The sequence below is a fragment of the Triturus cristatus genome, chromosome 2_1 (assembly GCF_964204655.1).
Source record: "Triturus cristatus chromosome 2_1, aTriCri1.1, whole genome shotgun sequence".
NCBI classification, from domain to species: Eukaryota; Metazoa; Chordata; class Amphibia; order Caudata; family Salamandridae; genus Triturus; species Triturus cristatus.
Genome location: NC_140581.1, coordinates 575,894,596 through 576,038,774, shown reverse-complemented (window position 1 = coordinate 576,038,774; position 144,179 = coordinate 575,894,596).

Here is a 144,179-nt window from a genome sequence, read left to right as displayed (position 1 = left end):
TGTTCCCCAGAACGCGCGTCCTCTTCCGCCTCAAAATACGATGAATAGTTTTGATCAGCAAGCCACTGCAACTGGCAAGACCGCTCAGTACTATAATAATGACTATTATGTAGAAGATGATAATACGGACGGTAATGATTACTAGGACAGCCGTAGACAGAGAGAGGGAGTTGTTTCAGTGCCAGTGGATCAGAGCGGACCGTATGTTAAGGTGACTACAGCGGGTGTAACAAAGCCCTTTCTGCTGGATACTGGTGTTGCAAAGAGTTCTATTATACGCTCAAAACTCCCTGGCGCGCCTTTGTCTGGCGAAATGAATGTTTCAGTAGGTTTTTCTGGCGCCCCGGTTAGGAACCCGATCTCAAGTCCTATGGCCCTTTCTGTTGGACCCTGTGAGCTGAAAGCACCCCTTATCCTAACGACAGGATGTGGTGAAAACCTGTTAGGATTGGATCTGTTAAAGAGATTACATGCGACATTATATTGTTCCCCCTCTTGAGTACGACTTACGCTGGGTAAGGAAGTGATTTCTCCCATGTATTTGTCAAAGAATAAACTGCCAGCTGAATTGTCGTCTCTTCCTGATGCCCTTTGGGCCACTGGCCCTAATGATGTGGGCCTTTTGGAAATTCCGCCGTATGTTGTCACTTTAAAAGCCAATGCTAAATTACCCCGCATTCCCCAGTACAAGATCTCTAAGGAAGGTGAAAAAGCGTTGTTAGCCATTATCTATGATTTAATTGAGAAAGATGTAATTGAAGAAACAAGAGGCAACGTTTGCAATAGTCCGGTTCTGCCTGTTTTAAAACGTACTGACCCTTCTCAGCCACCTGTTTACAGATTTGTGATCGATCTTAGAGAGGTCAATAAGGTAGTTGTGCCACAGTTTCCAGTCGTACCTGATATAACTGCCTTGTTAACTATGATCCCAGCTTCCGCTGCTTGGTTCTCAGTGATTGATTTGAAGAATGCTTTCTTTAGTATCCCGATTGCAGAGGAGAGCAGGGATATTTTTGGCTTTTGTTTAGGAGGTCGAAGCTTCCGTTTTAAACGCGCTCCACAGGGCTACTGTGAAAGTCCATCAATATACAGTCAGGCTTTAAAAGCGCAGCTTGATGACCTTGTTCTACCTAGTGGTGCTACCCTTATCCAGTATGTTGACGATTTACTAATCGCCGCAGATACTGAGGAGATTTGTAAGCGAGCTGCATCGTCATTGTTGCGTCATTTGTCTGCCTTTCATCACAAAGTGTCTCTCTCTAAACTGCAATATTGTCGACAAGAAGTGACCTATTTAGGTCATCTCTTCTCGAAGGAGGGAAGGAAGCTGACCCCAGAAAGAATCCAAGCCATTGCACAATTAAGTGTGCCGAGGACAAAGAGAGAAGTGCGTGCTTTCTTGGGCATTACTTCATACTGTAGGCATTGGATCCCGAGTTTTTCTTTGCTGGCGAAACCATTGCTAGCATTAACATATAAAGATATACCGAATCCTGTCCCATGGTCTGAAGAGTGTCAGAAAAGTTTTGTGGAATTACTCAAGGCATTATGTTCAGCTCCTGTGTTGGGTACCCCCGACTATAGTATGCCTTTTACCTTGTATGTTTATGAAAAGGACGGTTGCGCATTGTCAGTGCTAACACAGCCTTTTGGAGACAGACCGCGCCCATGCGCGTATTTTTCATCGACTTTGGACCCTGTAGCGAGGGCATTGCCAAGTTGTTTAAGAGCCACAGCAGCAGCAGCTGCGTCTGTTCGACAGTCTGCTGGATTAGTGATGAATAACACATTGATCGTAATGGTTCCTCATGCAGTGGACACATTGTTAAACAGGACCAAGACACAGCATTTAACTAATGCTCGATTGTCAGGTTACGAGTTGACGCTGCTAGCGAGTCATGTGCACATAAAGAGGTGCAATACGTTGAATCCAGCCACATTATTGCCAATTCCAGCAGACACAGATGAGGTTGAGCAGCATGATTGCCTGTTCAGAACAGAAGAAGAAACAAAAGGGAGAGTGGATCTTAAAGATACTCCCCTGGTTGAATGTGATGGTACATTATGGGTGGATGGTTCATGCTTCAAGCTTCCGAATGGTGATACGACTGCCGCATATGCTGTCACGACTCTGCATACGATTGTTGAAACTGCACGCATACCACATAATTCAGCCCAAGCAGCAGAATTAATTGCACTTACAAGAGCATGCGTGTTGTCAAAAGGAATGAAAGTGAACATATATACTGACAGTCAGTATGCTTTTGGTGTGGCCCATAGTTTTGGGCGTTTGTGGAAAGAACGTGGTTTCCTGACCTCGCATGGAGCTAAGATTCAGAATGGTCAGTTAGTGAATGACCTCCTTGAGTCAATGACCCTGCCGTCACAAGTCGCAATTGTGAAATGCAGCGCACACAAGAAGGTTACCGATGATGTTGGGCATGGTAATGCATTTGCTGACGAAACCGCGAAAGAAACAGCAAAAGATGTGACAACTCGAATGTATGTTGCAGGCCCTGCAAGATGGGTTGGTGATGTTGGAATGTGTGAAGACACGATAGAGAGTGTAAAGTCCCTTCAAGCTGAAGCCACAGAGAAAGAATTGAGTATGTGGAAAGAAAGTAAGGGTAAATTAGATGAAAACGGTTGTTGGATTGATTTGTCAGATCACCGGCGATGGTTGTTACCTGATGCATATGTGCTTCCAGTGGTTACGATGGCGCATGGAATGGCACATATCAGTGTGAAAGGGATTTGTAAGTTGTTGGCTCCAGTATGGCAGAATACTGGAATTCCCAAGTGTGCAGAGAATGTGGTCAAAAATTGCATGGTATGTCTGAAATACAATCCTGGTAGGGGAACCCCAACTCCACCTGGTCATTTTGCGCCTCCATCATATCCCTTTGAGGTTCTGCAACTAGATTTCATCCACATGGAAAGGTGCAACAATTTGAAATATGTACTGGTTGTTGTTTGTGCTTTTTCAAGATGGATAGAAGCATATCCCCTAAAAGACAATACTGCCTTATCCACAGCTAAAGCCCTTGTCAAAGAATTTTTCCCTAGGTTCGGAATGCCAAGGATGGTATGGAGTGATAATGGGAGTGAATTTGTAGGTCGAGTGATGAAGGATGTGTGTGAGGGACTAGGCATTAAGCAGAAGTTCCACGCTGCAAATCACCCCCAATCAGCTGGATTAGTAAAGTGCTATAATGGCACCTTGAAACTTAAGTTGGCCAAAATTCAGGCGAGCTCCGGTCTTAAATGGCCTGACGCTCTGCCCTTAGCACTCCTATCAACAAGAATGACTGTGCATTCACGAGTGGGACTTAGTCCATATGAAATAGTGTTTGGCCGTCCGGCCAATGTGTGGGGAGTGCCAAGGCCGACAAAATTCAGTGAAATCGAACATCCAGTACTGCTTGATTACCTGTATGAATTGACGGCTAAATTGCGTGTCTTACACCAACAGGTTCACGATACTCTGCCCCAGGCCTCTGAAGCTCCAGGACACCCTATTAATCCTGAAACGTGGGTGCTGATTAAGAATTTTCAACGGCAAAAAAATTATGAGCCCCGTTGGATCGGCCCCCACCTAGTCCTGCTATCGACAAGATCAGCGGTTCGAGTGAAAGGGAAAAAGAATTGGATACACGGCATACATTGCAAGAGGATCCCTTTGCCCCTACCGTATGATCGGTGGGTCCAGGAGGGGATCGCTGACTCCGAGGCTGACACTGTGCCTCGTTTTGTGCCTTTTAGCGATGCACGTGTAAAGGGAACGAATACAGAGCAAGAAAGTGACGACATTCTGCAAGAAGCTATATCGCCATCAAACCGATTGGACACTACAGAGCCTGAACTCTTGTTTCAAGACCAGACAGTACCTGGGAAGAACAGGTATAATTTGAGGCCAAGGGCTATGGACAAATAAAAAAAAATGTTCTTTGATATTTTCAAAAGTACAGCTCTCTCATCTGAGAAACTTTTTGACTTTTTGTTTTTCGAACCACCATCCGGGTTCAGCTGCAGGGTCGCGGTGCCAAGACTTTGGGGTACAAGCCGAAGACGTTAGGTCAACGGTTCTGGTTGGTCTAGGGCGTTCCCTGAACTGACAGGTGTACTCCTTAGCAGAAGATACTCATCCGCCGCGAGCAGCACGATTAGAGGATGGAGTTTCTCAGGATGGAGAGGCCCACCGAGGAAATGAATTTCAAGAGCAGAATATGTAAAATAATGAATAGCAAATGTTTTGTAGTATTATGTCTGTTTGTGCTATCTAGCATAGTGATGTTTTCTGTAGGTTGTGTATTATTGTCTTTCCAAGTGTCATTTGCACCCACTGTACAGCCCACACCTCTTCCTACTGTTTTTCCACACTCTTTCCACCCTCTGCCAGAACACGAACAAGCTAGACGTGCTGAATTTGTAAACAATTCATTCATCCAACTCCTGCACCAGCACCAACTAGTTATGAATACAACGAACTGCTGGGTGTGTGGTTTGATGCCGCATACCATTAATAAGGGTATCCCATATCTAGTACTGCCGTTTAGCTATAATGGTTCATCATGGGCATTCCAGACCATGTTTCTTTTTGCGCTGGAAACCTATTCCCTGCGACCACCGCGTTCCACTAGACCTAACTCGAACAATAAAGCCTTGATGAGAGGAGTTGCAGATATGAGTAGAGATATCGATGCATATACATCTATTCCTAAGGATGAGTTGCGAGCTTATGTAGGTTGGAACGCGACAGGGTATAGCATTAGTTTGGGCGAAAAACAGCGCAAAAGTTCATTTCCGATTTGGGTCGTACCCCACATAGGTCGGTTCTGTCTACAAGGCAATGGTCAGAATCCAAGAGCTCAACTAGGGAAGAGTAACTGTACTGAAACGTACACTTTCCCATCACAGTTTTCCCCTGCGTTTTTGGCTGCCAAGGGTACATACTTTGTCTGCAATGATCGAGCATATACATGGTTGCCCCCTGATTTCTCGGGCACGTGTTATGTTGCGAATTTGCTACCGCCTACATTTACTGCCGCCTCTGATTATCACAAGATCAGAGTTGTGAGAGGCGTTATTAGTAAGGACGATACTGCCGGTCAGGAAGCGGGAGACTTTTTCCTGGGTTTCCTGCCATTTTGGGGACCAATGGTCAATAGTCGGAACCTGAGACAACTGACTCGTGTAGTTGAATCCACTGTTAATGTAATGGCCGGTGCCCTTGGTAACTTGACAGCTGAGCTTCAAGCGGATCGCCTTATGACGTTGCAGAAACGTATGGTTCTAGACGTCATACTTGCAGACCATGGTGGGGTATGCAAGGTTATCCAATCAAGCTGTTGTATTTTCATACCAGATAACGCTCCTACGGTCTACCAGGCCATTTCCAAACTACATAAGATTTCCGAATCCATTCACATGGATAAAGGAGATTGGTCAATGATGGGGTGGTTCTGGGGACTGATATCAACTTGGGGATGGAAAATCCTAATAGTCATTGGGATGATCTTAGCCATTCTTTTCCTGTTCTGTTTATTTATACAGTGTGCTCCTGTCATGTGTAGCCTCTGTGTTACATCATGTGTAAGGAAACCTGTATCAAGGGACGAGCTAAGCAATAGGATGATGCTACAGCAACATCTCCATGACTTTATGAATATAGACCTGGATTCAGACTAGTATAGTTCTTGCCTATGTAAGGCAAAAGGAGGGTCTATGGTACTGTAAATTTCGGAACCATGCTGGATGCATGGTCCTGCCATTTCGATTTTAGTATCAGCGAACCGCAAATGAGTAACGCGGTATGTACGAGTGTTTTTGCTAATGAATTCACCGTGCATACGATACCACATATTGTTCCTCACATTTAAATTTCTCCCAAAACAGAAAATAATAAACGCAACTTCAACAAAAAGAATTACATTTCTATTATTCATTTCTTAATTTACCATATACATCCCCTCTCAAACTCTAACCTCACCTTTAAAATTAGTTAGTTGTGAAATAAATGTGCACTCAAACAGCAGATTATCAGAGCCAGGATCTCTGTTCTCTACACCTCTCTCCTCTCAGCAGAACCAGATAATGGCAAAGTTTCCCTCTATTTTTCCACACATATACATGTAAGTTTCAAATCTCAGTGCTTCCCCCTTTTTTTCAAATGTAATCACACATTTCTATTGGTTGAAAACCAACCCTTTTCCAAAAGTACCCTGCCCCCAACTTGACTTCTGCCTAGTACCCTTCCCCCAACTTGACTTCTGCCTGCTACCATAGCAACAGCTCATGGAACACTGCTGTGTGGAGTCAGGTCAGAAGTTCGCCACACAATGTTTCAATTCCACAGAGCAAGAGTGCTTGACTTTTCAAACCAGCAAATCCATAGTACTGTTCTTTGGTAACACATTTTTCTGTACCAATACAAAACATGCTTCTATTAATTTACACATACAGCCTAGTTTTTATTCTAGAATGGTATGAAACAGCCAATCAGTTCTTTTTGTTTTGAAAAAAATGTGAATGCCTCCATTTCCAAACTGTCTTTCTTTTCATATTGCCATTCTACTGAAAGACACCTCCTGAGTGCATCCAGTTCTCCTTTGAAGATGTTCACAGTGTGGATTGTAGGGCACAGCTATGTCTTCTGGAGTGAAAAGTTTGCAGAGAAAACAGGTATGGTGAGAGACCATTTTAGTACAGTAGCCATTTTGTGGTTGCCCTCACATAGGCTGCGCTCTAAGGCCATGCTTGGGCCTAAAGGACACGTACACCTTCTGTGACTTCTCTCTGACCTGCGCAAACTGACTCCACTGCCCGAGGTCAATCCTGTCCGGCCGGTTCCTTTTCTCGCGGCCTAATGTGATTAGCATCAGGGCTCGACCCATCATAAAGTCCTTGTTCACACACGATCTCTGACTAAGCTATTTCACACCTGACTATGTTTCCTACTTTAGGGCTTGTTTTACGAGCAGGAGGTGCCCGTTTTATTGGGGTCCGCTGCTATCTGATGAGGGTTCTGAGCCTTGCTGGGTACAATGACTGTATGCTTGATGAACTAAAATGTGGGATTGTCATTACGACTCTGCTGTTTCTTTGAAACTAAAATATGTGAATGAACACTTGTAAAATAGGGGCGGTGTTGCCCCCAAAGCGTAATTTTGTGTATATAAGTCAAGACTGGTTTTTGGTTCGGGAGCAGTCTCCTGAGAACATACATCGTGGTGTACTTCTCGGATACCTGTGATTGGTCTGCAGCCAATAAAATACTATCTTTGATTTCACCTAGAAGACTCTGTGTTTCTGTGGGTCTGAAACAGGAAGAATCCGAAGTCTTAGGGTGTGTTCCCCTGCACCGCTGGGTTCTAAAAACCCGGTACTTCAGTGTTCCCGTACGCCAACAGAGGTCCGTCTGATGTCTCGCTATACCAAGTACAAAGGGAGCCAAAGCGTGGCCGCAGTCAGGGCAGCAGGTCTTTTCAGCCGTTGGGAGGGAGAAGCCACACGGTAAAAAACCTTCGGTCCACTTACGACATGCAGGGGTCGATCACTTGGTGCTCGTCGTCCAGAATTTCCTTGCGGGGCTCCTCACGATCCTCGTGCTGGACCCACGTCCTCTGAAGCGGCCTCACAGAGGCCACCAATTGAAGAACCAGGCTTTTAAAGCCCAGCGGCGCAGGGTACGCCTGAAATCTTCTGAGTTCGCCTTCCAAATTACAGAGACACGGAACACTCTGCTTGCGTAGGAACTTCAATTTATTAGCTGCAGCTAGGTACAGTTGTCCTAGAAGTACATCATATGTCGGTTCTCAGTAGACTGCCACTTCAATCTGTGGCTCACAGTCTTTGAAAACTTTAAAATTACCAAACAACAAGATATGGCAGATAAAAGAATTAATCACATGCAAAAGCCAGTTTGTGGTATATGTAATCGAATGTCCGTGCTCTTTGAAGTATATAGGAAGCACGAAATGCGAACTTAAAAAGAGAATCCTGGAACACGTCAGAGCCACAGTCAACAAAGACAGGAGTAATGCAGTGGCAAAACATATGGAAACCAATCACGGAGGAGATTGGAAATCCCTATGTTTTTATGCCCTGGAAACCCTACCCCTACATGAAAGAGGGGGTGACCGGGAAAAAAAACTTAAGACGGAGAGAATCACGACAGATTCTGAATTTCAGGACCTTTATGCCATGGGGCCTCAATCAAAGTGAGGAACTGTACGTTCATTTGTAGAAATAGATAAGTACTATGTTGCCAGAAATGTTGGTATCTCTGTGAACAGGAAGGTTAAGGCAAAAACAACCTTTAATAGCTATACATACACAAAAACACATAAAACACATAAAAATGCACATATGAAATTAACTAATATATATATATAAAAAAACTTTTTTTGTTTAGGTAGTTTTACACCATATAGACATAATGTAATTCTTTAAAACAGTAAGAATGAACTTACAATTATCAACAAGTTCAGCCAGCAAGAGTCTCTCCCCACTAGAGGGGATTCAAATCAAACTGTGAGGATTAACCCACTAGAGGGTATCATACTAATATAATTGGTGACCTTGAACCTGATCAGTGAAACCTTATTCACAAACAAAAAATGGTTTCCTTGTGAAACCTGAATGGTGAGAACCGGTTCTCCTTTAGAAACCTAAATCATTAGGAAACTCTAACCTTAATGTGAATCAATTTCAAAGTGGCCAGCACTAATGGCATTAAGTATAATAAAATAGAACAAGTGACCTACACATTTACCAATAACACACGGTTTAACAAACACGCTTTGGATAATCCACAATAATAATTTAATCGAGATAGTGGTTCAGATCAAAATATGATAGGTTACCATACTAAAGGAAACAATTAATATTAAAATCCGCATGATTATTGTTTGGAATTGTGAGTAAAAATGAATTGTAAATAATATATGGTGGAAACTACATATACCAGAATTCCATGTTAAGAAAGATGTGACATCAACAATCACATGACTAACAACGAATGTTTTTATTGGGTAAATGAAATGCACAATGTTAACCGTGACCAAGCCATCGGTGGATGGCGAAACGCGTTGGTTTGACTTTGTAGACTGGATACCTACTAAAGAAAATAAAGAACTTGGGATAGTTTTAACAGACTGTGAGTGCGTGTTATTTTGGTTCACTGCGAAGTGAACCGTTGGATACATTTAACACGGCATGGCTCGGCCATAGCACTGCACCGGATAAAGATGCGCCAGGGGTCCCCCGAACGGAGCTGAATTGTGGTTATATATATATATATATATATATATATATATATATATATTTATATATTTATATACATATATATATATATATTGGTTGTTAAATATTTAGCAGTTGTTGTTGACTAAGAGCCAAAGTCTTGAAGAGTCATGTCATTTCAATGTATGTAATGTACTGTCTTGCACTTTTTATACAAATATAATCCCTGAAAATGCATCAGTTTTCAGAGTACAAAGTCTTCATGTGGTCCTGAGTGTCAAAAAAAAGAAAATAATAAGTTTATGTCTTTCATGTTTCAATGTACAGATTCTATGTGATCTAACTGCGAGAAAGTGTGGTGCACTACTGAGAGGATTTTTATACAAAAAAATTAACAATCTCACACCGAATTTGGAACAGAGAGGTGCGAAATCACTACAGAACCTACTTAAATTAATGGATGTATCTATGGTGTGAGGGATTCTCCTGGTGTGTTTGCTGAGTTCTTGATCCCGCCCCTGTCCCCCTTAACAGTATTACGCCCTATTTGGACTCTTCTGAGAATATAAGGGCACCTCCAGATAGAGGAGAAAATGCTGCACTGATATTCTTAGATCTCTCAGCATCATTCAACACGGTCAATCACACCATCCTAATTGACTGTCTCTTTTCGCTAGCTAGAAATTAGAAGATCTGCCCTTGCATTCCTAACATCTTTTTTGTAACAACGGAAGCAATTAGTGGCTTTGACGATTATGTCTCCAATATCTTGACCCTTCCTTAAAGAGCCCCACAGGGGGCATCATTAAGTCCACTATTTTTAACGTATACATCACTCCATTGACTAAACTTGTAAAAACTTTCGGGTTCTCAGTTGTTTCCTGAGCTGATGGCATCCAAATTGTGGTCTCGCTCTCATACACTCGGGAACACATGGCCATCAACTTCTATAAATGTTTGTCACACATTGGAGACTGGATGAATAGAAACTACCTAAAACTTAACACAGGAAAGACAGAGATCCTCCTCTTTGGAAAATCAATACTTTCTGGTCACCTAGCTGGTGGTGTCAAGACATGTGAACCCTAACCAAACCAGTAGAAAAAGTAAGGAATCTTGGTGTCATATTTGACAGTAGGCAGAAGTTTTACAGCCTAGTCAACCAAATCGCCTCTTCCATCTTCTACACACTAAAAATAATCAGAAAAATTCTTACCTTCATCCCTTTCAATCTCCAAAAAACAGTTGTTACAGCGCAAAATAGACTATTGCAATGTGATGTACAACAATATGCAACAAAATCTTCTGACTAAACTACACACTTTACAAAATGCGGCATTCCGTCTCATGTTCAGACTCCTAAAAGGCTCTGTGTGTGGCCTTCAAGGCATTACACAATATAGGTCTTGAATACCTTATTCAAAAATTCTCTTGATACATTCCAAACATGTAATTACGCTCCTCAACAGCAAAAAGTGTAATTGCCCCAAAGTTAAAAAAACTCTTTGGGGAGGAAAAAGTTTGGTGGTTGGAAGAGCCAAACTGTGGAATACCCTTCCACTGAATGAGAAAAATTTATCTAATCTACTACACTTCAGGAAGGCCCTCAAAACATGACTTTTTACCCCAAACACTTAGCCTCTTTTTCACCTATGTCGTCCAACCTATGCCATTTCTCGCCCACCTTCTTTCAAGGCATCATCTTAGGGTATACAAAATAAATAACATAAAAATAAAAATAACAAAGCCAGAACATGCCTGTGGTAGGGAATATTGGACAAATCAATGTTTTATCAACATTCCACATGATGTTAAGGATGTTAGACACAGGATCCAAGACTTGAAGTGCCATGCACAAATATTACTGTCCATTGTGTTGTGCCTGTTTCAAAGAATTTTAGTGCTGCTGGCATCTTCAGGAGGGGGAATGGCAGCATGTGTCCCTATGTTGGGCCTCTGGGAATTCCTAATGACACAAGTATATTTTGTGTGATGTTGATAATCAAGCTTGTAGGTCCTCAGGCTTCCGGACACGAATCAGATAGTTTTAAAAATCTGGTTTAGGAGTGAGACACTACCAGAGTGGGGCATAGGTCCATCAACCTGTAAAAGTAAATTACCTACCAAAATTTGTCCAGACTGACTTATTAAATCAGCTGTCCTCTTGCAGGTGACTCACATAGCCGAATAACATTGGCAACACTACCCAGAATACCTAATGCTAGGATGCAGGCCTATGAGCATGAACAGCATTAGATGGTGATCTGGTCATGGAATATTGCTGGCATTACATGTTAACTTAATAATTTCAACAATGGCCTGGCTTCTTTCCTCAACAGCAATTATGTAGTATGCTTGCAAGAATCTTGGGAAACCATAAGATTCCATATATCCTACTTCCCAACCGTTGGGAAAAAAAAGGCTTCTAAGTCATATTTTGGGTGTCTGTCTGTGTCATTCAATCACATTGATAAATCATAACTATGAATTATCTGGGAACTTCATCAAAATGACTTCCAGCCTCATATCGACTGTTATAGTGAGCTACCCTCACAGGGAAAAACTCCTCATCATTAACATTAATGTGCCTCCATCTCTGATTGACCATGCCTTTGCCCCAATTCTGGCCAAGCTTGAGTCTCTTGTCGAGCTTCAAACCAACTGCCTACATATAATTACTTAGAATTTTAATGAAGATCTTCTTGAGCTGGTCAACACTTACAATAAGGACCAGATGGAACTCTGAACACACCGCCAACTGTTTTTCACAGAAGCGGACGTAGACCTACTAAGAAATCTAAACTCCTGAAAAGCTTTATATCAGACTTAGGCTACCATTGTCTTAATGGATGCTTCCCCAGCAATCAACTGACTAACACAACTTTTTATGCAACAAACGCAGCATCAAATATCATTTTTACTCCATTACATTTCTCCAATTTCTTCATCTGTGATGACTACAAGATTACCATGAAGGAAGAAGATACCCCCTGCTTACTTTCAGGTCCAAGATGAGGGGGAAATAACAGAAATCACAAGATCATGCTGATGGAATCGGTCGCGGTTAGAACCAGTCAACCAAATAACTTCTCGGAGCACCTTGGACCATAGAGACACATGGCCTTCTTTTTGCACCAAGGCTAATTCATGATGGTTTTGTGTAGTGCAACCTACTGTACTGTACTGACATGAATTTATGGTTATGACTTTTGTGTTGACACCTTTATTTTTCTTAATAACATTTTTCTTGTGAACTTAAAAGGCTAAATCCTGATGAGATAACAGCTATAAGTGTCCTGCCTCTTTGAATGGAACCAGTTAAAATATTAACATTTTAGAAAACTTCTTTATATGGATACGATTCAACAACTTGTTGGTACCTAATTGGGACAGAACCAATCTGCCACTCACGGAATACCCATATTTTGGGTTTCTTCAGATGGTGATGCAGACACATCTCAGCTACAGTTATACTTGCTGAGAACTATACAGATTTATTCAATTTACCCCCGTCTACTCTTTTTGCGTTATGTATCTAAATCTGTAGTTGGTCCTGATGAAGGTGGTGTGAATAACTTCCCACCGAAACGTGCATAGACCATTTCCAGACATTTGGGAATCCTACCAGAGGCACAGACAAAAGAAGAATCTGATGAGATGAATAATTAAATTCTCAAGTATCTTTGTAGAAGTCAAACCCATATAGGATACCATATGTGCTTTGTATTTCATTGTCACTTTTGTGTTGCGTATATGCAGGATAGTCTGGTTGAATAGGTTGATAGGTGAGAATGCAGGTATGATGGTTGCTTGTTGGGTTATTTATGATTTTGATTTGCACCTTACATTTGCATAACTTATATGAATTTGCAAACATATGTCTGTTTTTATATGATGACTTTATGAGCACACAAAAAAGAACAAATACATGTAAAAATGAAAAAATATATTTTTGATAAACAATAAAATAATAATCCATGAATTAAACACATGTGCTAAGATTTTGTTTATGGGGATATGTTTTATGTATGAGCTTTTGGCCAATATTGTAAGTAAATAGGTCAGTATAGAGGTCTGCAGAAAACAATAGGAAAATTATCTAGAATAGCAAATTGTCTGCGAAGTTATACCTATTGGGGAAGAATCAAAGTCTCACTAATGAACTAGGAAAACTCAACAGACTCCATCCCAGTGATAATTCATAGTCGGTTTTTGGGGAAATAATTACAGAGGTCGTTCTCAACCAGCTATGGACCATGAACCAGAGGCAACATCTAACAGTTTTCAAGGATCTAGGTCCTCAGCGACCAATCATTAAAATCCTTCACTTGAAACAACAGCACAGGAACTCAATGAGATGCCTCTTGGCTGTACTGCGGTGTGCAGAGCTCTATGCATTTATTAGGCACCTCAAATCATCATATAGGAACTCCATCATGAGAATCTAAACAAACACACCTGAAAAATGATGGGCTGAGCTACACAAAGCAATTGTAACAAAGAACTAGAGACATTTTTGGAACCTAATCGAAAGAGGATAAACGCCCCGTAGGACCGGACGCAACTATTATATACCCTTTGACATTTGAGAAAAACACCTAGGGGTCAATTTTTGCAGCCAAATTACTTTGTCATTCATGCCAAAATCATACATTTACAACGGTCTGGAAATTACGGAGAAGGAAATACTATTGCTCATAATGAAGTACAAGAACTATCAAGCTCCTGGACCTAATGGGATTACCAACACAGTCTTAAAATTGGATCCTTTGCTGTGGAGCCAGATAGTGAAGCCCATTTAAAATTGTGCTATGGCCTAAGGTCAGGATCCTACATCTTGGCAGGAGGGCCATTATCTAACCCTTACACAAAAAGGGTCACAGAATTGACCCAGCCATCTTTCACTTCATAGCTTTTTTGCAAGTACAGGGTTAATTATTTGACAAATACTTGCTTGGTCTTCTCGCGTATTATCCGTACGAATAATCTCCTACCAGTCTTCCAAACAGGGTTCAGACACGGCTGTGCACCAATTGACAGCATTAGGACTCTTATTCTCTTGATATGCAAAGTACTATACAAAGGTAAATCCATATATGTTTGCTTTGTAGATTACTCTGCAGCAAGATAAACAGAAATTTAGTTTGGTCTAAATTGTTGACCCTAAGTATTGACAGTGCGCTATTACATCTGATCGTGGTGCTCCTTTCTAACACCTCGCTGCAGGTCAAACTGTCAGTAAAATCAGCTATATCTCCTAGGGCAAAAATCGACAATGGCCTTAAGCAAGGCTGTGTACTAGCCTTCTTACCCTTTTCCCTGTATATATTGGACATAGGCTTATTTATCCATGAACATGATTTTCTTCCTCTGAGACTGGGAGACAGTTTGGTCAGCTATCTCGCATATGCAGATGACCTCGCATTGTGTTCTTTACCTCTAACCAGTCTCCAGAAGCAGGAATCTGCCCTCCGTGACTTCTGCCAGTCTGGTGGCCTATCTGTCAAGATCCCCAAGACAAAAACTATTTCCTTTGGAAAGCAGGTAAGGACATTTCACTGGGCACTTGGCCATCAACTTGTGTTAAAGAAGATATCTATCTGCATCTGGGTTTCATGCTGGATACTAAACTGTTTTTGACACAGCATTTAGAGAATGTGCAATCCAAAGCGTCTAGACAACTAAATCCTTGAAAGGTTTGCGAAATGATATGGGGGCAGGGCTTCAGCGCCAACCGTTAAACCATTAAACACTAAACTTTTTCCAGTCCTGACCAATATTGCACTAGTCTTGAAGGCAAAGAAAATCACGAATCTTTAAACCATCTTCATTTAAAAAACCTCAGCATTTTTGTTTAGCCTCTGACTTTCAGCACTTCATGCTATTTCCCTTCTTTCCATCAATATCACCCATTTATCACATAAAAATAACTATTTTTGTGGTTTTGCTAAATTACAAAATGGCTCTATGAGGGGCCTGATCTATCAACAGCTCACAGGCAATCGTTGGCCTGAACAGCTTCTTTAGATGAAATCCATTGCTGCTGTAATAAGTGAAGATAACCTGCCACCTATTGGCGACTTGCTGACTATGTTGAAATCAGTCTGTAATACGTAATTGGACAAGGTCTGTACTAACCCTGGGTGGACAACTACGCTACGCTCGCGAAGTTTGCGTAGTTTGTGCTACTTCACGTCACGCGAATTGCACATAGCACAGTGCAAAATCGCGTAGCGTAGCGTAGTTGCCATTTTTTGCTCGCTCGCTGTCCTCAACGTCAAGCTGGTGACCGCGAGCGAGCAAAATGATATCCCGACGAGACTTTTTCCTCGTTCACGATCAGCAACGTCAAGTTGCCGAATGCGAGCGTGGAAAATAAACCTCCCGGCGAGATTCTCAACGCAGGGAGGTCAGGTTTCTCGTTGTGAGTGGTCGCGTATGCTCGCGACTGCTCGCAATGAGAAACTACCAGTCCATGTTGAGAAAGTTGCCGCTCGAGTAAAAATCTACTCGAGCGGCAGAAAACGACCACTTGCACTGTGCAAGATGCCTTTTGCAATGATTGCACAGTGCGGTCAAGCATCCAGCACTGTGCAATCATCGCGAACAGCGTACTACGCAGTTCGCGTTGCGCTACGCATATCTCGCGTAGTGCAAAGTGCACTTTGCGTAGCTACGTGTAGGGCTACTACGTGAACTATGCCCTGAGTTAGTCTGTACGAGTCACTACAAACAATTGACTTGCTCAGGGATTCACAAAATCGGCACTCAGAGTACTTATTTGAATCATATTTCTTGGCTCGGCAGTACTAATAGACTCCAACCTGGATGATGCAGCTAAACAAATTCTCTTATATATTCCACTGAAGCAGTTCAGGGGCTCCTGGAACATTGGTCACCGTGGCCCCTCTTGCAGGTTGTGTAATACATTTAAGGAAACCTTGGAGCATATTATTTGTAATTGTCCTGGCCTGAGTGACATTCAAAATATGTACTTATTATGAACCCTCAAGAGAGTTTTCATTATGAAAAAAAGAGAAGTAGCAAGGGCATGCTTTAGGTTACAATCCAGTAACATTTCTGAACATAGCCTCCAGAGACTTAAGAATGCAGATGACGTCAGCTGGGAGGCCTTAGTAGTAATTCTATTCTTTCTCTTGCTCTACCTTTTGAAGCTCGCCTGTTTATGATGTTGTCGAGTTTTAACTCTTTTATCGTAGTTGGCTTGACTACAATAGACAGCTCATTGTATTCTTTAATTGTGTTTATTCTTTGTATTTATTCTAATGACTTTAAATATTCACAAAACATTCTGTCCTCAGGCTATCTGTCGTACTCATGTTTAGGGGTTCTAGCCTTAGTGTGTCAATTTAGACTCTCATCCTGGACTGCCTCACTCATTAGGCCATGTCTGTGTGACCTGGCTTCCATCCTTATGCTGCATGGTTTATTGTAGCAGAATATAACACTGCAAAGCAGTTTACAAGTGTGTGTGATTATTTTTCAGACCAAAATCTGCATTAATTGTGTTAGCATAGTTGTGTTATTATATTTTATCGCTTTCCAACTTTTCTTTCATTCCTCACACATTCGGGAGCCTCTAATCCTGCTTCGTTTTTGACTGGGAATATTTTATGTGTTTTTCCAGTGGTTTTCAATGAGAAATCAACTAATCAGATTATATTTACAACAGTTGTAATTTTTCGCATATGGTAAACAGTGCATGCAAGAAATAATACACACGGACCACAGACATGCAGTAATAAGCACATGGAATAACACATGTGGTTTCTAACCCCTTATCAACTGGGTGAGTACATTCACGCGCTATTTACCCCTGCTGCATGCGATAATTATCCCTGTGGCAAACTTATAGTTGAGGCCCAAGCCTGATATATTGGAATCTAAATATTTTTAAGGAGAAAATCATTATTAGTCACTATTTAATACACCTCAGTAGTTTACTTTGTTTAAAACTATAGAAAAGATTGACTTTAAAACTATAATGTGTTTGTTAGTATGCAGACTCTAAATATCCTTGGCTCAACTGTCATTATTTAAACTTTGTTTACTGAGTTCAAAAAAGTCTCAGCACATTCTAGAAACTTTTTTCCGAGTAATGTTTTATAGAATTGCTTCTAAAAACCCCAGAGGGTAAATAGTATTCTCAGAATGAACAGAAAAATGCTGACCTTGTCGGATTTCGCCGCTGAAAGCCAAGCTGTTTTAAGACTTAGAAGATCAAGGGTCACGGTTATAAACAACACAGATGAGAAAAAAGAAAGCCGAAGAGAAAAGAGCCATGCTAGGAATATAAGCAATAAATATGTTGACCTTGACAGAGAAATAACCAGAAATGTATGCAAAAAAACGAATCCCACACACTGTACTTGGGAAATATTGCTCAGCCTTTCTTTGAAGCCGGAAATGAGTCAGTTGAGCTTCATGTGTTTTTGTTTCGAAAGAGGTCGGAGGTCAATGCCTCTTTGTTTTGAGTAAGCTGGTCACTACTTGTGAAGTGTAATGTGATAGGATTCAACAGACTTCGTGGGCCTGGCGTTCTCTCTGCTGGGCAGGAACCCCCTTGGCTGTGTTTCTCCTTTGCACTTATTCGCAAGTGTTTTTACTTAGGGCGGGTCCTATTTTGTGGTAAACATAACTATGACAGAGCACGACTTTGTTCATGACCTTGACACCCCCGCACTCCCACGTAAACCACTTGTGTAATATGTGGGCTAACTATCCACCCCTCCACTTACACAAATTACAGTCATTCTGGCAGCGCTGCTCCTCACAGAGAGGAACCAGCAGCGTGAGATCCTCGCACGCCTATCTGTCCTGCAACTAGAAGGGATTAGGAGATGGGTAATCTCCTGCGAACACGATGAATCAGAGATACCCTCCGGTGCAGAATAAATATAACAGGTGCAAGCGGAAGCACTGTTTCTGTGTCAGGTACGCGTGATGGTAGTTCGCATGAGCTTTGCTAGCATTCATCAGTATCTCTCTACGAGATTATCACAGTGGGAAACTCAGAATTAAAAATATTGCGATGATCATAAATCACCTTTGAGTTCGGTCATGCGCTCATCAAAATAAAATGTAAAATGAAAGTCAATAATAGACGTGAGAGCTTACAACGCATTACATAAAGCATCACGTCTGAGCCCAGAGCGCAGCGGAAGGGAAAGGGATTATTGCACAGTATACTCATATATTGAAGCATATTTCGCATGAATGCTTATCTATGATTCGGAAAGCCACATCGGGTAAGGCGGCGCAAAGAACCAAAGACCCTGTGCTTAAAGTGGACAGGTCCGAAAGCCATCCTAACAAAGCATACACATATGAAGAAACCCTGTTTAATCCATGTAAAAATCCTTATTCTCCCTCCACTCTCAATCATCCACGTAAACCCAACATCCCTCAACAACCATCTTACATCCAGTCCTTGCAACTCTTCTAAACCCTTCCCCTTCTATTCAAAACGGTCATTAATTGACTCCAGCCCTATGTTCTTACCACCGTCCATCTTTCCACCAGTTACTTGAAACCCCTTCAACCACTCCAGCTAGATACACCTGCACACTGACGCATGTCCTAAACCAGCAGCCAACAAAACGGATCCAGATTGAATAAAGCCCCTAAAACATACCTAAAAGTCCTTAGGCCCCAAAGCGATACCAATATCGCCCTTTACGGAAGCACACTCTATGACTATCCCACACTCCAACTCAAAATATCAGGGTTGGCAAAACTGATAAACAGCAGGAGCGATGGGGGCCAGGAAAAAGACCAGCTTTCACCCAAACATAATCCCAAGACTCTAACTAACCCCTGCCTCCATTGCTCTAAACCTTAACCTACATTGTCTAGTCAGTGCCACTCAACCCAAAAAACCTGGGGGTTAAACTGACTCCCGTCCCCTAGGTGCCCCACTTTCTTTATCCTTGACTGGCAGTACTTAGTATCAGATAGTCATACAGCGAGAAATAAGAACTGCTTTTGTATCATCCCTGTAAGAAATTGGATTATTAGTTGAGAGGTGTGAGAGCCCCACTCATAGAATAAACACAATCCGTGTGAGGGTGAACCACAAAAGTCAGTAAATAAACTTGTGTTGGACCCTCAGGTAATGAGGACCAAAACCAGTAAGGCTGTACTTGGGGGCAATGTGTCACATATTTATGCAACACTCAAACAGTAATAAAGTAAAAACACAATGCAAAAAAACTCACAAACCAATTTAGGAAAATAGAGTGGTTAATTAATAAAATTGCACCAAAACAATAAAAATCCAATAAGTAAAATCTTCGTTTTTCGTTTTTGTAGTGTTAGGTAAAAATAGCACTAAAAACAACAAGGTGCCAGTCACTGGTATCTGGTGATGCTGGATAGGGTCAAAGTCACAAGTTCAAGCCAATCGCGATGGACTGTGGGTCCGATACAGGGACCAAGTTCACTCTGGTGAAGAGCTTACCTTCTCTGAATCCAAGTCCACATGAGGAGCCTCAGCTGGAGCTTCATGTTGGTGGTGCAGTGAGGAGATTGTTGTTGGTGCAAGGAGCAGGCCATCGCTGGCAGTTCATATTGTCAAGAGACATGGCGGTTGACGCTTGGAGCGAAGAGCATGGCACCGTCAGAACTTCATTTTGGTGGGAGACAGCATGATGGTTATTGATGCAAAGACCCCACTCACTGTCACAGAGAGCCCTAGTCTTCTGGATTTAACAACTAACTTGGTTTTGAAGCAGGAGGATTGCACTATTTTCCCAGCCAATGGTCCAGTACATGGGGTGCACATCCTGGGGATCAGGATTCACTCCAGCAGATGCTCGCAGCAGGGTTCAAAGAGGTCCAGTTAGTGCTGGTCAGCTGGGCAGTTGCTGGGAAGACCTTTGGCAACTTGTTGTGTCCCTGGAGCTCAAACAGGAGGTCAGTCAAATAACCCTTGGAGTCACTTTTGGGTATCCTGGGTTCAAGGCAAGCAGTTCCAGTCTTCCTTCTTCAGACAGCTGAGCAGTCCTTCTTCAGAATCTTCCACAGGTCCAGAATGTTTTGATGAGGGGTTATGAAGGTGCCACATTTCTACCTAGCCCTAGTCTTTGGTGGGGAACAATCCCCGGCCTACTCTCAAACTAGTTCTGGCCAGTTCTCACCTCTTCCCCGAGTTTGGCTCCAACCTGACTTTGGAGACAAAAGTAAGGGCAGCCCCGGTGTCAGGTTCTTTTGTGTGTGCTGCAGGTGGAATCATTTGAAGTATAATCATGGCAGGGCACAACTTCTCCACAGCCATTCTGTCTGGAAACTCCACTCCCTGTACACCGGGCCTATTTTGTCCCCAGGTCTGAAAGGATTACACAACACACCATGGGAGAGCCATTCACAGGTATGTGACCCTGGACACTGGCAGAAAGAAACATTTGGTTTAGGCAGAAAAATGCCAACTTTCTAAAAGTGCGTAGAACAACACAAATGCCAATACTGATGTCTTTTCATATGATCATTAACTCATGAGTGTGAGAAACATGCCAACTTTTTGATCCACAGCGATTTATTTCTTTTTTCATAAATTTCTATTTTAGATCACCACTTTCTTCAAGAGAATCATTTCAAAGCTCAATTTTCAAACATCATTTCGAAAAACATATCAATACACAAGGAAGATATTAACAACATGTACACACATTAGAAATGACAAATGAATCACTTTGTACAAAAATCATACCACAATCTCAATTATACACAAAACACTATTGAAACAGCCTAGGTTCTGTTGTTTTGAGTTATTTTTTGAATTGCTCACAAAACCTCTTTTATTGGGACATTCAGTTTCATTACTTAGCGGGCCAACACCAAACAGCTTCCATACTGGTCTCTGAAAGAGATCACCAATCCTTTCAACAATATGTTTTTAAGACCTGCAGTATTGTCATGTAAAAAAGACTAGTTTGGTGGAAAATTGTCGACGCATTTCGAACCCCTTTGTATGGATTTGTTGGGGTTCTCTTTAGGACCCAGAACACTAGAACGCTGAAAAAGTAAACAAAAAGACCAATTTATTTTCCAAACACTCATCTATCAATCATCTCAGAATCATGCACCCCTCCACCTTAGGTTACCTTAATTGTCCACGTTAACTTAGTTGGACACCAAAAGAATTAATCATCAATCTGAAAGCCTTCAGACACCTACAATAAATAGAACAGAGACTCACGCTATGTACAATAGCTACCATTGGTCTGTAACCAAATGTTGTTGACGGCACTTACCTCTATCTTGAAAGGAACCTTCCATATTACAGCCACATGGTTCCTATTTATATTTGTAATATCCTAAAACCCGAAACATGAATGAACACCATTCTCGGGATTCCTTCTCGATATTCAAACAAAATATCCGACTCAGTTCGAAACTAGCTTCACGCGCTTTTGGGGTCGGCCCGCAGCCTTCGATGACATCTAGTATGGTGTATTAACTGTCTGGAGATACAGAATTTTGCTGATACGGAAAGATAAAATCAAGTGACCTCTATCCGCTGACAAGTCGGTGCCAGGCGTCAAGGTGAAATCCAAATGCGAGTGTCTATCTTGATTCCGGAAACTGGTCCTGTCTTAAATCATTCAGCATACCTTCAGTGTAGCGGAAGTTGTATTTTTCAGATCTCTCACAGACAATAACGTTTTTTGAAAACTGAAAGGAAAACGGAAAGCAATGTTTTCTCTTCTTAGTGTTAAAAAAGGGGACGCAAACTTTGTTGAATTGGCTCATCCAAAGATGGAAGCTTAGATGTCAATAAGCAAATAGCTTTTGTTAGAGCCAAACTGGCACAATATTTTTCCACATATTGATCTATGGGTAGTGTAAAGAAGACCGGCCCAGTGGTTTCTGGGAATTGTAGTCGTTGGGTTGTGTAGGACTTCTATAATTCATAATTCTCGTGCAGCATAGTGATGATGGTCAGCAGAGAAAAGCTACATTCTGAAATACCAAAGCCTGGAAATAAATATTGAGGTTTATTTCTGACAGAGGCGAGTAACTGCATGCTCTGAACGACTGTAGATCAAAGAAATAAGGTAAAAGATAGCAGAAAGAAAAAAACAAAATAGATTGCTCGGGCAAAGTTAGAAGATTGATGGGAAGCATTCAAATAACAGATGTATACTGAAAACGAGAATCCCCCTTGAACATGACGTTTCCAAGGTTTTAAGATTTTAATGAAAGGGATACCATATTTTTGACTCTAATGTCGAATGGCAGACAGTTTCCAAGAAAATGTACTGTTCCCAAGAATGATCTACATTTTAAGGTGGCCATCTTGAAGTAAGGCAGGATTTATGTGTTCTGTGCTGAAGGAGCATAGAGTTCAACTGGGAGACTGCATTATATAGGCTTCATGAGAAGCAGCCATACAAGTTATTTGGACCGTGTGGTAAGGTTACAGTTGCTGCGTGGTATCTCGCTAGGAGTCAGTAGGGTTGTTTACATTTTGGTGTTAAGTTCAACTGCCAGAAGTTCTCCTTGTTTCTAAACATTATTACTTTTTGGGTGTGTTTTTTTTTACTTTGTGTTCACCTCTTACCATTTATCATTACTTCCTCTCAATCTTTCCTCTTTATCCTACTTACCCACTTTATTTAGCCCAGTCATATAGTAGTTAAGGACTTAGTAAAGCTGCAGTCCGCGGTTCATACAAATGACACACACCTCTCTTGTGAATCCCATAGCAATCACTGGTACATGCAAAAAATGCTCTTTTATGACTACCAAATGAATATTTTCTTGGGGGCATCACTTTCATTTTCTTATTTGTTCTGTGGCAGAAAGTTTTCATCCTTAGATGTTTCTCCATTTGATTACATATTTTGGCTCCCCATTTAAGAGGGGACCATGAGCCTTCCTGCAAGACATCCCGCTCACCAAATGTGAGGACATTTGTAGTAGACATAGAGGTTAAAAGACATTTTCCCTTTGAATAAACCTTATGGTCAACACTTTGCACTCATACAGCCGCCATACTTATAATCCACATATCCCACACTTATTAATGATTAAAGCACTTACAAGTCAATTACAACTTCTTATCAAAATATTAATATGATTTGGATTGAAGTTTTGATGTCAATAACCTGAAGGTGAGGACGATATAGCCCTGCAATAAACTAAGTCAGTACTTGATAATTTAATAACATTTTGCCAAAATTGAGCTTTGGGGTAACTACTGTAAAAATTCCCTTTAGGGGCCAAAACAGAGGGGAAGTGCCTAAAACTACATTAACATCTCTGCATCAAAGAATTGAATTTGCATTGAATGAAGTAACATTTATGAGCGATATCAGAGTGGTACAAACAAGAAAAGAATTGGATAAAATGTAACAAGTGTTTTCCTAATATTACAGATATCATGAAATCCGTTACCCACTTCGCCCTTCCAATTGTAGTGATTTGAATAAAATTCTTTATCGGAAACTGAGTGCAGTTGCACCGGTGAGTTATTGAACAAAAAAGAGTGTTGTTAGACATAGGGTGCCTGTGGAGATGACTTATGGGAATTAATAATTATAGTTTGTTAAATTGAGTTCTGAGGTTGATGCACTTATAACTTGAGATAGGCACAAGTATATAGGATTGGGATAAGTTAAATTGAAAAAAGAAGTTATTTGACTAATGAACTGCATGTATCAAAGTGATTTTAAATGTAATATATACAAAAGATAGTCACTGTTTGTATAGTGATACACATGTTTATTTTTTTTCATTTGAAATATAGGTCAATTTAGGACCCGGTTTTTTAACTAAGAGGAGAAAAATATTTACTGTCCTGAAGAAGGTGGCCCTATTGTGAATATACCACCGAAACGCGTCGACACCCAGAGTATATGCTATGTTAAATTTGGATAACTCCGCAACAAATTACAGACAGGGAACTTAGACCCATGCTTTATGCTGTCTATGCAGATACCCAAATTAACATCTAGAAGACATAGTGAATTGTATTTTTTATCCTACTTTTTTTAATTGTGCATTTTAAATCATTGTGCTAATTATGTATATGAATGTATGTGTTTTCTTGATGTGATCAAATCTTTGTATGCAATATATATTTGTGCATTTTTATATTGATTAGAATATATTAATATTTTGATAAGAAGTTGTAATCGACTTATAAGTGCTTTAATCATTAATAAGTGTGGGATGTGTGGATTATAAGTATGGCGGCTGTATGAGTGCAAAGTGTTGACCATAAGGGTAATTCAAAGGGAATTTTTTTAACTTCACAGTTATTGGGTGTTCCATCACTTTGGATTTAAGAGCCCCCTCTCCTTGAGTTCAAGGTAGACATAGAGGACCAGCTTTACTGCCACACAATGCAGCACAGCACCCAAAGTTGCTGGTTGCGTGAGAAGGAGAGAAAAGGACAGATCCATATCTAGAAATATGGCGATCTCCTCCTCTCTTCCAAGCACTGGGGCACAATCAGGCTATCGAGCGCCTCGCACTCACCCTTGCACCACAGTGCAGAGGTGTCCACATGAGTTTAGCAAAGGTTTTGTACTGGAAGGATACACTTCCAGTACAAAATACTATGCTTAGACTAACCTTAAAACGTTTCCCATGTTGGCATGTGCGCTGTACACTACAGCACAAATGCAAAGTCAGGAGCATTAGTAGAAATATAAGAATTTATCATTTTTTTAATGCCTGCTTCAAAGTGGCATTATTTTTGGGCACAAAACCGTGTCTACTAATGTTAGTAGATAGGGTTATGCATAAAAAAAAATGGGTGGCTGCATGGGAAAGCCCATGCATCACACATGGAATGCCACCTTGAGCAGAGTAACTTTGGACAGGTTTACATCATTTTTGTGACTCAAATCCAAAGCAAGATGTTTGCAAATCTGCCCCTAAATGTGAATGCATGCGTCTTGGCCTAGCATACGAGCAGTGAGTTCCATTACTTGAAATCCATTATTTGCATTCTATATTCAGTCTACGTTTTAAGTGAAAAGGTACCATGGGAAGAGGAAAAAAGTATAGCTTTGAAAAACATGTTTTTGATTGTTTTAATTTCATTGATGTCGTATAGACAAGAGAGTGGACCTGACATTATGGGCTTAGGTCACCAGTAGGAACAGATGAGAGGTAGTCTGCAGATCTCAAGTTTGTATAGTGGCAGTGTCAACTTACCATTCCTTTCATGACTAGCAAAATAATAAGCATTACCTAGAGTATTTGCTAGTATTTACAACCAGTGCTTAATTTGTACAAAAAGCAAGTGCAGCACTACCAACTGCCAAGGTATCTGAATTCCAAGGCTACATAGTCTTGATTCCACCTGATGTCTCTTTCTTTTATCAACCTACACTTCCTGTCGCTTTATCTTACTTTTGCAAATTTTTTTCATCCCTATGTTCTTCTTTTTCCACGTATTTATTTTCTTCTGCTTTCTCTGGTTTCTCCCCTTTTTGCCTTTCTCCCTTTTGATCTGGGTAAAATTCTACTGATGAAAAACAATCCCTGACTCTAAGAAAGAGTGTTTACAGTGCTTGGGAACAAGAGAACCACTGTATGAAGAGCTATAAAACTATGTACTACTAACTTGGAAATTTTGAAATTGAGTACTAAAAACCTGCAGACAAGATAGTGTTACTCATAAAAGAACTTTGCCATTTGGGCAACAATGTAAGGATGAATTGAGAAGGCAACAGTATTCATCCCTTATTACCGAGGCATGCAGAGGACTAGATATGCCTCAGATGCCCTGAACCTCAAGGACTTGGGCCTTAGGTTCAGAAAAGACCATGATCTGCAACAATATCCTACATGCAGAGGGCAACCCGGACATTGCGCCTTGCCATGACTATGCACGATGAACACTTGACATATGTTATTGCATTGTTTATTGATTAACTGCTTAGCTTAGTCGTAATTGGGGTAATTAGCAGAAAATATTCTTCTGACAACCTGCCTATCCATGGACTTTAAAATATTAACTACGTATATCGGGACTCCATGTTTTACAGGTTGGGGCTTCCATGTAAAAGCATAGCATGAACTGAGGGTGCGCAACCCAGACTCCATGGATTTTCCTACACAGCGTGCATGGACCAGGGTAATGTGTATCTATTATTTTTGGGTGTCTTCATTGTGCAATGTTTAGGAGGGAGGATTATCAAGGGCTCCAGTCCTATCCAACTTAGTCTGGAGGCGCTCCTTTCTAGTTGTGGAATTTGGGATTGAAGAAGGAGTTCTCAGTTTTCCCGGGTGTGGGGGCACCCTTACATACACTTCCTAATTTTGCTGCCTGTGGCGGGAGCTAGCCATTATGGCTACTCTTCCAAGCCCTTGCTTGAAGGCCATTGCCATTGCTTAATCATTGGACTTACTTTGTAAGGTATTAGTATGCTATGTATTAGTCTAGGAAGTCTTCAAGTACAATTGTTATATTGTTCCCAGAGACCCCAAAATGTATATCTCTTACTTACCCTCCCACACTTATCTAGTTTGTATGTTCTCTGAATTGAGGCTAGCCATTTTCTATGTGTTGGTGCTACCGGTTTCACCCACTTTATACAGATTTCTCCTCTGGCCAACAATATTAATCTGAAAAGGAGATATTCGCAGTCTTTATCAAGTTTCTGATAACCTGAAATATTCTGATCTATCCCAAAAATAACAAGATCCATGCTTACCTTGATTGGTAGGCCCAGGAGAAGTGTGAGAGTTTTACCCGCCTCATTCCAAAACTGCTCGAGATGGGGGCACTGCCGAAATATATGGAGATCATCCGCTCTTCCTTCCCCACATTTTGGACAGCTTCTCATCTTTTGCTTATAGATCTTGGATAGCTTTTTCGGAGTTCAGTATATTCTGTGGGTAGTAAACAGGTGATTTTTTCTCAAAGGGGTGGATTTTACTACGCGCCAAGATATAGCCATAGATACTTGCCATATGGGTGTTATATCAAGCGTTGGTAGCTCTTTCCCCCATATCTCATTTGGAATCGTGAAATCCTTTTCCCCCGCCTGAATAAGAGCCCAGTACCCACAGGAGATTTCTTTCTTGGGTGTCTTATTTCTCTGGAGTATTTTCTAAATATCTCTCGTTCCTGTTTCTTCTTCTCTAAGGTTCTTGACCCAGTTCTGCAGCTGATAATATTTAAATTTTGAAATGGTACCCTCGGTCTTGGTTACGAGAGCATCCCAGTTGATAATTGAGTTTTGCTCTATAAGCTCGCCCCATTTATTTATACCTCTTTCCCTTAAGGGGATGGCTAGTCTGTCTTTAAGGCATTTTGGGGTACCGGGCGAGTCCCATATAGGAGCGAAGTCACTGTAGTAGGGTATTTTCCAAGTATTCTTTATGTGTTACCATAGTTTTGCGGTTGACCAGAGGGTCTTCAGTTTAATTTTTTTGAAGAATTTGGGGTGACCAAATGTATACAGAAAGTGGCTGTCATTCTTATTAAGTAGCGCCTGAAAGTGTGGGGGGTAGACCTTATAGCAGTCCAATAGTATTCTTGAGTATTTGAACTGAAAAGCCTTACAGTATTCCAACAGATCTGGTCTTGCTATCCCTCCCTGGTTTTTCTTCCGTTTTAATTTTTTTCAGGCAATTCTTACCCCTTTCGCGGCCCAAATAAAGCTGGTTAATTCTCCTTGTAGTTTTTTTAACCATTAGTTTTAAATTCCAACAGTATAGGGCTGAAAATGTATGTAAATTTAGGGATGATTGACATTTTAATTACATTGGATTTTCCCATAACGGTTACTGGAAGCCCACCCCATACATTGAGAAGCTTCCTTACTTCCCCCAGAATTCTGTAGAAATTCACATTCGTTATTTTTTAATGTCTTTTACTAAGTCTATACCAAGATACTTTATTTTTTCTTTCGCCAAAGGAGTTTTAGAGTCACAATTCCCATCCATGATCTCGGATTTTGATTGATTTATCATATAACCTGATACCTTTCCATACTGGGCCAAAACCTCCTCTATTGCTGGAAGAGAAATTGCTAACTTACTATAGAATAGCATCAGGTCATCAGCGTACAGTGCCACTTTTTTCTACCAGCCCTGATAAGTAAATGGTATAATGTCAAAGTTTCCTCTTAATAAACAGGCAAGTGGTTCTATATAGAGAGTAAACAATAAAGGGGATAGTGGATAGCCCTGTCTCATGCCTCTCTTAATAGATATTTTGTCAGTAATGCTGTTGTTCACTAGTACCTTTGCTGTGGGTTTTTTATAGATTTGTTTTATGACCTTTTGGAAGGTTTTTCCCAGGTTAAACTTCCCTAGGGTTTAATTCAGAAAAAAACAGCTGACTCTGCCAAATGCTTTGGCGGCATCGAAGGTAATAATTGACAGCGGAATGTTGTACTGAGTGGCTATGTCTATTGCTCCTATTAGCTCTTGAGTTAATTCTTGTATTTGTCTCCCTTTGATTAAGCCTTTCTGGTTGGGATGGACTAAGGACCCTGCAAGCTTACTGAGCCGTTTGGCCAATATCTGTGTATACATTTTTTAGTCTGAATTTAGAAGTGATATCGGCCTATAGGATTCACATTTTGTTGGATCTTTCCCTGGCTTTAGTCAGAATTGTTATAAAGGCCTCATTCTATGAATCAGGGAGATCTTTCTGTTCTAAAAAGATTTCATTCAGGAGCTCAGTCATAGGAGTGACCAGGACACTTTGCAAATTAACGTATAGTTCATAGGGGAGTGCATTCGGCCCCGCCGCTTTCCCCCTTTTTAGGCTTTTAATTACTCCTGTCACTTCTTCTGTTGTGATTTCCTGGTTAGTTCCTTCTTCTGCTCTTGATTCAAGGATGGAAGTGTTATTTTATCCAAGAAGCTAGTTATTTCTCCTTTTGTAGCCAAGGATTCTTCCAAGTGTATTTATCCTCACATTTTTTTACAGCCGCTTCTCTGATTACTGTATCGTCAGTGCTGTCAGTGCTGTGGGGAGGTTGATTGCTTGTTTGGATACTTGCACCCTGATGTCAGGTTTGGTCTGTTTTTAATTTCCATACAAGTATTTTGCCACATCCTTTGCCGTATTCATACTGCAAGAGTTTGCTTGCCTCCTATTTGTTCCTTATTATTGTTTCCAGAATGTCTGAGAGAGCCTCCTTCTTCATTTATTCTCTTCTTCCAGTTTTGCTATTTCATTCTGGGTTTCTTTTTCTAACAATTCACGCTCCAACAATTTTATTTCATTTTCTACTTGCTTAATGAGGGACAGGGTGTTCTTATGTTTATAGGCAGCAAGATGTTTTATCTTCCCTCTGATTACTACCTTATATGGATCCCAGGCTACTTGTTTAGAGGTCCCACCTTCATTTAAATTAAAAAAGAAACAGTTTCTCGAGCTCGTGCTTCGGTGTTAAGAGGATCTAAAAAAATACTACGCTCAACGTTCCCCCTTGAAGGGGGAGAGGTGTTTGTAGGTGAAAGTCGCAACAAAACTGCTGAGTGATCAGATAAGTGGGGTGGTAGATGTTGTACCTTTTGTGTGATACTGGCCAGTAGACTGTCTATAAGAAAAAAATCTATTCTAGAGACATGGTTATGCTTCTTGTTCTGGAACGTGAAACATTGGGCCTTATCCCCCTTATCTTTCCAAATGTCTATAATCCCCAGGTCTTTAATGCAAAGTCCTACCCACTCTCTCATTTTGGGTAGGTTCGCTCTGTTTCTAGCCACATGTGAGTCCACATTCAGGTTTAAAATTATATTGAAATCACCTCCTATTATGATTGGGGATTGGGCGTTCAGTAACTGTGCATAGATTTTTGAAGTGGAATAGGATCATCCATGTTAGGCCCATAGTAGCCCACTACTGTGTATAGGGTATTAAAAATCATTTTTTTTACTATCACCCATCTCCCCTTTGAATCCACCTCTGCTGAATCAATCCTTGCCTTAAGGGATTTTTTTAAAAGGATCACCATTCCTTTCGTACATCATTCTTGGTTTGTGCAGATATATGTATCCACCCACTTCTGGTATTTGATTATGTCTACCCATTTCTTTTGTAAGAGGAGGGTTTCTTGTAATATAATTATCTCACTGTCTATTGCCTTCAGATACTCCATGATTTTCTGTCTACGTCTTTTTATTCTAAGACCATTTACATTCCATGATAATATATTAACTGTCTTCATGTTTATTTGTTGTTTCTTTCCTCTCTAACAAAGCCCCCAGCATTTATCACACTTATCGCCTTTTCCTGGATCCCTTCTTCCTTATCATTGCACACTTTGGACTTTTTTTCTTTTTTTCCCCCTAACTTGCTCCCCACCCCGTGTTGTTTTATTTTCTTTTTTCAAAACGTTTCTTAGTGATTCTTGCTTTTTACCCTTGCCCTTACCCCCACCCCCTCAGGAGAAGCCTCCCATTTCTTTTTGGGACAGATTCCTGTCCTTTTGAGCCCTACATCCTCCTATACAACTATTTTATGTGTGGTCTTTTTGTTGCTTTTTTATATGATCAATTAGGCATTCCGCTTCTTTAGGGTCTCGGATTTTATGCATTTTATTCTCCCACATAATCCGCAGTGAGGTGGGAAATCACATCTGGACTGTCGCGCCTAGGGATTTTTAGTTGTTGCATTAACTGGCCTAATTCCCATTGCCTATCTTGTGTCACCTTGGCAATGTCTGATTTAATTCAGAAAGACCAGCCATCTTTACTGAAGGACCCTGCCCTTAAAGCTCGCCGAGGATTTTCTCTTTGAGAACGTACGTTTTAAAATTGATTAGTATCTTCCTTGGGTTCTTCCTCAATTTCCCTCTACCAAGTGCGTCACGGTGAAGCCTTTGGATATCATCAGCAAGGGGAATGTCTATTCAAGCATTTTCTGACATCCTCCCCTTCTAGGCCCTCCGGTATGTGAGTACTCTCAGATTCTTCCTTCTGGCTTGTTTTTCCAGCAATTCCATCTTGTCTCTAATGTCTGACTCTGCGGTTTTTAAGAGTTTAATTTCTTTCTGATTTCTTTCTACTTTTTTACTTATGGCGTCTACTGACGTCTCCACGATTGTCACTCTCTCCATTAAAGCGTTGATCTTCTGATCCAGTGCCTCACATAATTCCTGAATTTTTATTTGGTTTCTTTCTGATGTTGCGAAATTGGTCCTCATTTCCACAAGCAAGGCCTCCATTAGTTTCTCTGTGGTATTCTGCGGTGGTGGGTTTTGTTGTTTCGCTTGCTGTGAGCCTGCAGTAGCTGGGGTTTGGTTTCTGTGGCCGTGTCCCAGGGATCCTGTGCTTCCAGCACTCTATACCTGCTGCCATCCATTTTTCCTAGTGTCTCTGTTGCCCCTGTTGTCCCTCTCTCTGTTTCCACAGTTCCTGACCCTCCCTGCGTTTCCTGTATTTTGAAGTATGACCTCAGAGATGGGGTGACTTTCAAAAGTGTACCCGGGCTAGTGGCTCCTAATTTCCTCCTACTTGCCCGGGACACATGGGCTCGAGGTTGTCCTGAGGCGTGTGCTCTTCTTTTTAATGGGTTTGGGCGCTAGGGTGGCCCGTTTCTTAGCAGCATCTTGGGAGTTCCAACTGCTTTCCCCCCTACTTCTTAGGCAGTAGCTTTTATTTTATGTCTATATTAGGTTTTTTATTTCCAGGATGAGGGAGGGCTGATGTACTTTCCTCTCCCCGCCTTTCATTCATTAAAGTTTCTATGCCTGATAGTTTTCCACGTACTTTAACTTTTTCTCCCTGCCCATCTCTGGACCCAGTTTCACTTACCCTACGACCTCGCTGTGGACCTCTGCTTCTTTCTACCCCTCTTGCTCGGATCGCGGGTTCTGGTGTGTTCTCACTGCCCACAGTGCTACCGCTGCTGCTATACCTGCCTAATTCTGCCTGGATCGAGGTTATTCCTCACAGGGGCACTCTGGCAGCGACCCTACTGCTGCTGCGGCACGCAGTAACAGCTTCCGCCCATACACCTCCTGGCCAGAGTGCGCTGCGGCCCGTTACCGCCTCCCTCCTTCCTGGTTCCAGTACGTCCTACACGGTCCCGATCCTACGGCCAGTTGCAGCCCTTGACTCCTCCGCCTCTGCTGGATCCCTGCTTGCCTGCCGTGAGTTTTCAAACTTCCAATGGTTTTGGATTCTTTTCCGCTTGTATATTACGGATTGCCGTTTTAATTTCGCCACACTGCATCCATTATTACGCCATTCTCAGACCCGGAGGTTCGGAGCTCTCAACAGTACTCATTAGACGGCCGCTATCTTCTCCGTCAAGCGAACTCTTCCTTGAGTGTAATGTGTACTTATTGGATAATTAACATAGAGGAAACCAAAGACTTTTGTAATATTCACTATATAAGCAGTTCTAAATCCACCATTGGGTTGTCATGTCTAAACATAGTAATACCCCAAAGAGAGGTGGAGACATCTTTCTTCATCAGCGGGCCATATAGAACATATGTAAAGTCATTAGGCAGGCATTGATGTTATAGGATGTGACTTCAGCACAGCTATTCATCCAAACAAAGGGGCTCATTACAATGTTGAGCAGAAATCCTTGTTATGAAGCCCATTGTACCCTAATATAGGCCTAGGTAGTTACACTACCTTTTACCTACATCTGTCCTATCATTGTTCTACATAAGGGGTCTGGCCCAGACCTTTTACCTAGTTAGGTGCTACATGACTGTTGAAAAGAATGGGGGCAGCACCAGGGATGGAATCACAATAGCCAATATGTCCTACTCAGATGTCTTTATTCTTCTTTATTTTAAAACAACAGGAAAACAGCCAACGTGTTTCGTTCCTTTTTATAGGAACTTCGTCAGGGCAAGAGACTTCTGTATCGAACAGGTCCCACTTTCATAAGCAAGGCGAAGGTCAGTCCAGATGTACTGAGTTGAATGTCAGATTCCGGCCGGAGCACGTGAGTGTCCCTATAGAGTGTCGATATGATATTCCGACTTGTTTCAGTTATATGTAGTAACTCCCCACAAGTATCAGACGGAGTACTGAGTGATTACGTAAGCGGAAGGGTCCGGACACATAGATGTGGGATTGCAGTCAGAGTATCACACACGCCGGAGTGTACATGTTTATTTATAAAAGGCGTATGTCCATAGAGATCTGAACAAAAGGTTATTTTAAGGAATCAGAAGACAGTAGTGTTTAGCTACTGACGACACCCATAGACGAATGAAGTCAGAATCCACTCCAGTCGTTACAGCCGGAAAAGAGCTTCGTGTTGCGACGGCCACAAATATGCCGGGCCAGTAGTGCAGGAAAGCAACCCTAACCAATACAGAAGTCTCTTGCCCTGACGAAGTTTCTATAAAAAGGAACGAAACGCGTTGGCTGTTGTCCTGTTGTTTTAAAATAAAGAAGAATAAAGACATCTGAGTAGAACATATTGGCTATTGTGATTCCATCCCTGGTGCTGCCTCCATTCTTTTCATTTTGATGTTTCTGGATCTCCAGTGAGACCTAACAGCGGCAGCTCTCGGAGGCTATGGGCACAAGACTTTAAAACATTGTGAACACTAAAACTGAGGTGCCAAACATATAGTCAGCTGCAGTTTCGCTATATTTTGGTTGCTACATGACTATTGTGTGGTTTTCTCCGAAAACTAGCCTCTTGTATTATGCATGAGGATTCTCAGTATCACAGCAAGATTGCCATCTTCTGCATAATACCACTGTATAAGGGTCACCTCTATCGTCATCCTTGCCTGACAAATACCATAGTACACTTCTAGGTAGAACCCCTGAGGGTATCTTTTGGGTATATGAACACTACATCTTCACTGGGCACACTAGAAGAGAAAAAGACTTCCAAGCTGACACGCTGATGCAAGACTCTGAGGTTCTTGCACACAGACACTCCTGCAAGCAGTGGTCTGACATCCCTCGGGGGGCCTTCTTAAGACCAAGATGGGGTCCTTCGCCCTCCCACATCAGGTAATGGGGTTGGCTTTATCCTCAGGGGATTCCTTGGGTCTACACCTACATACATGCTAGGTACACTTAGGTACTTCTAGTTAGGGTTGCCTTATAGGAGTACATAATATTACTGTCATGTATCTATATGCATGCATATATCCATTATTTTAGCACTATGGTAGAATTCTACCTTTTCTTTACCGTGTTGGTGCTAATAACTGCATATATCTGTTTCTGTCTTATGGTTGTCACAGCACTCATATTTTTTATACTAGACTGATGCTGGTTTAATAAATGCTGTTTGAAAACGTCCCCATTGTTTATTCTGTATATCTCTCTGAGACAAAGAGAGCACGAGTGACTGAGCGAAAAGTACTGTACTGTTTCCACGATCCCTGAGGGGTGAGGGTTGTCATGTTCAAGAGTTGTCAGAAGCAATTCACTGCTTGTTAAGAGGGGCTAGTAGTGCCACTGTGAGCTAGCTGTACTAACAGACTAACATATCCTTTGGGGGTGTCTCGTATTAGTCTGAACACCAATCCCATAGTTTATGTTGTCTAAAGCCACCATAATCCCCGAATGATGGCCTGGCCAGGCTCACTCCACTGTTGGGAATATGATGGCACTTTTCGAGAGCCTTTTCATGCCTTTCTGACTTGAAAGTGTCTTTAGGGGCCCCTAGAAGGGCCCCCTGGCCCTCTGCTATAGGAACTGGGTGGCACCTATGGTGCTCCCCTAAACATCCCTGCACCGGTGCAGGGATGTTTAAAAACATCCATTTCCCAGTGGCAACTTGTGCTATGGGCTTTTTCCGCCCGCCGCACATGCTGCCATCGGGGAATGGATGTTTCCGACTGACCACAGGGCGGTTTTATCCAAATCCGGCTGTCAGAACGGCCGACCTATAGTCAGTTTGTTCTGGACCGCTACAGTGTTGGGTGGACAGAAGTCCACCCAACATCATAATGAGGCGCAAAGAGAACAAACGGCATATGTTAAACACATCATGCAGAAACTACAGCAACACAGGCTTTCACTGATGTATCAGTAGTCACGATATAAGCTCTGTTTGTTTTTTGTGATTTAACATGTTTAGTCAGTAGATCAAAGTCTCATTGGTGTGTACCACAAAAACAAAGTCATGTTACAGTTCAATTTACAATATTGGTACAATTTTCTTTTAGACAATTGATCATTCTCAGTTTCTCGTCTCTTACTCAGTTCAGTCACTCCAGGGGAACCTGGAGTATGACTTTAGACCAAGGGAGTGAAACTTATTTTTAATCATGGTGTATATATAAATTTCTATAATAGTAAAAACAATAAACATTTGATGAAGCAATAAAATTCCACTGACAATATATTATACTACATCATCCACTCCTACAATGTTTCACAAATCAGCAACTAAAACTATCCTCTTTAACAGATAATTTTTTTATCTAAGTTTGCGCTTCCAAATGTAAGAGAATTTATAGTTTGCTACACATTAAAAGTGATCATAATTATTGAAGCAAAGCCCAGCCTTGCTTAGATATAACTTTATTTTGTAGAAGAAAGTGTGCTCAAATTTTCACCTTATCTGCGTAAAATATTAAAGTTCAATTGACTTCAGATGGCTTAATGATTTCACCCTTATGGGCACTTTGTAATATTTCTAAACATATCAAATAATCCAGGCATTTTCTGATAGAAAATGATGCTAATTTCCATGGGTACAAAGAGAAACTATTAAACAATAAGAATGGCAGAATTGGATGGGCATGGCCGTGCTTAAAGGTTTGACGTATTCTGTAATGTCTTTAATGTTTCTGTTTGTAATTTACAATGGTTAGTGACTCACTGAGGTGAACAGAATGCAATGCTTTGTTATGTTGCTTTTTTGTGTCAAGTGCTCTGTCACCAGGAGTCATCTTGATTCTGATTAGAATAGGTTAAAGGAATAGAGGAATTTTCTTCTGGTTACTGAAGGAAGAGCCACACAGCGCGAGTATATGAACCATGTATGATGGCGTATGCTCAACTGACAACAATTGCAAGGGTATTGCTGGTGAAAGATGATAAATCGTTCAGGAGGGTGATGATATTTTGTGGTCTGTTATGAAAGTCAAGGCAAAATATATAAAGGAACCAGTAACTGTGTCTCCTATTTGGAGGCAAAAGGAGATGTCCTTATCAGAAAAATACATGCATCATGTTAAGGGGTAAGAAAGCTTTGTACCAGAGATCTTAAGCTTAATCAAAATTCTGTTCATCCAATTTCCAGTGTTGGTTATTCACAACTTGCAGTGATTTGCATTATGGACAAGTACCTGTACAAGCTAACAGTAGACTTCTTTTTTAATTTTTTTTTATTGAGTTTTTATTGATACTTTGGCATAAAAACAACCAACAAAGGAGGGGAACAACCTTTACAACACAACTTTTACAACGCACTACACTTACAACGCATTTTTTACAACGCACAATCCATTACAACGCATGACATTACAACGCATGACACTACAACGCATTTTTAAAAACTACCTTTACAACGCATTCCATTACAACGCATACTACCATTACAACGCATACCATTACAACGCATAATATAGTAATTTTTACCCCTATACTATCCAACACTTACCCTACTATTGCACCCCCTGGAGTTAGAATAGTAATTTTTACCCCTATACTATCCAACACTTACCCTACTGTTGCACCCCCTGGAGTTAGAATAGTAATTTTTACCCCTATACTATCCAACACTTACCCTACTGTTGCACCCCCTGGAGTTAGAATAGTAATTTTTACCCCTATACTATCCAACACTTACCCTACTGTTGCACCCCCTGGAGTTAGAATAGTAATTTTTACCCCTATACTATCCAACACTTACCCTACTGTTGCACCCCTTGGAGTTAGAATAGTAATTTTTACCCCTATACTATCCAACATTTACCCTACTGTTGCACCCCCTGGAGTTAGAATAGTAATTTTTAACCCTATACTATCCAACACTTACCCTACTGTTGCACCCCCTGGAGTTAGAATAGTAATTTTTACCCCTATACTATCTAATACTTACCTTAAATGCAATTTAATATTATGCGTTGTAATGGTATGCGTTGTAAAGTTAGTATGCGTTGTAATGGAAATGCGTTGTAAAGGTAGTTTTTAAAAATGCGTTGTAGTGTCCTGCGTTGTAATGTCATGCGTTGTAATGGATTGTGCGTTGTAAAAAATGCGTTGTAAGTGCATGCGTTGTAAAAGTGTGCGTTGTAACGACATACATCCAACACAGGAACATGACATCCTTGGTATAATCATACAGAATACATCTTGGTCAATCAGCAGGGTACCATGCAAATGAAACCAGTATTGAAATATGAATATAGCAATATGCAAAGAAATGGGACAAGTAAGGCATTCAGAATGTCTTCAGGTAACATCATGTGCCAGCATATAAGCAGTAAAAGGGGCCCATATGTCCCGCGGGCGGGACACACTTGGCAGTTCCTCAGCATAGCAGGTAAGTTGGTCCCGGCAATAAGTTATGTCCTGTAGCCAACATGTCAGGCGCGGCGCCGGTCGCCCATCCCAATGGAGCGAGACTCTGCGCTTCGTCAATTGCAACGTCAGTGCCACAAATTTACGACTTGCAGACTTAATATGAAGCACATAACCTAGTAGGAAAAATTTTCATAATACATTCAATAGGTTCACCAACCATTTTCTTCAATGCATCTGTGACCTCACCCCAAAATTTCGCCACCTTTAAACAGGACCATGCCAAGTGCAGAAAGTCTGCGTCGTCGGCCCCACAGCGTTTACAACAGTGCGAGTCGCGCAATCCATACCTATACAGTTGCATTGGCGTATAATATACCTGATGGAGATATTTATAATGTATATATTTAAGATTGCCATTCGCAGCGAATTGCCCCGTCATCTGACAACAAACCTCCCACTCTTTGTCTGTGAGCGGTTGCGGTAGGATAGCATTCCACATGGCCAGTGAGCTCAACTCCGCAGGCCCCTCCTCTTGTTGTGAGGCACTATATAATCTGGAAACCAACTTCGTACTGGTTTGTGTGGTGTATAACAATTGCAGGGCGCCAAGCGCCAGTGGTTCGTCTGGGAAGCTGGGGTAATGTGAGTGCAACGCAGCCCTTAGTCTACAGTAAATGAAAGTCAGCATGGAAATACGCTCCCTATCCCCCACAAGGTCCCGAAGACAGATGAATCGCCCATCAGGGAAGATGTCGCCCATAGTGTGCGCTCCAGCCGTACGCATCTCTTTAAGGTAGCCGGCCTCCCCAGTCACCGATATAGCCATGTGGTGAACTAATGGCATCGCCGGCGCATTTAGCGGCAACCTCCCAGACCGGCATCCGAGCTCCTGTCAGGCTAAATAGGTACATTTCACCGTGTCTATTTCAACCCGTTCAAGAGCTGTGGTGCTGTTCACAATTATCGCCCGAAGAGGATTAGGGTGGGTTGCCCCCGTTTCCACCGCAACATGTGGCGTGAATGGTGGAGCATTCTGCCAGTAATACGCATAGTGTGCCTGAGCACACAGACAATAGAAGCGCATATCTGGTACAGCAAAACCCCCCATCTCATACGGCTTCGTGAGTGTTTCCCACCGTATCCTCGGCTTCTTACCCCCCCAAGCCAGCGTGATGAGCAAGGAACGCAGCGTGGCAAAAAAGTGCTGCGTGAGGCAAATGGGGATATTCACGAAGAAATACAAAAATTTCAGTAGGACCACCATTTTAATGAGAGCAACCCTATCAGCAAATGTAAGTGGCAGCCTGATCTACCGGGACACCTGATCCTCAAGCCGAGAGATTGCCGTACCATAATTGCTGCGGAGAACTACTTGAGGGTCCCTATGCACCCAGATACCTAACGGGCTCATCCGTCCGTTCTAAGGGGTAGTCAAGAGCAACCTGCGTAGTGCTAGCCGTTAGGGATACCACAACCGATTTGCTCCAATTGATGGCGAGGCCCGAGTACCACTCAAACCTCACATATTCTCGGATCAGTCGTGCCAAGTGGGCCGCCGGTTCAAGCACATACAGGACCATATCATCTGCATACATAGATACTGCTAACGGCCGCTGCAGAAAACGCAAAGCAGCCTCAGCATGTCGCTGCCGCAGAATACATGCCAATGGTTCCATCACCACCGCAAAAAGCAGGGGAGACAGAGGGCAGCCCTGGCGCGTGCCGCGTTGAATGGGTAGCAGGTCTGAAGTCCGCCCGTTAACCCGAATCCTGGCCACCGGGTCCGTGTAGGGCAGTTTAATCCAATTTGTAAATATGTACGGCACCCCCATCTGGTGCAACACCGCAAACATATAGCTCCAAGCGATGGAGTCAAACACCTTTGCGGCATCCAGCAGGACAGCCGCAGCTGGCAATTTGGGCTCCAGAAGATGTATCACCGCAAACAATGTCCGCAGATTGTACGCTGTGGAACAGGCTGGGATGAACCCAGATTGGTCGGGCAGCACCATCACCGAGATCAGGAGACGCAGTCTGGTGGCCAGCACCTTTGCAAGAATCTTGACATTAGTATTCATCAGGGATACAGGCCGGTAGGAGTCACAGCTGTCAGGCGGTTTCCCAGGCTTCAGGAGGTTTACTAGCAAGGCCTCTCGAAGTGAGTCTGGAAGCCGCTGGTTCTCATGCGCCTCCGCAATTGGGGCACCAGTAGATCCACATACTCTCTATAAATCTCCGCAGGCAACCCGTCGGTTCCAGTGGCTTTACCATTAGGCAATGCAGCGATTGCCTCCCTGATCTCATCAGACGTCAGCGGATGCATAAGAAAATCCTGCTGTCTCCGTGACAGCCATACCAATGCTACGTCATCCAGGTACTGATTGATATCATCCTCCGCAGCCATGTGACGACCACCATACAACTCATTGTAGTGCCTCATAAAGGCTGCAAGGATCCCAGGCGCGTCACAATGAGTTTCCCCACCTTCCACTATAGTGTGCACCACACAACTCTTCATACACGGTTCTGTGCTGCGTCTGGCCAAAGCGCGCCCAGGTCTGCCCCCCTCTCCATAGTATCTAGCTTGCCATCGCCGAGACATATGTCTCACCTCCTGATCTGCTAATTCATTGTACGCCGTAATTTTGGAGAGCAGGGTAGCCAAGACAGCTGGGTCCTGGTACTCAGCATAATTTTGCTCCAGATGCCCCAGCTCAAGTTCTAAACGTCGCATGGAATCCCGAAGCGACCGAAGCACACCAGCTTGGAGGCCTATACACGCCCCCCTTATGGTCACCTTAAAGGCTTCCCACAGGACGCCGAGCATTTGCACAGACCCCACATTTTCCGTAAAAAAATGCTCAATTGCATCACAAACACCCTCCCGAAACACGGGATCAAGCAATTCCGTCGACTGCAGACGCCATTGGAATTGCGGAGATAGGTACGCGGGCATAGCCGTAGTGAAACTCACTGGGGAGTGATCAGACAGTGTGCGTGGGAGATGCACCACCCGCGTAGTCCAGATGCTGATGTCAGTAGTCGCCAGCCAGTAGTCAAGCCGTGACCACGTGTTGCGCGTGTAGGAGTGGCAAGTACCCTCTTGCACCGTTGGGTGCCGCAAGCGCCAAAGATCCAGGAGACCCAGAGTGTGCATACCGTTGCGATTCGCCTGTGCAGCCTTTTTAATGGCAGTGTCCGCGGTGGTGCGTCGATCCAGAGCGGGGTCAAGTACCGCATTAAAGTCCCCTCCACATATAATAGCAGCCGCAGGCAACTGATAGACCTTGCTCCAAAGCTCTTCATAGAAATCAGGGACGTCCACATTAGGCCCATACACATTAATTATGGTGACTAACGTACCACCCAGTTTACCCTGTATAATTATGTATCTGCCATTAACATCCACATACTCATATGTATTCACAAACGGGACACCTTTCTTAATTAAAATCAGAACCCCGCGGGCATAGGATGAATAAGAGGAGGCAAAACGCGTGCCGGCCCACCTAGCGGCCACCGAAGAGGCAGCAGCCCCAGTAAGATGCGTCTCTTGCAACAATGATACATGTATGGCATGACGATCAAGATACACCAACACTTGCCGAGTCTTTTTTGGGTTATTGAGACCCCTGACATTCCATGTGATCCAATTCAGTGTGCCTTCAGTATGTGTCACCTATCCCAATGTAATTAATCTGCAACAGATGTGCGGTATATTGAATGTATGCATAGGCTACCCGCCAGACCTGTATTCGACAATCAAACAATTGAGCATGTAACATTCCCCAGAACTCCCCCCCCACCCACCCCAGCATCCCAATCACATCGGAGATACCCATGTAACTGAACAGCAGAACAAACAACTTCCATCCGGTCATCCACAGGTGGCTAGCCCACCTGCAGCAACCACGGTCAGTCATCAACACCCTTTGGCAGGACGCCAGTTGCCCGAATTCCCCCTCGGTGTAAAAAGGGGGGGTCAGGGCCCAATGAGAGCTCTCTCTATAATACTTCCCAATAAAGCGAGACCATAAGCATCCTCCACCATCAGCTCCCACAAACGGAACTCAGTCATGGAAAACCTGCACAGCCCCACAACATCGTGAACACAGGACCAACAACGCTGTCCATCCACCAAGCACTGAGCACACAGCGCATTCGTCTAACGTCCCATCCGCCGTGAAAAGCTTCAGAGGGACCCAACTGTACAGTATAATCCAAATCGTCAGTCATGCTCCCACTGATCCTATACAAACCTAGCAACAAGCCAGCCCAGCCAGACGCACAAGTGTGTGAAGGGCCAGAACAATTCCCAACCACATAGAAAAACCATAGAAAGCATGTTACACGACATAATCAGCTGAGACATTAAACATTTCACAGATATCACTAATCTTCCAGGTCCACATCATCTTCAGCCACTTTATCAGCTCCCTGTCTCTCAATCTGCTTTACAAACTGCATAGCATCCTTTGGCGTTGCGAACAGTCTAGGCTTACTGCCCTGGTGAATCCGAAGCCGCGCTGGGTAGAGCATGGCGTACTGAATCTTCAACGCCTGCAGCCTCTTTTTAACTGGCAGGAACTCCCGCCGAGCCTGCTGCACCGCTGCTGTGAAATCTGGGTAGAGCTGGACCTCGACTTCCTGATACTGTGTAGTGCCCCGCTCTCTCGCCAATCGGAGTGCCGCGTCTCGATCCCTATAGTTAAGGAGCTTAGCTATGATCGGGCGGGGTGGTGCCCCGGGGATCGGGCGTGGCGCAAGAGATCGGTGCGCTCTCTCAACCACCAACATACTGGAGAAATTCTCCACTCCGAAGAGTGTCTTAAGCATATTTTCAATATACAGCTCCATTTTCCCAACATTGGTGGATTCGGGCACCCCTATCACTCGCAGGTTGTTGCGGCGGGATCTCGCCTCCAGCTCCTCATTCTTCGCGGAGATCACCGACAGCACCTTTTCCATTTGGGCGCAGGACGCCCCGATCCGCTCGACCCTATCTTCCGTAGAGGGAATGCGCTGCTCCGTTTCCGCGATGCGCACCCCTTATTTGTCCAGCGTGGACGCCATGTTGTCCATGCGGAGATTGAAAGCGTCAATCTTACTGTCTATGGCTTTTTAGACTTTGTTGCATGGTGAGCATCATCTTTTCAAGTCTGCTGGTGGCACCCGCCCCCACATCCATATCAATTTCCGAGTCCGTTTCCGCAGGCGGAGCAGCTTTTTTAACACGCTTGGCGTCAAAGGACAACTTAGACTGCATCTGTTTGTCCTTCTTTCCCATCGCGGTAGAAGGCAAGTCGCACCCCCCACCGGCGATCCGCACACTGTCCAAGCAAACTAATATGAATCCCCGTAGGTAAAGTAGCCCACTCCAAAGAGCGACAGCCAGGGGCGATCATGGCATCCCGTGTCTGTCAGCCAGAGGGGGCACTCACTCACCTCAGTTCCTTGTACCCCGAGTATGCGCCACAGGATCCAGAGGCACCGCGCATCAACAGCAGCGCACCGCCGAATGCGCGATGCTCAGCACCAGCAGGGGTTCAAGGGTGCAGCACCGCCTCCGCAGCAGCCACCCACATTGCCAGCAGCGTGCAAGTCGCCATGTAGACCTCAGAGATAGAGATAGGCCTCCTCAGGTCGTTGCCGCAACCCGCACCCAGGCAGCCAAATGGCGGATGTATTACAGGCAGCTGCTCCGCCGACAGCACAGCGCTCGCCTCCCCGGTGTGAGTCCACAGCGCACGCTGCAGTCAGGGCCCCACATGCATGGCTCACGAGGCCCGCCGCATCGCCGAAGACCAGGACAGGCTCCCGAGGCAGCGGAAGCCCGCCCGCATCCAGTCGCGACTCCGGCAGCTCTCACCTCCGTCAGCCGGATCCCTTCAACTCCAGGCGCTCACCGCACCAGCAGCAGGCTAGGCCGGCACTTCGCGGTATAGTCCAGGTCGGGCTCCGATGTCAAAGCGAGTCCACCGCTGCCCAGGAACCGCCTCCTCCAAAAGCGCCAGCCGCGAGAAACACGCAGCGGAAAACTGCAATGGCCACAGCAGCAGCTACGGGTCCCGGGCCGCCATTTTCTCACCCCGGACAGAGCACCAGACACGCGGGACGGCCACCCCGACAACAGCACACCGCCGGTCCCCGCTTTCAGCACAAGCCGGTGCCCGCAGGTAGGGGAAGCAGGTACACGCTATTCAGGCATGAGGGATAGCGTAGAGAGGCAGGATAGTAGATGGATGATGGCCCTGACCAGCAGAGCTGCACTAACGTGCGGCCATTTTGCTTCGGGCTCACTAGCCCCCCCCACAACAGTAGACTTCTTAATATGGAAACATTGAACACGAAGGATAACATGGAGGAGAATTGAAATGTATGTCCTTGATTAAGGGAAAGATTTGTATGATGGTAGTGCTATAGTTTCGGACTGATTCAATTTGAGGGACATCATACCGTGAATGCCCATCTGAAGCGAGCTGTTCAGGTGAACTAAACATGCATCTGCATAGAGGGCTGCAGAGCGTACCGGTAAGACCAGGACATCTGGTTGTCTCATGTCTGTCAGTCTCCCAAAATCTTAATATACCGAGGAAATAAAACAACCCAGTCCGGCCTTCTTAATAAACAAAAATATTTTAATATTCTCCACAGCTAGCAAGCCACCATGGAGATTTGAAAAATTTGCCCTGAAATTATTTGGACCCTTTCTTTCTAGTAATGCTTTTTGGATGACTTATTACCTCAACCTGCTTTAGCTTCATAACAATGATTCTGAGGTGGTCAAAATGTGATGACCCTGGCCCGATTAGGGGGCATATTATCAAGCATGGCGTTAAAATTATCGCCGCTTTAGCGGCAGAAAACTGCTGCTAAAGCAGCGATAATGGGCTTGATAATATGCCGCAGAGAATTCCAATAGAAGCCCATGTTGACACCAGAACATGGGCTTCTATTGGAATTCACAAGCGCATATTATCAAGCCCATTATCGCCGCTTTAGCAGCAGTTTTCTGCCGCTAAAGCGGCGATAATTTTAACTCAGTTTCTTGATAATATGCCCCTAGGTGTGTAAGAAAATAGAGATCATTGCAAGAGCAGGTATATCTGCAACATTTGAAAACAGCCTCAAAGTCAGTAGCTGAACTCATTTAAAATTGGATGGCCCTTCCTTTCACAGTCTCAGTGCTGGTGGAGTGGATTGGAAATTTTGAATGTGGACTGAGAGAATTACCATCCTATCAAATCTATTTTCTTTGCTACCATACTGATCTGCTAGATTATAATATTGCCCTAGATTAGCAAATACAGGTCGAAATTATGCAGAAGAGGGCAGTAAATCATTATTCACAAAATATAGTTTCTTTGCTAAATTGTGAACCTCAAGAATATGTGCTGCTCACTTTTTCTTAATTATCATTTGCCTATATATCTGAGAAAAAGTTGTCATTTTTACCATCCTCAAGAGTTCATGATTAGTGCTACTTGATTTTGTTCTGCCTAATAGCTTTCTAGCTTCATACGGTCTTGCCTAAATCATTCCTTTTATGGGTCTCCAGCAAATGATAGTATCCAATCGTCAATTTCTAAAGTATGATAGCAGTATACCCATAGAAAATAAAAGTAAAATGTATTACAATGTAGATGCTGTAGGTGGCATTTAGTTGGCTGTCTTGTATTTAACTTGATGCTTTTTAATAATATTTTTAAAAATCTAGCACTTTTGTGTTATGAATGGAAAATATTCTGGTTAATATAGCATGGGCTAGTTGCATATTATAGTGTGCCCTTCTCGATAGAACAAAGAGTCTTGCAATCATTCGCGATACTCAATGTCCATATCACCCTCCCATGAGGATAATATTAACATAGGGACTACAAATGTACTAAAACACTGCATGCAAAAATGGTTGCAAAATGTGCACCAACGTTTTGCAAAATATTTAATTTTGCAACATGATCCATATGCTGGTAGGTTATATCACCAACCTCCAGTCACAGGGGATTGAAAAATGACCGACCTAATGAATATTAAGTGGGCCTATTTGTGATGTACTGAGATTGGTTACAACAAAGGGATGGTGGCCAGCAAAGAGCAGAAGACCAACATTCCTGTGATTGCATTGCCAAAAGGGATTTTTTAAAGCAGCCTGTGTTCCTTAAAAGAACAGGTACTGCTTAAAAACAATCCTGTTTCCAAATGCATGCCTAGACACAATTCAAAAAGCTGGTGGTGTACATGCTTGGTGTGGTGTTCCCCCAATCTTTTGTCTTCACACCATAACTTTACTGAACTCGTCTTTGTTGGCCTCATGACTCTGTGAACTTTACCCCTACTAACCAGAGCTTGCGTACTGGTGCCCTCTCCTTCAAATATGGTAAATTTAGCCTACACCCAATTGGCACACTAAAATTACTTGTAAATCCCTAGAAAATGGTAGTGCATGTACCCAGGCCCTGTAACGTAAATGCTACTAGTGGCTGCAGCACTGGTTGTGCCACCGACTAAAGGAGGCTTTTAAAACATACCTCAGGCCTGCCACTGCTGCTTGTAGTACAGTTTTAAACTGCTCTTTCAACCAGATAAAATAAACGTTTCACCAGGCCTCAACTTTTGTTTTTAATACTTATGAGTCAACCCTAAGAGAGACTCTAAAAGCTCCTAGGGCAGGGTACATGGTATTAAAAAAGTAGGACATGAATGTTTAGTTTTTACATATCCTGACAGTAAAAACTCCTAAAGTGGTTTTTCATTCTTGCACGATCTATCTCTCCGATAGAATAACACCAGGTTACCTTACTGTTTTTAATAAGTGAGAACTTCAGATTGGGAACAGTTAGAGAAATGATGTTTGCACTCAAATGAATTGTAATTTAAAATCCTCTTTAATGATAAAGTCAGTTTTTAGATTATAATTTTGGAAGTGCCACTATTAGAAAGTTGACATTTTTGTACCCACAGGTTCTGAGGCCTTTCTTGGAGTTTCCAGTTGCATTGGCTCGTTAATGGTTCCCCATCAAGAATGTGCATTGAGCCTATACAGTCAACATTGGGACCTAGGTGTTGCCAGGAAAGTGTCTTCCTGGCAGGATGGCTAGGGAGGAGCTGTACCCTGTCCTGATTTCAAAGGACCTGGCCCACAGCACACACAAAGGAATATGACACCAGCCATCTCCTTGTCTTTGTCACCCTAGATATTTTAGAGCCAGGGCCAGGGGAAGTAGAAGAGCTGCCCAGAATCAGTTTTAGGGGTGGGCCACAGAATTCCCCACACAAAGGCTGGCACCAGATATTAAAATAGTGACTCAGAACCACTCATCAGAACACTCCTGGATCTGTAGAATATTCAAAAGAAGAACTGTCCTGCTGCTTTTAGAACTGTCTTGCTTTTTTAAGGAATTCTGGACCTGCTTGGCTTGATCGCAGGCTATCCAGAGTAACTCAAAGAGTCAGCTGGCAGACCTCCTATTTGAGCTAGAGGGACACAAAATGTTTCCAGAGGCCTACCCTGCAGCTGCCCATCATCAACTGGACCTGCCTAAACTCTTCTGCTGGCCTCTGCTGGAGTGAGTCCTGATCCACGAGAGGCATCCCCCCAGGTCCTTGATCCTCGGCTGCAGTCAGAGTGTACTCCTCCCGATGCAACTGAACATTTAATCAGAACTAGTACAGCACAATGCAACTTGATGCAGGAGCTCGCATTGCACAGACTGGGGGTATGCATCTGAGATGACCAGAAGAGTGTAGTCTGTTTCCAAACCCTGTGAGAAGAGGTAGTATTGTTTTGGCTTTTGTGTGCTTTGCATACCGCCCAATGTCTGTGACAGCTTGGAGGGTGAGAGTAAAGTATGTGATCCAATGCATGCCTGTGCTCTCAGTTTAGTTGGGAGACTCCTGATTTTAACCCAAAAAGGCATTATGTTTCTACCACTTAAAAATTCCTCCTCTTTAATGGATGTTAGTGGTTAAATTAAATGTGGTAGTTATTTTTTTATAAATTTCGTCCTTATCATTTCCTAAATGTTGTCATTACTTTGCCCCCTAGCTTTACTGTGTAAAAAATGTTTAATTTTAGTGTGATGTCATCTTAGAATAAAGCACTATTGTTTTAATACATTGCATCCATCATTTTGCACTTACATCTCTGGGCTGTGAGGCAGTTGTTAATGGGAAGTAAGGTCAAAGCACTGTTGTTTAGTGTCAGTGCTTCAGAAGTGCAGCCAAAGTCTCAAACATAGCATCAGGGTGGGTGAAGAAGAGGGGCTTTCAGGTGAGCAGATGTGATACCGCCTAGATTGAGTGTCACCGTCCACAGGTGGGCAAGTAGAGATATGTAGAATTAGATAGTCACGTCTTGGCCACAGCCTATATGAGTGGAGCAGGAGCTGATTGCTTGATTCTTTGTGGCTCTAAAATCCTATAGGGCTCTAAAGTGGAATTGTCTGGGGCTTACGTGTATCAGTATGACATTGGTGGTGGAGTGTTTGTAAGGATTGTGCCTCATCCAATAGCACTTGAGAGAAGATGGAGCATATCTTTTGAGTGAATTGTGTCTCACCCTCAAATTCCTGCATTACTGGGACACTTTTTCAATCATTGGTTTTCCTTTTACAATTTGTTTAATGTTTGGTGAATTAGTCCTGTTAGCTCAATTGAAGAGAATCAAGACAACATCCACCAGAATGGATTGACTAGTTAAATGAAGGGCAAGGATTGTAAAAGTGGTGCCCCAGAAGCATAAATGATTTGCTCATCCTTCCCAAAACCTGTAATGATGGGGGTGGGGTTTCAGCTGCTTGACTACTAAAACAGGCCGGATAGAAAGGACTCTCACTTCAAGGATTATGTTGTGGTGTGTGGCTAATGTAAATGGAAGAGTGTGACTTGCTTGATATTGTTTAGTAAAATGACTACCCATTCCGAAGTGAGGCCTGTCAAATTATTGATGTACCATGAGTTGTGTTGCTATGTTTTATAAGACCTTCCATGCAGATGAAACCCATGTGATAGTGATATCAAATGTATTGAGTGTGAAATGGGGGGAATCACACAATTTGCATTTAGCTAGATATTTTCAGTAATATTACCTCCTGAATTGTACCTCATCCCTATCCTTTCTGAATGAGTGGCCACTCCTCCTACCAGACACCACATGACTAAGCATCAAATATTTCTATTTTTGCTCTTGCTCCTTTGACCGCCAATTCTCCCTCAGGATCCTCCTACTCATCTGGAGTGAAAAGGGGAGGAAACCCATGCTACAGTATGTATTTTCATCTGCTTCCTCACAGAGCGCACCACGAAATCAGGCTGGTACAGGTTCTTTCTTTTCTCTGAGTAGCAGTGCTCCTGCTGAGCTATAATGTCTGGCTGTGGATATTTTTGAGAGTGGTTTTCTATTTACAGCATGATGTTATAATCATTGTTTCAAGGACCTGACTCTGTGGTATCACTCTCACTCTGTTGTGTGTTGTGAAAACCGGATACTGCTGAGATTATGTTCCCCTGGAGGAGGTTGCTTAATCACTGGCAACTTTGTTCCACAGGGTAGGCCGGTTATGGATGTACCCAGCATCCTTGTAAGTATTGCAGGGAGTGAGGCTATTCAGAAGATCGCAGGGGAAATGTTGATGCTCCAGTTGGAAGGAAATTCACTGATGGAGTTCCTATCAGAGCCTTGTACATTTGTTCTATATGGAGAGAACTCACATCGTTCTCTCCTTTATTTTCAGTGCTTGGCTTACACAGATGAGGCTGTGAGTAGGATGGCAGTTTGAATCCAGTCACCATGCTTCAGTTTATAGTGGCATAGAGCTGAAGTAGGGGATGCTGTGACAGAAAGGGAATCCCATCTTTCAAGGTAAGGATTTCCTTGTCTGTCTAGAGTCAGTGAATACTTCATTTCATTCGACGACCATAAAAGCAGCATAAGATAAAAGTCGCATTGGATTAATAAACACACAATTTAGTAAATAGATTAAAAACTGAGATTATCCAAAGGGACAAAGCCATCATAAAAGATATTTTTAGGTGTAAATAAAATCTAAATAAAAACGCTCGCACTTTAAAACATAAGTTTGAGGGTGATGCTGTATAAAATCAATTTTTTTTAAAGGTAAATTAGTATGTATAGTGGTTCATCGAGTGATGGTGTGAAACTGTAGCTAAAAGATCATTGTTACAGTCAACTTTTTGTTCAGTGGTTGAGTTCTGGCATTTCTGTAAGTATCCTAGTGAGAAAGGGCCAGACTGATTCTACAAATTTGGCTATTAAGAATACCACACAAGACTCCGCATCTGACCTGCAGATGCGCAATGCTTGTTTAAATAGCCTTGCTCCAAGTCGTCTGCACAAGGGGACTATCCAGCGTCTTTGCTGTTTGGTATATACGGGGCAAAAAAGAGTAAGTGGGCATCTGTCTCCTGTGCTGTGCCACATACCGAGCAAACAGCACTACCCCTTGGGTGGGATCTCCATTTGCTGGTAAAGGCTGTGAGTGGCAGAGTCCCCAGCCTGAATTTGATGTATAAAGATCTAGTACATGGTGGGCCAATTTCATCCAGGAAGCTTTCGAATCTTGGCTCTGTTTTTTGGTACAGCAAATAATCAGCAGAACTGCCACTGGTGGTGGTTTCCAGTACCTTCCTCCATTTGTTTGTCCAGAAGGCCTCTCTGATCTCCTTAACAGAGGAGACAGAGATGCCCTCTGGGTATTGCCAAAGGTCTGGGGCCCCCAGTGCAGTGAGCGATTCCCTGATGTAGCTGTGCCACGGCAAAGTATTGGCACACCTTGGGCTTAAAAGAATATCCTTGTCTGTCTAAATTGCTGTTAAGGTTGGCCACATAAAAGGTCCTTTAAAGTTGTGTATTTAAGCAGCATCTGTCATGAGCTCAGTGTTTAAAACCAATGGACAGAATGAGAATTAAATCATGAATCTTGTAATAAATGAAAAAATAAAAGTGAATGTTCAGCAGTGAATGACAAACGAATGCGAATGAAGATTTTTTTTTTAGAAAAAGTTTGGTAACAAGTTTCATCATAATGAACTTGAGTATACTTACTAGAAATACATCATAGTACTTGGTGCCCAGACTGTTGCTGAGTTTCAAGCTCGACATTTTTTAGGATTCATTTGGGAGGTTTCACCAAACAGAGAAATCCGTCTAGAGGCAACGAGAAAAAACATTACCATTTGTAACAAAACATTACATTAGCAGGAACAACGGCAACGGTAGCTGTGCAAGAGCTGGGAGTGTCGCTATTTTCTTTTGGCCTGGGTTTGCAGTGGGCCAGTGCCTCAGCATGCACGTTTGAGGCGTTAGGTACTTTGACTATTAAAATTGACTTTCATCTTCAGGTATCTTCTTCTTTCCATCAGGACCAGGAAATTACTCTGGCATCTGTTGTTTAATAATCCCACCTTTGCTGTGGAAGAAGCATAGCATCTCCTAGATGCCACCCGAGCTGCCAAGCTATCTCTTGTTTTGCTGGCTACAGGGTTTGTGAAATTCTTTTTGTCAATTTTGACCTGTTTAAAAATTGTTGTAAACCTTTACTTCTACTTTAAACTGGTTTATTAAATCAGCAACCCCTTCTAGTTTATGAATCCCAAAAGGCTTCTTTATTGGAATCTGTTATGGAGCACACCTCTTGTGAAATGGCTGCCTCTAGGATGGAAGCTGGGAAGACCCCAATCATGAAATGTGTGGAGCAGAAATTTGGGCTGTTCTATCAACGTTTATGGAACATAAGCGACCTATTTCATGAGTCAGAAAACTGTGAACTTGAATCAAAAGATCTGCATGCTCCTCTTGCAAATTAATTCCTCCAGTAATGGTATGTTTCGAATAAAAAAGATGTGCTGCATTATTTTGTAGTTCTCTGTTTTTGTTGTTGGACATCGGGTCCCAATGTTTTGCTTTGGAATATTCTTATCCATCAAGGAGTGGAGTGAGGTGGGATTGAGAAGGTAATGGGAGCAAGAGTGAAACTGAACATGACTATGAAGTAATCTAAACATGAGACTCCAGGCATGCAAAGTGCGCCCTGTCTTCGTCCTAGATCAGTATGCCGTCTAGGCATAGGATAGCTGGTGTTTCAGTGTGAAATGTAGCTCTCATCGTGCAGCAGGTGCGGACCCATGTTATAAATCAGTGAGCTGTGTATCTTCAGACCTCGTTAAGAGATGAGGTGACTGGAGGGGGGCACCACGCTTTGCACTGGGAAAGGTGGGATCCCACCACTGAAGACTGCTCAGGGGTTCTAATTTAGTGACCGAAGCAGGAGAGCTATTAGAGAGAAGTAAAAGGGTTAAAAATGTGTGCTTTCATATTATTGATTAACACCATCTAACCCTTTATACAAATACAAATGGGGTGAACAAGCAGACCCCATAGAATATTCAAGGACCTGTTTGTTCCACGTATTTTATTTAACTCGTGGCCTAGCTGTGAAATGGCCGCCTCGTGACAGGCCTGATACGTTCTTGCAGCCCTAGATGTTTAGCCAACAATAATTTACACGATGACATTACATTGCTCTACTTATAATGTTTATGTGGACCCATAAATCCCAACATGTAATATATAGTGCTTCATAAAATGTTGCATAGCTGCCACGAGGCCTCACCTCATCTTAGACATCTTCGGGCAGTCTTGTCATTTGAGCCAGCAGTACTTTCTATGGTTGTTGTGTTAAATACAACCACATGCCCCAGAATGTTTTGTTTTGCTGGCTTAAAAACCAGGACTGGCTAAAAAGGTCATACGTGGCATGGGGCCACTTGACTGTGTGGAGCTAATACCTTGCCATGTTTTAATCAATTTAACCGATTAGGGGGCATATCAACAAGGCCTTTATCTCTGCTTTTTTGGCTTTAAAAGCCAAAAAAGCAGAGATAAAACTAGCACCCTATCAACAACAGGGTGCTAACATGCAAATTTGCATGTTAGCACCCTTTTACTCTACGCTTCCCCTTGCATCTCTAATGAGATGCAAAGGGGGCGTTCCAGAGTAAAATAATAGGAGAAATGTCGCTAAGCGACATTGCTCCAATTATCAAGAATGTCGCTAACCCTGTTAGAGACAAAAAAAGCAGCGCTAACCGCGGTTAACGCTGCTTTTTTACGTCTGGTATTCTTCTGACTTAGCCATGATATCCTATGGAAGGAGGATGTCATGGCTAAGTTTGTCTGTCCCTATCAACAAGCTAACGTGAGATTATCGCTGGGTTTCCAGCGATAATCTCACGTTAGCCACTTAGCGTGAGGATTTTTATCGCTATTGAGATAAGCGTTGCTAATAGCACGCTATCTCAGCGATAAAAATCAACGCTAGCCGGCGATAACTATCCTAGCGCTAAGTGCGCTTAGCGATAATTATCGCCGTTTGTTGTTGATATGCCCCTAACTTATTTCCCAATACATTTACACGATGACATTGCGTGCTCTGAAGTTTAGTGGTATCAGTATATGTGCGGAACAAAGGGTAATTGAAGGCACCTTCTAATGACCCTGAATTGGCCAATCACACTCCTCCAATTTTCTAAACACCGTGCAAACCAAGGGGCATATTATCAAGACAGGGGATAAAATTATCGCTGCTTTGGCGGCAGAAAACTGCCGCTAAAACAGCGATAATGGGCTTGATAATATGCTCTATTGAATTCCAATTGAAGCTCAGGCTGGATGTCCTTCACATCTAACATGGGCTTCAATTGGAATTCTATAGAGCATATTATCAAGCCCATTATCGCCCTTTTAGCGGCAGTTTTCTGCCGCTAAAGCGGCGATAATTTTATCGCCTGTCTTGATAATATGCCCCTAAATTGGCATGTTCGGTCCAATTGGAAAATAGGAGGAAATCAGATGCTTTGGAAGTTACAACCCGGATAAACGATGTCAACACTTCCGATCAGTAAAACAATCTGTTTTCTTGTGGTTCACTGTCAAATACTGCTTTAAAAACACGCATCACAAATAACAACTTAAACACACACGTGAAAAAAGATTTTGAATGTGTAATCTCTTAATAACGGTCGTAGAATACTATGGGGCAGAAAACTGCTGCTGAAGCTGCGATAATGGGCTTGATAATATGCCCTAGAGAATTCCCATAGAAGCCCAGATTCTGGTGTTGAACCTGGGCTTCTATGGGAATTCTCAAGGGCGTATTATCAAGCCCATTATCGCCACATTAGCAGCAGTTTTCTTCCGCTAAAGCGGCGATAATTTTAACGCCGTTCCTTGATAATATGCCACATATACGTTGCTTTTTTTCCTGGTGCCTTTTGTAAGCGCATAAAAATAGTGAAATGTTGACGCTCGTGAAACGTTTCAATTCTTTAAATAATGTATAAAGGTCTATAGGCCTGTTAGTTCCCGAAGCGCCTTGAAATTGCCTTCCATTATTTATTATTTAAATGCGAGGCGCAGTTTCCCGCTCGGTAATGGCAGGGCAAGGCGTTCACAGCTGTGTGCAAAATAGGCCAGTTAACTAGTGCCCTCTTCTGCCTCCGACGGGTCTGTGCTGCCCTCTTGTAACCTCTGCGCTCCCAGTAGCAGGCCTGTTATTGCTCGCACGGAGCCAGCAGGACCCTGGCCCCCTCAGGTCCCTCATGTCAAACAAGCAGTCATCGACCGCCTTACACGCCCTGAAGGTGACTGCGCAGAGAAAGGGAGAAGGCCTCCGAACGGCAACATGGCTTCCCCGAGCAGAAACGCATCCATCACAGGCGTCCAGCCATCTCAATTAACCCTTACTTAAGCTGAGACCTCCTGGAGCAATGAAAAGACGCCGGGAGAACAAGAGATGCTATCTGCCACACGGATTACCACTCTACACGCGGATCAAAGACAATTCCACATTTCACCGAGTGATTAGCTGTAATTAAATAAAGTAAGTCTGTTTAAACGTCATTAGGAGCTGGGCATTTGCTACAGCAGAGTGGGCACAAATCACCCGTTCTTAATTAAAAGATAATCCGCCAGATGACCATAATCTTCTTCTAAAAATACGGCACTTCCCTCCTGGAGGGAGATTTCCTCGCCGAATGCGGGTAAATAACCGCCTCGCGCGTTTTAAACAGCAGAGGAATTTCTGCTGCGCCCAGTTTGCTTGAACGAGCGCTGAATGTGCCCGATAACATCAATTTGGCATGCTATTATCTAAAATGGTGGAATACCTCACTTCAGCAAAGTCTGACATAAATCTTTGAAAGCACGGGCATTGCATATGCATGAGTTGAAACAGATATGACAGTGTTGGCGCATTAATATTCCTGTCACTGGAGAGTTTCGGAGTTTTAAGTGGAAGATACGAATGGATCCTGGCTGTAGTGTCTGACACAGGGCAAAATATGCAATTAATTGCATAACAAAAAATCACTTAAATGCGGGATAAACAACATGTAAAGTCACTGATATTTTAAAAATGGTCATTGTTGTTTTGAGTCTCGAAGCCCAATGTTTGAAGTGTACCTGCCTAACAATTTGGAAGAAGAAACCTGACCTTAAAACGGTTGCAGCCAGGCACCATTCTATTTAACCAAGCAGCCCTTGATAAACTGAATTACGAAATCTAACTGCACGAACCTAAGAACGTTGTTTATGCGCTCTCGGTTTCCCGTTATTGCGTTGAAGTTCGAGGTCGACGTGGTTTTAATTCACCTAAGTGAATTGTTTTATTTTGGTAACGTGTGAACACATCTGCATTATCAATTATGTAGTGTAAGGGGAGCACCAACAAGAAAATCGTGCAAAGAAGCTGGCACCGTCTCCTTAACTGTTTGTGTGGCGTGCTGCTGGTGTACGTTTGTCAGCCCTCTGTAGAAAGTGAACAAGACCCGTGCTGCGACTGCAGTCAGACGTATATGGACATATTAATTGGCAATGAGTTGGCCAGTACGAAATGTTAATCAAGCCCCTTTACTGAAGAGACTACAACTGGTGGGCAGCGCCAGTGGAAAATGTAGGCACCAATTCACTGATTTTTTTTATAGGCGTATTCTTCATATCTATTGTCCCAACTCATGAGCCATGAGTACCATAAGCGCACATATTTTGAACTTAAAATAGAGTTTTTACAGGGAAACAATAGGAGAGCGGTATGTGGCCATCAAGAGACATTTCGCAGTGCACTGTTGCTAATGTGACTCACTCTTAATAGTCCAAGTATAGGTGGTGGGACATAGCACTACCAATGTGCAGTTTACTCAATGAGTGTTTAGAAAGGGGAATATTTGATCTGTAGTTGGCTCATGGTTAGGGAGTAACCAGTTGGGTAGCTAGACCTACTGCCACCTGGATCGGCTCCTATATTTGTCGCCCGGTGCAGGTAAGAGTGGGGAGGGGTGCTGGCGGCCGACAGATGACTTGTTCTGGGGGTGAGATGGGGATGGTGGTAGTCGACAGACATGACCTACTCGCCTCCGCCGCCCCCACAAAGGGCCCCCCCGCCCCCAGCTACATCACTGGACGTAACTGCTTGTAGAGATTAAAAAAGCCAGTCAACTACAAACATCCGTCATAGGCCCAAACTCCATATGTCCTAATTTATCAGTCTTACTAAATCTTTGTGAAAAGCACAATATTGATTACCAAAGTAAAGAGAAGGGTTACCATCACCAGAAATCCCGCCAACACACTCAAACATTTTACAGTGGTCATGACTTTTCAACAACCTCCTAGATGTTGACCTTAGAGCTGGGGAAAGAGACTTGCCTCCAGGCCTGGGCTTAACATCCTATGAATCTGCACTTAATCCCCCCTTGCCTAAAACAATGACTGCAGTTAGTAAGGTTGTTGAACTATGCTAAAAATGGCCACTGAGACTCCATTTCGTGTTGCCATGCTCTTGGCAACCTGGTAAAGGATGCTTTCTATGTCCCTGTTAGAACTTGCTTAACCCTCCTCGCTCCATGCGGTTGAGCCGATTCCAGAAGCTGCTTCTGTACCTCGCCCCCCCCCCAGCTGTGCCAGAGAATTAACCACATCCTGTCCACTGTTGGTAACTCAGCCTCTTACACCATCAGCTGTGCTCAGTGACCACGCCATCTGGGCGCTGAAGCAAGAGGCTGTGTACATTGTGCAATCAGAGACCGACGCTCTCTGGCCACGATTACGCTACCTGAGACTGATGAGGAAGTTGTTGGATGTTTAAAGGGTGTGGCCAGTGCTATAATTATGTGTGCGCTCTGGAGTGAAGCAGCAGTCTCCGTAGAATTTTCCTAGTAGCATTCTGGGACCCTGTCCTTAGCTCAAGCTAATAAATTAAATGTACTTTCCTCCACAGCTAAGTTGTCCTGGTCTCTTTGGTAATGCATGAGTAATCAAGGTGAACCCGTAGATTCTAGGCGTCCCCTGCACAGCTGGCTTTGACCCTCCAGTCGGGAGGGGTCTCTAAAAGCCGGTTCTACAATTGGCACCCAAACGTGGGGCGTCTTCGGTGGTAGTCATCGAGCCTGGTGGTCGTGAGGGGTCCGTGATCGAATTCCAAAGGAGACGTGCCACTACATCGGCTGAAAATTGTCCTTGTGGGTCCGAGGTCTCTGATTGCGTGATTCCTCCCTCCTAGGGGCTATCCGACTACGGCCCTGACTGACGTCCCTGTTCCGGTTCCTAATTTTTGGAGATCGAGACCTTTGTGACACTTGCCGTTCGAGGAAAGATTAACGGTCAGGTAAGAGTGGGAGTGACCCACTTCTTTGGGGAATTGTATTTGGGTTTGGGTATTGTTCGACTTTTGCAAAAGCCGAAGCCAAGGGGTAAGGACAGTCATATGCTGTAACTGTTTGATTGTACCCTTTGATACTTGGAACCAGGATACGCTTCTAGAGATGCCTGGATTAAGTACATTTCGGAAATGGTGGTGTTGTTGTTGTTGTGCACAGGCTCCGCATTGGAGGAATCTTGTCCGATTCCTCCCTTGGGGACCCCTAATTATGAAGTCTATGTTAAACATGGTATTGGCCCGATTGTGTTTTCCTCACTCTGACACAAGTATACAAAGGGTAATGCTGAGTTACAATGGCCAATGCATGGTAGTTTTGAACGTCCTGTATTAGACAACCTGGAGGAGAAATTGTTTCTAAGAAAATTTAGACCTGCGATGTTTGATTCCTTTCTGGTTTGGCGCAAGGAGTCCAAGCAGGAGGAAATCAAACTCAAAAAGAGCGAAGCTAAAACAATGCGTATGAGTGTGATTCAGAAAGCCCAGAATCATGATGATTAGAATATAGAAGAGGGTATAGTGATACATGATAGATTACATCAAATGCAGACAGACGGATCTTACGTTACTAAGAAGGTCCCCGAAAAGGCCCGGGACAAGGAGTATGACCCTCTCATTGGAAACCCCTCCACCTTATGCTCCCACCATGTATCCAGCCCTTGATCCCGCACAATTGGCCCTCGCTGCCGCTCCAGTTGTTGCCCCTGCCCATGCCCTGGTTCGTCTGATTCCTCAGCCACTCGTCCCCAATGCCCCGACTGTTCAGGCTACTGTACCGGTGCAGGTCCCCCCTCCCCCTTCCCTTGTTGCTCCTTCCACTGGTCCCGTGTCTGTCCAACCCAATGTGCCTTTAACTCCCGTCACAACTAATCCGTTTCTTGTTGACAGTCATCCGACACCTTCCCCCAGTGCAGGGCTATTAGCAAATGCTTGGTCAGTGGTCCGTGATTATATCCCTTATGTAATTTTGCATAGACACCCACTCCCAGACGACGTACTTTGCGCAGACAGGTAGGTAACACACAGGAACAACTCGCTATGAGTCAACAGTCTCGTATGTGGATGGGAAATGGCACTATGTATACCACTCAGGATAAATGGATGACCATGGATCAGTGGACGCGCATCCAGCAGATTGATACTTTTTGTGATATGTGTGACATACTGACCCAAATGTGGGTAGATTTGGTAGAATCAGGTCCACCCCCAGATCTGTCTGACTTTCGCAATAAGGTTGCGAAGGGGGACATTCAGGGCCTTACACTATTCTGCGATCTGATCACGTTAGTAGCCTTTAGGGACTCTTTATCTGATGCCATGCTGAATAAGGGTTTTCCAATGAGGGAGGTACAGCCTGTATGGAAGGGACCGCGTTGCTGATGTGAGTGACCAGCCTGACATACTTGGCAGTTCGGGCTGGACTGTTCCCATGAGGCACAGGGTCAAGACTGATTTGCATATGGCCATGTCTAAACTGGGGTGGCGTAGTGGGCAAAAGAACGATGGATTTAACCCAGATCTCTTGACTGGGGGAGAATGTCTGCATTGTCAGCATTCCGTTCATCATTTGTTTGTTGTACAGCCTGACATACCGGCGGGTTTTAGGCAAATGTGGGTCCATGTCCCTTGGAAAAGGTCTGATGTCCTCCAGCTTAAAAGCCAATTGCCTGACCCGCATAAACATCCAGCGGGTTATTACAAGGAATAGACTCTCCAGTCTTGCGTAATGACTTTAGCAGATATCGATATGTTAATGGGACAGGTAGTACCGACTGAAGTATGGTCTAAAATACGTCATAATGATCAGGCAGAATTTGGCCACACTTGGCAACAACTTGGGGAGGCCGACAGAACTCGAACTGGCGGTGAGAAACCTGCTCCCATGATCTTGGCCTTTCCGGCCCAGATACTTACCGCCATGAAAAAGATGTTGACACCTCACCGTATTAATTGGGATAAATTAGCTGCTTGCAGGCAAAAGAAAGATGAAAGTGTCTCAGACTTTTTCACACGATTTGAAACCACGTTCACCGACTATAGTGGACAGTATATGACTTCAGAGGGGGGACAGTGGCTGTTTGTGGATACATTTGTGTCCAATTTGTTACCAGAACTTGGACTAAGCTCTAAATGTCGGACTTAGAACACAGTCACAGGACAGGTGCCCCCTCATGCACGAGAATAGATTTGATGCAGCCAATTATGAAGATCACAGCTATTTTACTGAGGCTTATGAGCCCGAAGAAGGGACGGGGTTGCTGTCCCACTAGGATGGACAAGGAAAGGGACCCGTGCCTATTCCTGTTGACCAGAAAGGACCGTATGTTCACGTTACAACACTGGGTTCTACGGAACCATTCTTGGTCGACACTGGTGCAACCAAAAGTTCTATTGCTAGGTCTAAAGTCCCTGGGGACCCCTTGTCTGGCTCAAATAACGTTTCTGTGGGGTTTTTCTGGTACCCCAGTGTTTAGCCCCGTCTCACAACCACTGGAACTGACGATAGGACCCTACACGGTTGATTCCCCTTTGGTTTTGACTTCCACATGTGGAGAAAATTTGTTGGGTTTAGATCTATTGAAAAGATTACATGAGATCTATTGAAAAGATTACATGCCACCATATATTGTTCTCCTGATGGTGTTTGCATCACTATGGGCCCCCCTACCACACACCCAGTATATTTAGCCTCCTCAGATCCCCTTCCCCAGGAACTTCATAATGCCCCTCCCACCCTTTGGGCCCAAGATGATACTGATGTAGGCCTTTTGTCCATAACCCCTTTTCTGTTACCCTAAAGGAAAATTCTCGCCTTCTCCGACTTCCCCAATACAAAATACCCAAAGAAGGGGAGAGGGCATTACTCCAGATCATATCTGAACTTGTTGACAAGGGCGTGGTTGAAGAGACAAGATGCAATGTGTGTAACAGCCAAATTTTGCCTGTCCTCAAACACACCGACCCTTCCAAGCCCCCTGTTTATCGTTTTGTCATTGATTTACACGAAATAAATAAAATAGTAGTTCCCCAGTTTCCTGTGGTTCCAGATATCACTGCCTTACTCACTATGATCCCCCCCCGTCGTCATGTTTCTTTTCTGTCATTGATTGAAGAATGCCTTCTTTAGTATACCCGTTGATGAACAGAGTAGGGATCTTTTCGGATTCTCATTGGCAGGTCGTAGTTTCTGGTTCTGTAGAGCTCCACAAGGATATACAGAGAGCCCTTCCATTTATAGTCAGGCCCTCAAGGGCCAACTTGATTCCCTGTCCCTACCTCAAGGTACCACATTACTCCAGTACATTGATGATTTGCTCATAGCAGCAGACACCGAGGCATTATGTAAAGAAGCTACTATGAAATTGCTCCTGCATTTGGCACAGTTCAATCACAAAGATTCCCTCTCCAAGCTCCAATATTGTCGACATGAGGTTACCTACTTAGGTCATCTCCTGTCGAAGGAGGGACGCCGCCTCACCCCTGAACAAATACAGACTATCAGTAAAATGCCCCCACTAAAAACGCAAAAAGAGGTCTGTGTTTTCATTGGTATCACCTCCTACTGCCGCCAATGGATACCCAATTTTTCTCTACTCATTAAACCTTTGTTGGCCCTCACACTTAAAGATGTTCCTCACCTGCTTCCTTGGACAAATGAGTGCCAGTGTGCATTTGAAGAACTGAAAACCGCCTTGTGTTCGGGCCCGGTGCTAGGCACCCCTAGTTATCAGAAACCCTTCACTCTTTTCATATATGAGCGTGATGGTTGCGCATTGTCAGTGTTAACACAGCGTTTCGGTGACAGACAACGCCCCTGTGCATATTTTTCTGCAGTTCTAGATCCCGTGGCACGCACGTTGCCCAGTTGCTTGAGAGCAGCATCCGCAGCTGCCATATCAATTCGCCAATCTGCTGGTCTGGTTCTTGATACTACGCTTACAGTTATGGTTCCTCACGCAGTTGATACTTTATTGAATAGGACAAAAACTCAACACTTTACTAGTTCACGTTTGTCCATATATTCTCTTAGCCAGTCATATCACCATCCGCCGCTGCACTACACTGAATCTATTCACATTGTTACCCTTTGTTGAAGGTAACACTAGTTCTGATCTGCATGATTGTGTCCTCTAGACGGAGGAAGAGACTAAAATCCGTGTAGACTTGACTGACACACCCCTCACTGATCCTGATGGTACCCTGTATGTGGATGGTTCTTGTTTCAAACTTCCTGATGGAAGCAGAACTGCCACCTATGCTATCACCACGTTACAGACAGTGGTGGAGAGTGAGAGGTAACTTACCAATCAGCACAGGCCGCTGAGTTAGTGGCGCTGATAAGAGTGTGTGAATTGAGTGCGGGGATGGCCGTCAACATCTACACCGACAGCCAGTATGCTTTCGGAGTGGCCCATAATTTTGGGCGACTGTGGGCTGAGAGGGGATTTTTAACTTCTCACGGTACTAAGATACAACATGGTCAACAGGTCAGCAGACTTTTAGAAGCATTGACCTTTCCTTCCAAGATAGCTGTGGTTAAATGTAGCGCCCACAAGAAAGTAACCGATGACATACGAAGAGGTAATGCATTTGCTGACCAGACTGCAAAGGAAACAGCAAAAAATGTCTCCACCGGCATGTATGTAGCTGGCCCCTCGAATTGGGTACCGGAGGGAGGGATGCATGAGGACACTCTTGAAATTGTGAAGGAAATACAGGCGGAGGCAACTAGAGAGAAAAAGACTCTCTGGGAAGAGCAAACAGGCCTATTAGATGAGAATGGCTGTTGGACAGATCTGTCTGAACGACAGCGGTGGTTGTTACCAGATGCCTATGTTTTGCCAGTGGTCACTATGGCTCATGGCCCAGCTCATATTAGTGCAAAAGGTATTTGCAGATTGCTAGTTCCGGTATGGCAAAGAAAGCACATCCCAAAATATGCTGAGATGCTAGTCGGGAATTGCATGATTTGTTTGATGCATAACCCAGGTAAGGGCACACCAACACCTGCTGGGAATTTTACGCCCCCATCTTGCCCCTTGGAGGTGCTCCAAATAGATTATATTCAGATGGAAAGATGCAACAACCTCCGATACGTCCTGGTGGTTGTGTGTGCCTTTAGTAAGTGGATTGAGGCAAACCCCCTTAAGGACAACACTGCTATCAGCACTGCTAAGATCCTGTTGAAGGAATTCTTTCCCAGATTCGGAATGCCCAGAATTATCTGGAGCGACAACGGAAGTCACTTTACAGGAAAAATAATGAAGAAAGTGTGTGTAGGGATGGGGATCAAACAGAAGTTCCATGCCGCCAATCACCCCCAGTCAGCGGGTCTGGTTGAACTCCACAATGAGACATTGAAATTGAAATTGGCTAAAATACAGGCTGACACAGGACTGTCTTGGCCGGACGCCCTGCCCCTTGCCCTTTTATCCACTAGAGCCACGGCACATTCCCGAACCGGACTATCTCCTTATGGAATAGTGTTTGGTTGACCAGCTAATGTTTGGGGAGTGCCCTGCCCAAGAAATATTCTGATATCGAATACCCATTGTTGATTGATTACTTACATGAATTGACCACTAACCTGAGGCTTATTCATCGTCAGGTACAGGACATCCTGCCACTTAAACCCGAGGGCCCTGGCCACACCATCCAGCCAGGTGATTGGATCTGCATCAGCAACTTCCAGAGGACCAAGAACCTGGAGCCGCGGTGGAAAGCGCCCCAGCAAGTGTTGTTGGCTACCAGGTCTGCAGTGAAAGTGGCAGGAAGAAAGAATTGGGTACACGCAACACATTGCAAACGAGTGCCTCTGCCACTGCCATACAACCAGTGGGTCAAGGAGGGCCTGGGAGACGACGAATGTGGACAAGTCCCACGCTTTGTACCCTTCAGTGACGCTAACGTTGCCTGGGCTTCATCTGAGCGAGAGGACGACGACATCCTGCAAGCTGCTCTTCCTCCGCATTTGAGTCTGCGGGACACTCAACAGTCGGAACCGTTGTTTCCTGATCAAACAACGCCCGGATCCACAAGGTACAAACTTCGATCCAGAAAAAAGGACTGAAGAGACAAAGGTCTCTGCCCTCTACCTCACCTGGCCTGACATTCGCTGCAGGGCTGTGGTATTTGCCAGTGGATCTATCCGATTGATACCCGTGCAGCGGGCCAGAGTGTGTCAATAGGACTGCTGGAATCACTGTCCGGTGAAGCAACCAACAATCACAGGCAGCAACTAGGGAAGACCGGTTGAGGCATGACGGTGACAAAAATGAACGCTGAAAGCTTAAATGACAGGAAAATGAAGAAGAGAAAGTACACGAAGATAATACATGGCCGGTACACAATCTGTCTACTTGTACTCATAATTATTTTACTTGTACTGGCCTGCCTCGGGTGGATAACACACGCTGCCCTTGCAGCACCTGAGTCTCCTATCTCTACAGAATTGCCTCATCAGCATGTGTCATTGTCCCCCCATGTGCAAACAAGAAGGGCAGAATTTTATAACAATACTTTCATTCAGATGTTACACCAGCACCAGCTTGTGGTGAATATAACGAACTGTTGGGTATGTGGGTTGCTGCCCCATACTGCAGGCACAGGTATGCCCCTGATTCCTGTTCCCTTTTCTCGAGCCGGTTCAGCCTATGGATGGTTTACAGTATTCTTTGACGCCTTCTATTCAGGTAAACCATCTACGCAATCCCCATGGAAAAATAGTAGCAAGCAAGCATTCACCCACATTTTGGCTACAGAGTGGCCAAATATGAATAGAACTTCACCCGAAAGGATGAATATGAGAAGAACCATGGGTCTTTCTATCCACTGAGCCTCACCGGCAGTAGAGGAAGACCACATTCTGGATGATACTGCATTGAGAGCAGTGGAACAGTATAGGTGGGGGAGAGTGACTGCGCCTACACGCTCCAGCTTAATGGCTCGACTCACACAGCTCTGGTGGCTTCGCTCAATACCTATTTTGTGTGCGGGAGCAAGGCCTACACCTGGCTGCCCAAGTCATGGGCTGGCACCTGTTATATCGCTTGGTTGCTTCCCTCAACATACACAGCCGCTGCAACACACCACATCCAGAAGAGAGGTATAATTGACGCTGAAGACATGGCTGGCCAAGAATTTGGAGACTCAGCTAAAGGGTTCCCCTCCTTTTGGGGTCCTGTGGTCAATAGTCGCAATATTCGACACCTTACAAGAGTGGTAGAGGCCACCATCAACGTGACTGCCGGTGCTCTCAGTAACATCACTGCTGAACTTCAAGCGGGCCGCCTCATGACTTTGCAGAACCGGATGGTTCTTGACATAATCCTAGCGGACCGTGGAGGAGTCTGTAAATTGATCAGAACCAGCTGCTGTGTATATCTACCTGATAATGCACCAACAGTTTATCAAACAATCCAGAATCTCCATAAGATTGTTTCCAACATCCATCAGAATGAGGGTTCACGGTTCCTACCCGGTTGGTTTTGGGGCCTGGTCTCTCAGTGGGGATGGAAGATATTGATTTTCGTTGCCATCATTGCAGCCGCATTCTTTTCTTGCTGCCTCTGTGTTCAATGTATGCCCGCGCTATGTGGCCTCTGTGCCACCTCTTTAACACCCAAGCCAGTAAATTCACACCACCAGAATGCCATGATGATGCTTGAGAAGGAGGTCCAGAATATGATGGACATTGACCTAGGTGATGACTGAAAGTTGCCTCTTCATGGCAAAAGGAGGGACTGTTGAACTATGCTTAAAATGGCCACTGAGACTCCATTTCATGTTGCCATGCTCTCGGCAACCTGGTGAAGGATTGCTTTCTATGTCCCTGTTAGAACTTGCTTAACCCTCCTCGCTCCTTGCGGTTGAGCCGATTTCAGAAGCTGCTTGTGTACCTTGCCCCCCCGTTGTGCCAGAGACTTAGCCACATCCTGTCCACTGTTGGTAACTCAGCCTCTTACACCATCAGCTGTGCTCCGTGACCACGCCATCTGGGCGCTGTGTACATGGTGCAATCAGAGACCGACGCTCTCTGGCCACGATTACGCCACCTGAGACTGATGAGGAACTTGTTGGATGTGTAAAAGGTGTGGCTAGTGCTATAATCATGTGTGCGCTGCGGAGTGAAGCAGCAGTCTCCGTAGAATTGTCTTTGTACCATTCTGGGACCCTGTCCTTAGCTCAAGCTAATAAATTAAATTTACTTTCCTCCACAGCTAAGTTGTCCTGGTCTCTTTGGTAATGCATGAGTAATCAAGGTGAACCCGTAGATTCTAGGTGTCCCCTGCACCGCTGGCTTTGACCCTCGAGTCGGGAGGGGTCTCTAAAAGCCGGTTCTACAATGTGCTGTTTATATTACCGATAGAGGCTTGAAAGTAATTACTCACCAGAATCCCTACCCCAGGGATATCTGATGGGGAAATACTGGCACCCTCCCAGGAGTAAATGAATGAAACTCACCAGATATAGCAGGTTTGCTCAGAAACTGAAATGTATTTATTGGTACCAAAAGCATGCATCATTGCTAATTAGCAAGGAAGAAGTCAGGTCTTGAGCTCTCAGACCGCTTCTTCCCAGAGCGGCTGGTTTCTGGGTGCTATATAGGTTTAGTAATGCCAGGTCAGCTGAACTAGAAGAAGTGTCGTACTTTAATATTCGGGACCGCGTAGGGGACAGGGCCCTACCCCTGTCTATCTTGGTATTAGCGAACCGCAAATGGTAAATGCGGCATGTACGAGTGCTTTATATATCATTCTAGCTATGAATGCACTGTGTACACGTTATTCTGCTTCACTACGCGGGTTCCATTTTGGAAGCAGTGGCCATCTTGTCATTGCCCTCACATAGGCTATAATGGAGTAAATACGGGCCTCACAGTACATGGGCTTTCCCTCTGACTTCTCTGTGACCTGGGCAGCTGGCTCTGCTGCCCCAGGTCAAACCGGTCTCACGAGCTCCCCTTCCTCCGTCCACCTGTGATTAGCATCAGGGCTTGACCCGTCATAAAACCCTTTCATTCTACACAATCCCCTGGCTAATCTCTTCCACACCTGCTTGTTCCTGCTTTATGACTTGTTTCCCAAAACAGGAGATGCTCATGTTTATTGGGGGGGGGGGGTCTATATACATCAAATGTGGGATCTGAACCTTACTGTGTAAATCATTGTGGGCTGGCCGAACTGGAATGTGGGATGGTCATCATGACTCTGCCTTTTCTTTGTAATGTACACTTGTATATTGCCGTATCATAAAACCTAGGAATGTATGCTTGAGGCAAGGAAAAGCGTATTTAAGATGAAGTCCGTTTCTATGATTTTCGGCAGTCTCCTGAGAACATACACGCTGTTGTACTTCTAGGATACCTGTCATTGGTCTGCAGCCAATAAACGATTCTTTGACTTCACCCAGAAGACTCTGTGTTTCTGTAGGTCCGGAACAGGGTGAACCCAGAAGTCATAGGGTGTGTGCCCCTGCACCGCTGGGTCTAAAATACCCAGTACTTCAGTTTGGCGCCCAACTCGGGACGATTTCAGCGGTACCAGTCCAAGCCAGAGGTTCGTGAGGAGCTTCGTGTGGAAATTCCGGAGGAAGGCCGCCACTTCATCGACCCCTGCATGTCGACGTGGTCCGAAAGTCTTTTCTGCGAGGTTATCCGCGTCCCGACGGCTACGAAGGACTGCTGCCCTGATTAATCGACCTGTTTTGGACCCTTGACGAGTTTTGAGAGAGCGAAACAATCGAGAGAGTCTTCTGGTGACGCCATCGATCAGCAATATTCAGTTAAGTATAAGTGGAGCGTCTCCCGTTTGTTTTTGGTATCCTTCGGGATCGTTTGATTTGGTAATTTGGTACTTTGGAGTTTGCAAACGCCAAAACCAGAGGACTCGTGTATTCACGAGAATATCGTAATCGATAATCCTTTGACGTTTGGATCTAGACTAGTGAGCAAAGATGCCTGGTTCTGGACTATTTGGTAGATTATTCTGTTTGGGTTGTGGAAAAGATTTCCAGCTAGAGGAATCATGTCCGGTTCCTCCGGTTGGAACTCCAACTTATGAGCTCTATGTAAAACATGGTGTAGGCCCCATTGCATATAACGAAGTATGGATCCACTACACCAGGAAAGATGGTGTTTTAAAATGGCCTCAAAATGGTAGTTTTGATACCGATATTTTAGATAATTTAGAAATTAAATTGTTTAAGAAGAAAGCCCGGCCGGCGATGTTTGACTCTTTCCGCTTATGGCGAAAGGAAGCCAAACAAAAGGAAATTAAGTTAGCGAAAAAGAATAAGAGAGAGAAAGGTATGACAGTAATGCAAGCAGCTGTACAATTTAAAGACAATGAAGAGGAGCAGATGAGTGAGCAATTGCACAGACAGCGCAAGTTAGGGATTGACAAATGTTACCCAGCTTTACCACATTCTAAGCAGAATGAGTCCGAAGAAAAGGAGAAAGATCCCCTGATGTCACATTTGTTGAGTTCGCCACCCCCGTATGCTCAAACTGCCACGGCGCCTCCCCAGCTTGTAAATATGCCACCTCCAGTGCATATACTGCAAGCCTTGCCGCAACCGCCAGTTGTTTTACAGCCGGTTCCTATCCCTGTAGCGCAGCCCTCTCAAGGACCGCCAGTTGTGCTTCCAACTGCCCCCGCACTTCCTGCGACTTTGCCTAATTCAGCAACTGCCTCCCCTAACACTCTTCCTTCCACCACTCCAGTACCTGTCTCTACATCCTCTTTTCTTCCCTCTGTTTTTCCCCCTGTTCTCGCCTCAGCTTCTCCTTCAGCGCGACAGCGCTTAGCTAATGTGGTTACTACATTAATGTCTCCTCTCTTTGAGTCATCTGGTGCGACTCCTGGTTTACAGCGTAAGCAGTTGCGTAGCCAATTGCCTAACCCCGACGAGAAAAAGGTAATAGATAACATGGCGCGTAGATGGATTGTTTTTCCTTCACTGTATGATGTGGAATCAGTTGTCAACGTTTTCCATCAATGGGATGCCCCAAAACAGAGATATGTGTTTGAGAAAATGTGCGAAATTCTCTGTGAAGAATTGGAGGATAGTGGTAAAAATCCGAACCCGCGGGAGTTGTGTAGAGTGAGGTTCGATTTTGGAACTGGTATAATTGTGGACCGTGGAGTAGATAAAGCAGTTGCGGTTGTATTGTCTTTTAGGAATGATGATTGCCAACAATCATTGTTTGAACAAGATGTCCTTGTGGGGAAAAAGGTAAAAGCGCGACAATACCCTATGAGAGAAGTTCCCCCGGTATGGAAGGAAGCGGTTGCAGCTGCCGGTGGTAACCCCGCTGTGGCAGCGCATTTCCAGCGTGTTTGGGTGCATGTTCCATGGAAGCGCTCTGAGGTGTTAGCGCTTAAGCAGTCCTTGCCTGATCCCCGTAAAAACCCAGCAGGTTATTATAAAGAGTTGTCACAGACGGCAGGGTCATGCATTATGAATCTGGCCGACATAGACATGTTGTTTGGTAATGTTGTTCCACAGCCTTTATGGGGATCAATTCGTAATGTAGATCACAATGCAGAACTAGGGGATACATGGGCTAACATTGTTGCTGCTGATGCTAGACAAACGGGTGGTGCGAAACCAGAACCTTTAGTAGCTGAACTGCCTGGTAGAATCATCACGTATATGAAGACAATAATGCCTGCGATGCGCGTAAATTGGGACAAGTTATCTGCATGCAAGCAGAAGAAAGATGAGACAGTGTCAGACTTCTTTACTAGGTTTGAAGAAACGTTTATTGACCACAGTGGGCAAGATATGAGTACTGAGGGTGGCCAACGGTTGTTTGTGGATAAGTTTGTGCAGAATTTACTTCCTGACCTGTGTAAAAAGTTAAAAGATTCAGAAAGTTCTTGGGCTGTTTCTTCCTCAGCGCAAATACTGGCTACTGCACAGTATTATGAAAATAGAGATAAAGACGAGAAAGATAGAACAGAAAAGAAAACGAAGGAACTAAAGACAAAGGTCCTTTTACAGCAGGCCTATCCGCCACGTGGAGGTCAGAATAATTATAGGCAACCCCAAGGTGTCTATCACCAACCCCAACAGTTTCAGAACAACCAACAAATGAACGGGTATTACCAACCACGTGTCCCTGTAGGTCCCAACCAATGTTCATACTGTAAAGAGGAAGGTCATTTTAAATATAGTTGCCCTAAATTAATGCAGCGGAATGGTAATGCGTATGGCGCAAGAGGTAGGGGTGGTCAGCAAGCTCCTAGAGGCAGAGGGCGTGGAAGTGTTCCCCAGAACGCGCGTCCTCTGCCGCCTCAAAGTACCATCAATAGCTTTGATCAGCAAGCTAACGCGATTAGTAATACGGCTCAGTATTATAATAATGATTATTATGTCGAGGACGGTGATGCAGAAAGTAATGATTACTAGGACAGCCATAGACAGAGAGAGGGAGTTGTTTCAGTGCCAGTGGATCAGAGTGGACCGTATGTTGAGGTGACTACAGCAAATGTAACGGAGCCTTTTCTGCTAGACACTGGTGCTGCAAAGAGTTCAATCATGCATTCAAAACTCCCTGGCGCACCTTTGTCTGGCGATATAAATGTTTCAGTAGGTTTTTCTGGCGCCCCAGTTAGGAACCCGATTTCTAGTCCCATGTCACTTTCTGTTGGACCTTGCGAGCTGAAAGCACCCCTGATTCTGACAACAGGTTGTGGTGAGAATTTGCTGGGATTAGATTTGTTGAAAAGATTGCACGCTACACTGTATTGTTCTCCTTCAGGAGTCCAACTTACATTAGGCAAGAAAGTGATTTCCCCAATGTATTTGTCTAAAAATACAATGCCACCTGAATTGTCATCCCTTCCGGATGCCCTTTGGGCTACTGGTCCCAATGATGTGGGCCTCTTGGAGATACCGCCATATGTGGTGACTTTAAAGGCTAATGTCAGACTGCCACGTATTCCCCAGTACAAGATCTCTAATGAAGGGCAGAAAGCATTGTTAGACATTGTCAGCGACTTGATTAATAAGGGTGTGATTGAAGAGACAAGAGGCAACGTTTGCAATAGTCCGATTTTACCTGTCTTAAAACGAACGGATCCTTCACAGCCACCTGTTTACAGATTTGTGATCGATCTCAGAGAGGTTAATAAGATTGTTGTGCCACAGTTTCCGGTTGTCCCCGATATAACTGCCTTGTTAACGATGATTCCAGCCTCTGCTGCATGGTTTTCAGTGATCGATTTAAAGAATGCTTTCTTTAGTATCCCAATTGCAGAAGAGAGCAGAGACATTTTTGGTTTTAGTCTGGAAAGGCCGAAGCTTCCGCTTCAAACGCGCTCCCCAGGGCTACTGTGAGAGTCCATCCATATACAGTCAGGCTTTGAAAGCGCAGCTTGATGCACTTGTTTTACCTAGTGGCGCTATCCTGATTCAGTACGTGGACGATTTACTGATCGCTGCGGATACTGAAAAGATCTGTAAAGAAGCCACATTGTCACTGTTGCGCCATTTATCTGCCTTCCATCACAAGGTGTCTCTCTCTAAGCTGCAATATTGTCGACAAGAAGTGACCTACTTAGGTCATCTCTTATCGAAGGAGGGAAGGAAACTGACCCCAGAAAGAATTCAAGCCATTGCACAGTTGAGTGTGCCGAAAACACAGAGAGAAGTGCGTGCTTTCTTGGGCATCACTTCATACTGTAGGCATTGGATCCCTAGTTTTTCTTTATTGGCAAAACCTTTGTTAGCCTTAACATGCAAAGACACACCGAATCCTATCCCATGGTCTGAAGAGTGCCAGAAAAGTTTTGTGGAATTGCGTAATGCATTATGTTCAGCACCTGTGTTGGGTACCCCTGACTACAGTAAGCCTTTTACATTGTATGTTCACGAGAAAGATGGATGTGCGTTGTCAGTGTTAACACAGCCTTTTGGCGACAGACCGCGCCCATGCGCATATTTCTCATCAACCTTGGACCCTGTAGCGAGGGCATTGCCAAGCTGTCTGAGAGCGACAGCTGCTGCAGCGATGTCTATCCGACAATCTGCTGGTTTGGTAATGGACAACACATTGATTGTTATGGTTCCACACGCTGTAGACACATTATTAAATAGGACCAAGACACAACACTTGACTAGTGCGCGACTATCAGGTTATGAACTTACACTGTTAGCAAATCAGATACACATAAAGAGATGCAATACGCTGAACCCAGCTACGTTATTGCCGATTCCAGCAGACTCAGATGAGATTGAGCAACATGACTGTCTGTTCAGAACAGAAGAAGAGACGAAAGGGAGAGTAGATCTAAAAGATACTCCCCTGACTGAGTGTGATGGCACTTTATGGGTAGATGGCTCCTGTTTCAAGCTCCCTAATGGTGACACGACTGCTGCATATGCTATCACGACTTTGCACACGGTCGTGGAAACTGCACGAGTGCCACATAACTCGGCCCAAGCAGCGGAATTAATCGCCCTCACGAGAGCATGTGTGTTGTCTGAAGGAATGAGAGTGAATATATACACAGATAGGCAGTACGCCTTTGGCGTGGCTCATAATTTTGGGCGACTGTGGAAGGAGCGTGGGTTCCTGACGTCACACGGAGCTAAAATTCAGAATGGCAAGTTGGTGAATGATCTCCTTGAGTCACTGACCCTACCGTTGCAAGTTGCGATCATGAAATGCAGTGCGCACAGGAAAGTCACAGATGATGTTGGACGTGGGAATGCGTTTGCTGATGAGACCGCGAGAGAAACAGCACAGAATGTGAAGACTAGAATGTATGTTGCAGGCCCCGCAAGATGGGTTAATGATGTGGGAATGTGTGAGAACACAATAGAGAGTGTGAAGTCGCTTCAAGCTGAAGCCACAGAGGAAGAGTTAAGCAAGTGGAGAGAAAGTATGGGTAAGTTGGATGAGAATGGTTGTTGGATTGATCTGACAGAACATAGGCGATGGTTGTTGCCTGATGCATATGTGCTCCCAGTGGTTACTATGGCACATGGAATGGCACATATCAGTACGAAAGGTATATGTAAGTTGTTGGCTCCAGTATGGCAGAATGCTGGGATTCCCAAGTGTGCAGAGGATGTGGTCAAGAATTGCATAGTATGCTTGAAGTACAACCCTGGTAGGGGAACCCCAACTCCAGCTGGTCACTTTGCACCCCCATCATGTCCATTTGAAGTTTTGCAGCTGGACTTTATTCACATGGAAAGATGCAACAACCTGAAATATGTACTGGTGGTTGTTTGTGCTTTCTCAAAATGGATAGAGGCTTATCCTCTGAAAGATAACACTGCCCTATCCACAGCTAAAGCCCTTGTGAAAGAGTTTTTCCCTAGGTTTGGGATGCCAAGAATGGTGTGGTGTGATAATGGAAGTGAGTTTGTGGGTAAAGTGATGAAGAATGTATGTGAAGGGCTAGGGATAAAGCAGAAGTTCCACGCTGCAAATCACCCCCAATCAGGTGGATTGGTAGAACGCTACAATGGAGCCTTAAAGCTCAAGCTGGCCAAAATCCAGGCGAGCACCGGTCTTAAATGGCCTGACGCTCTGCCCCTAGCACTCCTGTCCACCAGAATGACCATACACTCACGAGTGGGACTTAGCCCTTACGAGGTTGTCTTTGGCCGTCCGGCCAATGTATGGGGTGTACCGAGGCCCATGAAGTTCAGTGAGATAGAGCATCCAGTACTACTCGATTACCTGTATGATTTGACTGTTAAACTGCGTGTTTTGCACCAACATGTACATGATACCCTTCCCCAAGCTACTGAACCTCCTGGACACCCTATCAACCCTGGTACGTGGGTGCTAGTCCGAAATTTCCAGCGCAAGAGCAACGACGAGCCTCGCTGGATCGGCCCTCATCTTGTTCTACTGTCGACAAGATCAGCTGTGCGAGTGAAAGGGAAGAAACACTGGATCCATGGTACCCACTGTAAAGTAGTCCCCTTGCCTCTGCCATATGACCAGTGGGTCAAGGAGGGTATCGCCGACTCTGAGACAGACACTGTACCTCGTCTTGTACCATTCAGTGACGCACGCATAAGAGGCACAGTTTCAGACCAAGAGAGTGACAATATTCTGCAGGAAGCTGTGCCACCATCAAAACGACTGGACCCCACTGAGCCTGAACTTTTGTTTCAAGACCAAACAGCACCTGGCCGTCTCCGCTGTAATTTGAGACCTAGGCCCATGGACAAATAAAGATTTCCTTACTATTTCCTTTTTGACATTTTTTTTGCTCTCCCATCTGAAGGACTTTCTTGATTTTTGTTTTTCGAACCACCATCCGGGTTCTGCCGCAGGGTCGCGGTGCCAAGACTTTGGGGTACAGGCCGAAGACGCTAGGTCAACGGTTCTGGTTGGTCTAGGGCGTTTCCCTGGACTGACAGGCGTACCCCTTAGCAGAAGAAACTCATCCACCGCGAGCGGCCCGAGTAGAGGATGGAGTTTTTTAAGATGGAGAGACCGATTGAGGAAATGAACTCTAACGCAAGGATGTGTAGAATTGTAAAAAGTAAATGTTTTGTCTTTTTGTGCCTTTTTACACTGTGTAGCATAATAATGTTTATTGTAGGATTTGTGTTTTTCTCCGCTCAAAAGCCCATTGAACCCACTCAACAGCCTATACCTCTTTCTACTGCCTCCTCTCACTCTTTTCACCCTTTGCCTGAGCACGAACAGACCAGACGATCAGAGTTCGTAAATAACTCGTTTATCCAGCTCTTGCACCAGCACCAACTGGTAATGAATACGACCAATTGCTGGGTGTGTGGGTTAATGCCCCATACCATTAACAAGGGTATTCCCTACCTGGTGCTGCCGTATAGTTACAATGGATCGTCATGGGCATTCCAAACCATGTTTCTCTATGCTCTAGATACATACTCCCCTCGCCAACCGCGTTCCATCAGACCTATCACCAATAATAAGGCTTTGATGAAAGGAGTTGCCGATATGAGTAGGGATATCGATGCATACTCATCCATTCCCAAAGAAGAGTTGAGACCTTATGTAGGATGGAACGCGACGGGGTATAGTATTAGTTTGGGTGAAAGACAGCGAAAAATCTCATCTCCAATCTGGGTCGTACCCCACAAGTAGGAGGGGGCATCGCTGTGATCTTAAACAGGGATTTTAATTGTGATTCATTTCGCCTTACTTTCTGAATGCCCAAAACTTGACCATACTGGGGGATTTAAATCTTCATTTGGATGACAAATCTAATAGCATAGCTGTTAACCTGTTAGAGGACTTTAATACTTTGAATATGTCTCTACGAAATGAGGGTCCCACTCATAAAGCTGGGCATCTGTTAGACCCCATTATTTCTAGTGTACAGGAGCTAAAATGGTTGAAAACAGACCCTATTTGTTGGTCAGACCATTTTTTAACGCTTTTTAGTATTACTCTTGAACAATTTAATTCGCCAGGCTCTGCTTGCCCTCCAATTTTTATGAGAAATTGGAAAAAGCTAGATCTAACTGAGTTACAGAACGCGTTACAGGCATCCCTCCCTGTTCTGGGTGCTGATATGGAAAGAAATGCGCTGGAAACCCACACTTGGCTAGAGAGAGCAGTTGACATCTGTCTGCCCGCTACCAGGTGTAGAGGGAATGTCCATCGTCCCCCGGCCCCCTGGTATACGGAAGTACTGAAACTAGAAAAAACCAAGTGTAAGGGACTTGAGAGGAAATGGCGCAAACAGTATGATCCTCTTAAAAAGGAAGCATATCGTAAGGCCAGAAACCTCTATCACACGGCCTGTGCTAGAGCTAAAGCATCCTATGTAACAGAGACCATTAATACTGCTGCCAATAAAGCACGGACCCTTTTTAACACAGTTAAAGAATTAGCCGGAGCTAATTCTATGGCAGTTGCACGTCCCCTGACCCCTCAAAAATGTCAAGACCTTGCCACATATTTTGTGGAAAAGATCGAGACTATTCTTGCCAACATTAATGTTCCGGGGAGGGACGACAGGAAAGTTCCTCCCTTAGAAAGCCTACCAGGAAATCGGCTTGTCTCCTGGCCATCCATCTCCCTGGACACCTTGAAATCCTTAGCCACCTCTATCAAGTCGGGCTCTCCATGTGACCCTCTCCCAATTAATATTCTGAGCCAACTGGACGACAGTGCTTTGGGGATTATTGCCGAGACATTAAACGCCTCCATTCATCTGGCAACCGTCCCAGCGTCCTGGAAGCGCGCCATGGTCAGCCCTCTGCTGAAAAAGCCGTCAGCTGATCCAGAGGTACTGGCCAACTATCGTCCGATTTCCCTGCTGCCAGCATTCTCAAAAATACTGGAGAAGCACATCCATGGTGTACTTTCAACTTACACAGAGAATAACAACCTACTCCATTTTTCCCAATCGGGTTTTAGGGCAGGCCACTCCACCGAATCTGCCCTCCTGGGAGTCACGGAGAAGATCAGGGGACTTTTGGACGACGGGCAAACGGTTGCTCTTGTTCTGCTTGATTTAAGCACAGCCTTCGACACCATCTCACACAACAGACTGCTTGTCAGGCTGAGTGAGGATGGTGTCGGAGGGGCAGCGCTGGACTGGATTAGATCTTACTTGAGCAACAGGACGTTTCAGATCTCGTCCTCACAGGCCCAGTCGGACATTTTTCTGTCACCCCACGGTGTGCCTCAGGGCTCAATTTTGAGCCCGCTATTTTTCAATCTGTATCTCCGCCCCCTCGCCGATTTGGCAGAGCGGGTAGGTCTAGAACTTATGACCTATGCGGACGATTCGCAGATTATTTTTTCCCTTACTAACTCAGAATCTTCATCCCCCTCTGTGCTGAAACTAGGCCTTCAGGAAATTTTCAGCTGGATGTCTACGAACCAGCTAAAGCTCAATGGGGAGAAGACAGAGATTCTTCTCCTGGGGAAAAATAAAGATCTGTGGCAGGATACCCATTGGCCACCATCTTTGGGCGCCTTCCCCACCCCGGCTACCCAAGCTAGAAATTTGGGGGTGTGCATTGATGATTCATTATCAATGAAACAGCAGGCCAACAAAGTGGCTGGTGTCTGCTTCACGATCCTTAAATGGCTGCGGAAGATTATCTGGATGCTGCCTGTGGATACCCAGAAGACCGTAGTCAATGCATTAATTACATCTAGGCTTGACTACGGTAACATCTTATACCTGGGTTCCAATCTAGCCGTGATCAGGAGATTGCAGCTGGTCCAGAACTCCGCAGCCAGGTTGCTGTGCAAGATTCCTAGGACAGCAAGGATCTCGAAGCATCTGAGGAACCTGCATTGGTTGAGGGTAGAGAACCGAGTTCGGTTCAAAGCCTTGACATACATGTTCAAGATCAGGGCAGGAACTGCACCAAAATACCTGCAAAAATTGGTTAGGCCCCATGTTCCTACACGCAGTCTCCGTTCTTTAAATGGAGCAAATTTCGTGGTTCCCAGGTTCAAACTGGCCCGAATGGGGGGGAAATCTTTCTCCCATCTGGGACCAGTTCTTTGGAATTCCCTCCCCTTAGCCTTACGGAAGGAGGAGAATTTTGCCAGTTTTAAGAAAAACGTTAAAACTTGGCTTTTTAATAAATAATTGTGGTCCTTGACAGTTACTGCCTCTATGTTTTGACCTCTTAGCCCTGGCGCCGGGAAACCCTTTGTGGGTATCTGTGCGCATTACAAATGCAAAAAAAAATAAAAATAAAAAAAAATAAATAAAAAAAATAAATAAAACATGGGTCGGTTCTGCTTACAGGGTAATGGTCAGAATCCTAGAGCTCAACTGGGAAGAAGTGACTGTACTGAAACGTACACTTTCCCGTCACAGTTTTCCCCTGCGTTTTTGGCTGCCAAGGGCACATATTTCATCTGTAATGACCGAGCATATACATGGCTGCCCCCTGATTTCTCGGGCACATGTTATATTGCGAACTTGCTACCGCCGACATTTACTGCTGCCTCTGACTATCACAAGACCAGAGTTGTGAGAGGTGTGATTAGTAAGGAGGATACTGCCGGTCAGGAAGCGGGAGACTTCTTCTTGGGTTTCCTGCCGTTTTGGGGACCTATGGTCAATAGTAGGAACCTGAGACAGCTGACACGTGTGGTTGAATCCACTGTCAATGTAACGGCTGGTGCCCTTAGTAATCTGACAGCTGAGCTCCAAGCGGATCGCCTTATGACTTTACAGAACTGCATGGTTCTAGACGTTATTCTTGCAGACCGCGGTGGGGTATGCAAGGTCATCCAATCCAGTTGCTGCATTTTCATACCAGATAATGCTCCAACAGTGTATCAAGCCATCTCCAAACTCCATAAAATATCTGAATCCATACACGTGGATAAGGGAGATTGGTCACTGGTGGGGTGGTTCTGGGAATTGATATCTGCCTGGGGTTGGAAAGTTCTGATGGTCATTGGAATGATCTTAGCCATTCTTTTCCTGTTCTGTCTGTGCATACAGTGTGCTCCTACGATATGTGGCCTCTGTGCTACCTTATGTGTAAGGAAACCTGTATCGAGGGACGAGCTAAGTAATAGGATGATGCTACAGCAACATCTCCATGACTTTGCGGACATTGACCTAGACTCGGACTAAGATGAGTATAGTGATTGCCTATGTAAGGGCAAAAGGAGGGTCTGTCGTACTTTAATATTCGGGACCGCGTAGGGGACAGGGCCCTACCCCTGTCTATCTTGGTATTAGCGAACCGCAAATGGTAAATGCGGCATGTACGAGTGCTTTATATATCATTCTAGCTATGAATGCACTGTGTACACGTTATTCTGCTTCACTACGCGGGTTCCATTTTGGAAGCAGTGGCCATCTTGTCATTGCCCTCACATAGGCTATAATGGAGTAAATACGGGCCTCACAGTACATGGGCTTTCCCTCTGACTTCTCTGTGACCTGGGCAGCTGGCTCTGCTGCCCCAGGTCAAACCGGTCTCACGAGCTCCCCTTCCTCCGTCCACCTGTGATTAGCATCAGGGCTTGACCCGTCATAAAACCCTTTCATTCTACACAATCCCCTGGCTAATCTCTTCCACACCTGCTTGTTCCTGCTTTATGACTTGTTTCCCAAAACAGGAGCTGCTCATGTTTATTGGGGGGGGGGGTCTATATACATCAAATGTGGGATCTGAACCTTACTGTGTAAATCATTGTGGGCTGGCCGAACTGGAATGTGGGATGGTCATCATGACTCTGCCTTTTCTTTGTAATGTACACTTGTATATTGCCGTATCATAAAACCTAGGAATGTATGCTTGAGGCAAGGAAAAGCGTATTTAAGATGAAGTCCGTTTCTATGATTTTCGGCAGTCTCCTGAGAACATACACGCTGTTGTACTTCTAGGATACCTGTCATTGGTCTGCAGCCAATAAACGATTCTTTGACTTCACCCAGAAGACTCTGTGTTTCTGTAGGTCCGGAACAGGGTGAACCCAGAAGTCATAGGGTGTGTGCCCCTGCACCGCTGGGTCTAAAATACCCAGTACTTCAGAAGGCACCAAGCCAAATATGGCTAACATGAATGTACAAGATTTGCACCATGCAAATTATATGGGCAGACCTGTAAGGCTGGCTCGGCACTGTGTAAGCAACTTGCACAACCAGATTAGGAGATATCATGTAGTCAGGAAAAGCAAAGTGACCTCTAAGGGGGTACAGAATAGCTGTTGAAGTTTGTCCTTTCAAGGTCAGATGGGAAGCCCGTTGGAGCTCCAGGCCTCATGTTACTGTGATATATCTAAGCATGATATCTTTTGAAGTGCATACACATGTACTTATATGTATATTCATATATATTTTGCAACAATCCTCCTTTTTGGATAGACCTATCCAACATTAGTGTAAAACTAAAATATAAATGTCTATATGAAGGAAACATTAGTTACATATCTTTGGATGGCATTACACAGCGTATACATAAAATGCATATATTGTCACATTGATACATCCTCATGAGATCATTAATATCAGCAGGCTGTTGTGATACCGGCAGCATACTGATAGTAAGGTGTCCAGCAAATATTGTTTGCTATATGCTTTCATATGGCTATAGTATCCCTTAGTCACTCAGTTTCCGGGCACTTTTTGCAAGGGTCAGTAATTTAAAGGCACGCAGTGAGCGGTCATCTGTTTCTCCTCTTGGTCCGTAGTCATCTTGTTCAGGGGCGGTTTCACGGACCTGCCCTGCGTTGTCCTCTTCAGTCTATTTTTCTGCAGGTGCATACCATCACCTTTCTTCGAGACTGCGTCGTGTACTTCATGCAGCAGCATCAGTTTATGTCAAGTCCCTCTGACACTTTATGATGGGCCCCCATGGCTCATAGAAATGGTCTAATCTCTCCTCTTCTTGACTGTTGTGTTGCGCAGGTCCTCTGGTGACAGATGGTCATCAATTTCTGGTACAGTCCTCTCAGGCGTTGGGGTACTGCCCTGCATTTTGTCCCCTCAATACATTCATGGCGTTGATTCACCGTCTGTGGTTCAGTCCACCTAGAACTAAAAGAAACCGCTTTTATTTTTCTCACCATGACCGTGTCTCCATAATCACTTTAGAAATCGTTGCCACATTGCAGGCAGTACTAAAGTCAGAGCATCAGGCCATTTCAGGACTGTTCCAACAGTTGCCTTTGCTAATAATCTGTATTTTTATTTTTATTTTGGAGCTCATTTACTCCTCCTTGCCTTAAGTTGGAAGGTGGTATGGGGTATGCATGTTATACTTTATTCCCAAAAACAACCTCTTTAGCATAAATGTAGTCACTAAGTGATCTCCTTCTATTGCTATTTATACCCTGGTGGGTCCTAACCTTGGAGAGCTGGCTTTCTTGAAGCACTGCGTCCCAGTTGCAGCATCATTCTTCCCTGTTGAACACACCTCCATTAATTTTGAAAACGTATCCACTCACACCAGTATATATTTAAATCCATTCACTGGGAAGCAACATGTATCTGCGCATTCATCCGCCCTTGTGCAATATCGGATGGTCCCTGCTCCAGTCTTGTAAGGGAAAGGAACATAGTGCGTGGGGACACAGGCATCTCATCCTGGTAGGCCCATTCTCTCTTAATTTTTCAGCTCACATCCATCATCAATCCACCCTCTATGTTCATCTGGTGTTGCAGACTATTGTGCTTCCTTTACGTTAGCTTGCAACAATTGTCTCTGAATGAGCTGTATTTTTGGAATGCTTTTTACATTAGTCCCATCTGCACTGGCTGTAACATGCTTTTATTTAATGCTGTCAGCGATGGCATCACCTTTGGCTAACTTAGTATTAGCTTCTGTGTAGGCTTCACATTTTACTACCGCTATCCTGGTGTATAATAGTATTGCTTTAAATAAGATCCTTACTAAAGGACCATTTTTAGGTCTCGTGCCTAGCGTTGCAGTGTGCAGCACTGCTCGCGCAGCGAGAGACCTCTTGTAGGGGGTTTCAAAATTGACCTAGGAATCGCACACGCTTGTGCGTGTGCTTTTCCTTTTGGGATACGCTATTGGCCTTTGCGTGCGTCTTTTTAACAAAGACAGCACGCAATTGGCCAAAGGCGGGCGCATTGCTCCGCCCATGGCCTATTGGTGTCGGTTACCCACAGGCCCGACATCTGTTTTCAATTATAGTGCACAGAGTTGTGTGCGATAATAGGAAACAGATGTCTTGGAGTGGCGCAGGTTTCTCAGGTGGGCAGATATGTGGCTGTGGCGAGGGATGTCGAGGATGAGTTGTGTGGAGGCGTTCTGTATGCGCTGAAGATGTTTCTGAAGTTTGGCTGCGGTTCCTGCATAAAGAGCGTTCCCGTAGTCCAGTCGGATGGTGACGAGGGCCTGGGTGACCTTCTTTCTGCTTTTGGTGGGGATCCACCGGAAGATCTTTTGGAGCAGGCGCAGGGTGTTGAAGCAAAAGGATGAGATGGCATTGACTTGTTTGTTCATCGTGAGGGAGGAGTCCAGGATGAATCCCAGGTTGCGTGCGTAGTCCGTGGGTGTCGGTGAGGTACCCAGCGCAATGGGGCCACCAGGAGTCATCCCAGGCGGATGGGGTTTGGTCGAGGATGAGGACCTCCATCTTGTCTGAGTTCAGTTTCAGCCGACTGAGCTTCATCCATTCTGCGACATCTTTCATTCCTTCCTGGAGGCTGGTTTTGGCGGTGGCTGGGTCTTTGGTGAGGGAGAGTATCAGCTGGGTGTCGTCGGCGTAGAAGATGATGTTGAGGTTGTGTTTGCGTGCGATGGCAGCGAGGGGGCTCATGTAGCTATTGAAGAGGGTTGGGCTGAGCAAGGAGCCTTGGGGTATGCCGCAGATGATCTTGGTGGCCGCGGAGCGGAACTGTGGGAGGCGGACTCTCTGGGTTCTGTTGAAGAGGAACGAGGTGATCCAGTCCAAGGCTTCTCCTTGGATCCCAGTGTTGTAGAGGCGGGTTATTAGGGTGCGGTGGCAGACGGTATCAAAGGCGGCTGAGAGGTCTAGGAGGATGAGGGCAGTTGTCTCCCCGGTGTCCATCAGGGTCCTGATGTCGTCGGTGGCTGCGATGAGGGCGGTCTCGGTGCTGTGGTTGGCTCGAAATCCGGACTGGGATGGGTCGAGCGAGTTGCTTACCTCGAGGAATACAGTCAGCTGTTTATTGACGGTCTTCTCGATGACTTTTGCCGGGAAGGGAAGAAGAGAGATGGGGCGGAAGTTCTTGAGGTCTTTAGGGTCTGCTGTGGGTTTTTTCAGAAGGGCGTTGATCTCTGGGTGCTTCCAGCTCTCTGGGAATGTGGCTGACGCGAAGGAGTTGTTTATGACGTTCCGGAGGTGGGGTGCGATGATGGTGTCGGCTTTGTTGTTGATGTGATGGGGGCATGGGTCAGAGGGAGAGCTAGAGTAGATGGTGTTCATGACGTGGGTGGTGTCTTCTGTGCTGATGGGGGTCCAGGCGCTGACGGTGGTGGTGTCACAATAGATCTCGTCCACTGAATCGTGCTACCCTAGTTTTCCTCTGCTGAGTAATGATGCACCAGATCGTAACATGAAATGACGCTGCAATATGTTTCATCCAAAGAACGATCCTTAATTAGGTCTCGACTGTTGAATGACGTTATAGCAGGTCTCATTCAGTGAATTATGCTAGAATTGGTTTCATCTGGTGGATGACGTCACAGGAGGGCTCACCAGTAAACTGTATGAAAATATATTTTGCCCAGTGAATGATGTCATAGCAGTTCTCATGAAGGGAATGATTTCACAATAGAGATCACCCAGGGAATGACGTCCCATGAAGTGGATTATCTTACAACACATCTCATACCACGCTAGCTCTCACCAAGTGAGTGATGTCACTGGAGTTTTCAAGAGGTCAGTAATATTCACAGAATGTCTCACCGACAAACGACGCCACGATAGGTTCATTCAGTGAATGGGTCTCAGCTAATGACTGATGTTAAAATCACTTTTTAAGAAGAGGTGTGGCGCAGCGGCCAGGGTGCCTGACTACAGGGTTCAATCACGGTTCAATCGCTGGCGGCAGGTTAGGTTACGTAGTTTCTCCTACTGCAGGCACGACTTGCTTTCCTGCAACATTCATACTTTCTAAGCAGCCCGTGACATTCGCGGCAGCTTCTTTGCATAGGTCTCGCATTTACGATAGTTTGAGCTATTGACATTGTACATGATAATGCCAATAGCTTAAACACTCAAAAATGCGAGACCTATTGCATTGCAAATGCTTGTTTAATAAGGCGCCCTGTTTCTGTTATGAATCCGTGATACTTCCACAGCTGGCCACAAATAAGAACTGCAAAGCATAATGTGAGTCAGTTTAAATGTTAACAGTTTTACCCTTGACTAGTGTTCATGCTTTTGTTACAGCATACAGCTTATCTCACTGGGTAGCTGTTTCAAGTGGCAGAGCTGCACTTCAGCTATTGTTGTCTGCTATTGCTATGGCATACCCTGCTCTGTAATTAGTGTCTATCCGTCTGCTGAAGGAACCATCAGTGTACCACTCCTATAGTCTGCCTTTTCTAATAGTGTCTAATCTTGGCATGGTGCCGTTTTCTACAATCTCAACACCAACTTACTTAGGGGTCTCATCTGTCTCTAAGAGAATGGATCTCATCAGAATAACCTATTGCAGGTAATACTTTTGCCAAATTAACAGGTGGGCCTCTTATTATGATATTACAATTAGACAACATGGCGCCATTATAACCTGCGTGCCTGCCAGTGGAAAATGTTGTCAATCCAGACAACAACAACCGTACCAAATGCATCCGCACCAAATGTGGCACATAGACAATACAAGTATAGTCCAACACAATGAGAGCCGTCCTCTCCACCATCACAGCTGCTGACCCCATATCACTTCAGAAAGCAAAGTCACATAGTTGTGTCCCACAGGCCTTTCTTTTCCAGCTGTGTCAGCACACCATTGGCAGCACCACTTTATTTGCAATGTTATTTTGCTCTGAAACAGAGATGTAAAGGCAGTTTGTAGTCAGGCAGTTCCCATGATGGTGAAGTACATAATGTCTCTTGAAACAGTTTGCAAGTTCATTAGTCATAGCATCTGCTTTCATGGACCCATTGGTGGCAGCATTTCATTATCCTCAGGAACGACATCATTCCTTTCTTGGTGGGCAGACGCATAATGCCCTGAAACAATTTTATTCTGTCAGGTGGCATGCGGCGTGTACCTTGGAATATCACATAACCCAGCTAAGTCACCTCTTTTTGGTAGCACTGGTATTTTGACAATGAGGCTTTGTGTCTTCTCTCCTGTAGGTAGTTCAGCAGAGCTACAGGGTCTTTCACAGGTCTCAAGTGATGGAGATGTCACAAGGAGGTCATCAGCCTACAGCAAGACAATGCTACCACCTTGCAGGCATAGGTGGTCCAAGTCTCTCTTTACTGCCTGCGCATTGACATTGGGACTCACAGTGAACGAAGTGTACTGGGTATCCCAGCACAACGGCAAAGAGGCTTTCAATCTGTAGATGGACTTAATGTTAAAACCCACTGAGGAGAGAAATATTCTCTGCCTCTACAGGTATAAATAATATAGTACTGGTGTCAGGCACAACAGGCTCTAAGGGAACCACAAGTTCATAAGGTAATCACTTTATGGGGACAGCATGTTTTCACCACCCTCTCTTTTTTTGTTTTCATTTATTTTAAATATCACTTTATGGTGAGGGCATTTTTCCAAACCTCTCCGTTCCCGAGCTCTATAACCTTATTGTTAGTTATGTGTACATCCATCCATTTCCTTTTCATTTGTTTCAAACTGCAGTCTAACCGCATCATTCATCATCTCTCAGCACATCCACACGTGCTCTACAGGGGGTGCGTACAACATAGAATCCTTACTGAAGCTGTAAGCAGTACTTGCCCTGTTCCAAGCTATCCTTAGATATTTGTGAGTAAATTCCATTTATTCAAAAAAATATACTGCTGCAAAATTGTGTTTTCAGAGGCCATATTCATTTATATTAAAATTGTGAAATGTATCCCTTTATCTCCCATGTTAGTGGAAACATCTCCCACCTTAGTGGAAACATGAGTCTCCTTGGGCGTGTTTCAGGGAGGGAAATGTTTGATACCTTCATCCTGAAACACTGGGCACAATAGCACTGATACCACACTCTTATCTACTCTGGTATCTACGCTGCACCCCTTGATAAAATTATTCAGTAGGATAAACCCCACCCTGTATATCTCCTACACTGGTATTATTTATCAAGAAAACAGTGATATCCTCATCTGCCCCTAACAGAATATGCAATATTTCCTTTAGCTAATGTTACCTAAAACAGATCTGTTTTCTCCACTCTTGTTCCAGGAAGGTTTAATCAAGGCCATAATTTCATTGAAACAACTATGTAAATTCTTCCATTTCTTAAATGTAGTTAAATTACTAATGACGATATCCTGAATATTATTAACATGAATTGAGAATTAATTCGACCCTAATTTTCCTAGGCACATGATAGCCTCAGACATCATCAGAGCTAAGTTTATTTTAACATTCTCATAAAGGAGCAATTTTTTAAATGCTATGATCTTATTTATAAATTACCTGTAGTACTTTATCCTACAATGTTAGAATCAGGAAATTTAATTAATACAAAGGAATTAAGTTGTTAAACTACTTTTCAACATTACAAGCAGGTATTGTATATCTATGTTTTTCCTATTTAGAACAAGTGGCACTGGAGTGTGCGTTTGCTTAACACATGTTATTTGCTGTAGACCAACATAGAAGCAAATCTGCTGAAAAGGAATATGTTCCCCGTTCAATTAAATACAGCCCTGTTTATTTATTTATTTGTATTATTACTACAAGGGCTATAGACTAAATGTACAACTTGCATTTACACAATTATATATGTACATGTACACATCAGGAAATGCTGTGATGCTTTCATAGTCTAATGTAGGCCTCTAAAAGTGGAAATCACACACCGTTACAGTGGCTTCCATCAGATATAAAATGCTCAAAACCCCCTGCGTGGGCATTTTGCTTTCAGTAGTGCAAGTTTGCTAAATACAGAACTTGGCCTCTGACCCTTAAACCTGTTGTCCCTTGTCTGAGCAAGGTTTACCCCCATGTGGCCCTCATACTTGAAAGTATCTCTTGAGCAGCCTGACTGAGGGGCATCCGTCCTGATATTTGAAAGGTAGGATCTAACTTTTGCTCTTTTATTTTTATTTTTTTATTCTTGTCTACTGTGCTTTCTAGCACCTAAATAACTGGCTCAAAATTTTAGTTTTCAGAATGCCATAATGCGCCCAGAACTATTGTGCATTAAGGCATGCGATGTAATTCACATGTCTGTAGAGTTACTCTTTTTGCATTACTTTTAATTGTATTTGAGACTGCAGCCATTAGGCCATACTAGAAATCCTATTTTAAGTTTGTCACTAAGATACATTAATATTGTCATTTTTAGAGAAACTAATATTCACCCTTTTAATTTGGTGCACAACATATTTACCATTTAGACATTGAAATCTTAATGCGCACTTTTGCACGTGGTAATTTTTTTACATTGCTAAATATTATTGAATTTTCGCAGTGTGTTATTAGACATTATAAAGATCTTAACCCGTTCCCCGCTCATGACGGAACCACTCCGTCATGAGCCACGGGCGCCGTGTGCTCATGACGGAGTGGTTCCGTCATGCTGCGGCCGTTGGCGGCCGCTCCGCCCACGCGGCGCTAATTCCCCGCCTGTGCCGGCGATTAGCGCAAGTGGGTGGAGTTATGACGGAACCACTCCATCATGAGCACAGCTCGCCCGTGACTCATGACGGCGTGGTTCCGTCATGAGCATAGCGGCGCCGCAAACCCCCCAAACCTCCCCAGCGCTGCGGCGGAATTCGCGCCGCTGCGAAGGGGTTAAAAATGCAAAAATGATTTTAGTGCAATGACTTTTAATAATTTTTACATGTCATTTTTGAATAATAATCACTAGCCCTTTTGTTGTTTCTACATATAAAAAGCAAGCCTCGTTCCTTTCATTTTGTCTTTAAATGCATTTATTTATAACACTTACAAAACTTGTTTTGAAACTAAGCACAGAAGCTTTACTGAAACAGAGAAAGTTTGTTTCACCCCTTAGAAATAAGTATTTCACCCTTTAGAAAGTATAATTATTCACCATCAGATCCACAAATGCGCTTCTTAGGATAGAAAGTCCTGCCTTTCATCCTTTTTCTTGTATCCGAAAATAATGAAGTTATATTTCTAACTTTCAAGACTAGTTGTCTATAATGTACTTATGTTCTATTTGATACTAATTTAAAACCTAATTGCCAGGACTTTACTTGTAGCTTGTGCTATCTGTCTTATTTATCTAGCTGTGTTTTATGACCGGCAGGTGTCAGCTTCTACACTTTTCAGGAGAGAAGGCAGCAGCTGGTGCTGGGACTCAGCTCAGCTCATTCTATTAAAACCCAGGCATTCCAAGCCAGTCAAAATCTATCGTTTCAGTGCGGTAACAAGGGAGGATGCTTTTATTTTAGCATTTTACCCGTACAGCAGCCACCAATTACTCCTATAATGTGAATGCCTTTTAATATTTAATATCATGTATCTAAGGAGGGTCAAAACTACACCACATCAATGATAAATTATGCTCAGCTTTCTAAGTGTCCTAGTTGTGTAAAACGCACAAATTCGTTTTTCTCAGTGAGGCCTACTTTTTCCTATTGAGTGCCTTTTTCTAGGTAATGTTAGTTTTAACATTATATAGCTCGAGCTATACCGAAAGGTCTCAGAGCGCTTTATTTATTGTAAGATAACATCTACAAGAGGTACATAAAACATGAACATTCCTTAATACATTAATTATGTACATAAACAAACACAAAATATCTTCTATGAAACACCGGACAATGTATGCAAAGTCCATTCTCTTTTAATATGGAATGTTAGGCAATTCTGCCTCAAGTTTTAATTCTAATTTTTACCATTGTGGGAATATAATAATTGAATGTTCACACATCTATACTTTGTTACTGCTTCACTTTCCAAAGTAGCGCGCAGCTACTTACCATATTTTATATAATTCATATTCTTACCTTTGACTGCAGGGCTATCTGGTAATGATTCGTTTTGAACCTTTTTTCCTCCTGACAGTTTTTAAACAATTTTCTAGTGGGCTTACCATGATTTTCTTCTGAGATCCCCTCTCATGAAATGTGTTTTGTTTACTCACAATGTGCACTTACCCTGAAAGATAAATACAAAAGGTCTCCTACAAAGGAAAAGTTGTTAGTGGATAGAATGTGTTAAAAAGAGGAAAATCAACAGTTCTGGACCAGCCAGAGACATCACATAAAACCCCTTTGCTTTTCTAATGCCCTAATGCACTCCATTTGTTTATAGAAATCAAAGAAACATTTCAAGGAAACATAGAGATCCAGTACAGAAGATCAATACCCTATTTAAATGCAGTCATTCATCCATGACATAACTATGCATATTTCAAAATCATTTCCCTGTATTCCGGTGCAACCCGCAAATCAGAAGCTCCACTCACTATATTCTGAGAGGGTTTCTTTTTCTGGGTAAAATCAATACCCCATCTTAGCATAGGATCTCCTGTAAGGGATTTTTATAAAACCCCCAAAGGGTCTAGCCATTTGTCAATAATTATTGACATAAAGTAACTTAGTTTCTTATCAGTCACCTGTTTTACTACTTCTTATATGTGTAGGTACACATAAATTATTCTCTAACCCAGGCTCTCCTGCAGTGTATGCCACATATCAATTAGTGTATTGATACAGAGATTATTCTAAAAATATTCTCTACAGTCCCCTGTCTATTTTAAATGCCAGTCTATTCCCCTTTTATTAATACTATGGGTCCGATTCCGATCTCGGTCGGAAAGCACTCCGACCCACCCAGATCCAGGGTGTTTCCCGACCGATCCGGACTCCTGCAGTCCGACCGAGCGAGTACGATGCGGCCGTATGCCGTCGGACTCGGTTCGGTTGTACTCCCATAGAAGTCAATGGGAGTCGATCATACAACGCGTACATGGGCTCCCATTAGATGAATGGGTAAGTCGCGGACAAGTGCGCCCCCTAAAGTGGGTACGCATCGGTGCCATCCGCACCATACATGCCTGTGTTGGGGAGACCCATGGGTCTCCCCCTGTGTCCGAGTCCTAAGGTTGTGGGTGACGGGTGGTCTGACGCGGACCCCCGAAGTCCAACTCCGAGAGCTATTGCGAGCCAGACGCTCCGAGTCGATCCGGCTGTCCGAATCTAGCATCGTACTAGCTCGGTCGTGAAACGTCTCCATTGCGCACCATGGTTTGCTTGTGACCAAGTTGTATGGAGCGGTTCGGACCCAGAAACGATTCAGACGGAGATTTGCATCGTACTTCGACGTCCGGACCCGTGCACGACTCGGACGGAAAATCAGCCTCCGAATCGGATCCGCTAATGCCGAACCCGATTCGGTGCCCTTCCGACCGAGATCGGAATCGCCCCTATGTGTTAAATATGCATTTGAAAGACTGAAAGGTCACTTGCAGCAAGGCAAGTTAGTTATTTAGCTTACATATCACTTAACGACTGGTGACATCACAGTCCTCCAATATCCCATTCTGATGGGAAAATACTGGCACCCTCCCAGGAGCAAATGAATGAAACTCACCAGACATAGCAGGTTTGCTCACAAACAGACTGAAATGTATTTATTGGTACCAAAAGAATGCACCATTGCTAATTAGCAAGGAAGAAGTCAGGTCTCCTGTTTTAGGGCTCTCAGACCACTTCTTCCCAGAGTGGCTGGTTTCTGGGTGCTATATATGTTTAGTAATGCCATGTCAGCTGAACTAGAATAAGGCACCAAGCCAAATATGGCTAACCTGGATGTGCAAGATCTTCACCATGCCAATTATATGGGCAGACCTGAAAGGCTTGCTCAGCACTGTGAAAGCAACTTGTACAACCAGATTTGGAGATTAGGAGATATCATGTAGTCAGCAAAAGCAAAGTGACCTCTAAGGGGGTACAGAATAGCTGTTGAAGTTTGCCCAGTCAAGTTCAGATAGGAAGCCCTTTGGAGCTCCAGCCCTCATGTTACTGTGATATATCTAAGCATGATATCTTTTGAAGTGCATACACACGAATTGATATGGATATTGATATATATTTTGCAACAATACCTGGATTCAGTATTTGCACAGCCTACCTATCACGTGTAGCAATTGGCTGTGTGGCATGATTGAGGTACATTTCTTTCTAAACTAAAAAAAACTGGATGGGCAATGATTCATCAATTAATGCTATTCATTTGAATGTGTTCTGAGTCTGTATCCCAACCCCTCCTGAGTAAGCCTTGAATTGCTCACTGGCACTACCCACATAGTCAGGTTCCAAAGGGGTGTACTTAGCGCTCAGTTTTGGGTTCAATAGTAAGGTGAAATCCCAGAACAGCAGTGGTAAAAGAGTATCGCTATTACAATTTGCACCAAGCAATCCCTATTTTCCCTGGGATTCCAGAAACCCTTCCACATTGGTCATCTTCATAATTGGATTCTCTCTTTCTTGACCTATTTCTTATGACCCACCTTCTGCTTCAGTCATGACTCTGTATCCACTCTGGTATTGAATGAAGGGGAATTTCCGTCAGGATCATCTTAAAGCCCTACCACGGGTAAGGGATGGGCCCAAGAGGGAAGAGTTTTATTCTTAGAATAATTTTTGGTTTTTGCAACAGATTAACAGCCTAATAAGATGTATAATTTTCAAGAAATAAGGTTGGAGTTAGGAAAAGGGAATCGCAGCAAAGATGGTTACCATTGATAAAGTAAGAAGTGTCAGCATTTTGACATTTCTGTAACCTCCACAGCTTGAGCTAGATTATTTGGTGCTGTAATTACAGCCCTTATGTTTCATACTTGCAAACCTTATGCACTGCTTTATAACTCCCAGAGAAGTAAGCAGTGTGATTGCTGATCTTTTAAAAGTTTGCTTTACCTTCTGCTAATTTTAGTAGCTGGAGTTTGTACCAGTTATCAATCTTTCTTTTAACATAATACACTCTTAATGTTCATAAATTGATTGCTAAGGAATTTAATAAATTACCCTTTATTGGGATGATCAGCACAACCTTGGTATTGCTCACAATGTAATGGAGGAAAAATGATACAACTGCTGCTACCACTTTGATTTTGTGGTAGTGACCCCACTGGATCTGCACCCGAATTTGTCCACAGCTCAATCAACTGAACATACCACCGGGAAACTTCTTTTTTGATTTATCACCTTTTCCTCAACTCAGACATCGAAAGGATATGCCCATTAAAGATCTTATAATAAACACAAATGTGAAGGTTTCAATTTTCCAGGACATGGGAGGAAAAAAGTACAGCTTTGTTGGTGAATACCAACTCATTAAAATGTCTTCCAAATCTGCAACATTTTGTAGCAAAAACTAATTTAAGTGATTGGACACTTCCTTATAGCCTAAATCAATGGGCTCTCCACCTTGTTCTCCCTTTATTACTAGGAATCTTTGGGTGCCGATTGATCCTGGCACTCCTGTGAATCCTCAGATATTGACTGTTACCAACTCATACCTTTTCTGTCTTAGAAGCCTTCGTTAGATCTCATCTTTTTTCCAATCCACCCTTGATTATTATCCTGGTAAATGCCTTTATTCAAAGAACATCTACAAAAAACGTTTTACACGTTTCTACTTTTTTTTAATACAAATGAGAAGGGCATAGTTTGTTTTTGTTATAGAGCTATATTACGTAACTGCATTTTTTTATTGTGTATTACAGTTGTTCTTTTTAACATTAAGTTTAGACCTTTGAGCATTTCTTCCAGGTTATGAAACTGAGTTAGTGATATCACACAAGGTACTTGAAACAAAACAGTTGAGTTAAAAATATATTCACATAACAGACATGCCAAAACGTATTTTTTATCAAACTTGGATTGCTAGATAAAGGAGCTTAGCAAGTCCATCAGCTTCGATGATTACTGTTAATCCCTCTGCTGATCTTTGCTCAGACCTCTCATATATTAATTTTCTGCCAAAAATTGGCAAAATCATAATCTCTTTTTCTCCTACTCCTTCCCAGTTGCCCCCGAATACACTATGACTTATACAATCCTTATTCATATGCTTTTTATCTTTCTACTAACATTGGAGGATACCACTCGGAGTAAAATAAACTAAACTTGTTCAGGATCGATGAGTCCTTTTGCCCTTCTTTCCATACCAAGACTATTTTACTCTCTCCAAGTGGCATCCTCATGATTCTTGCATACTGGGAGTGAGGCTGTATTTTATTGGACCTCTCAGTGGCCTCTGATATGTCTCTTATACCATCTTATTTGACCATCTAGCCCACATAGGAATATCTGCTTTCGCCGTTTACGGGTTTTCCTTCTTCTCCCTTCTTGTATGGATGTTACCAAGCAGTGTCTTTATTCCCATTTTAAATTAAAATTAAGATACTTAATCAAGTTTCAAGAATCTTAATTGGGGATTCCATAGGTTTCTGTCATGAGCCCAACCATTCACAACATATACATTGACCCACTAATTGTCTTAATTCATTCCTTTGGCTTAATATTAAGCTTGAGATAATTTTTGAAAATTAGCTTACTTGATTTTATACTGCATGGGCCTGATTTACTAACTGCTCTTTGCAATGACATGTCATAGTACTGCAGGAGGAGTACAAAACCTACTACAAAGTGCTATTCACTAGCTGCACTTCTTTTAGTAAATTATATTTTTTGTAGTTACTTACACTTTGCCAGTAAGTCCCTTCCCCCATTATTTTCTATGAGAGGGCATTGCAGCACCAGTGGTTGGCCATGTATAGTGCTGGACCTACTACAAACGTGCAAATTACTAAAAAAGGGTAACTGACTATAAAAGTGGAGTTTGTGAATACCGAAAAGTAGTAAACTTAAAAGTGTAAGTTACTGTTGTGAAGTCACTCAAAAGACACGTAACACGATCAAAGGTAAGTGGTGTCTTTATTACAGGTCCTCCGCTCTCAAACCAGGTGAATACAACGTCAACATTCTAAGGTAAGCTCCCAGGCATACTAACTGAGGGAAAAGGGGAGGGGCGGACGGGAGATACCAAGGGAAGAGGCTGGAGGGAAATTACCACACATCTCCTTACCCACAGAATTATAACTGAACATAGGAGGAAGAAGAGAAGGGAAGATTCTACGTAACCAGTCTATCCCCGCTCCAGATTTGTCCATCCTCTAACTGCACCACATTTTTCCTGAAGCTCTTAACATTTGGAGGAGGGAAAAATTTGCTCTGTCCCACTTGTACCCCTTTGTGTATCCGGTCCATTTATGTGATTACAAGCATCATTCCTTTTGTCCTGCCCACTTCACAAAAAAGATTGTCTAGAACCTTATTCTTTTGGCCTGCTTTTTTTTTAACATTTCTTACATCTTACTTGATGACCAGATTATGACATATACAAAACATTGCAGCTAGCCTTACTCTTCGATTCAACTGAGATTCCTTGTTTACAACTCATCTCCGTTCTTTACACTGGTCGCCTATCCAGAGGCACAGTATGTGCAAGTTCATTTGTCTGTGCCAGAATAACACTTCACTCAAGCACACGGCTGCACTTCACTTGTTATTCTCCGGCCAGACACTTGCATTCAAGAACTGCCAGTTTGGTGGCTATTCCTAAATTTCACAGATCTGGATTTGGTGGCTTTGCGCTTCCATCTACTGCTGCCAGACTCTAGAGCACTCATCCCCCGCTAGCCCCCAGTCTTCATGGTTCTATCTGCTATCTGATGGTCTCTAAACGTTTGCAAAAATGGCTCTTTGTTAAATTATAGCTCTTCCTTGTAGTGCCTGGACATCATTTTTCTGGGTAACCATGCGCTTTAGAAAAATAAATTCATTCACAATTCTTCATGCTTTCAGACCTCTGCTTGCCATGGGGGTGGCAATGGAAATCTTGAGGAAAAGCCTATGAAAGCTCAAAATGCAAATTGAAGTAGTCTGTACAGCACCGCCACAACACATTACATATCATGTCATTCACAGCTAGCAAAAAAAAAAAAAAAACACTGGAACAATGAGGGTCGTTTTCTGTTGATTTTTACCACTGGGAAATGAAATTGTCAATAATTGCCAAAGCAGTGAGCAAGCTGAACAGTCATTTTATGTTTGCATTATATTTACTGAAAAACGAAAACGCATCCTTTCAGTCCCACAACTAGTATTGTGGCAGGCATGCTTTGTATAACGTGGATTAGATGCATAATATGACCTTGGAAGAGTGAAGGTCTGCCTCCCAAGCTTTACCCATCACAGTAAACATTCGTCTTTATATCAGGTAGTGCCTCAATATATCATTTTTGCACATTCTAAAATCCCTGACAGCTGTAATGTGCGCCAAGACGTTTGATACCAGTAACCTCTAAAAGGCATGGACGAAGGACTCAGAACTTCCTCCCTCCCTCCCTCCCTCACAAACAGGAAGGAGATTTCTTCAGATAAAGGCCCCTGCACTAGATTCGCTGACATGAGACCTCACTCAGACAACAACCCTGAATATGTTTGACTTTCAATAACTAACCCTCGTGGTGTCGCCTGCGTTTCTACACAGACCTGCATATGGGGGTTTTTGTTGTGATTTAACTCCTTTATTATAGTGATGTAAGTCTTTCGGAGACTGCCTGCATATGTCAGGAAGGCCTCTGAATGGCAAATACGTCACAGATACAGAATGCACAAAGCAAAAATCTTGTATCCTGCTCTGATAAGAGGGTCTGTCTTGGAAAGAAAAATATGCCGAGGTGATAGATTATCTAGCAACAACAAGATATTATCCCGGCTCTGTTCCCTGGGAAGGATATATGCAAGAAGAAGTGTTTGATACCAGAACATGGATATCAGTATTCGAAATGTCTCTCAGAAATCGTTAATAAAAATATGCTTTAGCAAGGAGCACTTTTTTAATGGGATGTTTAGACGAAATACGTGCAGTTTTTAATATCGTGCAGAAACGAGTTGGATGGAACTACAGAAGCAATCACTTCAACATGCAGTGTACTTAATCGAGATTAGAGGAGCCTCTCCGTGAGTCTTAAGTGTCATTTAAAAAAACGGTAGCAAATAAAGAAAGACTGCTTGATCCAGTCTGCCTGTTTCATGCCTGCTAATGAGCAATAGTCCTGCAGGGTCTAAGTTTGAGACCAAATGCAGAAGGTTATTTACTGCATTTTAAATTAATTTACTGCGTTTGTCTCCAATCCCTCCAGTTTTTTGGGAAGTTTGTTCTTCACTTTCAGTAAGTTTACTATGAGGGGAAAATATTTTCCAGAGTTCCATCCCATCTCTTCTGGTAATAACAGTGAAAAGGCTCAGTTAAGTTATATACATCACCATGCCCTAAATGATGCTTGTCCAATGTAATAACATTTGGAAGGAGCAGATGTGAGCTGTATTTTTCCCTCAGCTCCCACTCTACTTTAACTCCCTTGCATTGCAGATACTCGCGAGGGGGTTTGGTACCAGAAATTAGTTGCTAGAATTCGTCGGGTATAAATATTGCCTTTCAATATCGCTTGCAAAAATATCAGACCATTGGAGTTAATAAAAGAAAATCGGCACCCAAGGGGACGACATTTTTAAAAACAATATTTATCTCACCGCCTCAAATCTAGTCTTGTTTATTTTGGTGGTGCCCTCAGGTTCCTAGCTAGCACCTTTGTCTGTCAGGAGCTTGCAACAGCAACTTTCATTGTGCAGACTGTAATGCCACATTTGCTCTAGCGCTACGCTATCCCAATCCTATGTATTTAGCTGTGGTCTTCTACTTACCTTACAGCTAGTTTACTGATATGCATCCACTGACAATTATATCCTGATTTGCTCTGAGCCTGTGATAAATTTAAGCCATTGACAAATCCACTCTGAGAGCAAATTCCAGTCTAGTCTTTCTCTCTGACTTCCTTCCCTCGTTTCCCCCCATTTCCTACCATTGGTATGCTACCTTTACCCACCTGTATAGAAGTTCAAAGATGGCAGAGACTTTCAACGGGTTTATGCACCACAATCATGACACCTCCATGTGGACTGGCAAAGATGCCACCTGATAAGAAGGCCCATTTATGTCTAGTAACATACATCGTGACAGCTCCATGTGGACTAAGATTCCACCTGTCTCAGGAGACCCTTTTTATGTCTCTAAGCATACATCGTGACACCTCCATGTGGACTAAGATTCCACCTGTCTCAAGAGACACTTTTTATGTCTCGAAACATGCACAGGAGAGCAGTATTCCTCTTTGTGCATGTGAAATAAAACTCACAACCTCCAGTCTATGCTCAAGTGCAGAGGACCAGTTTATATCAGCTCCTTCTGCCTTCCAGGGGATAAGGGGATAATAGGATACCAGAAGGAAACCATGTTTGCTAACAATGGCTTGTGACTAGAGTAAAGTAACTATAACCCAAGCCCCACCATGCATTGTTGTCATCAATGATGTCATTTTAGAAGTTGCGGTGATATTAAAATTTCATGCAAACCTGTAAGAAAATAAGTTTGCGCATTACCTTGTGAAGGGAGGGTCAGTTGCCGGAGGTGCACTGACGTCACAGTGAGCCACGCTGGGATAGGTTGAAACGGTGGGCATGTGACTGATGCGAAATTGTAAAGAAGGGGTTAGTAGTAAGGAGCAGAGCTGATGTTATTGAGAAGGCCGTGCTGGTATCGGTCAACTCAGGAGTGTGAGCCGCAATCAGATTGGATGAAAGTTGTTTTCGGATTGGTTGACGAAAAGTTGTATGTTTGATTCTCATTTGCCATTTGGTCTAAGTCGCCCTAACTGAAAAGCTCGAGGTTTTGTGGATTATTGTTTTATGTATTCAAAGCATAGAATGCATAGTGAAAAGAGAAAATTGTCACTAGTAAAGAGCATCAAGAATTTCTTTAAGAAAGATAAACCTGTATTGACTAGGGAGGGAGTTCCTATACCTCCACCAAAAACGCCTGCTTCATTTATGATGCTGGAGAGAGTATATCATAGGTGTGTATGGATGGAGAATTGGATAGAATACACGAAGGGTGAAGGTGTTTTGACTTTTTCAGAACATGGTACGTTTATTGGAAGAATTTTGCAGAATTTGAGAATGCGGATGAATGATTTTGATCCAAGACCCAGGATGACACAATATGAGGCATTAGAAGAATTGGGAGACTGAATCATATGAACGAGAGAAAAACATAAGTGGGAGATACATGGGTCATTTCCCTAGATATTTGAGAGACTCACGCGAAGGTCAGATCAAACAATGGAGAAAAGCGATGGTGTCTGAAGGATTATATCCAGTATTGATGGCAGAAAGAAGAACAGTCAGGGGACAAGTGTACAGAGAAAACAAAACACCTGACCATGACAGGTTTTGGTGAATCAGAGGATGAATATATGGAGGACATTTTAACTAAAAACCCTCCACTGTATCAGGGAGGACCCAGTAGAGTCACTCCAAGTGCGCCAGTTCTAGGAACACAGTTGATTCCACAGATTATACATGATCCAACAGTGAATAGGATACTTCAGGATAAAGAAAAAGAAGCGTTGGATAAAAATAGAGATGAACTAATACAGAAAATAGGTCCTGTTGTTCCATTATATGGAGACAAGGTAAATTGTCCAAAACCACCAGTTGTTGCAACTCCTTTGACTAATCCTAGAAAAAATTGTGATAATTGATGATCAGGCCAGTGAGTGCAATTCAGTAATTTCATTAATGGATCTACCAAAAAGGGAACAGGTAAATGAAACCCCGAGTAAAGTTACACAGAGCTGTTCAAAAGAAGGAAGGTCAGTGACATCCTCAGGAGTCAGAAGTGCAACAGTGGTAACTCCAGAAGATCTGGAGAGATTGGCACAGGGAATAGAAAAACAAAGCTCACCTCCAAAGATTTTAGACATTTACAAATTGAAGGTGGAATTGGAAGAAATGCTAGCTGGAAATGTGGGAATAGATAGACTAAATACCTACAGCAAAGAATAGTTGTTGTTTATATGTAGGAGCATAACTAGAAATGCAAGATTACTTCATCAGAAATTGACAGAATTAGCCTCTGAAATGGGGATAGACATAGAGAGATCAAAAGTATTACAGAAACCATACCAAGTGAAATTTACTGACAAAGATTTAGAAAATATGAATGTGTCTGGGAAGAAGTTACAAGTAAAAGAGTTGATGAACATTTTGCAAAAATGGGGAGACATTGACAAGTGGAGAATTAGGTAGACAAAGAAAAAGGAAGAAGCACAGCCAAAAGAGGCGTCTAATGCATATATGTTGAAAGAGTCCAGGAGAGTAGAAAGATTGTGTCCCATGAGGGAAGTATCTGGTGGTGGATATGTTCATGTTCCATGGAGTCGATATTTTATCATTTACAAATGATTTTCCCAAATTGAGAGCGAAACCAGTTGAATGGTACAAACAGGTTGAGAGGTTTGTGAAGGTTTCGAAAGTTTTGTTGAAAGATTTGGATGGTCTTTTTGACATAGTGGTACCTGCTGATTTTTGGACAGAATGTAAAATCACAATGGATTGGCCTAGTGATGAGTATCCAACAGACCCGAAAACAGGTGCACCCTCAGATGATGTAATGAAGAAATATCACCAAGTGATTACTTTCTTAAAAGTGAAAATTCCTCCTAAACAAACAAGATTCAACAACACATGTTGCGTTGGCAGGGAAAGCCCATTGACAATATTTTAAATTATGCGAAATACTGTAGGGATGATATGGAGGCAAGGCATAAAAAGTTAAAGGAGAAAATTATGTGGGCACTAGTGAAATTGGCGGAACAGCAGGAACTTAAATTAAACAATGATAGTCAAATGAAAGAACAGGGTCAGCGTGATAATGCAGTGAGTAATGGTAAATCAAAAGGATGAATGAGCAGAGAGGAAACGAAGAAGACATTTTCTTGTCATGGCGGCGGAAAATTCGGACATTGGAAGAACGAGTGTAAGAATATTCAGAATAATAATGGCCCAAACCAAAATTTAAATCCACAGACGCAGAACGGGGTGCTTATGAATCGTCCGCAGCAGGTTGTAAATCAGCAGTGTCAGGTGCCACCTGCCCCTATGCCGAATTTTGTGAACAAGCCAAAGTACAGTGCGGACACCTGATTTCAAGGAGGAAGTGGTAAGAAAAATTCTGTGATTTCACAATATCTTTTGCAAAATAATAATGACAGTGAGACTGAACAATGACGGTGACTGAGGGGGGGAGGAAGTGGAGTGCGTATTTGGCGCATCCTTGCCAGTAGATCAGTCTGGTCTATTTATTGATGGGAAGGTGGAAGGTAATTACATCACTTTTCTGTTGGACACTGGTGCTACCCGTTCTACTGTGAGAACAGCAGACATCCCAAACCCACCCCTCTCGGGAGAAGCCATCTAAGAAGTAGGCATATCAATAAGCAGATTAGGACCCCCATTACGAAGCCCATGGAGGTGCGCATTGGCAACTTTAAAGATATGCACAAATTTGTGGTGTGCGACTCCAGTCCAGTAAATTTACTAGGAAATGACTTATTGTGCAAAATGAATTGCACAATTTATTGCACACCGGATGGTGTTGCAATTCAGACCCCTGATGAAGATATTGTCTACAAAATAATGCTTGCAAAGCAAGGCACTGAAGTAGACGAAATGTATTCATTAATGTCAAAGGATGACTTACCAGAAGAGTTGAAAACAACAGTGAATCCAGAAGTATGGGATTTTACGGGAAAAGATATAGGACTGATGGCAAATGTAGACCCAGTGATAGTGACTGTGAAAGAAGGTACAGTTTACCCTAATACCAGACAATATAAAATGAGTCCCAAAGTCAAAGCAGGAGTAGCTTCCGAAATTGATCTTTTGATGCAAAGGGGATTTATCACTTCTTCAGTAACCCCTATAAGGAATGGGAAATTTGTAAAAGAATTATTCGAAACAATACAATTGCTTCAAGAATTAGCAGTGGCCAAGTGTGCTGCTCATATGTGGGCAGGGACAATCTGATCAGACTGATCAGACTTTTCAGACAAAATTGGTATAATAAAAGATTTAGGGTAGTCGCAGAAAGTCTCTGCCAGCGATGTTTAACTTGTCAACAAATAAATCCAGGCAGAAAGACAGTGGTCAGTTCGGGAAAAATCGGAAAGGCAGAAGGACCATTTGTAAGGTTGCAGTTAGATTTCATACAATTGCCGCCATGCAGGGGATTGAAGTACGTCCTTGCAATAGTATGTTTGTTTTCACGGTGGGTGGAGGCATATCCTTCCAGGAGAAATGACAGTATAAAAGTTGCTTTCGGTTAATCTGTGAAGCATTTAAAATTGAGCAGAAACTGCACTGTGCATACCGCCCAGAGGCTTCTGGAGTGGTGGAACAAATGAATGGCACAATAATGTCAAGACTGGCGAAAGCGTGTGCATCCACATCACTGAGTTGGCCAGACGCATTATCTCTTGTTCTGATGGGACTCAGAAGTATTCCTGACAAAAATACAGGACTGAGTCCCCATGAGATTCTCATGGGAAGAGCAATGAGACAAGCCTTTATACCAGGACATAAATTGTTGACTATATCTGATGATCTGGTATTGGATTATTGCAAATGATTGGCTGACCTAGTGCGTTCTGTCTCTCACCAGGTTGGAGAAGATGCAGTTGCCAGGCAGCCGGATCAAGCACATGATCTGAATCCCGGAGACTGGGTGGTGGTGAAGAATCACACCAGAGAGTCGTGTCTAGCACCCAGGTGGGATGATCCACGACAGGTCATACTGGTTACTACAACAGCAGTAAAATGTGCAGGTTTGCCTAGCTGGGTTCATGCCAGTCACACAAAAAGGGTTCCAGCCCCTGATGAAGAGAGACCGCAACTGATTCAAGCAGTTGAGGCCGCTGAAGGTTGTGCAGCCAAAGAATCTAGTGTAACAGATTCTGAAGAGGCTGATAAAGAGCAACCAAGCACAAGTCAGGAGGATTGGATACCAGTGGTTGACATACCTGAGGTTATTATTCAAACAAGACGTCAAACAAAATTAGAAAGACAAGAAATTAGAGAGGACCAGATAGGTGTAGAAGAACACGCTCCGAAAAGGGTGAATAAAGCTACTGGAGATTCTGAGCAGGACCAGATAAGGGGAGAAGAACATACTCAGGCAGAGGTGAACAAACACATTCACCGACCTGAGGAGGGACAGACAGGCCTAGAAGAACATGTTCAGGCTGCAGAAGAACAAATTGCAGTAAGACCTGAACAGGACCAGTTAGGAGAAGTGGAACAAGTTCAGGTGGAAGAAGAACAATATGAGCTAAGACCTGAACAGGAACAGATAGAGGAAGAATAACATGTTGAGGCAGATGAAGCTGCACTAAAAAGACATGAACAAGGACAGATAGAGAGGGATTCTGAAGACAAAGAAAATCAGAGTGTGCCAAAACTTAACGAAAATAAACGAGTTCTCGAAAGGGACTAAGGAAGTGTATTACAAGCTAAACGGGTCAGAAAAGGAGATAATTGGCCAGGTGGAGTCAAAAGGTTAAAATATCCTTTAAGAAAGACAAATGAGAACCCTGAAGTTACTAGCCAGACTGGCTTCTTCGATTAGCTTTCACAGTCGACTGCCCAAAGACTGAGAATATTGAACAATAAGTTCAAGGGTCCTGAATGGACCTACGTGATTCTTGAAGAACTCGAGAATCTAGATTTAAATGAAGAAAGTGATAAAGAAATAAATGCAGAGCAGATTGACAAAGAAGAAGTGAGACCTCCTTGAAAAATAAATACAATTTATAAGGCAAATTAAGGCAAGGAAGAGAAATCTTCTTAGACGAAAATGGCTGAAGACAGGGTTGCTGTGAGACCAAAACAAAGTTGTGCAAAGAAGTGCTGTAGAATTTGTATATGTAGTATATTATTAGTGGTCATAGTTTGGCTATTTCTTTTTTTTGTTTTTTTTTTTTTGTTTTTTTTGTTTTCCAAAACCTTTATTGTTCCATCGAAGAGTACACTGCTATTCAGCCAACAACCCGGAGGCAGGCAGCTAGTTTGCGAGGCGGAACTCCGCCCAAGCATTTGAGGTCGTACATTCGAACAGCAATACAACATTTTGCAATGGACCAAACAAAACAAAACTAACAGAGAGCCCGAGTCGAAAGGAAGCAAACAATGAATAATCGAAATGTCATAATCACCTTCACGCTGCGCCCACAGCCCACCCAGACAACGCAATCGACTGACAACCCCCCACAGAAAGCGAGCCCCAAACCCCAGATCACTTATGTCAGGCGGATCACCACGTACAGCGCACCACAGTCAAACTCCAACCTCGCCACGTCACCAAAGCCACAATCAGACCGCCTAGTCATCTTCCAATGCTGTCGTTCTAGCCAACCAATCCACCAGTGGCTGCCATATATCTACAGGCCTCGAGCGCTGTGGCATCTGGTCCCAGTATGAGGTCAGCTGCTCCCTACAGTACACCGCCGCTCTTATCCAGGCCGCCACTTTCGGCGGCATTGTCTTCTTCCAGTGTAGCGCTACTTGACGCTTAGCAAGTAATAGCAAAAGGGCCACAAGCCTACGTGAGGCCTTAGGCACATTTCTAACGAATCCCAAGAGGGCCACAAGTGGGTCCGGCTCCAGTTCCACCCCCACAATCTGCCCCACGGTATTGAAGACTGCAATCCAGAAGTCGCGTATGGGACCACACACCCATACAAGGTGATAGAACGCGGCCTCCTTCTCACCGCATCTCCAACAGTTCGCATCAGACCGCAGTCCCATCCTACACAGTTGCATGGGCGTTCGGTAAGTCCGGTGCAGATAGTTGAAGTGTACCAACCGCAGCCTATAATTAGGGGATAGGTTTTCAAGTTGGGAGCAACAGTACTCCCACTGTTTCTCGGTAATAGATATACCCGCTTCATATTCCCACGAGGATCTAGAGTCAGTGTGCACAACCGGAGCTGTGTTTTGAGTAGCTCTATAAATACGTGTGATCAGTTTGCACGCGGAGGAATTCGAAAGTACGTCCTCCAGGGCCGCAAGCGTCGGCGGAGCATCTGGAAACATAGGGTACCTGCCCTTGCATGCAGACCGCAGTTGATAGTAGAGAAGAAGCTCCGAGGCCGTCGGTTCCGGCGCTGCCGCCATATCCCGCCATGCAAGGAAGGTATCGTCCGGGTACAAGTCTCCCGCCACCTTCAGGCCGCAGGCCTGCGCCCGCCGCACCACCGCCGCGTCCGTCAATGGCCCCAATAGTGGATTATCCACGAGGGGCATGCTCGGCGCATATAAATCATCAACGCCCGCACGTTTGGCAATGCTTGACCAGGCCCAGTGTACCATTTCAACAGTATCAATGTCATCCCGGGAGCGTCTGTATCTCTGATACACCGCTGCACGAAGGGGGCAGGGGGCCGCAACGTCCATCTCGATAGCCACGTGCGGCTGGTAGGGGATCGGGTGCTGCCAGAAGTGCAGGTATTGGGCCTGAGCACTGTACGCATATAGCTCCATGTCCGGGGCCGCGAGTCCTCCCTGACGGAAGGGAAGTGTGAGGAGGTCCCAGGCCACTCTGGGCTGCTTACCCGCCCATACCAGTTCAAGCAAGGCGGAGCGAAGCCGACGGAAGAACGACTTAGTGAGTGGCAGGGGGATGTTTACGAATAAGTAAAGAAACTTAGGAACGACCACCATTTTAGCAATTGCTATGCGGCCCATCAGTGATAGCGGCAGCGCCTTCCAGCGCCTCACCTTACACTCCAGCCACTCCACGGCCACACCAAAATTGGCCAGCCATATGTCCTGCACCGATCGGCTAAAGCGTACGCCCAGGTATTTAATCTCATCAGTGACCCAGTCAATCGGGAATTCCGTATGGCATTGACTCGTACCGTCCGTCAGCGGGAACACCGCCGACTTCGACCAGTTGATATCGATACCTGTGAGGCCACTGTATCTTGTCACCTCACGCATCAGTGGGTCAAAGTTGTCCGATGGATTCATCATATATATGGTTATGTCGTCGGCGTACATAGACACCAGCAGGCCACGCGATGTGAAGCCGATACTGCGATGAGTGTGATGTTGGCGCAAACGAGCCGCCAGCGGCTCCGTCGCAATGGCGAACAGCAATGGCGACAAGGGGCAGCCCTGCCGAGTCCCTCTGGTTATGGGGATCGGGGCAGACGTCTGACCATTAACCCGCACCCTAGCCGTCGGGTGATTATAGAGTATTCCAATATGCCTGGCAAAGGAGGGGCTGAAGCCCATGCGAGTGAATAACGCCCGCAGGAATTTCCACTCTAATGAGTCGAACGCCTTAGTGGCGTCAAGCAATGCGGCCGCGGCCTGCACCTTGGGATCCAAATAATGCAGGAGCCCAAACAGCACTCTTAGATTGTGGGAAGTGGACCTCCCCATTACAAAGCCCGACTGATCGGACTACGCTATCTGTGGCAGCATAAATTTCAGACGGTCAGCGAGTAATTTCGCGTAAATTTTGGCGTCAAGATTAATTAGCGAGAGTGGGCGATATGAGTCCGGGGTAACAGGATTTTTCCCAGGTTTAAGCAGCGTAATGATAAGGGCCTCTCGCATCGAGGTAGGGAGGATGCCCAACTCCATCGCTTCCTCAAAAACACTGTGCAATCGCGGGACCAGTAGGTCTGCATATTCCTTGTAGAAGGCCGCCGTCAGCCCGTCGGGGCCTGGTGCCTTGCTGAGTGGCATAGCGGCTATCACCGCTCGAATGTCCTCCTGCGTGAAGGGTAGGTCCATATATTGTCGGGCATTATTACTGAACCACGCGAGTGCTATGGTGTCCAGGTAGTCATCAATGATAGTGTCATCAGGTGTCACCTTAGAGGTATACAAGACCTTATAGTAATCTGTCATCACTGTCAGTATAGCCGGAGGATCTCGAATCACTTCACCCCCTGACCCATGTAGCTCAAGAATATGCTCCGACCCACATGGCGGGCGCAGCATGTTTGCTAGTGTTCGTCCAGCTCGATCACCCTCTCCGTAACGTCTGGCCTGAGAATCTTTGGACAAGAACGCGACCTCCCTCTCCGCCTCCTCTTGATACTTGGTCAATTTCGTCCTGAAGGCTGCACTCGCCCCACCAGAAGGGGCCGCCATCATCGCAGCTTCAAGCTGGGCAAGTTCAGATTCCAGCTTGCTCAGGGTATCTCGTATGGAGCGCAGAACCCCAGTTTTTAGCGCCATGCAATGACCCCTGGTTACTGCCTTACAGGCCTCCCAGAGCACGCCAGGTGAATCTACTGAGCCCTCGTTGAGTGCGAAGTATTCCTCCAGTCTTTCCCGCAAAGAATGCTGGAAGACCTGGTCGCGCAGCGCACGGGAGGGGAACCTCCAACTAAACGGCTGAATGTACTGCGGCGGCGTGGATAGCGTCAAGCAAACCGGGGCATGATCAGAAAGAGACCGCGGCATGTGAGTCACCTCTAACACCGATGAGTGCAAATCTCTGGACAGCAGCCAGAAGTCCAATCTGGACCAGGCCGCACGATGAGCCGTGATACACATACCGGCGCGGGCCTCAGGGTGCAGTGTCCTCCAGGAGTCCACTTGCATAATATGGCCAAGCGCCTCCGACGCCCTGGGGTGATGTTCCCGAGTTGTGCCCTGCCTATCTTTAGTATCTGACAGTACCACATTATAGTCACCTCCCCACAATATCGCCGCAGGTCCACAGGTCCGCACCCTATGCCACAATTCCTCGTAGAACTCTGGATTATCGTCATTCGGGCCATATACATTCACCAGAATCACTCTCGCGCCGCACAGCGAACCGACCAACAGAACATATCTGCCCCCTGCGTCCCTGATTTCCTCATGCGTCCTCCAGTGAAGCCCCTTTCTGATAAGTATCGCCACCCCTCTAGAGTAGTTAGAATAGTGAGCGTGGACTACCTCACCCCATCGATTGTGCCTGAGCAGCTGCGCAGCATTGGCCGTCAGGGGCGCCTCTTGCAGAAGGCAAATGTCCGCACCTTTTCTAATTAGGAAGGCCTGTATCAGTCTCACTTTCCGTCTATCATTCATGCCCCGTGCATTCCAGGTAATACACTTTATGCTATTCACAGCACCAGACGTGTTAACAAAGTTCGGGCAAGCATCAGACATACACCAACCCCCCAGTCACCCGGCCAATTCCTGCCAAATCTCGAAGCAAGCATTTCCAACCCAGCGGGTCTCAACATATGGGGGCGGCCATGCCTCAGCAATCTGTAAGCCCGCCGACAAGGTAGGGAACCTCCGCACGGCAACAAGCATTGGAATAAAACTCGATCAGGCCACGGACCTGTTCTTCGTTGCGTCACTTCCTGCAACCCTTCTCTGATAGACAGCGCACATCCCACCCGGCCATCTGGGCATCCTGCCCGGCAAATGCCAGAACACCTCTTGTTAGGTGACTGTCGACATGGCAGCGTGCAGTGCACAATGTGCGATTCAATAGCAGTTTTCGCCTCCTCCGACCCAGCTCTGAAACTTAAATAGAACTCAACAAAAACCCCCAACCACAACCAAACCCCTACCCCACCCGCTCCAACCCCCCAATCAGGTTGTGCAATGACCTCCCAGGTCCCCCTCCCAACTACGGCAACTGTAACTACAGTCCCTAGATGTGAACAATGAATGGGAATCATCCCTTGAGGTACGCAGGTTGGCCACCCACAAGCCCTGTACTCATGACAGGGCGATCGAGCGCGGGCCTAGTGCACCAGCTCAAGGACCCCCCACTCCCAATCCCGCAGTCCTGCTTAGCTCCCTTCCAGCATCTGAAATTGGTACTCCAGGGAATTAAAAATTCTCTATGGCCCAGCACGGCGCGGACAGGCAATACCCAGCGACTTAACAAGAAGCATAGATGAGCAGTCATTCAACATCACTTAGCTTGTCCCGCTGGTCCGGGTCATCTGCTGGTGCCTGAGACTTTTGGTCCTTTAACAGTTGTTTGGCATAGTTCAGAGCCGCCTTCGCATCAACAAAGAAGGACGGTTTACCGGGACCTTGGACCCGGAGTTTAGCAGGGTAGATGAGGGAGTATTTGGTGCCCGCCTGTTGAAAAAGTTTCTTCGCCGGCAAAAATTCCCTTCGAGCGGCCTGAACCCGCATCGTATAGTCCGGATATAGTGCAATGTGGTTGCCCTTGTATTGCACGTCTGTCATGTCTCTTGCCATTCGTAAGATCACGTCCCGGTCCCTATAATTTAAGATTCGTGCAATAATAGGCCGGGGCGGTTCACCTGGCTTAGGCCTGGGCCCCAATGATCTGTGAGCCCTCTCGACCAGGAACATCGAAGACAGACCCGACCCAAACAGGTCCTTACACATTTGTTCAACAAAGAGCTCCATGTTGGTTATGTCCGTCGTTTCCGCCACACCCGTGATGCGGACGTTGTTGCGCCTCGAGCGCGCTTCCAAATCCTCATTTTTCTGTTGTATGAGTGTCAGGATCTTATCGATGCCCCGCAGTTGGCCGGCAAGGCCGGTCTGATTTTCCTCCGTGTCGGCCACACGTGTTTCGAGCGATTCCACTCTGCCCTCTTGTTTGTCCATGCGAGACGTGATACCGTCCATGCGGGCCGCCAGCGCATCCATTTTGCCATCAATGCCATGTAAACTTGTTTTCAGTTCCTGAAACATGGCTTTAATGTCCACATCCTGAGCACCACTCCGGTCTGCTCGAGAAGACTCAGCCTCACGGAGGTCTGGGTCTGGGTCCGGCGGCTTCTGCTTGGACTTGTCGAAGGTGATTTTCGGCTGCCGCGTGTCCGGCTTGCCCATGGCCGCTCACCGGACGCCACCCGGCGCCGGTAGTATGTGTGGGCGGCCGAGCCGCGCACTCCTCACACTGCACCAGTCGCCGCCAGTCGCCAACCACCAGCGTCTCGTCGAGGGCAGCAGGGCGGTTAGGCCTCGTTGGTAGGTAAGAGGGCTGGGTCCCCAGTGTCGGGGCACGCGCCGGGCACAGAGAAGCGGACCAAGCGGGGAGTGTCACAGCGCAGGCCGTCGGATCAGGCCAACACTAGTGCAGCCGTTCACTGTCCGCATCCCAGGTCAACGCCCCAACATCACTGCAGTATGGTCGGGGCATGCACGGCAGCCGACCACAACTCTCCGATCGTCGCCCTGGAACCTTCGACCATAGAACTACGGCTTCAGGGAAGATGGCCGCCACTGCAATTATCCGATCGGGCCTGCCACTGTTCACCGGCATGCAATCCAGGGGCAGGCGAGAGAAAGGAACAGATCAGAGTCTCAGACCATGAGGTTCGGCAACACGTGCTCCCAGAGCAGGGCCCAGCAGCGCCTGCCGAGCGCAAGTATCGAGGCCTTTCGCGCCGTCCCCGGCAGCCAGCTAGCTCCCAGAGCGCCGCAGAGCGTTCGGGCCTCTCCCCTAGACGCACCTCCAGTCCACTTTCGGTGTTCCTCCACACCAGCCGCCGCTGTCCCAGCTTCACTGTTTCAGCCGTAGGGGGTGAACATCTGGCGGGGCGCGCGTCTCCTGGGGCGATCGAACAGCCTCTGCCTCACCCCTCGAACAGGTTTCGGGCCCTCCACACGCAAGGCCCCCGGCTCTCGCGATTGTTGTAGGCCGCCGCGTCTCCGTGCTTCCTGCGGGCCGCTCTCCGCCCACGCGTCTCCGACGGGGTCAGAACAGCCAGAGCACAGGGCAGACACCCTGGACTACCGTCTCGGGCGGGGAGGTCCGAGCCCGCACCCCAGTTCAGCAAATAATTGAAGGATTTCTGTGCTCGATCGGCGGAGCTGCGGTTTCAGGCAGCCATTCCGCTCGGCAGCCAAGCCACGCCCCCCATAGTTTGGCTATTTCTAACAGTAGCAATGCCTTATCTTATGATAACCGATAAGAAGAATGATACAGACACTAATGGGAAGATAGCAAACATGAAAGGAGATAGACTAAAATTAGAAGCATCAGATGAGTTAGATTTACATCACACTGTGACAGATAATGACACAACTCTAAACCTGTTCACAAAGTTATTATTTCAATATGTAGATCCAATGGAGATTAGTGATTGTTTTGTTTGTATGAAATTACCAGCTTCAGTAGGAGAGGGAGTTACATACCATCATTTACCTTTAGCATATGGAATTTCATGTAGTGTACTGACAAGTCTATTTTATAGAACTGGGAAGCTTCAATATTATTATTCAAATTTAGATGTGGTATTTTCAGAATTTCCTATTCGAAATAATATGAATCCAGTGCTTAGTAGTTTAGATACACAGTTTATGGGAGAATTTTTCTTGTTTATGAAAGACACATAAAAATAATTTAACATGCTTATTACTTGAAGAAGAAAAGGTGTTTTTGAATTCAGTTGAAGAAAGGAGACCGGACTTCTGAACAGAAACCCATATTCCACCATGGGCTGAGAAAGAGGGAATTTATATAACTGGCAAGACACATGCTGCGATGTCCCAAGATTTTGGAAAGACCGGGAAGACCTGCCCCCATAGATTAAAAACGGACTATAACAATGTATTTATTGGTTCCAGTGAGTATGAACATCATTTCTTAATTCCTGGAGGATGGGGACTAAAAGGGGGAACAGATCTAGTATTTCCTGGTGTTTACTACGTGTGTGGGAGTAATGCTTATTACAAGCTGCCTGCACGGTGGTATGGGAGTTGTTACTTCGGAATAGTATTTCCGAAATTATACTATGTAAAATGAATCACTGGAAGCAATGAGAAAACTAAAGAACTAACACGAAGAAGGAGAGGCAGTTTTTCAGGAATAATAGGTGACATATTTGGTGCATTGATACCTTCAGTGGGAGTCATTCTAAATTCACCAGAATCTGTCAATTATCTACAGTAGTTGATCGTCTATCAACTGATACTGCTGGAGGTTTCTTAATGCTAATTACAGAAATGGTTGCAATTAGGTCTATGGTTTTACAAAATTGACTTGCGCTTGATATATTATTAGCAAGAGAGGGCGAAGTCTGTAAAATGTTGAAGGTACAACATTGTTGCACTTATATACCGGATAAAAGCACACAAATTAGAGGATATATTACGAATATTACACAACTTGAAGAAGAATTGAAGCCACTGGAGTTTGACAGTGTATGGGGAAGACAAACAGAGTATTTCTTCAATAGGGACTTGGTTTACTAATATAGACAAAGGAATTATAGGTCAAATAATACTACCATTAATTGGTATAATAATAATAGTCTTAACGATAATATGGTGCAAATGCTGTAAAAAGAGAAGGAACTATGAAGTAAATGGAAAAGGAAAGAAAATATGAAGAGATACAGTTAGAAGAAATGAAAGGAGAGTTGTACAAAAAGATGAAACATTTGAAAGTTAAAGTTGAAGATAGGAACGAAAAAACTGGAAAAGGAATTGAGATGTGTTAAAGTTGGCATCTGGTTTGGATGGGTACATTTTGTGATGGCTCAAAATGTCATCAGAGAGGGGATTGATGGAGCAAGGACTCGTAGAAAAGAGACTTGCTCAAAAGCAATACCCTCATATAACTCATAACCCTGTATTAGCTGTGTATTGTGTATATTAATACACACCACACTCGATATAATAGAAAGAAGAAGCTTGCCTATGTGTCTTACTGACAAATAACTCGAGTGAGATTTAACATGGATGCTAAGGCGGGAAACTTTATTGTGCATGCGTCAACTGCATCTACGCAGTATGACGAGCTGTCGCTTGGAGGGAATTTCTTGCACCTACGCAGACGCTCTTAAAATGGCCACCTGAAAGCTCACATGCTAAGCATCTGCTTTGCTGCAACTAAAACCAGCTGATTTACTCATGCTAATGTGGGGAGAGCATTTATAAATAAATGGGATTAGAGTAGAGATGGGTGGTATGCAATGAAACCATTTTATTTTGAAATTAATATATGTCTTTTTGACTTTCTTATTAGTACGTATTTGGGCATTTTGTAAGATTCCGGAGTCTATAACCCACGTGGCCTCTGCACATGCGTGGTATGAGCGAGCCGGAAGAAATGATGTGACTCTTGAACACAGTCCAAGGACGAAAACGATACATACCCTGGGAACCAGCCACAAAGTCCTGAGAAATGGATGGGAACTCATAAAGTTTATACTTTTGTTTCTTATAAGATGTGAATGCGGGTGGGTTAAAGAATTATGAATAAAAATTAAGGGGTGTGATCATTGAACAATGAAGTGAAAGACAAACTTGGAAATTAAGCATGGTGTGAATATCCCCCTTGCCTGTCCAATCAGAGTTAGAAATTACATGATATTGAAACATTAACGGGTGGTACATGAGCATAGAAAGGTATAATTTAGGTAGCCTTTGTTAGTTAGTGTGTTAGAGCTGCTGAATGCTGCAGAGCTCAGGATGCTGTCAGAGTAACAAGCGAATGCTGATGAAGAATCGATTTGCAGAGCTATCAACTTAAACTTAATTAAATTAGAAGATCATCGCAGAAGAATCTCGAGGAGGAAGAGGGTGTCAGAGAAGGGTGCGACGCCAGCGTTGGTGTTAGAGAGGTCCTCTATCCTGAATTCTGTCCTGAAGCCTTTGTCACCTGATCTTTCTTGGGGGACCCTTCCCAGCTCCTTGGCCAGGGGGTTGGTTTTTCACACCATCCTAGGTAATTATATTTTCGTGAATTTGCAAATGTACTTTTCTCTCTCTCCTGTCTATGCAACGTCATGGCAAAGTATGATACATTTGATTGTTTTAATTGATGAATCGAATTTTCCTTCCTTTGAGTAACGGAGACTGTACTGTACATTGAAATGTTTCACATGCATTTAATTTAGATAACGCCTTAAAACGTTCCCGAGTCTGTGGTTATTTAATTGTAAAGAGAATTAAATTTATGTCATTTCACCATCAACTAGTTCAACTAATGGTCCATTGACCAGAGGAAATAACTTTTTGATCAGGGAAAGATTAGTTAGGAATGACAGGTAACTAACCTTGCAATAAGAAAGAACATAAACATTGACTCCAGCGGTTTAACTGGTCAGTGTGTGTATAATTTGTGAGTTTATGGGCCCAGGTGAGTATATGGTATTGGAGTATCTGTGGCTGGCTCACCGTTGGATCAGGGGTAACACCCCTCATCAGCCAGGCTAGCATGAATCCAGTGGCAAAGTGAGCAAGGGGCCCATGTCCTGGCATATCCTGCCAACTTAGGGTGAACAAAGCAAACACAAGGAGATGAGAAGAATTTTCTCTGCAAGGTTTTGCCTTAGTATGCACACTGATTCATCAAAAACAGAATCATCTGATTTCTGATGGCAGATCAGCAACAACTAAGCCGGTATATCCCCGAAACAGAAAGAGACTTTTTTTAATCATTTTGTGTAGGCCAGCTACCATAAACCTGTATACTCCAACATTGGACAGCTGTATTGCTGCTGAACCGGAGGAGCTGGCGTTCATATCCTGTGGTCCAACTCATGGATCATATCTGCCAACATTGGAGTCATCACAGCCTTCTGGGTTGCTGCAGACTCTGCTTCCACCTGTTCCTGGTGAGTCGGGCACTCATTGAGAGTTACACGTTTTCAAAGCTCCATCCCTCGTTGTTTCCAGAGAGGTGCCTGTCCCTGTGGTGAAAGCAGCATCCCTCACTTGACAGAGCAGTGCCTTTTCCCTGACAGCTGAAGTGCATTTGCGTTTGGCGGAGGACAGTAACTCTTCCGTTGCGATATGATGCATTGTTTTCCTACTCCACAGTGTGACTGATGCAGATCTGTATACTACACGGTGACACACTCACCTTTAAAACAATATTATAAGTGGCCCTCTGTGTATCTATACACGGTGACACACACACACACCAATCCGCACAATAGTGTGTCTCCTGGAACTTTGAATGCAGTGATACACACACCTCAAATACAATACTTAGTTCTTCTAATTTAAGTTTCTAGTTAGAGTAATTAAATTCAAGTACTGGATACCTTAGGATGACAAGATTTTCTCTAGTTTGTAAATCTTCTAGAGGTCCTTACTGAGATACAATATGTTTGAGCATATAGTAAGATAGTTATAGTTATATTTTGAAGATTCAGAATATTCTTGCATTTTAAGACATACATTTTTGAGCTGTAGATTCACTGTTGTAGATTACTTTTATTATACTAAAGTGTATTGTTTCATATTTACACTATTAAAAACAGTTTTTCTACAATAGTATAACCATGATGGCTGCTGCAAATCTTCACCAACATCCTTGTTTTTTTAATGAAATAGGTGAATCGTATATATTAAATTGAAAGATTGGATAGTTTTTCAAGTCATACCTAATGGCATTTGGGGGTGAAAGGCTCACTGCTGTACATAAGCAACACATACTACTGCATATTTTAGGTGTACATGAATGTAAACATTTATGAAAATGTTCTGGAACCTGAGGGTGAGGGAGAAGATGTGCATGAAGATTTAAATATTTATAGTATAACTCTTTTAAACTTGAAACCCGTTTTGGGGACAAAGTATATGTACTTCTGGAATGGCATAATGTTTTCAGCAAGGTACAAGGAAAACAGGAATATATTATGAATTACATTGTAGTGTTGAGAGGGTTAACAAAGTTATGTAATTTTGGAAATCTCACAGATGAGACCAGTTAGTAAGTTGTATAAACAATTCTTGCATTCAAGAAAGTTTATTTTCTAAAAACCGTGTATAAAGAGATGCAATTGACATAGCACAATCTGTAAAACATACAGCTAGTTGTATCAAGTAAATGAAAATACGAAGTGAGATAGTAGCCAGTGTCCAAGAAAACAAGTCTGACAATGAAATTTGTAAAGTTGTGAATAAAGAAGTAAATACGAATAGAGTACTTAAGGAGGATATCAAGTTGGAATGTTTCAGATGTGGAAGAAGTAAACACTTAGCAAATATTTTACAGTATCCAGCCAGGAATGTTACATGCAAGAAGTGTAATAGGAGGTTACATTTTGAAAGAGTCTGTAGAGCTGGACAAAATACTCAAGTATTACAAGTAAAGAACCTCATGAGAAAAATATGTCTTCCAAGTTAATTATGCAGAATATGATTTGAAACATAATTATCCCAAGTGCAAAGTATATCTCAATACCAATCCAGTACTGCTGTTTCCTCCCTTCTGTTCCCCTTTAACTTTGTTAAACACGGAGGAGTTTGAGAAAGTATCAGGAACTAAAAGTCTAACAGCAGAGAAACCAGACATTTCCCCAGAGTAGTATGTGAAAGAACTGATACCACTAGTGGGCATGGTAAAAATACATGTCTGTTTTAAAGATAGATTCACAGGTTGGGAAAATAGGTAATAGAAAAAGGTAAAACTTATTAGGATGGCAACATATCAACCCCCCCCCCCATTTTTTTTTCCAATAATACATGAAAATAATTTCAATTATATTTATAAATCTATTAGAATGCTACATCTATTATCAACTCTTAAACAAACTACAATATATGCATTTTAAAAACACTACCTACCTAATACCCCTATAAAAACCATCAAGCCAAACAATGATTCTAACCAAATTTAAAATAAAAGAACTACAAAAATTCAGAAAAAGCTGAGCTCCCACCAAGCAAAAGCACACAGCTATGTCTCGGGGTGGGCACCCCGGAACATAGCATGAGCTAGCCCTGGGGGGTGGTGGTCCCTAGGGCTATGTATGGCTCCAAGAGGTGAGCCGCAGGACCCCACTCCTTTCTACTGCATGGGCCGGCTCCAGGGAGGTGGTGGTCCCTGGGCTCGTATATGGTCTGGGACGGGGCTGTGCGACCCCCCCCTCCCATTAATATAAACTAGGCCCTGGGGTTGTGGTGGTCCCTGGGGCCAAGGAAAGCAGTGGAGAGGGTATCCACACGGCTCCCCATTTTTTACTTTAAAAAGCCACCTTGGAGGTGGTGGTCCCTGAGGCTTCTCTGAAACCCAGGAGGGGGGCTGCATGGTCCTTCTCCACTTTTATAAATAAAGTCCTGGGGAGGTAGTGGTCCCCAGGGCTCCAGTAGCCTAAGGAAGGGGGGCCCGTGCTCCTTCTTCTTTGTTTTTTTTTTCTATTTTCAAAACCATGCCCCCAGGACCTGGCCCACCTGTAGGCTCTTTTTAAAGCAAGCGTGGGAGCCTGTGCTTGTTTTTTCATTAAATTTTCGCCTGAACCAAGATCCATCTTGATTTTCAGCTTTTTTTACCCCAACACTTTAGCCTTTTTCTGAGACTCTAACACTTTCTGGTTAAAGTTTTGGCAGCCAATCCAATCTCAGCATGAGATCGGGAGGGTTCGCGGAGCCTTCGCATCTCAAGATATCCAAATTCAAATTTCTATAAATATCTCTAAAACCACTTAATAGATTTAAACGAAATAAAAAAAAAACTTTTTCTGGACCAAGAGCTAGTTTTCTGCCAAATTTGTTATAGTCCCTTCCAGCGGTTCGGGCTGTAGTCGTGTTCAAAATCCCTATTGGAATTAACATGGGAAGCACACTTTTTTTTGACTACCCAATTTTTTCTGCCCCCACTTCACAGACAATGGTCCTTCGCCTAAATTCAATTAAAAAAGAAAGAAGTATTGCAACATAGACTACAATGAGACCTATGTGTATTTTTCCTAAGTCCAGCCGGACAAAGGAACATTTATTCTAAGGTATTCATGGAGATAAGGAAATAAAGAGTAAATAAACAAGGGCACAATCCTGTACCAAGTTTTCAAAAGGGGGAGACAAGGAAGTCAGATTTGAAAGAAAGAAAATAACAGGCAAAACGTTTGTCGGAGCAAACAGAGGGCTTACAAATCAATAAACAATTCCAGTAAGCACAACCAAACAGAAACCACCAAACATTTTCACAGTGGATAAAAATTGTGGTACTGTAATAGAAAGTCGACGACGTTTCGATCCCAAGCTCCTAATAATGTGGGATCATCATCAGGACTAAAGTTTGAGAGGAAGTTGCCTGGTATGCATAGGCAATGCCTGTTGACATGAATATTTGGAAAAGAAGGGGGAGAGAAAACAAACAAAACAAATTTGTTCCACAATTCTGTTTGACTTGCATTAAAACAACAATTGTGAGGTCCAAGGACGTGCCTCATGCTTGTGGTGAGTGCTGATGCTTGTTAAAAAAGGTCCGTGGTCGGGAGTGCGGAGGAAGAATTCATTTCCGTGGTGCCCAGGTCGCCGTTGATGTGGCTGAAGGTAGTGGTTCGTGTGCGTGGCCATCTAGCAAACAATTGACTAGATGCTGTTCATGCGCTGAGCATCGTTGGTGAATTAATTCCTTTTATTTGGAGGAGTTGATAAGGGCGAGGTAGAAGAAGTTGTAAGGTGGAAAACAACTTACAATTAGAAAAATAAAACAAATACCTAAGGTATCGACGAGAGGAGAATTCTCGCAACCGTGCTCGAATGAGCAGGGCAATCAATGGCAGTCGGTGGACACTGTGATTGGGGAGGGAGAGGGAAAGTTAGAGTATTGCAAGGAACGGGGATGGACCTGATCGAGTGGTATGTCCGCTTACCGTTTAAAAGTGGAAAGATTCAAAATAGAGAGGGTGCGGTTAATCCCGGGTGTAGTAACCAGTTTCTGCGTTTTTACTTAGGATATGCAGAGCTAAGGGGATAAAGAGATAAAAAGGCGGGGGGAGATAATTACTGGGAGATGAGGACGGGGTGTCCTAGGCAGGGGATAAAAAGTTACAGGCTTACCTGCTATGGTTGGCTCTGCAGGCGATAGTTCAGGAAAACGTCCAAGGGTAACAACGAAACGGCAGCTACAATGGCTGTCCGTTACATGGAAACGAGCTGGGTGGGAAAGGAGGGGCTCATTAGTGGACGTAGCTAGTGTTGAGGTAGGAACGGGTGTGATAGGCCAGTTATCGCTTACCTCAACAGAGTCTCAGAGGGACGTGTAGTGGCGTCCGGTCCTCATTGTGGAATGATCTCTGAGGTCCGGGTGCGTTTAAAAACCGCGCGAGAGTGGAAATGGAGGTGGGACTCAATGAAGCCCCGTGCCCATGTCATAAAATCTACATTGGGCAAACCACACAGAAAGTGAAGACAAGAATCTGCCAACATAGAAGCAGAATACGATGTAGGACTCCAAATGCGCCGCTGGTCGAGCACTTCACAGAGGCTAATCACAACGAGAATGACATTCGCTGGACTGTTTTAAAAGTTCTGAAACTGCCACATCGTGGAGGAGACATTGTGCAACTACTGAACCGAGAAGAACTTAAATCTATCATTACCTATGACTCTATTCGTAATGGCTTGAACAGGACAGAAGATTGGACTACACTGCTTTAATAAACATTGAAGTAATAACTGAATTATTCCACCCAGTTTTCTAATAGTGCTCAAAAATCGGGGTGTACTTGTTTTGTCCAATGTTTTTTATGGTTGATCATGTTGTCATTTTGTCAAATTGCCGTTTTCTAGCTACAAAGGTAGCCCAACCGAATTATTTTGTTTAAATCGTAATTTGTTTTTGACAATACCCCCTTTTTTTTGCAAATTACCAATGTTGACCGTAACAAGTATAACTGTATTTCAAACAGTCACATTTAATTTTCACCACTCCAAGATGTCCCCTGCTTTCACTTCCCAGCACAGTCCTATTACTATTTTCACTCCCTTGCACGGGGCTTCATTGAGTCCCACCTCCATTTCCACTCTCGCGCGGTTTTTAAACGCACCGGGACCTCAGAGATCATTCCACAATGAGGACCGGACGCCACTACACGTCCCTCTGAGACTCTGTTGAGGTAAGCGATAACTGGCCTATCACACCCGTTCCTACCTCAACACTAGCTACGTCCACTAATGAGCCCCTCCTTTCCCACCCAGCTCGTTTCCATGTAACGGACAGCCATTGTAGCTGCCGTTTCGTTGTTACCCTTGGACGTTTTCCTGAACTATCGCCTGCAGAGCCAACCATAGCAGGTAAGCCTGTAACTTTTTATCCCCTGCCTAGGACACCCCGTCCTCATCTCCCGTTAATTATCTCCCCCGCCTTTTTATCTCTTTATCCCCTTAGCTCTGCATATCCTAAGTAAAAACGCAGAAACTGGTTACTACACCCGGGATTAACCGCACCCTCTCTATTTTGAATCTTTCCACTTTTAAACGGTAAGCGGACATACCACTCGATCAGGTCCATCCCCGTTCCTTGCAATACTCTAACTTTCCCTCTCCCTCCCCAATCACAGTGTCCACCGACTGCCATTGATTGCCCTGCTCATTCGAGCACAGTTGCGAGAATTCTCCTCTCGTCGATACCTTAGGTATTTGTTTTATTTTTCTAATTGTAAGTTGTTTTCCACCTTACAACTTCTTCTACCTCGCCCTTATCAACTCCTCCAAATAAAAGGAATTAATTCACCAACGATGCTCAGCGCATGAACAGCATCTAGTCAATTGTTTGCTAGATGGCCACGCACACGAACCACTACCTTCAGCAACATCTACGGCGACCTGGGCACCACGCAAATGAATTCTTCCTCCGCACTCCCGACCACGGACCTTTTTTAACAAGCATCAGCACTCACCACAAGCATGAGGCACGTCCTTGGACCTCACAATTGTTGTTTTAATGCAAGTCAAACAGAATTGTGGAACAAATTTGTTTTGTTTGTTTTCTCTCCCCCTTCTTTTCCAAATATTCATGTCAACAGGCATTGCCTATGCATACCAGGCAACTTCCTCTCAAACTTTAGTCCTGATGATGATCCCACATTATTAGAAGCTTGGGATCGAAACGTCGTCGACTTTCTATTACAGTACCACAATTTTTATCCACTGTGAAAATGTTTGGTGGTTTCTGTTTGGTTGTGCTTACTGGAATTGTTTATTGATTTGTAAGCCCTCTGTTTGCTCCGACAAACGTTTTGCCTGTTATTTTCTTTCTTTCAAATCTGACTTCCTTGTCTCCCCCTTTTGAAAACTTGGTACAGGATTGTGCCCTTGTTTATTTACTCTTTATTTCCTTATCTCCATGAATACCTTAGAATAAATGTTCCTTTGTCCGGCTGGACTTAGGAAAAATACACATAGGTCTCATTGTAGTCTATGTTGCAATACTTCTTTCTTTTTTAATTGAATTTAGGCGAAGGACCATTGTTCTCTAAATTAATTGATATACCCGTGGTCCTAAGCTACCTTAATCGGGTCCCCCTTGTTAACCTTATCCCCACTTCACAGACCACACCAAAACTTTCCAAACACAACTAGAATCACTGGTGCATTTTTGGAAAACATTCTGTGAAGATTCGTCAACAGGCGCCAAAGATATAGGCAAGTCAAAGAATGCTTTACCAGTACCAACATGGTCCTAACTATAACTACCTACTGGGGACCACCAGTAGGTAATGTGTATATATACAAATATTCATTTCACAATTGCCATTTTTTAAATATATTTCTTTTAGTTTAACCATATTTTACTTCCATTGTTTTAAAATCTTTCATAAAATATTAGTATGTTAATATCACCACATTAATATTCCTAATTAATGTATGAAATAATTAATTTGTAATTGTTTTAATTCATATTTAAACATATTGTTTTAATATAACATATCTTATATGTATTTAACCATTGAAATATTTTAATGTTACCTAGTGGCCGTTAGTTATAGTTAGGTCTGCTTTTTCATAGAGCAAGCGTTTTTTGGTTTAAAATAATTTTGGCCCCATTTGACAAATCTTCACAAAACTTTCCACAACAAGCGTTCATCCACCTCGACTCCTTCCCAGAAAGTTTCGAGGTGATCCATCGAGTGGGAGCTGAGCAAAAAAGGGGGTTCCAAAACACAAAACCCCCATGAATTTTCAATTGGGCTCCTTTAGACAAGGCTAAAGCAAAAACTGTTGAATGGAATTACACCAAATTCATCAGGAAGCTAAATCTTGGTGATTTTTGTGATTTGGTTTAAATCCGTCCAGTAGTTTTTGAGAAATTAAGGGTAAAAAATTATTGTAGATTATGGCAGTTGTGTCCGCGAGTGTCTCAGAGACTCTTGCTGGAGCACCTATTTAAAAGTAGAGCATTCGTAATAGCCCAGGGAGAATTATTTCCCTTGGGCCATCTCTCTCCCATGGGAGTCAGACTCCTGTGAGAGCGAGCACTCTGATGTTGCTAACAGCTAATAAGGAAAAGTTTGCTGACCACCATTACAGGAATAATGGACATAGTACCCGGTCCTGAACTTATAAAAACATATATTAGAAGGGACAGGGTAGGGATACTCTGATCCACTAGATCCCATGGGGGGGACCCAAAAGCACCCAAAAAAGAAAAATATCTAATTGGCCTAAAATATTGCAAGTCCATAAGATTCTATCGGCACTGGAAAAAAAGATGGTGGCCAGGCCGCATTTAATAACTATAAACCCCGGGGAGCCCACCCCCGGGTATGTATTCATAAAAGGGAGGGGCCCTGGATGGCCCTCTCCCCAATCCTTCAGAAGCCTTGGGGAGCTCACCCCTTACACCAAAATGTGATCATATGTGAGAGGGGACAGATACCCCACTCCTCCAGTCATTAGAGGTCCGGTGCAGTCCACTGTGGGGGCCAAAGATACTTTGTATGGGGCCCACCTGAGCCTCTAAAGGCCCTGGGGAGCCCACCCCAGGCAGTATTCATGAAGGGGAGGGGGGCCTCCTGATCCTTCAGAGGCCCTGGAGAGTCCACACTCGAGGCTGAAATTTGATTACATGGGCTGAGGGGACATGCCGCCCACACTCTCAGCCATTAGAGGCCCCGGGGAGCCCACCCCAAAGCCAAAGATATGTTATATATGGAGGGGGGCAACGCAGCCCCCTTCCCCGAGCCTCAAAAGGCCCCAGGGAGCCCACCTCGGGGCTGACATTGAAGTAAAAGGGGATGGAACCATGCGGCCCCATTCCCTGAGTCATTAATGACCCCAGGAACCCCATCCACTGACTCACAGGCTATGTGCCGGTGATCCCATCATCTGGACATAACTGTTTCCTTGCATGCAGTGGCGTGGGCAGGAAAACCTGTTTTTGCTCCTGCTTGGTGGGAACATTTTCAAATCTTCCGCCAAGCTGGAACAAACACCAGGTTCCCTCCCAGCAGGCGGGAGCTTCAAAAATGCTCCCACTTGCTGGGAGGAAACTCAAGATCTTTTTCCCTGCCTGCAGTGATGTGGGCAAAGAATCATATAAAAATATTGCTCCACCCAAGAGGGAGCAATTCTAGCTCCTGCTGGATGTGGACAGCTGTCTCGAGTCACGGGCCCTTGGGGCTCCCCCTGTGGCCCCCAAAGAATGTATGGTGGGTGCCCTGGATGGGCACCAGGGCACCCAACTTTGTCAGTGTCAGGGGCCAAAATCCACCTGGGGAGGGGGACTGTGTGCCCCTTTCGCCTAAATGAGCTCACTCAGCCCCCAAGGGATGGGGTCCCTGGGGAAGGGTTGTGGTGTGCCCCTTCCGCAAAGAAGCATGCTGGGCTCCAGGGAATGGGGTCCCCAGGGCCAAAATTGGTCTTGTGAGGGGGGCGGTGTTCTCCCCTCCCCCTGATAATGAAGCCCATCTTGAGGGCTAAAATTGGGTCAGGGAGGGGGCCAGGGTCCCCCCTCCCCCAACAAGCATGCCGGGCCATTGGGGCTAGGCTCCCCAAGGCCAAACATTTCCTGTGGAGAGCAGCTGCATGCCTGCTCCTCAAACGTGCACACAGGCCCCCATGGGCCTTAGGAGACGGGATCCCCGGGACTAAGATCAGTCTGGGGAGGGAGGCCACGAGCCCTCCCTCACCCGAACAAGTATGACAGGCCCCGGTGGATAGGGTATCTGGGGCCGTACTCAGCTGGGGAGGGGAGCCGCATACCCCCCTCACCCAAACAAGCCCACAGGCCCAGGTAGATGGGGTCACTGGTACACAAATCTGCCAGGGAGGAGGGCCAATTGCCCCCGCTTCCATGGTACTAAAGCCAGGAATGGTGGCCCTGGGGCCAAAATCAGCCTGGTGGAGGGGGGCCACGTGCTCTCTTCCACAGATAAGAACGTCATTCTTCTGGGGATTAGGTCACTGTGGCAGAAATTGGCCCGGAAGTTAAAGACTATTCACTCGAAACAACCAAGGTCTGAAGGTGATAAAGATCACACTACCTACAGCCTTGAGACTTGGGTGAAAATTTACAGATACCCATCTTCTGAAGCAAAACAAGCACATGCAAACAGCTTAACACCTAGTGCACACAGTCTTCTATGATACGTAGAAATTGTCATGCTGATACAATTATGTCTAATAACTAAAGGGTGTTTACAATACATAGTATATTGTATGTAGAAGTTTTGCTCTTTTCCAAACTTGTTCTACAGAGCCTAAAAACATGTATAAGCATAATGGACACAAGTTCTCAACTGTCACCTGTACACAGAGTTACTCTTCAATGCAAACATTTATATAATGCCTTCAATACCTCAGCCCACCTGTGATGCATCAGTTGCACATGCGGTTTATTATGAATTGGACCAATTAACAACCCTGATTGTACAAAAATAGGTAGGAAAGTTACATAGAAGTTGCTTCCCATTATGTAAACTATAAAACAAATTAGCACACTCATTGGATTATGTCATAATTGATGTCATCAGTAATGTAATTTGAGATGTCAAAAGTGATGTCATAAATGATGTGATAGAACATGTCATGAGTGATGTCATATGTGAGGTCATGATCAGTGCAATGGGGCGAAGTTATAGTTAGTGCTGCTAACTATAACTAGTACCTTTCTGTGTTTTTGTTGTTGTTCAGAATGTTAATGCTGTCACTGAGAAATTCACCTTTCTATAACGTTACTCTTTAACTTAGTTTTTTTCTTTCAAAAAAATATACATACATATAGGGAATGATTAAGAAAGCCGAGAAAAAAGCAGATGATATTAAGAGAGATGAGGCACTTTACAAAGTACCTAAGAGAAAACAATCTGAGACTGATTCACCAATTAGACTAATTACCACTTTCAATTCCCAGTCACATCAATTCCACCAAATAATCAAAAAGAGATGGGATGTTCTGATCCAAGACAAAGCACTGAAAGAAAAACTTGGCCCATACCCTGCAATAACGTACAGAAAGGGAACCTCCATTAAAGACATGATTGTTAAAAGTCACTTTAGCAACCAGAAACCTACTTGGTTAGAGAAAATGGGAGGTTTCCATCGTTGTGGCAAGTGCAAAGCATGTAGCCACAGCGAAAATGTTAAACAAGTAGTCCTAGAAAGAACTAAAAGGAAATGGTACATTCGTAAGAACATTCAGTGTAGTACAAACTATGTGATTTATGTAATCACTTGCCCTTGTGGCAAGTGGTACATAGGTTCGACTATTTTTCCGGTGAAAAAGAGAATTTTGGAACACTGGCGTGCTATTACTAATAAGGACTTTAGCTATAGCACGGCAAGACATTTCTGTAATGAACACAATGGAGATTGGAAAAAGGCTAAATTCTTTGCCCTTGATACCGTGATCAAGCACCCCAGAGGAGGGAACATAAACCAAGCCCTACGCAGATTAGAATCGAAATTTATTCTGCAAGCTGGAAGTGTAGCTCCCTTTGGGATGAATAATGATGAAGAGATGCATGTACACCTCTAATTTTCTAAATCCAGATCAGTGCAGCCTTTACCTTCCTCCCTTTAGGAACTCCAGTTACTTTTTGGTTTTTTGAGTTGAGTCTCAAAAAAGGATTTTTTGATTAATTGACATCAATTACAACTATGTGTAATTGGTTCCTGTGACTTTTTTCTTTTCAATTTTTAGAGGTATCAATGTTGATTGTTGTCATGGCACTGACATTTGGGATTATATTCAAAAGATTGGACTGTTTTACTTGTATTATATATATACCTTTGTCTCAATTTTTGTCTCTCCCTCTTAGACTGGACCTATGAAGCCTACAAGCACTACTGTTATTGCTAAGTGATACGAGCACGGAGATTCAGAGGGTTGTCCCCAACCACCTTCTCTTTCTCCCTTTAGGAACATAGGACCATGGGCCACATCATTATATTGCACCTTGTGATCTAAGCTAAGTGCACCCCAAGTTGATATAAGTATAGTATAGTATGTCGGGATTGTTTATGGAGACACTGGTTCAGTGATTATTGTCTTTGACATACTAAAGTTCTTTCTTTAAACAGGTACTATACCTTAATTTTTTCCATTTATATATTTATTTTTTCTGTTTCATGCAGTCCAAATGAGATAATTGTTCCAATTAGACATTGTGAATTTGGCTATGAAATGCATGTATCGTTTTTTTATTTCTTTTTATCAAATTATGCCATGACAATTTTCTTGACCACAGAAATATAACGTTGTGATGAAAGAAATAAATGTTGTTTATTTATTTTGAGTCACCGCAGTTAAGAACACAATTGTGTTGTGCAATACTTTTGGGAAGTCTTTTGTTTATGTCCTTTGGAGGTCTGTAAATAGACTGAACTCTGAACTTATGGTCATGTGACCAAGAGCTTGTATGCTCGAAACGCGTGATTAAAACGAAGATTATTGGAAACTGGATTTGTGTGGCTTTTTCTTGCATCAGGAAAGGATTTGCGAGTTGTTTGGGAACATATATATATATATATATATATATATATATATATATATATATATTATCTACTGGCGGTCGCCAGTATATAGTTATAGTTAGGACCGTGTTTCCATAGGAAATCTCAAAATTCTATTTTGAATAACTTTGGCGCCGGTTGACGAATCTTCGCAAAATTTCCAAAACTAATGGGGCGCTCTGCTCAGCTCCTACCCTGAAAGTCTCGGGGGGATTCGTCAAGCGGGGGCCGAGAAAAAAGGGGGGTCCCAAAACGCGTTTTCCCCATGCATTTTCCCATAGGACCTTTAGTCGAAGGAACAGCCCGAACGGCTGAACAGAATTACTTGAAATTTGGTAGAGAGGTAGTCCTCAGGTCAGGGATGTGCCTTTTGCATATATGGAGTCAATCTGTTCAGTAGTTCCTGAGAAAATTGCAGTTAAAAGCACATACATATCTATACATATCTATAGCCGCGCACCGTGCGCACACCGTGCGCGCACCCTTACGTGCGCAAGCGTAAATCTGATTGGTTGTTACATGTCAGTCAACGTTCAAATCGGTCGAAATCAGGAAGTGTCGGCCGCCATTTTGTTTGTTTTCAGTGCGAGAGTGGAAAAGGAAGGTGGCAAACGTGAAAAGGGGGCAGGGTAGAGAGTTCCTGACCCCCTAGCCTTTGTCAGGGGGTCCCTGAAGGACCCCGAAGGCAGAAAAAAACATTTACATATTTTTTTTTTCTTAAATCGCGGGGGTGCGTGTACCATGCGCGCACGTTGAAAAACCATTAAAACATTTTTTTTAAAAATTTAATACGTAGTTTATTGTAAAATAAATATATAAAAAATAAATAATACATACATAACTTAGCATTTAAAAAACCATACAAATTCACTGAAAAAACCATAGGTTTCACACACGTTATAATTAGGAATTAGCATTTAAAAAACCTTGCAAATTCACTTAAAAAACCATAGGTTTCACACGTTATAGTTAGGTGGATATTTCACTCGTAAAAAAACAATGAAATTCCCCCGTTATAGTTACTTCAGATAACTATAACTCGCGCGACCGCCACTCTATCACAAGGATGATGTCATCAGTGATGTCAAGAGTGATGCCACTGACCATGTCATGAGTGATGTAATATGTGATGTCATGAGCAGAGGATTGCGGGCGCGCGAGTAATAGTTATCTGAAGTAACTATAACGGGGGAATTTCATTGGTTTTTTACGAGTGAAATATCCACCTAACTATAACATGTGTGAAACCTATGGTTTTTTAAGTGAATTTGCAAGGTTTTTTAAATGCTAATTCCTAACTATAACGTGTGTGAAACCTATGGTTTTTTCAGTGAATATATAACGGGGGAATTTCATTGGTTTTTTACGAGTGAAATATTCACCTAACTATAACATGTGTGAAACCTATGGTTTTTTAAGTGAATTTGCAAGGTTTTTTAAAATGCTAATTCCTAACTATAACGTGTGTGAAACCTATGGTTTTTTTCAGTGAATTTGTACGGTTTTTTAAATGCTAATTTATTTATGTATTATTATTTTTTATATATATTTATTTTACAATAAACTACGTATTAAAAATTATTTTTTATTTTTTGGTTTTCACCGTGCGCGCGCGCGCACCCCCGCGATTTAAAAAAAAAAATAAATTTTTTTTTTTGCTTTTTCACCGCACCTTCGGGGTCCTTCAGGGACCCCCTGACAAAGGCTAGGGGGTCAGGAACTCTCTACCCTGCCCCCTTTTCACGTTCGCCACCTTCCTTTTTCACTCTCGCACTGAAAACAAACAAAATGGCGGCCGACACTTCCTGATTTCGACTGATTCGAACGTTGACTAACATGTAACCACCAATCGGAATTACGCTCGCGCACGTTAGGGTGCTCGCACGGTGCTCGCACGGTGCACGCACCCTGCGCGCGTATAGATATTGATATGCTTTTAAATGCTATTTTCTCAGGAAATACTGAACAGATTTACACCAGACCTGCAAAGGGCACTTCCTTGACCTTATGGCTACCTCTCTGCCAAATGTCAAGTAATTCTGTTCATCCGTTCGGGCTGTAGCTGTGTTTAAAGGTCCTATGGGAAAATGCATGGGGAAAACGCGTTTTGGGACCCCCATTTTTTCTCGGCCCCTACTTGACGAATCACCCCGAGACTTTCAGGGTAGGAGCTGAACGGAGCGCCCCATTAGTTTTGAAAATTTCGCGAGGATTCGTCAACCGGCGCAAAAGTTATTCAAAATAGAATTTTCAGATTTCCTATGGAAACACGATCCTAACTATAACTATCTACTGGCGACCGCCAGTAGATTATATATATATATATATATATATATATATATTATGTGTATGTATATCCAAAAAGATAAGACCAGCACTCTCGGAGAACTGTAATCCAGTTTATTGGCAGACAGCCGAAACGAGTTTGATACTAAATGTATGATTTTTCCAAAAACTGAATTACGGTTCCCCGTGAGTGCTGGTCATATCTTTTTGGAGCGTCATATTTAGTGCGAGAGCCCGCGCACGACCGAGCACCCGCTCACGAGTGCTGCAGCAATAAGGGGCAGACTGGAGCGTATTGTTACAAGAAGCACCAGCACCGCCGCGAAGAGAGAAAAGCATCTGGCCAGTGGAGAAAGACTGCTAGCAAGCAGAGTTGGTTGAACGTGACTCCGACAAGAGACCTCTTACTGGTGAGCGTGATTTCATTTCATTTTGAGTACCGCAGCAGAGCAAGGGGTACAAAGTGCACAGAGAAGATCAATCTATATAGAATTGATATGTTCAGTGAGACGGCTCGTCAAGAGGCAGCCACAGATATATTTAAAAGGAAACAGCCAGTAAATGCAAGTGACACTAAGAGAAACCCCACAAATACAAATGAAGACCTAAGAAGCAAGTACAATAAAGTTGAAAGATTATATGAAAGAGAAACTAGAAAGTGGTTGGAAGCTACTTCACTTCAGCACTACATAGAGATCAATAGGGTGCCGAGATGCCTAAGAAAATATAAGGTTCCAGCCTACTAGAACCCATACCCAAAATTACTAGAAGAATTGGTGGAGCATACGGCCAATTCCTCAAAAGGCATGCTAGCAATTCTCGTAAAATTTGCAAGACGTGACCGTGAGAAGGTTCTCAAGGAGAATATTTGGAGAAAGAGATTGGGGCATATCCAGACAAAACCAAATCCGATGAACTGAGAGAACAAATGAAACCTCGCCTAACTAACTACGAGAAGAAGATCAAACAACAAAAACAAGAGAAATTTGAACAAGACAAAAGGAACTATGAACATGGGAGAGTCCTAACCATTGCCAGGAAATATGCTGCTCCAAGAATGGGAACTTAGGAGCAACATGAACCGCAAAATGGTTAAGCGAAGAGAAACCTTCGAGTCAGAGGTAATGGATGCAGAGTAGTCAGGGGAAGAAGGGGCAGTAGGAGGATCTGATCCACACACCCAGACACCTTTTCACAAGGAATTTTGCCTAATCCGGTAAACCTGGCTCTGTGGAGGAAAGAGCAAATCTCTGGAACATCGAGGAAACGGAAAACGCGGAGGGGAGGCTGGAGACAGCATAGGCAAAACCCAGAATCAAACTACACAGAGTAAGCGGGGATCAAAAAAAGAAGTAGAAAATCAAACGATCATCAATCTGACATCTAAAGAACTTACTGAAACAGAAACATTCATACTACGACTAGGATTGATGTTCTGTCCAACAAAAGATTTCGAATACACGCAGACAAGAATAGACTTGTTCAAGTTTTCACGGAAATTAAAACTTTATAAATTCTTCAAACTGAGGGGACAAGGAAAACAGGACAGCATACAAAGACGGGAAAGATTAATGTTTGAAAACTCCATGGGAATCCTAACAGGAAAAGATCTACACACATTGGCATTAATTGAGGAACTACAATGTGAAGGCTCCTCACAAATAACAGATACATAGGATGACATAGACAGAGTAGAGAACCTAAGAATACCTCAAGTATGAGGTTCCACAAAGTTTAAACAGACATCCAAATTTATGCCCCAAGTACCTGAGGACGCCATTGATCTATTTGTGGATGGTGTCAACAAAAATCTCCTGGCTCTTCGTTTAGGGAAAAGGAAAAAAGAAAAAATTAGACACAATATAACACTACACCAAAGACAGGCTCTACGAGACCTACACAATGATGAAACAACTGTGTATAAACCGTCAGATAAAGGAGGAAATCTTGTCTTACATACTAAAGACAACTATTGCAAGGAAGCACTTCGACAATTAAAGAACAAGACAAGCGACACAATAATAATGAGTAGGGAATATGATCTCAGCATAAAGGATTTTTACAATCTGATCCACAAATGGCACCTGAGATGAATGCTATCTAGAGATGAGCATGAATTTTTACAAACAGCACATCCCAGGTTACCGACTTTTTACCATCTACTGAAAGTCCACAAGAAGAGGATCAATCCACCTGGACGTCATATTGTCTCACAAATAGGAAGTCTCACAGAGAATACGTCTACATATGTCGATCATTTTCTATTCCCGTTTGTATCTTAGTTAACATCTTATACAAGAGATACAAAAGATTTTCTGCTGCAAATCAAGGGCACAACTTGGGAATCAGACTTTTTGATGATCACACTGGACGTTGCCAACTTATACACTAGTATAGGGCACAAGGAAGGACTGGAAGCTGTAAGATACTTTCTCACAAGACTTCCTTTGAAATATTTACAACACAATGAGATGTTGCTGGAAATTGTTGAATTCTGTTTGAATAATATCTTTACCTTCCAAGGACAACTGCACAGACCGATACGGGGGACTGCCATGGGCACCTGCTTCACCCTAAGCTTTGAGAACTTGTTCATAGGCTGGTGGGTGAAGCAGGTGGCATGGTCGGATGCTCTAAATAACTGGGTTGAACGAATAATCAGATGGAGAAGGTATATAGATGATTTATTCATCATATGCAAAGGAACAGAGGAGTCAGCGAAACAATATCTTTCCTTCCTAAATAACAACACCATAAACTTAAAATGTATGAGTGAAATCAGTTCAGACAGGGTGAATTTCCTTGATTTAAAGGTATTCATCTGTGAAAATCTGTACTTCCCTCTATAAAAAACCGACTGCAGGAAATTCAGTACTGCATGCAAATAGCAGCCATCCAATTAAACTGATCAATAGCATACCGCATGGTGAGCAACTGCTCAAGAGAAAGTGATTTCTAGGCAGCTGCAGAGGAAAGTATATAAAGAGTCAGAAAGAGAAGGTACCACAGACAAACACTCACTGATGCAATGCATACAGTAAAGGAAAAAAGTAGTCGAGAAGATCTATTGAAAGATACGACCAAAGAGAAGATAGATGGCACAGATAACAATTTCAAGATGATCACCAAATTCTTGAATGCAGCAAAAAGCATCAGAAATATAATGCAGAGAAATTGGAAGAGCTTGAAAACAGATGTCATCATAGGAAATTTGCCACCACATCCTCCCATCACGTTTAGAAAATCTTGCTTGATTTGTGACGTGATAGTGGAATGTCATCTAGACAGCAGAAAGGAGTTACTAGATATTCAAAAGGTATTTTTCCCTGTGGAAAATGCAGGGCCTTTACACGTAGTAGTAAAGTTTTTAACTATAGAGTACCAGGCCTACTAAAACCCAAAAACATAACAAAATGTATGAATTGTCAAACACAGTTTATAGTATATTGCCTGATATGTCCATGCCAACTCAAATATATAGGGAGGACTATTCATCCAGTAAAGCAAAGGATTTTAGAACACATGAGGGCAATCAGTAATAAAGTTGCCACATATCCAGTGGCTAGACATTTTGAGTATAATCATCAAAGTAAATAAAACTTGCTAAAATGTTTTTGTTTGGACCATGTACCCATTGAAGAACGAGGTGGCAAGAGAGGGCTAAAATTAAGAAGACTGGAATCTAGATCTATTATAGACTTACAAAAGAAAACATATTTTGGTCTAGATGGGAGTGAAGAGTTGGGGGTTCATCTGTAGATTAGGACATAATCTAAGGTTCACATATATCAAATAAAAAGAAATTAATTACCCAAAGAGGGCGAAAGAAATGTTTCATGAGACAAATCTAGAATTTAAACCCATCCAGGTTAAGGGTTTAAATGCTAATAGCTTGCACATAAAGAATCATGATAGCCCATGAGGGCGTAATTTGCACTGTTATTATGAGCTAAGACTAATATTTAGAAAATATATAATGAAATTATTGAATGAGTCCAAATTGAAAAATGTCATGATCAGGAAATGCAAATTAATACTGTTTTTTATGTCACATGTACATGAAATGTATTGAACTGAACTGTTATAAGATGGTACGGATTTAGAATCAAGCCATCCAGGGCAAGAGTTTGAAAGTGAAAGCTTGTACATAAAGAATCATGATAAGCCCATCGAGGGCACTATTTGTATTGTTAATATGAGTTGAGACAAAAATAAGTACAGAAGTTATTCAATGAGTCTTGTAAAGAACAATATCATGATCAGGAGATATGAATCAATATTATTTTCACGTCGCATGTATATGAAATGTATTGTAACGTTACAAGATGGAGCTGATCTTTAACTGAGACCTAGAAGTCCTCTCTCAATGTCACTATGAGGTATTGCAATGACCTAAATGAGGCGCTTGTAATGACGGCCGACAACATCGAAAAAGGTGGACAGCCAAAACGCGTTTGTTACTAAGTGAACGAGTTTGCCAATAAACTGGATTACGGTTCCTCGTAAGTGCTGGTCATATCATTTTTGGAGCGACATATATATATATATATATAAAAAACCAGGTTGCCCAAGGAGAGGATATCACGCATAAAGGGGTGGCACACACAGCCACCGGCAGCAGGATTGTCAGCCAGCCCAGCAGACCTCACAGCGTGACTGCCAAACGCATTTCGGGGACATACTCCTCTTGATCACTGGCTCATTCCAAATAGGTAGAGAGAAGCGAAATTAAGTGGAAACACCTTTATTGAATGTGCAGACCCGCCCATGTGGGCGTTAGCAAAACAGGGCATGATGGTCTTTGTAGTGCCGCCCATCGTCGCTGAGTCCAAAGTTCCATACAAAACCCGGTTGGGAATCGTTCTCTCTTTAGGAATGTTCACTAAAAATGTCTTACCCCAGTGGGCATGAGGACTAGAAGGGCCGTTTGCAAACCTGCCAATGTGTGGACTCAGTGACGATGGGCGGCACTACAAAGACCATCATGCCCTGTTTTGCTAACGCCCACATGGGCGGGTCTGCACATCCAATAAAGGTGTTTCCACCTAATTTCGCTTCTCTCTACCTATTTGGAATGAGCCAGTGATCAAGAGGAGTATGTCCTCGAAACACGTTTGGCAGTCACGCTGTGAGGTCTGCCGGGCTGGCTGACAATCCTGCTGCCGTGGCTGTGTGTGCTACCCCTTTATGCGTAATATCCTCTCCTTGGGCAACCTGGTTTTTTGTATAGAGTGGCTAGCCTGGCCGCGAGGATGTCCTGCTGCTGACTTGCGGCTCCATGGCGCTAGGATTTGACAAGCGCTGCCTGGAATGAAGGGGGCCTAGCTGCCGGTTTCACATTGGCAGGGTTGCAAACGGCCCTTCTAGTCCTCATGCCCACTGGGGTAAGACATCTTTAGTGAACATTCCTAAAGAGAGAACGATTCCCAACCGGGTTTTGTATGGAACTTTGGACTCAGCGACGATGGGCGGCACTACAAAGACCATCATGCCCTGTTTTGCTAACGCCCACATGGGCGGGTCTGCACATTCAATAAAGGTGTTTCCACTTAATTTCGCTTCTCTCTACCTATTTGGAATGAGCCAGTGATCAAGAGGAGTATGTCCCCGAAACGCGTTTGGCAGTCACGCTGTGAGGTCTGCTGGGCTGGCTGACAATCCTGCTGCCGGTGGCTGTGTGTGCTACCCCTTTATGCGTGATATCCTCTCCTTGGGCAACCTGTTTTTTTTTATAGAGCGGCTAGCCTGGCCGCGAGGATGTCCTGCTGCTGACTTGCGGCTCCATGGCGCTAGGATTTGACAAGCGCTGCCTGGAATGAAGGGGGCCTAGCTGCCGGTTTCACATTGGCAGGGTTGCAAACGGCCCTTCTAGTCCTCATGCCCACTGGGGTAAGCCATTTTTAGTGAACATTCCTAAAGAGAGAACGATTCCCAACCGGGTTTTGTATGGAACTTTGGACTCAGCGACGATGGGCGGCACGACAAAGACCATCATGCCCTGTCTTGCTAACGCCCACATGGGCGGGTCTGCACATTCAATAAAGGTGTTTCCACTTAATTTCGCTTCTCTCTACCTATTTGGAATGAGCCAGTGATCAAGAGGAGTATGTCCTCGAAACGCGTTTGGCAGTCACGCTGTGAGGTCTACTGGGCTGGCTGACAATCCTGCTGCCGGTGGCTGTGTGTACTACCCCTTTATGCGTGATATCCTCTCCTTGGGCAACCTGGTTTTTTATATATATATATATATATATATATCAACCAAAAACCCACTCTGCATTCGAGGGCCACACACGTTGTGAAATCGATTTCCCATCTTGTTGGCAGAAAGAAAGGCTTGCAAACAGTGTCCTTTCAAGCATATTTATTCAGCATGCCTCAAATCTAAACATGTTTCGGGCAGCATTGCCCTTGGTCACTGGCGTAGGCAAATTCAGGATGCAGCAAAAGTTTAAAAGCGCACCTGCCCCTTGTTAAATACACGCCCCTCTTGGCTTTTAACTCGCTTTGCATCATGGTAGATGTAGTATCCACAATGTCAATTGCATAGTGCATGCTGCCAGATGAATGCGCTGTTAATCCTTTAGTAGGTTAGCATGTTAGTCCATTGTTGCTCACCTTCACAATGTCAAATTTCCACCAACTGGAAGCACAACGTTCCCATCAGCACTTCAAATTACTAGCGCCAGAGACCTGCTCTTCCGCAGTGGGGCCCTCCCGATCTGAGTCAGACCGTAATAAATCAACTAAAATCCCACTCTGCATTCGAGGGCCACACATGTTGTGAAAACGATTTCCCATCTTGTTGGCAGAAAGAAAGGCTTGCAAACAGTGTGCTTTCAAGCATATTTATTCAGCATGCCTCAAATCCAAACATGATGCGGGCAGCATTGCCCTTGGTCACTGGCGTAGGCAAATTCAGGAAGCAGCAAAAGTTTAAAAGCGCACCTGAGCCTTGTTAAATACACGCCCCTCTTGGCTTTTAACTCGCTTTGCATCATGGTAGATGTAGTATCCACAATGTCAATTGCATAGTGCATGCTGCCAGATGAATGCGCTGTTAATCCGTAATAAATCAACCAACTACATCTACCAGTGACCAAGGGCAATGTTTGCTGAACTGAACACAACAATGTTCTGTTTGGAGTCATCTGATGTGCTTATCCAGAGCTTTGGTCCAGTAGCCCCCAAAAATCTCCCATCACACTTTCATCTTTTAAAGTCATATTGTTACCTCGGATGTGCAGAGGAATAGTGAAGATTCTGGAGTTTAGTGGATTACTAGTTTTAGAGATATGTATATGCAGAGGGGGAAATCTGAAAGGCTTTAGTCACTCCCACAAAGTTATACCTTTGTAGAACATTTGTGTGACTATCCTCATTTGTCAGCCTTTCCTCCCAGTATTCTAACACTTCCCAACCCTTACTCCGAAGGAAAGTTTCACAAGGTATATAGGGCCTCATGTAGGTAGCCTAATACCGGTCGGTAACGGACGATTTTCGGTAATTATACCGTTACCGACCGGTATTTAGGCTTTTGCTATGTAGGGGGATCATTTTTGTATTCGGTAATTTACCGAATCGGTAAAATTACCGATTCGGTAATTTTACCGATTCGGTAAATTCCGAATACAGAAATGAGATGTAGGGGGAGTGTGTGGGTGTTGTCTGGAGTCGGTATTTACCACCAACTAATAGTTGGTGGTAAATTAAGAATGGATGTGTAAAAGCATTTTAAAGCGCTTAGAAGTGTGCAATGTGGCAGACATACATGCCCTTAGGGCATGTATGTGTGCCACATGTGCACACAGGGCCGAATCAGGGGTGCAACAGGGTGTCAATGTGACACCCTGCCACCCTTGCATGTGTTCCCCCCATTACCGAATCGGTATTTACCGATTCGGTAATGAGGCATACCTTCCCATCAATGGGAAGGTATGCCTCATGATTCGGTAATTACCAAATTTTTCCGAATCGGTAATATTTACCGACTCATTACCTACATTGCATTTACCACTTCATAAATACCGAATCGGTATGATTCGGTATTTATGAAGTGGTAAATGCAAGCCCACCTACATAAGGCCCATAGTCTTTTCCACTTGAGTATTAAAAAGCACCTTCTAGATCGATGGGTGACAGAACACTCTGCATGAGGTTTTTGCATTAACATAGCAAAAGAAGGTTCACATGCAGTTATTGTTACATTGTATAATTCCTGGTGACAAATTAAAGATAGAATGGAGTCAAGGGATCAAGTCATAATCTAATTTCTCTGTGTTCCTTTAGATTTCTGTTCATGGATTTTAACCAAAACTTTAGAACTTGCCTGGGTTATGGTGGTATCATTAAAGACAATGATAGAGAATTATTCACTTCAGATCTTCTTTGAAATAATCAAATAATGAGTGTGTGCATATTGTGAGGGAAATTGAATATTTTAGAGGCATTGCCAATGGTGTTGATTCACCAAAATGACACGGGTAGCAGAAGTGACATCACATACCCTTTGATCATAATGACATCTCAGGAAGTGACATCATAAATCCCTTCTCCCTGATTTTTTCCAGGAATGGATGTCACATGACCCTAACATCCCAATAATTGACATTGCTGAAGTTCCATACTAACCGCATGATTAGTATAACAGTATAACACAGGTAAATGCCTATTTTGGATACCACCTCCATTGTGGTGCAGGCTTGATCTTTGATAGTTCTGGGACATAACACTTTCCCTGAATTGTAATGAGCAAGCAAATCAAGTAAGCCAGACCTCTTCTAGGGTGTTTCTCCCCACAAAGTAAAATTTGAAAAGAATGGGGTGAAATAGTGCATTTTAAAGCACTATTTTTACATACATTTGCTTGGACATTGAAAATGCACTGTGTGCCAAGCCAATGAAACTATATATTCCACAGGAGTTGACCCTACCTGTTTTCAAAATGTGTTATTGGTGCCCCCCCCCCCCTAATTATATACTAAATGAACTCCATTGTGCCTCAGGCAGCATTTTGTCATGGGTGTCCCCATATTCCATGGGTACTCCCTTAGATGACAAATGACTAATGCTCGTGCCAGAATTTTGCAATTTATGCCGTCCATATGCCATAGGTGACCTCAGCATATGAGGACTAGCATTTTGTCATGGTTGTCACCCTCCCATATTCCAGGTTTTTCACCTTTATGTCAATAATTATTTGTATTGTGCTACTACCACCATTTTGCCACCGGTGACCACATGGCACGAATTTCTTCAAGTATGCAAGTATTTGTCCATGGGTGCCCTTTATACCGTGCACTACCTCTATTATGCCAGTACCAGTGTTTTCCTCTTGGTGCCCTCTATGCCAAAGATTAACCCCAGTGTGCGAGTGCCAGTATTTTCTTAAAAATATCTGTCATGTTAAGAATTACTGCAAGTATGCCAGTACCACTATTTTAACCTGGGTGTCTCTGTAAGAAAATAATTTCCCTCAGTGTGCCAGGCCCAACGACAATTTTCACTATTAGTATAACAATAAACGGGCAAAAAATAAGGAATATAGAACCACCCCTGTGACGTTGGCACTGATTTTGCCACCTCTGAGACCAGAGGTCACAAAGGCAGTGCCAGTAGTCGCAAAGTAGAAGCCAGGGATTGCAGCTCTGACCCCTGACAACCCCCAAAATGATGTCCAAGGACATTGCCTGAAAATCAGCAAGCGATATTGTTTTGTTTTGTAAACCTTTGAGGTTACAAACATATGGATTCAGCACTTTGCAGGGAGCAGGTGCCCACTTGAAGAGTGAGTTTTTGTGCTTGATATATTGGAGCACCATAGTGCATGGCCTTGTTTCTTGAGCAGGCAGTTTTGAAAATGCATTCAGCTTATTTCAGAATCTGATTAAGAGATGTAAGAGCCAACGTGATATATTTGTAACATTTCACTTCGGTAACTAGACTTATCACTCCGTATACAGTTGCCTTTAGAGCAGTGCAGTGGCATAGCTAGACCTGTTGGCGCCCGTGGCGGTTAGGCTTTGGCCGCCCTGCGATGCCGTAGGTGAGAGCAGTGGGGTGGCAATTGTCCCTGCATCTGTCACCCCGCAACGGTGCAAGCGCCCCCAAAACTTTTCCTGCATGGGGCGAACTGCCTCCCTTCCCTCATGCTCCACGACTGGAGCAGTGATCTATTGTTTAGGAATACTTGTAAGCAAGGCATATCAGTCTAAATAAGGCCAGTGATTACACCACTGTTTTGAGGTCCACTGCAGGAATTAAGTGTTCGATTCCGCAAAACAATTTTAACTGGTGCTGAGCAGTCTGTTATTGCACTTATGTGTGCTTGAAGGTTTATGTTTTTATCAAGTGTAAAGACTAGAAGTTTGTTACATTTAATGATATTTAATTATATTAGGCTTACAGCTCCGGTTTTTAAGTAAATCGAGGCATGGCTGGATTGGGATTGAGCTCTGTGGAGAGAATATGAGCAGGAACTTTTTCTTTACAGGGTTCCGATTTTAAGTGATGAAGTCATTAAGTACTCTAGGTTATGTTCTCTAATGTTTGACCTGGAAGGGCTATGTCCTCAGGGTTGGCAACTGTTAGTTATAGTTGTGTATCATTAGAATAGAGATGATATAATAAGTCTGATTGAACACTGCAGTCTATAAATATAAATAGTTTATTCTGATTTATTGAATGTAGAAAGGTGCAATTTGATGTGTTAAAGATGTATGTTTGTATGTATTTGATAGTAATATAGCACAATCATAGCCACACTTACTAATGAGGAAAAATTCCACAAGCATTGGGGAATAGAGTGGGATTGTGTATTTTTGATTTTTGATGAGGCACTCACAAACTTACAGATGTGTGAATACTCATTGGGGTGTTCAAGCGTGTGAATCTATTATGAACATTGTACTTACCACTCGTCGGACCCAAGGTTCTCTGCATGTTAGTTTTCACATAAAAATTGTAATTTTCACACAAAGTTCTGCAATAAACAGTTTTAACACTAACTTGCTAGAAAATAGTAAACCAATTTTTCTTGTGGCTAGCACTCATGAGCAAATATGACCACTTTACATGGAAAATCTATCCCAGAATGTAAACTCTCAACCACAGTAGACCAATAACTAGGACCTACATGACACTTTGCTGGAGTAATAAACATTTTACACCCCATTAGCTAAAAATCCCACTTGCAGGTAGTTTAGCAGCATGGAAATGAACATATATTATACTCATCAGAATACTCTAGAAAATGCATTTTTGTTGTAGATTTCTTGTAGAACTCCTCATTTCCCATGTGTATCCCTAAAATCTGGAAATAGTCTCTCCAAACATGGGAGTAATGCTACAAGAAGAGATTTTCCATTTTTAAGCTTGGCCAATGTGAAAAGGGCACATAAGTTTGTTAAGCGTTTGGGTCATGTACGTCATGGTAATCCAAGTTTACAGACAAAGCCAAGAAAATCAAGTGACTTTCAATGGCCCGTATTGGGCCACCCTAGCCAATGGCAAAATAAGTGTTAAACTTTAACAAAATAACAAAAAAAGGAGAACAAAATGGGCAGCCACCCAAGCCTTATTTGCAGAGGCCGCCCCCGAAGGGGGCCTCGAGGGCTGGCGCCATAACAGATACCAGAGCCTTGCAAGGAGCTGGAGTTTACTACCTGGAAGCACCCCGAGGCAGAGGGGGCACTTCCCGTGTGGCAAAACTCGTGCCAGAGAGGCACCGGGTCACCTGGCCAATGGCGGCCAGGTAATGTTTCAAAGCCATAAACACAAAAGGAGCACGAGGGGGTATACCGTCAGGTTGCCCCCACTCAGCAGTCTACAAACACAAGTAGACCTGACCGATCTTGAACAACTAAATATATTCTAAAGACACCTGCGGAGTTTATGGGAAATTTCAAAACTTCCTCCAAGGCACGGCACACTACCATTGACCCGGTGTCTAATTATTCAATTTCAAACCTAAAACGTCAATACACCACATATAGTATGAAAGAAAGATTTTTGTGTCCCCACAAAGTTCGTAAAACAATTTGATAAAAGTAAGAAAGCACCTCACGGTAGTAACACTAAGGGGGGCTTGCAGGTTGGTACTCACTAGCTCACCCACTTATCATCGGTAGCTTTCTTATCCAAAAGAAACAGAAAAAGTGTATGCTTTTTCATAGAATTCTCAGAGGCGAGGAAAGGGAAAAGAAACAGTGAAAAACGTGTGTAAATGCACTGTCAGTGCTTATGTCACTAGAGTGCCAGCTGGTCCCCGTGAGAAAAGAAATGTAATTCTCAACATTTAAAATGAGGTACCACTCACTTGCTAAGTATAACTTTATTTGGTGACGTGAGCGTCCTCAATTAAAACATTGCTTATTTTATTTTAAACCATTTTCACAAGTAGAAAGCCGTCAAGTTTGGTTGCCGCCTATTTATGCAACTTCATCAAGGATGCCAGGGTAACCAGTATTCACCTCACTTGTGACTCACACTGGACCTGTGGTTGTATGACTTTAAAAAGAAGATCGTGCCAAATGTAAAAACCACCATACTTCCAAATGCACTTCAGGGTTATCTCAAAACTGCTCTAAAATATGCATAGTTAACAAGTGGTTGCTGTCATCTCTCATACCTGCAACCTACTCTTCAAGGGATCATGCGCCTCACGGTCGCGTATCCCAGTGATGACTGCGAACGTCAGTATCACCTAGAAATATATACATATTAAATATGGCCATGTTACTATAATCAAATGCACTTATTATGTAACCCGATTTAAAACTCACTCAAATCTACTATCAGATTTTTCGGTCTCCATTTCTCACTCATGCAAATTTAAGAACACCCCCTCTGACACAAATGCGCCATCGTGGGCCAATTTGCCTCTCCCACACCTTCTGGCAACACATAGCGCACCCAAATTTGTAAGCGCATTAAACTCAGTGAGCTTGAGCCAAGGAAATGTCCAAGTCCTCACTCACGTCCCAAACCAGCACTCAGCCCCTTACCTCTACCGCGTCTAATCAGCGGCTTCGTGCTCCATCCTGAAGAACTTCTCGGGACCCGGGCGTCTAGAATTTAAACACTGCCCTCCAGCTGGGATCCACGTGTGCCCGAAGTCACTGGTTTCCTCAAAGCCCCCCTCGGGTGCCCTCATTCCCCGGGGGCCATATTGGAATGGAGTTAAAATGCAAGCTCACCATGGGGTTGCCTGTTGTATTTCAAATTATTTATAAGGACCCACTTGTTTTTAGCCTGTATATTTCTTCTCAGTATCTAATCACGAAGGGTTTACTCACAGAGTTGTTTAAATACTAATAAATTGTATTTTTAACCGAAGTGTAATCCCTTTCAATATTTAAATTTTTACATAGTCATGTATTCAAGGGGGCTTAATGCATAAAGGGGGGGAACAGATGTAAAATATACCCAACATGAATGTGCTAAAAACTGAACCGCAACAGCATGACCATATCAATAAAAACCTCATAGATAGGTATTATTACTCTCAAAGATCCAGGTAACGGACAGTGATGGATATGCACATTAGGTACTACCACCGGGGTATATACACCCCCCCCACTGACCCATGACATGCCCATGACTATACAAGGGCTTTATTGTGTGCCAATTTTATTCCATTAAATGGAATCATTCAGGCCTACGTGGTGCGCCTTCACAGAAAAAATCCGCCTTGCCTCCTTTCTGGCTAAAATGCTGTCAATATCATGTGTCTTGCACGTCTCCCTCTCGAGCACAGTCCACTTCTGAACCCTGAAGTTGCGTTTCTTTTCCTGGAAATGTTGCACAAGGCGAGTTGTCAATTTCCCTGCTTTGAGGGTACTCAGGTGTTCTTGTAAACGCACCTTTACTTTGCGTGATGTGAGTCCAATGTAGTGCAAACCACATTCGCACATGAGCCTATAAATTACGTGTGTGGTATTACAATTGCTGAATTTTTTTAAATACCACACTTTCCCACTCATAAGTACAACACTTTTGGTGGCTTGCGTGAGATTGCATACTGAACACCCACTGCAGGGATAATGACCAGTTGGCAAAGTTGATTCCTGTTGCTTTGGACTAGAACAAGTGTGAACAAGTTTGTCCTTAAGATTCGGGGCAATTTTGAAGGCAAATCTAGGGGGGCAGCATCATCTTCTCCCCCGTGTCCAATAGTGGATCAGTGCTTCCTTATTATCTTTAGTAGACAGTGGGTCGAACGTCGTGACCACAGGTAAACACTCATCCTTGTGTATGACATTCCTCTCTAGTAGGGCCTCACATGGTGTATTCAAGGCATGTTTAAGTGCTCTTTTGATCACTTTGGCAGGGTAGTCCCTATATGTTAATTTCATGACCGACTCTTCAGATTGCTCCACAAATTTCTCCTTAGAGGAACAGTTCCTGCGTTATCTCAAGAACTGTCCTACGGGAAGGTTGTCACACAATGCTCTAGGATGGAAAGAGCAGTAATGTAGTAGAGAATTCCTGTTGGTAGGTTTTTGAGGGACAGTCGTGGATAATCTGTTGTCCATTGCTGTTATATCTACATCTAAGTACACCACAGAGTTCCTACTAATAGTCCACGTGAACCGCATACAACTGTCTGCTTCATTTAACCATGCCAAAAATGTTAAGAGCTGATCCTCAGATCCAGTCCAAAGGCACAGGACATCATCAAAAAACCTCCTCCAAAGAGAAATGTTCTCTTTGAAGGGGTTGGAGGCATGATGAATCTCATTTTCCTCGAACTGGCCCACATATATGCAGTCCAGACTCAGCGCAAATGTTGCCCCCATAGATGTTCCCGACACTTGGAGGTATAACTGATTGCTAAATTAAAACAAATTCCTTTTCAAGGCCAGTTCAACACACTGCAGAACAAAGGATTGCAGAGTGTCATAAAACCACTCCAGCACCCCAAGCGCCATATTTAATACGTACATATTTCTAGGTAATACTGACGTTCGCAGTCATCACTGGGATACGTGACCATGAGGTGCGTGATCCCTTTAAGAGTAGGTTGCAGGTACGAGAGATGACAGCAACCACTCGTTAACTATGCATATTTTAGAGCAATTTTGAGATAACCCTGAAGTGCATTTGGAGGTATGGTGGTTTTTACATTTGGCACAATCTTCTTTTTAAAGTCATACAACCACAGGTCCAGTGTGAGTCACAAGTGAGGTGAATACTGGTTACCCCAGCAGCCCTGATGAAGTTGCATAAATAGGTGGCAACGAAACATGATGGCTTTCTACTTGTGAAAATGGTTTAAAATAAACAATTTTTTTAATTGAGGACGCTCACGGCACCAAATGAAATTATACTTAGCAAGTGAGTTGTACCTCATTTTAAATGTTGAGAATTGCATTTCTTTTTTCACGGGGACCAGCGGGCACTCTAGTGACACAAGTACTGACACTTTTTCACCTCTGAGAATTCTATGAAAAGCATACACTTTTTCTGTTTCTTTTGGGCAAGAAAGCTACCGATGATGATAAGTGGGTGAGCTAGTGAGTACCAACCAGCAAGCCCCCCTTGGTGTTACTAACGTGAGGTGCTTTCTTATTTTTCTCACATTTTTCACAAGCTTTGTGGGGACACATAAATCTTTCTTCCATAGGATATGTGGTGAATTGACGTTTTTTTTTTTTAATTGAACAAACAGACACCGGGTCAGTGGTAGTGTGCCGTGCCTTGGAGGAAGTTTTGAAATTTCCTATAAACTCATAAACTCCTCAGGTGTCTTTAGAATATATTTAGTTGTTCAGGATTGGTCAGGTTTACTTGTGTTTGTAGATGTTTCAAAGCCCCAATCAGTGTGTACACCCCAAGGATCTACGGGAAGGAAGGTAGGGGAAAGGGGGATATAAAGCACTGCTCCCCACACTACAGCTCACTACTGAATCATTGAGATGGGGAGAGGCACCCAAGGATTTACCACTTGTGTTCCCTCGGTGGACGGAGTATTGTCACCTCCCTTGGGTGGTTCCAGCGGGTCAGGAATGGTCTCTCTCTCAGCTCCAGTGCTGGGGAATTGCCACTGGCGCCCAGTAGCGGTACGTTGTATCGAGCGGAATCCTTCTTCTTCCAGCTCCACTTTCCTAAAGGGAAATTGTTCACCCAGGGGCAGCGGGGTACCGAAGGCACAAGTGGAGGTCTGGACAGCCGCCTCTTTCTCGGTGAGCGAGATCCCTCTTTCTTCTCCCCGCCCCAGCCCCCTTATAATCGCGGCGTTCCCGAACAGGAGGGAGCCGAAGAACAGCAGCCGAGCGGGTGAGTGTTTTTTCTCCCTCACCAGGCGGTGAGTGGGATCCCTCATTCTGCCCCCACTTCAGCTCCGCAATCATCGCGGCATTCCCGGAACAGGAAGGAGCCGAAGAACAGTGGCCGAGCAGATGAGTGTTTTTTCTCCCTCACCAGGCGGTGAGCAGGATCCCTCGTTCCGCCCCGGCTTCAGCTTCCTAATCATCTCAGCGCTCCCAGGGCAGGATGGAGCCGATAAACAGCCCAGGAGGCTCAAGCAGCTGCCTTTCTCGCAGACGCGGCAAGGGACGGTGAGGTGTTTTTTTCCTTCCCTAGGCGTGTTCCGGGCCGCCCACACATTAAAGAAAGGAATAGTGCCCTAATTGTTTAAAATAACACTTAAACAATAGTAACTGGTTATACTATCTGTTTAGAAATATACTTTCTGGTACTTTTCTGGTAGTTATGTGTTCAAATCCTGGAGCTTCACTTGGTTTGCCAGCAAAGGCAATGCTACTTCTATAGGGTAACACACATGCATGATCAGCAGTTTCTGTACTGGTAAAAGCAAGATATCATTTTCAAAGATTCATGTAATCATAGCCAGCTTCTTTGGTGCCTACAAAGGGTGGCAGCACCCCGCCACGTGACAAGGGACAACAGCGTTTTCCAGCCCAGTTTGGTGCATATTAAGGGAGGCAGCACCCTGCCTCTTTACAAGGGGCAACAGCGTTTCAACCTAGTTTGGTGCATACAGAGGGCGGAAGCACCCTGCCACGCTACAAGGTAGAACAGCATTTTAGCCAACAGGTCAAGATGGCGAATCGCAGTGGGGGGACCAACCAACTGAGCTTGGAGAACTATTATGGCAAAGCAGGGCGGCATCGGAAGTGCATGCGACCAGCTGGCTGCAGATGCACATGGAGGAGGAAGCAGAAAAAGGAGCCAGTCTACCATCAGAGTCCACGGGGCAGCAAGCGCCTCGCAAGAGGCAATGGGCCCCAGCAAAGCCACCATGGAAGCCGGCAGCCAAATGGGGCTCCAGGGGAGACGACCTGCTGCCTTCAGCCATCCCAGAAATGACA